The sequence below is a fragment of the Geotrypetes seraphini genome, chromosome 9 (assembly GCF_902459505.1).
Source record: "Geotrypetes seraphini chromosome 9, aGeoSer1.1, whole genome shotgun sequence".
Classification (NCBI taxonomy): domain Eukaryota; kingdom Metazoa; phylum Chordata; class Amphibia; order Gymnophiona; family Dermophiidae; genus Geotrypetes; species Geotrypetes seraphini.
The window spans coordinates 51,655,516-51,799,694 of NC_047092.1; the positions used below are offsets into that span (position 1 = coordinate 51,655,516).

Here is a 144,179-nt window from a genome sequence, read left to right on the forward strand (position 1 = left end):
TCATAGAGAATTCTCACAGTTGCATTTTGAAAAATCTGAAGGCTGTTAAAATAGTCAAAATATGGGCCTACAATACTCTGAATTTACCAATCTACTATTCTCTTTAAGATGTCTGATAATTTTTAACATAAAGAAGATCACCTTAACCATTTTCTTCACATTCTCAGTTCTAAAAGTGCTTGACTGTTTGATCTCTAGCCCATTTTGGTCAATGAATATTTTAGAGAAGCTCTTTCTAGTTTCATAAAGAAAGAAAAAGGAAGACTAATATAAATCACTGTGTCTCTAAACTCCAACCCTGGACAATGTCAGTCCAAATGAAACTCAATGCTGTGGTTAAGCCCGAAATTAGATTGCCTTCCCTCTGTTGTGATTTTGGATTCGGGGGTGCCTTTGAAAATCGAACTTTCTTCCATGATATTAGATATTATTATTGATTCCTTGCTTACATTTAAGGATCAAATAAACTCTCTTGTCAAGAAATGTTTCTTTAGCCTTCGTACGCTGAGGAAAGTTAGGGCATTTTTTCATCAACCGCACTTTTCAGTTTTGGTTCAATCTGTTATTCTGGTTCGTTTGGATTATTGCAATGCAGTGTACTCAAGATTAACTAAGATCAGCCTTCAAAGACTCCAACTGATACAGAATAGGGCCGCTAAGCTGATCTTCGGAAAGAGTAAGTTTGATCATGTGTCCCCATTGCTTACACTGGCTTCCAATCCACCTTAGCATCCATTTCAAATGTGTTTGTATTACATTTAAGATCTTGTTTGGCCTCTTTATTCCTCTTGTTCCTCTGTGTTGGAAAACTCATAGATGTTCCCAAAGATTGAAACTCTCCTTTCCCTCACTTAAGGTTAAAAATAAATCTATTCGGAAATATAGTCAATCTTTTTCTTTTAAATTGACGGAACTATGGAATGGCTTGCCACTTACTTTAAGGAGTCTAGGCTCCTTTCAATCATTTCAAAAAATTTTAAAGACAATTCTGTTTGCTAATTATTTTGGAAACCACTCCTATTAATTTTTCCCCTAACTTTTGGTCCCTTCTTTCTCTCTCTCTTTTATTTATGTACTATGCTTATTGTTAACCGAGTCAAGCTCCTATTGGTTATGACCTGGTCTACAAATCCAAGTTTTAGTTTAGTTTAAGACTCTGATCAATGTTTCTCTTGTAACTGTTTCATTTCTGGGTGAGAAGGTTATACCACTTTTAATGGCAGAGGTAAGTGAACTCTCTCCCCGTTGTATCCATTGAAGCCATTGGAATTCTTTTGGTGCTTTGTCTTTGAAGGTCCTAAAACTCTGGACTCTTCCAAAACAATAATTAATTTAGAGATCTGGTGGATAGTGGCCAAGATGAAGGCTGTTCTCTCAAGTTGTTTATTACTTCCGTGTAAGTTCTTAGAAGAAAATGTTCCATATAACATACCCCCTCTTCTACAAAGCTGTGCTAGTGGCTGCCGCGCGATAACGGCCCAGAACCCCATAGAGATTTAAAGAGCTTCAGGGCTGTTGCCGCTAGCACGGCTTTATAGAAGAGGGGGATAGTAAACGACTGCCCAACAAGGTGGTCAGAGTTGTACATGCTGATCTGAGCAGGTTATGTCATTCTATGTCCTGTTTAAAGTGTAACAGTAATTTAAAATTTGCTTTGATTCCATCCTCTTTCTATATATATCCCATACCTGTATGTATTTGAATTTCATCATTATTCTTGTACCCACTACCTCCACCACAAGAGTATTTATTCCAGCATTCACCACCCTCTCCTTCTTGGAGAAAGGAATTAGTGGGGGAGAGGGGCAAGGACGTTTCTCGAGGTATATGGTACTTAGCTCAGGTATAGATACACCCGGCCAGCCATACCATATAGGAAGAGTACCTATATAGGAAGTACCTATATAGGAAGAGTATTGGAGTTAAACAACTAGAGTGCAAAAATAAAAGATACTAATTATGAAGTTAGAGAAAGTAAAGTTATACAATGGACCGATGATAGTTCACTTGTCAGTTATACGCCGAGACATGTTCTAGTGGTGACATAACTGTGAACACTTGAGATCTATTACTAACTTCTTAAAGAGTTGTGAATGAATGAGAAGTTGGACTGTTGATTCTGCAGTAGCCTATACATCTATCTTTTTAAATCATTTTTGAAAAACCCCCCACAAAAAAACCCCAAACCAAACCAAAACAAAAAAACACATCCAAAGGATGTAGGAGGGGGCTAGCATTTGTAGTATATTGGCCCTACAAGCAAAGGGCACTGCAGTGAACCACACATAAAAGGTCCCAAGGATACATCTCACCATAACTAGGGTTACCAGATGTCCGGATTTCCACGGACACGTCCTCTTTTTGAGGACTTGTCTAGGGGTCCGGACAGCTTTTCAAAACCCGGCACTTTGGGTTTTGAAAAGCTTCCAGCTAGCAGCGACATCTGGACGGCATCTGCGCATGCGTAGATACAATGCGGTGACATCACACGCATGCACTTGATGTAATCGCGTCATACCAGTGTATATGCAGATGCCCTCCCGACAAATGAATAGGTTGAGGGGGGTGGCGGGTTGGAGTGGGACTGGGCAGAACTGGGTGGGCCTGGGGGCAGTGCCATGGGTCCAAATTTTCATTCCAGAAAATCTGGTAACACTAACCATAACCCTCTTATATTGTGTGGCGAGCCCTGCAAAACCCACCCAAAACCTACTGATCCCAGCTGTACACCACAATAGCCCTTATGTCTGCAGAGGGCAACTATATGATAGCTCAAATACAAAATAATTGGTAAATTATTTTCATTGGACCCCCACCGGAGAAAAAAGTTGCACCACAAGCTCGATCAATGAATGCACTCAAAAATTGAATAAGGGAGTTCACTACGGGATCAGTTATCCCCACGAGTAACCAAAGGCCCCGGGCAGGTATCATGAGTGACTAGCACTTAGACAATAGTCTAAATAAATTCTGCCCCGTACATCATAATCCCCTCAATTTTTATACATTTAACCTTGATGAATGAATATAAAGTGCAAACGTGCAACCAGTGTAGGGAACAAAGGTGTTTCAAAAAAACCCAGAAAAACAATAAGGGAAACAAAATATCAATAATATCCCCAAGTCCAAAACCACATACAAAAAAAATCCAAAAATCCCAAAAATCATGTGAGAATGCGACGGGCTATTTCAGCAATTCATGTTAAGATCCATCTCAAAGTACCATGTTTTGTTTCCAATTTGGTGGATAAATAGATAAATAAATGGTTTATCCAGCTAGGTTAGCTAAATTTATCAGTTCATGTATTGCAGTTCAAATCAGTATTACATCTCCGTTCATAATCAATAATAAATAGAACAACGGACAAAGAGGAACACAGACAACAATTACGCCGTGTCTCCGCTCACAGGAATCAAATGAATAACTTAGCTCAAGCAGCTGGAATCTCCGTATCCATGTCCTGTGCACAATTACATTACATTACATTACATTAGTGATTTCTATTCCGTCATTACCTTGCGGATCAAGGCGGATTACATCCAAACTAAAACAAGAATTACATTCAAAATTTGAAGGAATAGAATAAGTGATAACATAAAATTTTTAAGGTAATAAAAACGTTAGGTAAAGAGTTACCAACGGGAAGTAGAAGTCTTTAGGAGATAAGAATAGGGTGAATTATGGGGTTTTAGATAACGTTTGGTAGATAGAAGAATATTAGAGAGTACTAAGGGTATAGAGAGTGTTGGATGTTGGGTTGGGATTGGTCGTGCTGGATAGGTTTTATGTGTGTTTTGAAGAGTATGATTTTAATATCTCTCTTGAAGGTTTTGTAGTTAGTAGCTGAAGATAACAGAGTGGTGATTTGTCTGTCCAGTTTAGCTGCTTTGGAGGCTATTAGGTTGTCATATGAACACTGTATCTGTATGTTTTGGGTGGGTTTTGCTAAGCTCACATGCTCCACTACAAGTGTAGTAATTAGAGGGGGATATTGGTCTAGGTGTCTTTCTCTGCAGTCCTCTGCATGGACCACCAGGCTACTCCAGAGACCTGCCTGTTGCTCTAATAGGACTTCCCAGAACATCCGAAGCTATCATAGAGGCAGGTATGTACTGTTTAATTTACATCTTTGGTGGGGCAGGGTCGGTGCCCACTGGGGGAGTGTATGTGTGAGGGGAGGGGGTGTCATGCTTACATTCCTTCAGTGGTCATCTGTTCCTTGTTCTTAATTGTTATGTGTCTTGTTTGCTAACTGTTATGTATGTTATCATGTAACCCGCTCTGGGCTCCTTGGGGAGGACGGGATACAAATTGAAATAGATAAATAAATCTGGTCAATTTGGGCAACTTTTTGGCACAACTACAAACAATACAAAATACAGCCCTAAGACTCATCTATTCACTGAAAAAAATACGACCACATCACAGAGGCATACCACGAGCCACACTGGCTCCCAATACAAGCAAGAGTACACTTCAAATTCTATTGCCTACTATTCAAAGCAATAAATGGAGACAGCCCAACCTACTGGAACAACCGACTAACTCAATCCACCTCAACCAGACACAGGAGAACCCACTCACTATTCACAGACCCGCCAACCAAAAATGTCAAATGAAGAAAACTATATGACAACCTAATGGCCACCAGAACAGCAAAACTAGACAGACAGCTCACCAATCTGCTGTCTTCGATCACAGATTACAAAACCTTCATAAAAGAAACAATACTCTTCAAAAAATACATAAAACATATTTAACACGATCAGATCCATTCCAAGCTCCACCTACTATACTATCTACTCCTTATCAAATCTAAAATGTTCAAATTACCCAACATGTATTACCTAATTTTATGACAACTCTTATGTAATCCGCCTTGAACCGCAAGGTAATGGCGGAATAGAAATCACTAATGTAATGTAATGTACTTATTTGTTGTTAAATCAGGTCTAGCTCCAAATGTCCAAATTGTGCCCTGGATGTACTCTAAAATGTTTGATTATGGCAGAAAAGCATCAAAGTCATAAGCCCACCCCATTCCTGCCCATACCACACCCCTAACATTCCCCCTTGAGATTTAGATGAACTGCAGATGAACAGCATAAGATATCTGTCTAAAATATAGGTTTAAAAAATAGCGAATTGAAAGGGTTTGGTAAGAAAAATGTTCATCTGCCCCTTTATGCCACTTTTTGGACGTCTTTCTTTTTTGAAAATGAGCCCTGATGTATCATATATTTGTGAAGTTTTCACGATGTGAGGCATATTTTATTGTAAACAGCATAAATAAGCTGCTCTTGATTATACCTACAGCTAAGAATTCTCTAACCTCTTCATGCAGGCTGGTAATCATTAACCATCTATCAAGCCCAGGCTTTGTTTTAGGGATGCAGTTCAGCAGTTGCAAAGTTCAATCTCCCTCTGTGTGCATAGGACTTTTGACAGATCCTGCTATTTGCTATGAGTCTACTGTTTGGCAGTATTTTCCAGCATGCAATTAAGCAGAACGAGATTAACAGCATTATTTACTGGTGGACTGGTGGTATTTTGGAAATTTGATCCAGTTGTGAGAGTTGTGCAATTTTTTTGGTATAAAAACAAAAATCATTTTCAACTAACTAGGTTCCCAAAAAATATATCTGGTCACCTGATTTTTAAGGTGCTCATGTTCAAAAGAGAAAAACATCTCAAAAGTGGCACAAATCTGCAGATAGATTTTTTTTTCTCACAAAAATGTCTAAATTGTGATTCTCGAAATTCTGAAGGATTAACTGCACAGCTCTTTTAAAATCACAAGGGGGCGTGTTGGAGGCATGTTTTGTTTAGGACTTGGGAGGGCTTAAAATCTGGATGTTATTTCATAAATAACAGAAAACAAGGTCCAGGGCAAAAAAGAAGTATGGTTTTTTTTTTCTAGACCTGTTTCAATCATGTCTAAGTCAGAAAAATCATTGGAGGATCATATCATATGTACTATTGTTTTAATAATTAAGAAAGGGAGAAAATGATTGTTTAATGTAATAATTGTATAGTTAATAGTGTGTTTTTAAGCAGTTTGTATGATTTACCATTTGTATTGCACTATCAAAGTTTAAAAATCAATAAATATTTACAAAAAAAAAAGAAAAATCATTGGAGGGATTAAATCAACTCTCCCAGTTGTCACTGACCTGTCCCACCTCTCAAAGATGTGACAGTGACAATAGATTCCAGGCTCTATGACAGCTCCAGATATTAAGGCCATTCCTAGAAAGCAGCTAGCAAGTAGATGGAGTGGCCTAGGGGGACAGTGAACAATGGGACCCAGGGTCATTTCCCACTTTAACTCTTTAATTTCAGTACAAATATGTCAACCCTCCTGGAACATAGAAATACCTCCTGTACCCAAATATATAAGTGATCTGTAAGCCTGAGGGCTAATGTAGTGGTGGCCTTTAGATACAGTAGGTTTTCTATATTCCTGGAGGGCTCACAATACAATATGAAGAGTTTAGGTGAAGTCCACTTCACTGACCACTAGGTGGCTCCTCTACTACTGTTATGTCTGTGTGGCCAGTTCACTAGGAATGCTGTCAGACAGACATCCCTATGACTTGTTTTCCTATGTTTCCCCTGGGACGTGCTGAGTAAGAAAACATGTAGCTCCATTGGCTTCCAGTAGAGGCAAGGATCATCTTTAAGTTCGTCTGCCTCTATTTCAAAACTCTAACAGGATCTTCCCCAATCTACTTGTCTGAGCACCTTGAAATAGCAGGCCCCTCTCGCACACGAAACGCCCACCTATTCACCTTTCCCTCCCTAAAAGGCTGCCTCTACAAGAGATTCATTGATAGAACCCTAGCATTCCAAGCGGACAAATGGAACAATTGCCTTACTGCCCTCATTTCCAACTCCCCGCCCTACCACCTGTTCAGGAAGTCACTAAAAACCTACCTCTTCGACAAATTCCGCTAACGCTGCCTTCCCCCCTTCCCTGCACCCTCCTGACCTCGATATGCCTCCATGCCCTCCGACTACGCCCCCCTCCCAAGCCACTATGGCCTCTCTTACTCAATCTCTGCTTTATCTAATTGCCCTGCCTTATCATTGCCTCTCATTTAACATCACCGTAAATGTATCACCGCTATAACATGTAACATCGCTGTATACGCACAGCCTCCTCTTTAGTATATGCCTTTTTACTACCGCTATTCATGTAACATCTCTGTAAATGTAACAACACTATAATATGTATCATCGCTGTAAATGTACAGTCTCTTCTATTGTTAACCGCATTGAACTTCCATGATATTGCGGTATACAAGAATAAAGTTATTATTATTATTATTATTGATTATGAATATGAGCTAGACTTTTTTTTTAGATTTTTTTTTGCAAAATGTCTCAATTCGGATTAAGGGCTCCTTTTACTAAGGTGTGCTAGCATTTTTGGCGTGCGCTAAAGATTAGCGTAAGCTCTATGGAGGTATTAGCGTTTAGCACGCGCTAAAACTGCTAGCGCATCTTAGTAAAAGGAGCCCTTAGACATCATATTGACAATGCCCCTCCATGGAAATACAGGGAAAATGGAGGAAAAGCTGAGCTCCTATACCAGAGGTCGCAGACATAGAGCTGGAATAAACGTCTTTTTACGCTGGGTACAGTGAGAACTATCTGGGAAGATAGAAAACTTACAAGTCATGAAGCAATCCTCTCATGAATAACAAATACACCCCCTCCTTTACTAACGCCTAGCATGGGTTTTAGCACTGGCAGTGGCGGTAACTGCTCCGACTCTGCCGGCACTAAAACCCATGCTAAGTGTTAGTAAAGGAGGGGGACATTTAAGGAATATTATTTATATATTTATTTACTCAATTCTGTTCTGCTTAAAGGTCCCTTTTTAACAAGCCGCAAAAGGATTTTTTAAAATCATGGGTTGCGGTGGTAAAGGCTCCAATGCTGATAGGAATATGAGCATCGGAGCTTTTACCGCCGCAGCCTGCAATAAAAAAAAACCCTAACAGAGCATGATAAAAGGGGGCCAAAATTAGGTGGCTTACAATACAACATATACAATCGCCACAATTAAATGCACACTTCAATACAATAAATGCAGACTCTCCCCAATGAACCAGTGTTTATTAGTCTTTCTGTGACCATGACTCCATTCACATTGCCACAAAGAGTGTATGGCCCCCTGGTGGTGTGGGGCAATGGCATGCTATGGAGGCCCCCCCCCCATATCACAACCCAAAATATGGGGTTCAAAGCTCTATTTGGGGTCCTGACCCACAAATACTTTTAAAACTCAGCTCTCATTTGAAGCTGCAGTGATACATATACAAGGGGGCCGCTGAAAAATTCTCAGCCCAACCAAGAAGTGAATGATGTGGAGCCACAAAACGTACAAGTTATTCCACACTTTTCTTTTCATTTCATTTCATGGCTCACTTCTTGGTTGGGCTGAGAATTTTTCAGCGGCCCCTCGTATTTCTCTTATTACTAGTCACTGTCATTTTAATTTTAATTGTGATTTTAATTACTGTACACCGCTCTGTTATTTTGAAAGGGAGAGTGGCTTATTAAAAATAAATCAAACAAACCATATTTCACCTTGAACTACTGAAGAACAGGTATAAGCTCACATCTATAGGCAGAGGGCTAAAGCTTTCCATGATCTTTTCAATCATTCCAGCCCAAAAGGTAACCCGAGCTGGTGTTCTACCAAAATTAATTTTCAGCTAGAAATTTAATCGTTATGTCACTAAGGAATTCAATTTCAGCAGTAATGCTGATTTTGGCAGTCAAAGAAGGTCACTAAAGTAAGTAGTCTGTGTTGCCTTGCTCTTGAGGTTCTGTTAGCTGCGGAAGATTTTTTTTTTTCCTGTGTGACTTAACTCTTTCAGACTAAAAGAGTAAGACCCACTTAATGTCCTATTGTGGATGCTAACCTATATTCAAGTCTATTTATATTCAAGTCTAAAATTGACGCTGACATCTCAAAACTACTGACCAAAACAACAGACATAAAAGAGTTCCGTAAAGAAATAAAAACACTACTGTTCAAAAAATATCTCCCATCACTCTAACCACCATCCAATGAGTTCCCAATCAACGCCTTTGGAAACACCCACCTATAGTATCTCTTTGACTGTGATCTAGAATTACTGTAACTCTTTTACACCCCACCTGACTTAACTTGTTTCAGTTGATATGTATTATCTTCTGTGATATGTATTATCTTCTGTGATATGTATTATCTACGGTGATATAAATTATCTTCTGTGATATGTATTATCTTCTGTGACATGTATTATCTCTGTGATATGTATTATCTTCCGTGAAATTGAAGTATCATAATTCTTTACGGTTCCTGTAACTTACTCTTATCCTGTAATGTAATTCTACTGGAAATGCCCAGATATCTTCTATATTGTAATCCGCCTAGAACCGCAAGGCACAGGCGGAATAGAAATCCCTAATGTAATGTAATTTGTATCTGAGACATTTTCTGAAAAGGCTGCGATATTACATGTAAACTGACTGTTGCATCTGGAATCAGGTTCTGGAATAGGGAACGGCATATGTTGTGAGCTATTGAAGGGATGACATACTTGGTCATAGAAGAAAATATTTGCTCCAAACTAGAATAGGTTTGCTGATAAGGCAAGAAAATCAGAAATACAACAGTAAAGGTTGAGGATATTACATGGGCATGAACTCTGTGTAAGCAATTACATAGGGCCATATTCAATGGCCCAATATTCATAAAAAAAAAATAAGCTTCTAAATTTAGAGGCAGATTTTAGAAGTGAGAATGAGTGGAATTCTCATACTATTTTACAAGAGGCTCTGCAAACATAAATCATAAACATAAAGTTTCAAGTTTATTTAAAATTTCTAATACCACCTAATCAGACTTCTAAGCGATGTACAAAATCATAGAAACATACATTGGCTAAAATACAAACTTAAAATGACAAGGTATCACTAGGGATGACTACTACATTCAAAGACATTAAAAACCATGACAAACAGGAACAGAAGGTAAGAAGGCAGTATTCAAAGTAAAAGAGAACGTATAGGGGAAAAACAGTAGGAGGGGTTGCTGAAGGGAAAATCATTTTAGGTCACCCTTACAAGGGCAGTTAGGTCTCAAAGGCATCAAGAAAAAGAAATGTTTTGAGTTTTGTCTTGAATTGACCAAGAATTGATTCATCCCGTATAAAATTCCATAGAGACGGAGAAGTCACTGTAAAAATGGTCGACCTCATTGTGTTTATGTACTTTAGTGACGGGATAGAAAGAAGATTCTGAGCCGACGATCGAAGAGTCTTAGTTATATGGAATAAGTTATATGGAATAAGAAGTCTACCAATGAATTCTGGCTGGTTATTTTGTCGGGTTTTGAATGTTAGTAAAAGGATTTTATAGGTGATTCTATGTAGGAGTAGGGCTGTGTGTCTAAGCCATTCCACATCCAGAGGGAGTGAGGATTTAGAAAGCTGGATGTGTGTGTATGTGAATGCAATTCCCACACACATAGATATGGGAGCAGGCTTTATAAAATTGCTGCCCCTCGATGCCAGCTTCCTCACTATTCCCGACACCAATCAGCACAGCCCACTATCATCACCTAACCCTCTCAACATTGCTTTCACTCAACCCTCCTTACAATATCCAGCAAATACACTCCCCAGAATGTACTCATGTCTGAGTGCAAACCCAATATCTGGTAGCCTTGCTAGCCTCCTCCCCCTGGAACATAAGGCCCTCCTAAATTGTCCTTTTGCCTCAAGAGCCCCTATTCTTTGTCCCTTTGCCCCAGTCCCCAGGCTTACCAGGGATCCCTGGGTCTACTGGGGTGGGAGCAATGCTCACCTTCTCCCCCTTTGTGGCTGCTGGGTTTAAAAATGACCACTGAGACCTCTAGTAGTAATATTGTGGTACAAGTAACGATTTTTGAGGGAGGGACGACAAAAGATGTAACTACCCAAGTTACAAAGACAATTAGTGAATGCTTGTGAAAAAATTGTGCACTATTTGTATCAATCTAAGATCCATAGGGTATTCCACTCAAAAAACAGACAGCTCTAGTCTCAGCAAAATTAATTCTTGCTAGGGATGGGATTGTACTGAGCTGGTGGGCAGGATTGTACTGAGACAAAATCATGCCTGGTGCTCCCACACTGCCTACTCTGCCATGACCAATAATTGAAATCAACGAATGGTAAGCAGTTTTGGTGCTCCTGCCTCACTTGTCACTTGTGCAGTCCCCTGACACTGGGTGCCCTCCAATCTCTGCGCTCTAAATAGTTTATAGATTCTAAGTATGATAGAAAAGCACTGTGATGTTTCATAACGGCAGTTTATGTAACAGGAAAATCTTAAATAATGAAGATGGTTTTGATAAATGGAGCTCAGCAAATGAATAAAGTTTTTAAAAAAAAATAAATTCTACTTTGAAGGCAATGGGCCAAATTCAGACAATGGCGCCCAAAGTTAGGCAGCGTTACGATTCACGCAAAGCTAGAATTCTGTAAAGGGCAGTATGTGTCGAATGACCTTTATAGAATACTGGTTTAGTGCAATTCTATAAAACACCTCTGAAGTCAGATGCAGTTTATAGAATTATATGTAGTGCCCATGCACATAACGAACATTTAGGTGCAACCATTTATGCCAATAAAAACCAGGCTTAAATATCTGTACCTAAGCTATGCATGGATAGGGCATATTCTGTAATAGTGCGCCTAACATTTAGGAATGCCCACTTCCTGTCCATGCTCCTCCCCCCGGGCCACATCCCCTTTTGAGGCTTGCATAATAGAATGTATAAGCACCACTTTATAGAATACACTTAGAAAGTTATACATATAAATTCTAAATAGTGCCAATAATTGCTACTTAATTGAGCTGGTTGGCTTGTTAAACATATAAGTTGTGCATGCAAATTGGCAATGTGCACAGATTTGCATGCACAACTTTGGTTGCACCATACAGAATCTGGCCCTTTGGGCCTGATTCTATAAACGGCACCTAACTTGTAGGCACCAGTTGACGCAGTTGTCAATCAAGCCATACCACAGTGAAGGAAATGAAAATCAACGGACTATAATTGAAGCAATTTATTGGGTTATACAAAATGACGCAACCCACAAAATAAACAATATAAAACACTTATTAAACAGACTTAGGGCTCCTTTTACGAAGGCGCGCTAGCGTTTTTAGCGCACACAGGAAATTATTATTATTTTGGAAAGTACGTTTTGTTTTTTAACAGTATGGTATTGAGAGTTCAATGTATTCTTGCTAGGATGCTTCATATCTCATTTTTTTCCTCTATCTTTATTTTCCTCTCTATTATTTTGCTAATTTGTTTGTTCTTAGGTACTTTAGTTAGATTGTGAGCCTTCGGGACAGTAAGGGAATTTCAAAGTACCTATTCTTTATTTATTTATCTTATTTTTATTGTATCCTTTAATGTATATTTCTCTGTAAACCTACATTACTTATAATTTTAATGCACCCTATTGTCTATTTTCTGTAAACCGCTTAGAATCCTAACGGAGTTTAGCGGTATGGCCACCAGGATGGTCTCGGGGCTAAAGGGTCTCCCATACGAGGAAAGACTGAGCAAATTGCAGCTCTACACTCTTGAAGAGCGTAGGGAGAGGGGAGACATGATTGAGACATTTAAGTACATCACGGGACGGGTCGAGGTGGAAGAGGATATCTTTCTTCTCAGGGGACCCTCGACCACAAGAGGACATCCGCTCAAACTCAGGGGAGGGAAGTTTCGTGGAGACGCAAGGAAATACTTCTTCACGGAGAGAGTGATCGAGCATTGGAACAAGCTTCCAGTGCAGGTGGTCGAGGCACGCAGCATCCCAGACTTCAAGAACAAATGGGATACCCATGTGGGATCCCTACGGGGTCATGCCAAGGAATAGGGTCACTAGGACTTAAATGAGCGGGTCAGTAGAGTGACAGTATAATTACAATTATACTTAAGGGGTCAGAAGACTTAAGAGGGTGGGTAAATGGTGTGGGCAGACTTGATGGGCTATAGCCTTTATCTGCCGTCATCTTTCTATGTTTCTATGTTTCTATGTTTCTATGTTTCTATATAAGAAATAAATTACATTACATTACCGCATGCTACACTGCACGCTAAGCTTCTAGAACTAACGCCAGCTCAATGCTGGCATTAAGGTCTAGCACGTGTGGCAATGCAGCGCGCGCTATTCCACACCTTAAAGCCCTAACGCGGCTTAGTAAAAGGAGCCCTTAATGAACATGAATAAAAATGTGACTAAAACATGAAGTCAAAAAATATATATACAATGCGGAACCATGAATAATGATTAATAATAGATGTAATGAAAATAAATAATGAAACAGCATAAAACAAAACAACAAAAATGCTGCAATATTTAATCTATTACCATAGTCCATTATTTTTTGACTCCTTTGCTGTGATATTGCTTGTTGGTGTTCTGTAGAGGATTTGTTGTTTTCTGTTTTGGTTCGTTTTGCAGTTGTCAATCAATCATGTGACGCTGTTTATAGAATCACAACTAGTGGCACCTAAGCAGGCTTAGGCAGTGCTAGGCATCCTAGTGGTAGGCGCCATTTACATTAGGCTAGGGTTTTTGTGGCCTAATAGAGCGGCAGCTAACATAGCCACCTATTGATGCCTAAGTCAACCACGCCTACTTCCCACCCTAATCACGCCTACTTTTGGTAGGTGTCATTAGGCTTCACTAGCAGCCATGCAGTATTCCACACGCAAGTGAAATGTATTGATTAAAAAAAAATTTTTAATCAATTTTTGATGGCATGATCAATTACCACGCCAATTAAACCATTTAAAAACAATTAAAATCCAGGCAGAATTCAGTCAGGCATCATTAGGCATCCTCAGTTAGGGCCTAATGTATAGGATTTTGCCCTTTTGTGCCTAAATTTGGGCACTAGCACTTAAACCTGTCAAAAGCTGGGTGTAATGCTCATATCCAACTGATAGCTAATTGCCAAAATGGTATTGAAATATTTATTTTTTCTTAGAGTAATCAATATACGTTATAGACCAGATATTCCCCGCTGTGAGAACATGAATTTGGTGGTGGAGGAAAGTCTTATATGAGGTTTTGGATGCATAATCTCTAATGAATGAATTAAATGTTTAAGGTCAATCAATGAACTAATAATAATAATAATAACTTTATTTTTGTATAACGCCATACCCCGAAGAGTTCTAGGCGGTTCACATTAGTTAGACAGAGATTACAAGTGGTTACATATCAAATTGAATCATAGAGTTGCGAACAGCAAGGAGAGAAGTTGGGGGGAGAGGAGGGAGATGGGGGAGGGGAGTAGATCAGAGCGGGGGGAGGATTGAAGGGGCATTAAGGGTCTTGGTGCTCCTTTTACAAAGCTGCGCTAGCGGGGTTAACGTACGTGACTTTTCATCACGCGCTAACCCCCGCGCTGGCCAAAAACTACCGCCTGCTCATGAGGAGGCGGTAGCGGCTAGCGTGTCCAGCGGTTTAGCGTGTGCTATTACGTGCGTTAAACCGCTAGCTCGCCTTTGTCAAAGACTAACAAGAAATGAAGGTCTCTGTTGGATGATAAAATTGCTAAATTAGTTTCTGTGGGTTTTGAAGCACTACGAGCCAGATTCCATAAACGGCGCCTATATCGGCAGCCACCTGCAAAAATGGCTGTCAATCATGCTTAGAAACATAGAAACATAGAAAGGTGACGGCAGAAAAGGGCTACAGCCCATCAAGTCTGCCCACTCTACTGACCCACCCCATTAAGTCTGAGTGCTGCTCGACCCACGTAGGGATCCCACGTGGATGTCCCATTTATTCTTAAAGTCGAGCACGCTTGTGGCCTTGATTACCTGTGTCGGAAGTTTGTTCCAGTGATCTACCACTCTTTCTGTGAAGAAATACTTCCTGATGTCACCTCTAAATTTCCCTCCCCTGAGTTTGAGCGGGTGCCCCCTTGTGACCGAGGGTCCCTTGGGAAGGAATATATCGTTTTCTACCTCGACACGACCTGTGACGTACTTAAAAGTCTCAATCATGTCACCCCTTTCCCTGCGCTCCTCTAGCTGCAATTTGCCCAGTCTTTCCTCGTATGAGAGACCCTTGAGTCCAGAGACCTTCCTAGTGGCCATTCGCTGGACCGACTCAGCTCGAAGCACATCTTTACGGTAATGTGGCCTCCAGAATTGCACACAGTACTCTAGATGAGGTCTCACCATGGTTCTATACAGGCACCATTTAAAGAATCGTGGCTAATGGCGCCCATCAGAAAACTTAGGTATCTGCAATACTGTATAGGCCAGCGTTTTAATGGCCTATATTGCAGATGCCTAAGTTCTTTACTGAATCACGCTCTGTCCCCTAACCAATCCCACTTAGGCAGAAGGCGCCAGTAGGCATCCTGCTGTAGATGTGATTTCATTGCCTACACCTTAGATGTCTCCCGGCACCTACTATTTTTTTAAAATGAGTTTTAATCGGTTTTAAACGACATAGTCAATTACCACGCTGGATTAAAGCCAATTAAAACAATTAAGTTAGGCAATGGTAGGACCTATGTGTAGAAGCTCCGCATGAACCGTGATTTTGGATTGTTTAGCTTTTCCACGTATTTTCCACCCTAGGACTAGCAGGGACCCCGAAGAAGACTTTTGTCAAAACACGGACCATGTTGGGTCCAACGCTCCCAGCGAACTAGGTCCTTAAGGTTTTTAAGTGGATTGCTATGTTGACTTTTATATATATATTTTTAATAATAAAGTCCATTTCAGGAACATCATCTCTCCAGTGTGTTTTTTGTTTTTCTTGGACTCTTTATTCTCTGTGGATCGTCCAGGGTCAATTTCTTTGTTTTCGTTGTACATGCAAAACAATTAAGGTGTCTCTGGGAATAGGTCTATGCTATTGGTTTATGTTTTCTTCTTTTTATTTTTAGAATAATACTTTGATTTAGGCTACATCATTATATTTTTCCCTACTTTACATTGTTGTCTTGACTTGATCTGTCACTGCAGTGATAGTAGATTTTTCATTTCTCTATTGATCAGTTTCCCAGAAGAAATATTGTAAACTACTCTGCTTGTGACCTCAAAAGTCAGCAGCACTTAGAATGAAACGTCTTACCACAAGATGAAAAAGTGTGATTTACCCTCATTATGGGCACATTAAATTGTCTTGACTAAGTGTAGTCCCAAACCATAACCTTTCACATTTACAACAGTGAATTAATGCTGGGTTAAATTGCTTCCTTCTGAACATCGGTAACCTCTATTGATCTTCTCAGGTACATGCACAAAATTAAAGGTCTTTATTATTGATGTAGAAGGGATTACATCTCCGTTGCTTTCAGTCTTTGGTTTTCTAGCAGCATCAATCATTTTCTTCTTCAGTACTGTCTGTGATTCTTCTATTCCTTCAGTCAGAAAACAGGCTATTCTTTTGCAGAACATTGACCATGTCTTTGTCTTATAGAGCATGTTTCAGTTTGAGAAGAAATATTACAGTGATATGAAGTGTAATGGAGTGTAAAGTAGAAGAAGGTGTCTAACACTAGGCTCTGCCACCAGATGGCAGTGTACAATATAAATGGGGTTGAGAGCTCATTGAGAACTTACAGTGGTGAACAGAGGAGCCTTTTTCTCTGTCTCCCGATCTGAGAGACAGGGATGACTTAGAGCTGAGAACTGACTTTTGTCCTCTACTATTCCTGGTGGTGGTTGCCTCTTTTACAAAAGATTGCAGCTAGAGAATGACATGGGACAAATTTTTTCTCGTCCCCGCAGGAACTCAATTTGCCTGACCCGTCCCCGCGAGCATTGCTGCTATCCCTGTCCCTGCCCCTGCCCCACTCCTGTAAGCTCTGCCTTAATTGCACAAACCTTGAACACTTATGATTTTAAAGTGTTTGAGGCTTGTGCAGATGAGGACAGAGCATGCAGGAATGGGGCAGGGACAGGAAGAGGATTTGCCGGGACGGGAAAATGAGTTCCCTTGGGGACGGGGAAAACTGATTTTGGGAGGTTGGCTATGGGATAGGGTCACCCCATATTTAATATTACTGAAAAAATGTGGCCTGCTATTCTGATATGATACAATTGCATTGGCTTCCAGTTCAGGGTTGTATTATTTTTAAACTTAAAATTTTCACTTTTAAGTTTCTGTATAGTATAACTCCATCTTATTTGCTTCAGTGTACTCAGTTGACTATGTTCATGAGAAAAATCAAACCTTGTCAATTAGATTATAAAACTAATTTTTCCATTGGTAAGGGCTATGCAACACAAATGGGTGTTACCTAGATTATTAAGTTATTGTATGGTTAAGGAATAAAATGTTTTACCACTTGACATTCATTCTAAATCTTGAAATCTTGCTAGTACAGTAAAAATGTTGGATTGCAAGTAACTTGGTATGCAAGTGCTTTGCAAGACAAGCAAAACATTTTATTAATTTTTAACTTGATATACAAGCAAGGTCTTGCAATACAAGTACATACAGTATACACACATCACAAATGAGCCGATGGTTCTTCTCTCTCTCTGACACTGCAAGAGTGTAGTGACTGTTCTAAATGAGCGAGGTCTTGCAATACGAGTAAGTATAGTATTTTGTATTAAAGTTTTGGGGTTGTGGAACGAATTGTCTGAGTTTCCATTATTTCTTATGGGGAAATTCGCTTTGATATACGAGTGCTTTGGATTATTTGCATGCTTCTGGAACAAATTATGCTCACAAACCAAGGTTTTACTGTATTCATTTACAAAACAGTATTTTAGAATGCTTCCATCTGATGGATTTACATTTTTAGCAGGGGATTCTCGTATTGTCTCAGCCCTTTTTCGTTGCAACTTTGCATCATTCCAAAATCTCATATTGTATGATCCAAGAGCTAATATGAAGCAACATACACAGCTAAGGTTGCTTTGAGATGGATGATCATAGTAACATCATAGCACAGAAGTCAATTAAAACAACGTCCAACATTTCATATATGAGGGACCGTTGAAAAGTTCTCAGCCCAACCAGCAAAGCTGGGGCAGTCTCCATTGAGAGCTATACACTTAGGACTCCTTTTACTAAGCTGTGATAGCATTTTTAGCATGCGCAGAATTTTAGCGCACACTAAACCCGTGCTGCGCAGCTAGAACTAACGCCAGCTCAATGCTGGTGTTAGCGTCTAGTGTGCACGGCAATTCTGCGTGCACTAAGCACACGTTAAAACCGCTATCGCAGCTTAGTAAAAGGAGCCCTTAGTCCAGCGATTTTCCAATTTTGTTGTTCTGGATTTTCCAACGGAATGAAAAAAAGTGGAAAATCAATGGACTAAGGGCCTCTTCTACTAAACCGCGCTAGTGGGTATAGCGCAAGGAGCCGCGCTGAATGACCTGCGCTGCTCCCAACTCATAAGAACTCTATGAGCGTTGGGAGCAGCATGGGCCATTCAGCGCGGCTCCCTGCGCTAAAACCACTAGCGTGGTTTAGTAGAAGAGGGTGTAAGTGTATAGCCCTCGATGGCGACTGTCCCAACTTTGTTGGTTGGGCTGAGAACTTTTCAGCTGCCCCTCTTAGGTGCTTAAGTTGTATGGGGCCAATATTTATACTGTGGGAGGCAGTCTGGCTATCTCCTATGGTTGGTGGCAAACCCGGAAATGTAATGATGGGGTTGTATCTGGCCATCACCACTGAATTTCCAGTTTAATAGTAGGTGCCATAGATATAGCTGGTCAAGTTGATATTCATTGGCTGGCCAGTAAGTCATTGCAGCCAAAGATAGACCATCTATTTAGGTGGGTCTATTTGGCCACTAGACTTAGCTACTCAGCCAATGAACATTGGTGTTGACTGCTTATGTCACGCAAGATAGCTGGTGACCGAGCTAGCCGTTGACCAGGATATTCAGCGAGAGATAGCTATTTCCTACTGTATATTAGTGGTTAGCCAGCTTAGCGCTATTTAGCTGGCCAGTTAAATACAACTGAATATTAAGTGGCGTATGCCTAAATGTTGGAGAATTTTCTGCATGCAGTTTATGTGCCTAGATTTAAGAAACTAGATTTAGGAACCTAAGGGGTGGGTGGGAAGAAGTTACCAATATGAGCTCTTCTACTCAGTCACTTTTGTTACTGTGGATCTAAGAAAATCAAAAGCTTATTGATTACTGGAGACATATGATTTGAAGCTCAGCTCAAGCCAGATGGATTTCAACTTGGCTCATGTAATAGAATTTTTGAATTTTTCCCTGATCTATTGAGGAAATCCATTTTATTGGTATGAGTAAATTTGAGGGAAATCTAAACAAAATTGTGAGATCTTAAAATGTTCTTGGTTTTTTGTTTTTTTAAAAAAAATTCACAGCTGATCCACAGTTTATTGAGATTTTTGTTGCTATATCTAAGTTTTTGGTTTTATTCTCCTCCCAAATCTGTTTATTAAATTTCTGAAAAAAAAAAATAAATACAACAAACAGAGTGCATGATCCATACAAAATGCAGGAATAGGAAGGTAACAAAAGCAGAGCTTTTCTGAATGAGCGATTTAATAGTTTGGAGTTCAGCCATGACTGGGTCCAAAATTTCAGCTGGGTTACAAAGCAAAAATGTTTTAAGCGGTGTCAGAGGGATGGGTTTAGGCCGTTTCATGCCTCCCGCTGCAGCGAAGGCATTTTCCAAATAATTTTTTTCACTGGTCACCATTAGCAGGAATCCAGAGATGGGAAATTTCCCAGTGAATGGATCAAAACTGATTCTAGAGCTAAGAGGAGACAAATGTGCAGAGGGAGAGGGAGAGCTAATCAACCACACGTCCATTCCGCTGCACGGCCAAGCTCTGCCCCCTAAATCTAAGTTTTAGAATTTTGCTTCTGATCTCTTTCAAATGTTTTGTCGATCTAATTTGACCAACCTTCACAGTTTGTATTCAGAACTGTCAGATTATTTTCCAAATCTTGTTTCAAAGAAATTGGCTCCTGATCACTACCAGATACCAATCACTCATCACAATAAGAGATCAAAGTACACTACGGCCCAAGCACCATCCTAGAACTATCTCAGAGAGTTTCATAGAAAAAATGGGCATAGAATATAAGGGCAGTGCATTCAGGGCCCATTAGACAAGACTAGGCAGTTGCCTAGGGCATTGGCTTCTGGGGTGGGGATAGGGTGACAAAGAGCAACTGCACTTAAGGAATAATAGATCTAGACAGCCACAGAAGGTCAATGAAATGCCAAGAGTTATCAGCAACTGAGAAAATGGCTATCTTCTTATATTAGTTTACCGGGATCAAATCTCTAAATGTACTATAATCATATAAAGAAACCGGTATGGAGTATTTTCAAATCGTTTCAATGAATTATGAGTATGCCTCAGCCCCACCACTCCGCCGCTGTGCTAGCTCTTAACTGCGGCGAGATTTATGTGGCACTTCATCATTGGCCGCTCATAGTCATTTTAAATCTGCTAGTCTTGTTTTTTAATTCTTTTTTTGTATCTTTTTTATGTGTACCTATAAAACCATCTTAGCTGTAAGAATCAAATGTACTTAATTGTACTTAGCTTTAAGTAGCATAGCTAAATCCAGCCAACGCCGGGAAGTTTAACCCAACATGTTTCGCACCATACAGGCGCTGTGTCAAGGGTCTCCCTAAAAAATAAATAGTAAAGAGGAGCGTTAGAGTGTGTTTATCCTAACAATTTCTCCTTAAAATACTCAATTCATCTTAAACCACATATTTCAAAGTGTCCTTACCGAGGTGCAGCATGTCATCCGACTCATTCAGTGTCTAGAGTAGAATGGCCGTGGCGTTCTCCTCAGCCCTTAAATATCCCTACTGTTCCAGCCCCTGGAGGATCATTGGCTAGACTTCTAACCAATCACAGACATCCACTCTATCTCCCCATTCAACCCATATGGTTCCACTGTATTCAGAGAAAATATCTGTCTCTGTTCAATGAGATTCAATTTTTTATGGTCTTTGCCAATGGTGCTTATTAACCATTGAGGGAGAATCCTGGCAGGTTCCGGGGAGAAATGTGACTTTGCACTCGAAGGCTGACACGGATTGTACTACTCAAGAAGTTATATATGTGATTTTGTGCCCCTGTGATTTAGTATATGTGGGGCGCACATCAAGAATGATCCGTGTAAGGCTTACTGAACACAAATCACGGATTCTCCACAATGTTACTCAGGCCCCCCTGGTGTCTCACTGGACGGCGATACACCATAAGGTTGAGGATATGAGATGGCGGTTCATATGTAAAGTGATCGGGAGGGATGGTGGGAAAGACCATAAAAAATTGAATCTCATTGAACAGAGACAGATATTTTCTCTGAATACAGTGGAACCAAATGGGTTGAATGGGGAGATAGAGTGGATGTCTGTGATTGGTTAGAAGTCTAGCCAATGATCCTCCAGGGGCTGGAACAGTAGGGATATTTAAGGGCTGAGGAGAACGCCGCGGCCATTCTACTCTAGACACTGAATGAATCGGATGACATGCTGCACCTCGGTAAGGACACTTTGAAATATGTGGTTTAAGATGAATTGAGTATTTTAAGGGAAAATTGTTAGGATAAAACACACTCTAACGCTCCTCTTTACTATTTATTTTTTAGGGAGACCCTTGACACAGCGCCTGTATGGTGCGAAACATGTTGGGTTAAACTCCCCGGCGTTGGCTGGATTTAGCTATGCTACTTAAAGCTAAGTACAATTAAGTACATTTGATTCTTACAGCTAAGATGGTTTTATAGGTACACATAAAAAAGATACAAAAAAAGAATTAAAAAAACAAGACTAGCAGATTTAAAATGACTATGAGCGGCCAATGATGAAGTGCCACATAAATCTCGCCGCAGTTAAGAGCTAGCACAGCGGTGGAGTGGTGGGGCTGAGGCATACTCATAATTCATTGAAACGATTTGAAAATACTCCATACCGGTTTCTTTATATGATTATAGTAAGTTATCAGCAAGGCAGGTGGGCAATTTTCAAATATACTTATTTACCAAAATCATTTTGGCAGGAGCTTTATTGAGGGGAAGCCAAGGGACCAAAATATCATTTTTTTTTTTTTGGGGGGGGGGAGTAAGAGGAGGATAGGCAGAAAGTTGAAGGTTTGTTAGGGCGCCTAATATCCTTGCACCTGCTCTGAGCGCTTTTGATTTTAGAACAAATAAAATATTTTTTGCAAAATATAACTACTGTACACCTCTGGAAGGTATGATTATGCTATTTTTTGTGTCAAACTGTCATTTGGTATGACTTTTTACAAAAACATTTGCTGCAGATCTTGTTTTATTTTTTCCATAGTATATAAATAGACCTGAAAAACACATCAAGTTACAAAGTTGTTCCTGCAGAGCCATCTGCAGGCTGTTTCTTTGCTTTACCTGAACGGATGCAGTGGTTGAGAAAGAACCATTTCTGAGTTCATGTTTCATAGCAGCATTCAAAATAAACAAGTGATCTACAGGAAAACTAAATCATGAATTTTTAAACTGAATGGACTGAAGCTGTGGCAGGACAGACTGAATATTTAACTCTGATTTCCTAAGAAATTATTCATATATATTTGGAACCAGCTCACTGAATTTAGGGGGCAGCATTCAAAGCTTCGAGGTTTATTAAAATTTGATATACCTATATAGCAATAGAGTAGGATTTGAGAGGGGGGGGGGGCGCATATGTTCCACCATGAATGTAGTGGCTAGAGTGGCTTATGGACCTGGGTCCTCCTCTCTATAGTTCACTAGCCCCCTCCCCCCACAGACTACTTAAGACACTTCTATGAAGAAGGTTATCATGCCACTGTACTAGGCCATGGTATGCCCCCACCTGGAATACTGTGTTCAGCATTGGTCGCCGTACATGAAGAAGGACACAGTATTACTCGAAAGGGTCCATAGAAGAGTGCCTAAAATGGTTAAGGGACTGGAGGAGTTGCTGTACAGTGAGAGATTAGAGAAACTGGGCCTCTTCTCCTTTACATTCAAGATAATAAAGGGAATAGACTTAGTACATAAAGACAGGCTGTTCACCCTCTCCAAGGTAGGGAGAACGTGAGGGCACTCTCTAAAGTTAAAAGGGGATCGATTCCGTACGAACGTATGGAAGTTCTTCTACACCCAGAGAGTGGTGGAAAACTGGAACGCTCTTCCGGAGGCTGTTATAGGGTAAAACACTCTCCAGGGATTCAAGACAAAGTTAGACAAGTTCTTGCTAAACCAGAATGTAAGCAGGTAAGGCTAGACTCAGTTAGGGCACTGGTCTTTGGCCTAATGGCTGCCGCAGGAGCGGACTGCTGGGCGCGATGGACCACTGGTCTGACCCAGCAGCGGCAATTCTTATGTTCTTAGGTGCTGATGTTCCGGAGGCAGGTATGTATGCTTATATTATGAACTTTTTGGGGTGCAATGGGGTCAGTGAACATGGTGTGTGTGTGTGTGTACCTTTTGGGCACTTATATGTGTCTTTACATCATCTAAGTCACAATGTATAAGTTCCATCTAGGCAGTCTTGTCATACTTTCGATTATCCCTGCAGACGACTAAGTCTAGGTCGGCCCACATCCTGCCCTAACCACTCCTCTAAAAATGCCCCTCTCTGCTCTCTGCCTTAAACAACCTGGACCAATCAGAGCTTCAGGCACCTTCCCGGTGCATCCCAGGATGCACCGGGGAGGGGAGGAGATTGAGCATCAATCCTGCTGTAAGGAAGTGTGTCAGTTGAATGGAAGAACATGGACAACTCTCCCGCTGCTGAGGGGAGTTGGTGGGGGTGTTGGTTGGCAGCGATGCGACAGAAGAGAGAGGGCATCTCTCCTGCCAAACTTCAATTTTGGATTTTTTTCCCCCCCCAAAACACGTGCCAGAAATGTGTTTATCACATTGCTGTCACTGTACCGGCATCCCGGGCTAGTCGCTGAGTTTTGGAGAATGGCTCAGCTATGTTTAAGAATCCACCGGAGTGCTCGTTTGATTACTGAAGAGCCCATTTGCATGGCAGTGTCGGAGACTTGCTAGAAAGCTCGCAAAAGACCACCATAAGCCATTTTGATAATCTGCCTCTAAAATGCATGCAGGCTAAACTGTCAGCAACTAGTTTAGCGACCGCGTTAAATGCTGATTTTATTTTTGAGAATCTGGGCCTGAGGGGGGATTTTCATTTGCTATTTTAGGTGGATATACATCTTTTCTGAGAAGTGCCATGGTAAGTGCACATTTCTTTGTGCATCCCGATACCCATATAAACTTGCATGTACACTGATTACATGCATTTCAGGCAATCATGGACATGTTGAGAATTTTTCCAAATCTCCCCCCTCCCCCCGCCCCCCAGTGTCCTGATTTATGTGTGCAAATACCTAGGGCTAGCATTAGACATGCTGGGGCCCTGGGTAGAAATTTAAAGCAGGGCACAAAGCCAGTTGGCACTTTACATTTTCCAACTTTGGATAGCTGTGAGGTCCCCTGTGGCATGGGGGCCAGAGCAATTATCCTGCGCGCACCTCTTAATGTTGGCCCTGGAAATGCCTTTGCATTTTTTTTTCTTGGACATCATTTGTAAATGTACTGAAACAGTGAAGGGAATATTTTACTCCTAATAACATTTTGTTATCTATTACTATCTAGACTGGAATCTGTAGCTTACATTTCTAGCAAAACCCAAAGAACATTTTATTTCAAACTAAAATTATTAATCATATAGAATGAATTTTCTTCTTAATGTCACTACTTCATAGGTTTATTTTATAATTGCTTTTGGACACAGAAAAATGTCTCTGATCACCACAAACTTTTAATAACTTTATTGCCTTTTTTCATATTTATAGACCATCTTATTTGTAACAATGTAACAGTGGTTTACTGTAAGTCACTATAATATATACAGCATAATGAATAAATCCTGTTTCTAGTCCCCTTGCAGGGATTATACATGCTAACAGAATGCAATAATATCAGCTATGAACAATACAATAAGTCTAGTTAATGCAATCAGAAACTAACACATTGACTAGTGTTATTGCTGTTGGGGTTGGGTTTTGTTTTGTGTTTTTTGCAGTCTCAGTTTTAAAGTTTTCTATGGTCTAACCCCTAAATACATCACTGACCTATTCTCCTTCTCAGCCAACAAACACAAGAGAAGCTCCCACTCGCACTTCGTTTCTCCCCCGGTTAGAGGATGCAAACTAAAAAAACACCATGAGCATCTTCTCTCACATCAGGCTGCCCTATGGGGTAAAGACCTAGAACAACTCCTATTGCCCACCACTTATGAGGTATTCAGGAAACGCCTCAAAACTCACCTATTCCTGAAATACCTAGACAGCTGACCCACTTCCCTCCTTCCCCTCTCTTGCCCTTTCTCCCCATTGTTCCCACATCCCTTAAGTTAACTCAACTTGTACGTCAACTCAACTTGTACCCCACTAATCTTCTGTAAACCGCATAGAACTTAACGGTATTGCGGTATATAAACTGTTATTATTATTATTATTATAAATGAAGTTGAAAGAAAATATTAGCAAAACTACTGGGCAACTAACAAATTCTGATATTTCATTCTGACTGCTTCAGTTTTCTCTACTAATTCTTCTGTGCTGTTTGAATTTAGCTGAGCCAGCAGGTGGCAGTCTGTGCATAAAAATCTACAGTCTTGCAGGACCAAGACCAGGAAATTCAGATCAGCTGTTTCTTTATACTGTAACATGGGCTGATATAGTACAATGTTATATACTGTACATCAATTTTTAGTACCCAGTTTGGTTGATCTAAAAAACGTTAACGTACATGGCAGTAAACTTAATTCTATACAAATTGACCATGAACTAAAAATATACTAAATGCTGAAGTATACTAAAAGCATGATGACTAAATATGAAAATGTTCACTAAAGACAGGTACGATGCAATTAGGTGTGGTAAAAAAGGAGTCAGAAAGTTAAACAGCCATTGTAAACTGCTACCATATCACTTATTGGTATGGAAATGTGAGCAGAAGAAACCTCTGATGAGACTCTTTTTTTCTTTCACGGATGTTGAACAGTGTAATAAAAGCTGGTTTCTTGCAGGATCATTCATTCAGTGCTATCTGGTTTGAGGCACATTGTGGACCAAGGCAGATCAGAGAAGGTTATCATGCCGCTGTACTGGGCCACAGTGCGCCCTCACCTGGAGTACTGCGTTCAGCACTGGTCACCGTACATGAAGAAGGACACGGTACTACTCGAAAGGGTCCAGAGAAGAGCGACTAAGATGGTTAAGGGGCTGGAGGAGTTGCCATACAGCAAAAGATGAGAGAAACTGGGCCTCTTCTCCCTCGAGCAGAGGAAATTGAGAGGGGACATGGTCGAAACATTCAAGGTACTGAAGGGAATAGACTTAATAGATAAGGACAGGTTGTTCACCCTCTCCAAGGTAGGGAGAACGAGAGGGCACTCTCTAAAACTGAAAGGGGATAGATTCCATATGAATGTAAGGAAATTCTTTTTCACCCAGAGAGTGGTGGAAAACTGGAACGCTTTTCCGGAGTCTATCATAGAAGAAAACACCCTGCAGGGATTCAAGACAAAGTTAGACAAGTTCCTGCTGAACAAGGACGTACGCTGGTAGGGCTAGTCTCAGTTAGGGTGCTGGTCTTTGACCAGAGGGCCGCCACATGAGCGCACTGCTGGCCACAATGGACCACTGGTCTGACCCAGCAGCAGCAATTCTTATGTTCTTATGTTGGAGGATTTGGATTTGAGAGAAAAGCAGCAGAATGAGGTAGGCCAATGAGACCTTGTCTTAGGCAACTTTTACCCAGCCTAACATCAGCAGCTAGAGAGCTTTCAGTGAAGGAATTTAGATTTTGGGACAGCTCTAGTTTTGAACTTACATCCCAAAGCAGCATGGGTTTTGTAGTACATGGTGCTGCCCATTGAAATCAGTGCTGCAAGTCCCTATATTGCACCAGAGAAAAGGGGTCAGAAATCCAGGACTGTCCCAAAATCTCCAAACTGGACATCTCTGAGCTTGGAGGACAAGGATGAAACTTAGTTTGGCCTCTCAAGCTAAAAAAATATTCTGTTGCCCCTGATTTAAGAGTGACGATTGCAACAGCCACTCTAGTGGATGATGCCATTGGGATAGAGCTGAGTTGTAGATAGCTTCCTAAAGTTCAGAAAACTCTGGAAAAGCTTTCTGAGGCTGCACAGTTGTTCCCGTATAATATCTTTTTCAAACTTCTGTCTGTCAGAATTCGTTCTCATTTAAAATATCTTCAAAATGAATTGAATTTGAAATTGCAGACTGTGTCTGCAAAATGCCATTTGTAAAACCTATTTTTAAGTGCTGTTAATGCTCCTATAGAAGAATGCCAATAACGGATATCCATGGCCTCTGTGTCCACTGCAAGGGGGTGTTTCATAAAACTGACAACTCTTCCAAATGTGCCCAAGAAAAATAAAAGAGTTTAAACTGAAGGAGTATCTGGAAAAGAAGGAAGGATTTTATGTTCCCTCTAAGATGAGCACGTGATCGAGGGATCGCTCATACATTTTGTGAGCGTCACTCAGAGATGTTACACAGTCTCTTGCTTCAAGCAGCAAGAGGAGACATGTCTGGGACCACTCTGCTCAGGAGTGTGCTGTCAGTTGTGTTGGTCCTCTGCTGTGGCTCACTGGTTGAGCTGCTGCCTCGGCACACAGAGGTTGTGAGTTTAAATCTCAGTGCTGCTCCTTGTGACCCTGGACAAGTCACTTAATCCTCCAGTGTGGTATCTAAGTCCCTATTTCCCCCTCTGATGTAAATTCCTTTTCTGGAGCAGTGAACTGGCACAGTTAGCACTGATGGCGTGACAGAGGAAAGGCCCCAGCAGGGCAAGCCATGAGCAGCCCATTCAGAGCGCTGCCTCTCCTCTTCAAGACCAGCCACTGCTGCTGCTGCTTTGGGAGGCCTGGAGGTATGTCAGGTCTCACGGTGGGAGAGTGAGTGGAGTGCACAGGGGGATGGGAGGGAGGGAGGGATAGAAAACTACTGCACAGGGGGAAGGGGAAGGATGGAAAGCTGCTGCACTGGGGGATGGATAGGAGGGGAGGAAAGATGCTACACATGAGGAGAGAGAAGAAGAATTGTTGGTGTGGAGGAGAAGGGAGAGATGAAACAAAGAGGTAGAAAGGGATGAGAGGGAGAAATTATGCATATGGTGGAGGGGAGGGAGACATGGAGAAGAGAGAGGGAGAAATGTTGGACGGCATGAAGAGATGGTGCATGGGGAGAGAGAGAGAAAAGTTGTACATGATAATGGAGGAGAGGAAGGGAAATATGCATGGAGGAGAATAGAGAGGTTTGACCCAGGGCACAAGGCAGGGAGAGAGAGAGAGATTGTAGACAGTGGGAAAGAAATAAATGTTGGATATAGCAGTGGAAGGTAGAAAAAAATCATTTTATTTTCTATTTTGTGATTACAATATGTTAGATTTGAAATGTGTATCCTGCCAGAACTGATGTTAGACAGTGAGCATGGGTTAGGACCAAATAGAGAGAGGAAAAACCTATGTTATTTATTTTGTTTATACCACAACAAATCTGACATGTCAAGATGTGCTATAAGTTCCATTTTTATACTTTTGCCATCTGTTGAGTGGATTCTTGTGATGACTCCTGATGCAGGCTTTGCAGCTAGAACGTGGTCCCTGTCAGGTCCGGTTTCATGTTCCACTTCATATGGTTGTCATTAAAGTATATCTTTCGGCTTGAAGGTCTGGTCTTCTCTGCTCTTTTTTGGGTCTGTCTTGGTTTGGTGCAGTTTGCTGATTCTCTTTTTGTGGATAGAAAGCCGTTCCACCAATTTTTCAGATTTCATTGCATCAGAGATTTTCTTCATTTGCTCCACAAGAATGAAACCTCTTGAACTCTTTCCCTCCCCATCAATGTGGCCTGTTGGCGAGAAGCAGGGACAGAAGATAGTAAAGGGCAGGAGTGGAGCATGAGTAGTGACTGATGGTTGATTTTGCTCTTTCGAAAAGGTTCACAACCCTATAGACCAGGGATCCTTGAGGGCCACAATCCAGTCGGGTTTTCAGGATTTCCCCAATGAATATTTATTGAAAGCAGTGCATGCACATAGATCTCATGCATATTCATTGGGGAAATCCTGAAAACCCGACTGGATTGCGTCCCTCAAGGAGGGACTTTGAGACCCCTGCTATAGACTGTGGCACAAGAGCGTAAGGGTAATTCTGGAATGGGAAGGAATGTTAAAGGATGCGGTGGCAGATAGCTGGTAGCTATGAGAAGAAAACTGACATTTACTTTGGTCTGTTTCTGTTTTGCAGGACTCCGGTCCCTTATGAGGAAAACTGGCCAGGCTAGCCAAATACTATGTAGTTGGCAACATGGGTCCCAATTCTCTGCCAGAGTCTTTAATTGGTCTCTCCAATCTCAGCCTTCTCTCCTCCCCAATATTCTCTCTCCTAAACCCTCCCAGGCACTATATTTTCTCCTTATCAAACTTGACCTGCACCAACTTAAGCCAACCCAACATTCTTCCCCCCTTTTCCCCCCACTCCCATGAAGCTGCTGACCTGGCTATGTAGTCTCCTACTCAATTACTGCCTTTATTGTCTTCCAGATACAGGACTGCATAGCTGCATCTTTTGGCCTGTTATGTTGGCTATAAATTTGGTTGCAGGTGGAATGACCTCGTGTCAAACTATGCCCAGGTACTCTGGTGAGTGAGATCCATCAAGCTGCTGCTGAGCACTCTGCAGTATCTATGCTATCACCACAAGTTCTGAACTTCTTCATAATGCTGGTACAGATGCTGTAGAACACAGAGCAGCAGTGGGAAAATTTTTTAACAGCTCCTCTTGCTGGCTTTGGGGGTGGGGGTGGGGGGAGAGCGGGGAATGGAGACAGCAAGCGTCAAGAATGCAGAACAGTGACTGTGAGAGAACTGTATTTGGGACTGATGGTGTGGCAGGGGCCTTAGCAGCTTCCTGGCAGTAGTACCCACAGTATTTTAAATTTGTAATCGAGCATTATTGTGTTAACATAATGTTCTGAGTTTAATTTGCTAGTATTGCTGAGGCTTTCATTTCATGTTATAGAGAATCTCTGAAAAAGGTGAACAGTGAAGTGGCATTTTTGGGCCGATAAGGATCATTTAGCCTCACCCAAACTGCTTAATATCTTCGGTTTGATGAGTCAGTTTCTCCTCCTGTTTTTCTAGCTAGTGGAAGGGATGACGTGATTCAGGCTTGTGCTATCAGCACTGGTTTCCGAAACAGGCACTTACAAAGGTCTATCAAGCAGGTCCAGATTTAATGTAAGCAGTTGCTTCTGGCGTCAACTTCTGTTAGGCACTGGAGCATTGCTGTTGTTTGCCAGGGCTGCATTTGGGATTTTGCCACTGTGTCTTTAAACAGCGCAGTCCTGAAGCAGCAGCAGTAAATTCATTGGGGAAAAAGTCATCAAGAGTCCTGTATACCCTTATGTTCTGGTCAGTCCCCTCATTTGAAAGATGAGGGGACTAACCAGAGCATGAGGGCTTGGAGGCCCCATGCTAAATCTATACAATACATTTACTATTGCTGCTCCAGAATCTGGCATACAGTAGGTGAGACGGTGCCAGTAACATAGCCAAACCTACTTTTTTTGGGTGAGCCCTTCTGACTCCTCCCCATAGCTCTGAATCTGCTCTGTCCTTCACAATTTCTCCCCCCCCCCCCGAGAAGATATATAATGTATAATGTTTTTAAATGTCCCCCTCTCTCCTCAAATCCAACATCTCCCTCTCTGTTTCTTCCCACCTCCTCTGCCCTTGGTCCTAATATCTGCATCTTTCTCCTCCCCACCACTTGTGGACTGGCAACTTCCCATCTTTCTGAACCATCCCTCCCTGATGTACCTTTGAGCCATTATCGGTGGTGGCAACGATTCATATTCTCTTCTTGCATTGGCCCTGCAGGCTTCCCTCTGCTGTATCCTTTTAGTGAGAGAACAGGAAGTGACATCAGTGGGACTAGCATAGGCAGGAAAACTCAAAATAAACACTGTGGAGTGGTGATGTTCCTGAAATGGACTTTATTGAAAATGTAAAAGTTCCACAAATCAATGTAACCAATCCACATAGAAATAAAACAATCCACATAAAAGCCAGCTTCGGCGATCTCTCTGACGTCACTTCCGGGACCCGTGCATAGGGAGTGACGTCAGAGAGAGCGCTGGCAGTAAGTTGGTGTCTGCTGGTACTGAAATTAAAAAGGTACGGGGAAGTGGCGCACGTGGCGGGGAGGGGGGGCAGGACAGAGGTGCCACCGCTCTGGGCGCCATTCACCCTCGCTATGCCATTGGGTAGGAGAGCTGCTTTCCCTTCAGTTAGGCATTCTTCTCATTATGCTACGATTACTCAGGGTTAATGCCTACAAATGGAATTGTTTTGTTTATAACAGGACAGGAATGAACCTCACTCCCAAGTCAGGCAGATTTACTGAATGTACAGTATTGCCACTGCTCTTTTCAATACTTGCATTGTGCCAAGGGGAGATTCCTTCTGGAGCTTGTAAAGGGTAATTAATACAGGTATCATACTGAGGTGTGGTTGGATATTACTTTTAAGCAGCTCAATGCCATGAACGTTAACTGGTGGTACAGCATTTGTATGATTTCTGTTGCATTTTCCTGATCTTTGTATCCAATACAAATGGGATACTCACGTGGGATCTTTAAGGGAGTAAATTCAGGGGGGGGGGGGGGGGGATACTTGGAATGGGCAGACTTGGTGGGCTATAGCCCTTTTCTGCCATTTTTTTCTATGTTTCTAATACGAGGGGGTGCTGGAAAGTTCTCGGCCCAACCAAGATGCGAATGACATGGATATAGTTCAATCATTGATCTGAAACCCTGTCAAAAACAGAGAATTTCATTTCTGCAAATTGGCACTTAATGAAATAACATCACTCTTTTCAGCAGTAGTGGCACAAAAACAGTCAGAATTTAAAAAGTTGGTTGAGCTGAGAACTTTTCAGCACCCCCTCGTAGTGCGTGCTGAGCTTCTGTCTTCTGTACCCTACACTGAGGAATAGCCACTTGCTATTAAACTTTGTTCGCAAGGCTGCTCTTATGTTTCCCCCTTCATCCCTATGTCTGAATTTTTAGCTTGACGCTTTTTATCTGTTGCTAGGGAAATGGCCCAGGTGATTACTTCCTCTTTCTCTAACTCTTCCAGGGTCATGACCCCAGCGGTTTGTTACTGTGATGCTGTTGCATTTGCAGTCTCCAGCGTATGAATTGTGATAACTTATTGTGCTTTTCTGCATTCAGATCTTCTGAAATCAGCACTTTGTACCCTGCCAACATGTGGTCTTTCCTGAATTCTTTCAATTGTGGGCTCTTTTCCTGGTATTTCAGAGTGTTTTCTTACTGGAAGAGATTTGCTGTGTATGTGCCAGACCAGTTATTTTCTTGTTGAAAGTGGTGACATCAAAGATGTTTTTGATTACATCTGTGGCAATCACCTGTGGCCACATAGCACACTTACTACCGCATTTATTTATTCAATTTTCTATACCATTCTCCCCAGGGAGCTCAGAACGGTTTACATGAATTTATTCAGGTACTCAAGAATTTTTCCTTGACTGTCCCAGTGGGCTTACGGTCTATCTAATGTACCTGGGACAACTTTGGTGGATACCTCTGACTAGGGTTAGCATATGGCTCCAGAAAAAAAGAGGACGGATTGAGACATCTGGGTTCAGTGGAAGTAAAAACCAGATGTCTCAATCTGTACTCCTTACTTCCATTGCTTTCAATGGAGGTAAAACCTGGATGTTTCAATCTGTCCTCACTTTTCTGGAGCCATAAGGTAATCCTACCTCTGACAATATTAGACTAAGGTGACAATATAGACTAAGGTGAGGGTTTCTGTTTAACTCAGCAGTTTTGCTCTGCTCCTTTCTGCTTTCAGCTCACAAATGATAAGGGTTGTGTTGAGGGCACAGAAACAGACCAAAATGTTTGGTTTGTTTTCAGTTCATTTGACTTCTTTCCCTGGTTGTTGTTTTTTTTTTTTTGGGGGGGGGTTTCAAGTTGTTGTCACACATTCATTTTTTGGGAAAAAGTTTAACATTCCGTTGGATTCTATATGGTGACATAGAGAGGGTGGGAGGTGAATGGGGCGGTAGTTCCCCACCTCACCCTCTTCTCTACCCCTCTGCCACATGTGCTCCCCTTCACTTCCCCCGTACCTGTTTAGCTTCCCTGGCGCGAGCAGCATCTGTAACTTGCTGCCCACGCCAGCGTCTGCTCTCCTTCTGATATAAGAACATAACATAAGAACATAAGCAATGCCTCCACTGGGTCAGACCTGAGGTCCATTGTGCCCAGCAGTCCGCCCATGCGGTGGCCCAACAGGTCCAGGACCTGTGCAGTAGCCCTCTATCTATACCCCTCTATCCCTTTTTCCAGCAGGAAATTGTCCAATCCTTTCTTGAACCCCAGTACCGTGCTCTGCCCTTTTACGCCCTCTGGATGCGCATTCCAGGTGTCCACCACACGCTGGGTAAAGAAATATTTCCTAGCATTCGTTTTGAATCTGTCCCCTTTCAACTTTTCCGAATGCCCTCTTGTTCTTTTATGTTCTGAAAGTTTGAAGAATCTGTCCCTCTCTACTCTCTCTATGCCATTCATGATCTTGTAGGTTTCTATCATGTCTCCTCTGAGTCTCCGCTTTTCTAGGGAGAAGAGCCCCAGTCTCTCCAATCTTTCAGTGTATGAAAGGTTTTCCATGCTCTTAATCATTTGTGTCGCTCTCCTCTGGACCCTCTCAAGTATTGCCATATCCTTCTTAAGGTACGGTGACCAATACTGGACACAGTACTCCAGGTGCGGGCGCACCATTGCCCGATACAACGGCAGGATGACTTCTTTCGTTCTGGTTGTAACCCTTCTTAATAATACCCAACATTCTGTTTGCCTTCTTTGAGGCTGCTGTGCATTGTGCCGTTGACTTCATTGTTGTGTCCACCAGTACACCCAAATTTCTTTCAAGGTTACTTCCCTCTAATACTAATCCCCCCAAGTCGTGGACACGGAAGTAATGTCAGAGGGGAATGCTAAGGCCGACATGAGCAGCTAGGTATGGAGAAAAACTAGGTATGGTGGGTGGGTGGGAGGGGGGACTGAAGACACGTGTGGAAGGGGAAGAGGGGAAAAGAGTGGGGGTGGGGGGAGTGCGGAGAGGAGAAGATGTGTTGTCCCCCCTTACTATGCTACTGATTCTATATATGGCTCCCAAAGTTGTGCATCAAAATTTTGGCACACTTCTGAGATGCATTTGCAAATAAATTGAATATTGAGCAATGACCCACCAATAACTGGCAATTACTGACGTCAACTGGCACTCATCAAAATTTGCTTGTACATCTGGATAAGCGCTATTTTATTAGTGCATTTCTTTAAAGGGGCGTGGCAATAGGCATGTTGGAGGTATTCCGAAAAGTTACTTGCAGAATTAAAGAATACTGCCTTGCCACACCTAACTTGGGCGCTAGCATTTACCCCAGGTTTAAGAAAGTGTAAGTCGGCACCCAATAGTTAGACGTGGGATCCACGCTAAATGCTAATCTATAAAAGCTATGCTCCCTTTACAGAGTATGGCGTAGCACTGAATTTTTCGGGAGCCTTTGTTTCAGCGCCATTTTATAGAATTCACTATAGCTTGTTAACTTCCACTAATCATTGTAGCACACTTTATTAGTCAATGCACATTAATTCAATTTGCTTGCGCTAAAGTTTTTAAGATGTACTAATGAACAGAGTGTACATTAATGAGTGTCCATCCCCAGCTGTGACCTCATAGCTAGGGATAAGCACTCTGGGAGGAGTAGCCTAATATTTAGTGCAGTGAGCTGAGAACCTGAGGAACTGGGTTTAATTCACACTGCAGCTCCTTGTGACCTTAGAAACATAGAAACATAGAATATGACGGCAGAAAAGGGCTATAGCCCATCAAGTCTGCCCACTCTAATGACCCACCCCCCTGACTTTACTCCCTTAGAGATTCCACGTGAATGTCCCATTTTCTCTTAAAATCTGACATGCTGCTGGCCTCAATCACCTGCAGAGGTAGACTGTTCCAATGATCGACCACCCTTTCTGTGAAGAAGTATTTCCTGGAATCACCTCAAAATTTCCCTCCCCTGATTTTCAGCGGATGCCCTCTGGTGGTCGAAGGACCTATAGGACAGAAGATATCATCTTCCACCTTGATGCGGCCCGTGACATATTTGAACGTCTCAATTATGTCCCCCCTCTCTCTTCGTTCCTCTAGTGAGTACAGCTGCAATTTATTTAGCCTTTCTTCATATGTGAGATCCCTGAGCCCCGAGACCATCCTGGTGGCCATTCGCTGAACCGACTCAATTCGCCGCACATCTTTCCGGTAGTGTGGCCTCCAGAATTGAACACAATACTCCAAATGAGGTCTCACCATGGATCTGTACAGTGGCATTATCACTTCAGGTCTCCTGCTGACAAAACCCCTACGGATGCAACCCATCATTTGCCTTGCCTTGGAGGAAGCCTTTTCCACTTGATTGGCAGCCTTCATGTCATCACTAATGATCACCCCTAAATCACGTTCCGCCGTGGTCCTAGCCAAGGTCTCACCATTTAGTGTGTAAGTTCTGCATGGATTTCCCTTACCCAGGTGCATTACTTTACACTTTTTAGCATTAAAGCATTACTGCCAAGTCGATGACCACTGTTCCAGTAGTAGTAGGTCCTGCATCATACTGTCAGGCAAAATGCTTTTGCCTACTATGTTGCATAGTTTGGCATCGTCGGCAAACAAAGATACTTTTCCTCTAAGCTCTTGGGTCATATCACCTATGAATAAGTTGAATAGAATCGGGCCCAAGACCGAGCCCTGTGGTACTCCACTGGTCACGTCTGATGTTTTGGAGGGGGTACTGTTAACCACTACCTTTTGAAGTCTACCGTGTAGCCAGTCCCTAACCCATGCAGTTAGTGTGTCCCCTAATCCCAGCGATTTCAGCTTGTTCAATAACCTGCGGTATGGGACGCTATCAAAAGCTTTGCTGAAGTCCAAATATATCACGTCCAGAGACTCCCCAGCATCCAGTTGTCTAGTTACCCAGTCAAAGAAGCCAATCAGATTAGATTGGCAGGACCTGCCCTTGGTAAATCCGTATTGGTGGGGATCACGTAGGTTTTCTTCGTCCAGGATTGTGTCAAGTTTCTGCTTGATCAGTGTTTCCATAAGCTTGCTCACTATGGATGTGAGACTCACTGGTCTGTAATTTGCCGTCTCTGTCCTGCAGCCTTTTTTGTGAAGTGGAATAACGTTGGCTGTTTTCCAGTCCAAGGGAACTCTTCCGGTACGTAGGGAAAGATTGAAGAGTACGGCTAACGGTTCTGCCAGGACTTTGCTCAACTCTCTGAGGACCCTGGGGTGTATGTTGTCTGGTCCCATGGCTTTGTTTACTTGGAGTCTTGAAAGTTCGTAGTAGACGCTGCTGGGCGTAAACTCGAAATCTTGAAACGGGTCTTTCTGGTTGTCTCTTGTCCGTAACTGCGGACCGGCTCCCGGCGCTTCACAGGTGAAGACTGAGCAGAAGTATTCGTTTAGTAGTTCTGCCTTGGCAGAATCCGATTCTACATAGCTTCCGTCCGATTTCCTAAGGCGTTCTATCCCATCTTTGTTTCTTTTCCTGTCACTGATATACCTGAAGAAGGATTTATCCCCTTTCTTGTGCAAGACACTTAACCCTCCACTACTCCAGGTACAAAACACTAAGGACAGAGAAAGTACCATCATATACTATGTAAACTACTTTGATTGTACATAAGAAAGGCAGTATATCAAACCCATTACTCTCTATGGCAGTGTTCTTCAATGCAAGACCCGGAGGCCAATGGCAGCTCCTGAAAACCTCTGGGTGTAGGATAGGCACTAGGGATCTCTTAGAGCAGTGTATTGCAAACTGTGTACTGTGGCACAATAGTATGCCCTGACATATTCCAGGTGTGCCACAAGTCACCGGCAAGAAGGAAAGGCGCCGGTGCCGGCTGACTGCTTACAGGACACGCCTCTCGTGGCGAGAGGCATGTACTGTAGGCAGTCAGCAGGTGTCGATGTCTCTCCTCCTTGCCGGTGTCTCTCCTTCTCTCCCTCGCACCTCCCCTCCTGCAGGATCCCCCCCTGGCAAAGTGGCAGGTTCAGGGTCACGGCCAGAGGGTTTCCGTGCACTTCCGGATGCCTTTTGGTCGCGGCACCAGGTTTAGTGTGCCTCGGTGCTGAAGGATTTGCGGGACACTGTCTTTGAAAGTGGAAGAGATAATGGTTACTGTGGATGGGCAGACTGGATGAGCCATTTGGCCTTTATTTGCCATCATGTTTTTATGTTTCCAACTACCTACAATGGACTGTGTTTGGGACACTAGCCCACTGCATGGTATACAAAAGCACATTATAAATAGGGGGTAAATTCTCAAAACATTGCTGAAATTTAGGATGATACATGCAATGAATGCTCCAAATTTTGTATATGGTGTCTTAAGTTGTGCACGCAAATCGGTGTACACAGCCGATTTGAGCACACAACATAATTGATGAATTGGCCTAGTTGGTGTTGACAATTGGTAATACCTTGTAATTGATGCTAATTGGCACTAATTAAAAGTTACATGCGCAACTTGGAAAGCACAATTCTTTGAGCTTGCTAATCTTGAAATTACTACGCCAGTGTGTGTGTGTGTGTGTGCATGGCAGGATTAACCAACAGGCCAAGTAGGCACATGCCTAGGGCCTGAAATGGTCAGGGGGGCCCAATGAAGGAGGGCATCAACATTGTTTTTTCCAAACGGCGATGGGCCCCTAATGCGCCACCCCCCTCCCCCCCGATAGACGGAAAGTAAGACAAGCAAGCAACGCGGGTAAGAAAGGCAACGGGAACTGTAATGCTGGAAGTGGTGCTGCTTGCTCAAAACTTTCCTCTGATGCAGCTTCCTGTTTCCGCCTGGGTGCATGGTGGGGTAGGGCGGGGCAGGGGGGCCCAGTGTACTTGTGTGCCTAGGGGCCCTTGACGAATTAATCCTGCCCTGTGTGTGTGTGTATGCGGAGAGTAGGAGAGGCACCAGCGAGGCGAGGCATTGGCTCCAGATGACTGCCTACAGGATGTGCCTCTTGTGGCACACCCAGAATCCTGCCACGGCACACAGTTTGCGATACACTGTGCTAGCTCAATTACTGGTGTAAATGCTCGCCCCTTTTGTTCGGCCCACTCGTGCAATTCTAGTTACTCTCTGTGTTTTTCTTCTCAAGCTCTTTTGGTCTCTGATGAAGGGGCTCCAGCCCTGAAACTGAGCTTGGTTGGATCCTTGTTGCTGTTTTTCGATAGCATATAAGAGTAGACTTTATTTTTGATTCGGAAGTTTACCTCCTTCGTTGGACTGAACGATTTCAGCTAAGTGCATTATCAGTGTTTTTGAAAATTGTACGCCATTAATTTTGCCCGTTCTGGCTAAAAAACGGGGGCTGCTCCTTGCACATGGGCTACGAAGTAGTAATTTAATATTTGTATTTAAGTTTTAGTACATGTTATTTCACAAATTGTTTTGATTTCACAGTATATGCACACAAACGTGAGGTACCCGATGATGGTGTGTGGCTGATCTACTGTGATCTAGCCTCTGGTCGTACCTAAAGCAATAGGGCGTTTCCTTGTGAGTCGCTCTTTCGAGCTTATAACCTCACACGGAGGGCACCCCCTAAATATCTAAAAATTAAAAAAATTGAAAACTTCAAAGAATAGATCTTTGTGCAGGGTCTGGCCCTTGTTAACCCACCTACAATTTAAAGTGATCTTTCAAGTACCATTGGATTTGATATTGGGGCTTTCTTGTGACTTGCATACCTGGGTAGTTAGGCATACAACCTGCACGCCTAAGTGCCTGACTTACCACTGACCCGCCCATGCTCCTCCCAGGTGCACGCCCCCTTAAAGATGCACATTCTGGAACTTGAGAGTACAGCTTAGAGAATAGCGACTGAAGGCAATTACACTCATAACTGCTGACTGGTGGGAGAGGGGAGATATGATTGACACATGGCATAATTTCACATGAGGTGATTCTCTTTCAATTGAAAGGAAACTCCGGAATGAGGAGGGCATAATATGAAGGTGAAAGGGGATAGATTAAGAAGTAACCTCGGAAAATGCTTTTCATGGAAAGGGTGGTCAATAGATGGAACAGCCTCCCAGTTGAGGTGGTGGAGACGAAAAGTGAATCCAAATGCAAGAAAGCTTGGGTCAAGGGAGATGAAGGCATAGTAGATAGCATGGATAGGCAGACTAGATAGGCCATATGGTCTTTATTTGCCTATATTTTTCTCTGTTTCTATTGGCATACAATTCCAAATCTGTATGCTAGTTAGAAATGTGATTGCACAAGTTTATAGAATTGGAGGTATAAGGGCATATGTCTGAGACTGACTTCCAGGGCTCCTTCTTTTTCTTTGCCATTATCCTGATTTTCTCTAATTTTTGTTTGTTTGGTTTTCTAATTGTCATTTAATACACTTTCCATGTTTCAAACCCATTTTCAGTCCTTAACATGTGACCTATTTCTGTTGCTGATAGACAATCATTCACATGAGTAATTTTCATTTCAGAATGTGAACTGTGGTGCCAGCTATGACTTGGGTTAAACTCTAGGTTTACAAATCAATTTGAGTCCAGCTTGATAGAATCTGTTAATCTGGGAAGCTGCTTAGATAAAGAGTTGCCAAGGTCAACACATGGCCTTAAGTTTTGGTATATTTCTTCAGTAACCAAATGCTTAGATGTGATCTTTCCCAGATGTATTATTAAATTCAGGAAACTCATAGAGGTTTTGGTGAATTTTGATAATGTTTCTGGTATAATAGGTTTTCAGATTTAATCCCATAATAAGCTTATTCTCCTTAAGACTAACAGGTCTTCTTTTGTACCATCTTCTTGAGAAATTCATTGGCTTTGCTAAATATCATGGATCAAATATGCAAAAGATTTATACTCTTAACTTTGAGTGTTATGCTCCTAACTTGGACTCTGTGAAAATTTATAAGGCTTGGATGCCTATTCAGTTGTATTGGTAAGTGAGGCTTAGTGGTAGAGCTGCTGTCTCTGCACCTAGAGGTTGTGGGATTAAATCCTTGTGACCTGAAGAGGACGTGAATCGCTACACAGACCCTGGACAAGTCACTTAATTCTCCATTTCCCCAGGTACAAAAAAAGTATGTGTATATATGTAAACTTCTTTGAGTGTTGCTGTGTAACTACAAAAAGGTGGTATACAAGTTCTAATCCCTTTCCCCATTTGCTGGCCGCTGCCAGCATTATTCCTGGATATTTAATGATGGGCCATGTCTGGGCTTCAGCGTGGAGGGTCACTGTTCCCTGTACTCTTCAAAACTCTGCCTATGAAACACTCCTCTGTAGGAATCATTCCCTCTGTGAGAAATTCCTTAACCCCTATTTATTTATTTATGAGTCCTGTTCATTTGTTTTGATTAAATTGTGAGCTCTATTGAGCAGGGATTGTCTCTTACATGTTTAACGTACAGCTCTGCGTATGTCTGGCAGTGTTACAGAAATGGTAAGTAGCAGTAGTTTATTCCCTGCCCATCTGGAGGACCAATCAGCCCTGAGAAATGAGAGGTACGCAGCCACGCACTGAGAGGCATTTTTTTTTCCAAATGCACAGAACAGGAGGAGGGATAGTGGTTAGGAAAAGGAGGGAAGATGAGAGTAGCTGAAGGAAACGAAAGAATGGGTTAAGCACTATGAGACACTTTCAGACTTGAGATCTAATGCAATTTGCATCATCCTAGAGATGGACCTATATTGCACTTTGAACTTTAGGGTCAAAAGTTTTGAGAGTTTAAATGACTTTCAGGGACCCCTGATGAAGACAGTTTTGTTGAAACATGGACCGTGTTAGGTCCATAGTCCCCAAAAACTTGGGTCCTAGGTATCTCTTCATGTGGATTATTGGACTGTACTTTCAATAAAGCCTGTATCTTGAACATCACCTTTTCCGGTGTGTTCTCGTGAAACTTGTGCGTAAAATATAGTATTTCATAATTTGTGCATGGAATTGTGTGTCTTGCCCATGTTCTGCCTAGACTTCACACATGTGCACAGTCACCTTGAAACTACGTGTCATAGCATTTAGGCAACATGTTTCATTGGATAATGACAGTCCAATTGACGTTTCTAATAAGATTTTTAACCAACTGATATCATTAATAAGATCATCAAGTGGTAGATTATAGTGTTCTGGAATTTTCTTTGTCTGTTGATGTCATCATTACCCGTCATCGCTGGATAGCTGCCATCTTTTTTTTTTTTTAAAAGCTTTTTATGAATAGTAACTACGGATAGCGTTAAGTAAACATTTTTTAAAAATTCCTTCAAAATGCCTTTGCTTAAAGTTTGTAAAGATGCACTGGTATGGACTGCAGTTCAACATTAAAGTATTTCAACATTATTTCAAGAAATATCTTGAAATGTTTTCAGAAACAGTCTTCTTTTCCACCACCTCCACCACCAGGAGACCTTTACATGAATTTACCACCCTTCCCCTGAAGAAGTATTACCTCAGTTTACTCCTGATTGTATCCCCTTTCATCTTCATCTTATGCCCTGTCATTCCAGAGCTTCCTTTCAATTGAAAAAGACTTGTCTCCTGTGCATTTATGCCACTTAGATATTTAAATGTCTCTATCATATCTCCTCCCATCTGTCTTTCTTCCAAAGTATGTGTTCTTCATGCCTACATGTTGGTGCTATCATTATAGAATTTCCCCCTTGTTGCCCACATAGGTTTAGCAAACTGGGACAGATATTTTTGAAAAAGCCTTCTACTCATATAAATGAAGAAGCCATGAGTTGACAAAAAAACCCCAAAAAACCCCAAAAACAAAAAAACAAAAAAATCAAATATTCTCTTTTTAATGGATGCATTCAATATAAGTCAGACACAAACAAATGTTAAAACCTTTTATTGTATAGAATTGTAGCCTTTACAGCTCATGCAAAAGTGCCAAATATATCAGTAAGCAAATATATTCCATAATAAATGAATTAGGTCAGCAAATTGTTTTATGTATAAGCCAGTGTGAATGGATATCTTGCAGAATATGTAGTTAACATGATACATCAGTGAGGCTAATTTAAAGTAAACTTCCTTACGTGAGAATATTTAAATTCTTGTTTACACTTGACAAAATGTGCTGTAATACTGCAAAATAGCTCACAGAAGTAGACTTTCAATTATGTACACAGTAAAACAGGAACTATCTCCATGCCAGTGTCTGTAAATGTGAAAATAGCAGTCACAATATGGTCGGAAGTTTTTAAATCTTCATAAACTGGGCCCTTTGGCTAAATAAACAGATTAATTTGTCAATACACATATTTATGTGATATCCAGCATAGAGATTGTGCTTGACTAGCAAATCAAGGCATATCCAGAATGTTAGCATTCAGAGTAAGGCTTAGGTTGGCCCAGGGAGCTGTAAGTACATTGTAAGGGTAATCTGCCAACAAGTTGCCTATTTTTAAAAAACTGTGTAGATATATAGCCCAGTACTCTTCAAAACACTGTCAATATTTCATATAATCCAAAACGAAAGGCGGCATTTGACTTTCTTATAAAAACTTATCCTCTATATAAATTTTGATTAATTTAAAGACTTCAGATCATGCCAACCACCAGCCAACTCATTCTTAGGCTTATTTCTCTTATTGGCTCATGTTTCATCATCAGACTTAAATTATAATTTTAAAGTGCTCTGTGCAATTCATATGTGTAATTCATTGTGAAAAACAATCCCAAAACTGTATAAATTTATAAGTTTAAAACTTTGTACTTACTTAATAGCTTCTAGCTTTTAGCCGTAGTTTAATCAGCGAATTCTTTGAACAGCGGGTAGGACCTATGAATTGTACAGAGCACTTTAAAAGTATAATTTAAGTCTGATGATGAGACATGAGCCAATAAGAGAAATAAGCCTAAGAATAAGTTGGCTGGTGGTTGGCATGATCTGAAGACTTTAAATTAATAAAAATTTATATAGAGGATAAGTTTTTATAAGAAAGTCAAATGCTGTCTTTTGTTTTGGCCTATTTTATAAAGACACATTAGGCACAAATCCAGCAGAAAGAGCGTCTAGATCAGGGGTGTCCAACCTTTTGGCTTCCCTGGGCCACATTGGCTGAAAAAACTGTTTTTGGGGCTGCACAAACGCGCAAACAATGCAGCAAGACAGAGGAGGGAGCCGGCAAGACGGTAAACACCCGGGAGCAGCAGAGGAAAGCATTGTATCGCCCTCGGCCAGGGCCACACAAAATACTTCACGGGGCCGCATGCGGCCCACGAGCCACAGGTTGGACACCCCTGGTTTAGATCATGGGCACTGACATATACACCTGCTTGCAAGCAGGCCTAAATACTAGTGCCTGAAATATGGATATATTTAATAAAATATATGCATAAGTTTGACTTCACTCATGCTCCACCCAAACCCTTGCCTTGAACATACCTTCGCAACAAGCACATGCCTACTCGCCATACACCTACGTTTAGATATAACCTAATTTTATAAGAGGCGTTTCATGAAGAAAACCGTTTTTCAAAAATGACTTCTTGGAAGATGAAGGGTTAAGTGAGCTCTCCAGCTCAATAAACTTCCCAGTGCTTTTTACAGTATAAGAGTATTAGCTTATGAAATTTAGTACGTTAGAGCTTGAAAGCAGAGTTACACTTGTGGAAGCAAATTTAATAACAGGGTGCTTAGGTTTAGCAGGCAGGGGTGCAGCCAGCCCTCTCATTTTGGAGGTGCCTGGGGGTGAACAAGGGGGAGGCAACACATTGGTCCCTCCTCCTCTCTCCTCCATGCGCTATTCATACCATTGCTGGTGGCGATGCAGAGGTCCCACCACCCAAATAAATACAGCACCACCACTCTCTTCTTTGTAGTGCTTCCTGCTGAGGTTGGCGGCCTACCTTCAACCGCAGCGTGAGGAGGAGGGGAATGGTGGCACTGTATTATTTAGCTGGTGGTATTTTGGCATCAAAGCCAGCAAAGCTAATTGGGGTGCTGTAGTTCTGGAGGGGGCCTGAGCCCAAAGTGGAGAGGGTCCAGGACCCCAAGACCCCCCCTGTGTCTATGCCACTGTTAGCAGGCAAGAAGACACCTATTTTGGTTCTGTTTCATAAAGTCATTTAGGTGTCTCTATGTCTGTTTAAAATATCAGCACAAATACAGCAGCAATAGCACCTAGATTGAAGGGGTGGACATTACACCTCATCTCAAGCGTGTTGAGAGTACGCAAGTGCAAGTATCGATTAGAGTATTTAATAGTAAATGTGCATATTTTGCAACTCCATCTAACCAGACCACCCCCTCAGCATATAGTTAATGTGCATTCATTCTTGCTAACGCATGCATTTTTTATACCTGATCTAATTTTATAAGTCATGTTACATGTGTACTTATTGCCATGTACATACTAAATTGACTATATAAAATTACCCCAGTGTTCCTAACTGTGCTCAGCTCGTGAGAACTAACAGTTTTTGGAATATCAGATTCATTTCCAGCATCTTAGAGCAGTGGTTCCTATACCTGTCCTGGGGAACTCCCAGCCAGTCAGGTGTCAGGATATCCACAATGAATATTCATGAGAGAGATTTGCATGCACCATTTTCAAAACACACCAAAAGTTCAAAAAGTATGTGAACCTAATGGGCCCTAATGATTTAAACAGCCTGTATGGACTTGTAGTCTCATTTTTCTTAGAGAAAATTGTACGAACATCAGAATTACATATCAATGCTGGCAGTGTAGTAAAACCAGGACAGTTTCAAACTTTCACAAAAATCTAGAACTAGTTGAAAAGTTAACCTAATCTTAACCATACTTTGTACACTCACTAAGCCTATTTCTAGTCAGCTGTATTGAGTTTCATCTAGTCAGCTTTGAAAATGATCTCTCATAGCTCTGATAGTGTGACTATGAATGGCACCTTTATCTCTTAAATTTGTGGTGCAAAAAAAACAAAAAACCAACACACTGAGAGCTCTGAAGAACCAGCTGCTGGAGCCACATCTGGTCCACTACAACTGGATTAACCCATAGTCAAGTTTCAATGCTCTATTTGCAAAGGTTAAAGTGTTACTGCGTGTTACTGTCTAAAGGCTGGATGCTCAAACTCAGCTAAAAAGTGGAATGCAATGTAAGCCTATGATTTTCTTTATAAAATAAAATAATCCTTTGATTAGTTTGGACTTACCAACATAAGAATCATGAACATAAAAGCATGTTCAAAGAGTATGTTGTCCAATGCCTATTGACAGGCATTTGCGCTTGATATCGTAGAGAGAGAGAGCTCATATCTATTGTAGCTCAGTAAACAGCTTAGCACACCTTGATTCCACCACAAGGGTCAAACCAAGTATTACATCCCTGTCATAGTTTTTATACTTTTGATAAGAATACAGAAGATGCTTCACAGCCTGGTTCACTAAGGCTTATCTTCTGTTCTGCAGTTATGCAACAAGACCTCGTTAAAATCCACTATCACTCTTACAACGTTTCATCATTTCGATGATATTTGGAAATTAGACCATATATTTTGGTGAAGTCACTTGACCTGAGTCCAACAAGCATTTTTTAAATTCCTGATCTCTAGAATTCACTATAGTTGCATTGAATGCTGACAAAGGACTACAGGAATACACGAAAAGGAATGGAACAACAAAGCAGTGGATAACAGTAATGTTTTATGGTCATTCCACCACCTGCCCAGAAAAGCTTCCACAGATTAGAGCCTCTGAACTGGCCTCTCAAATGTACAGGCCATGCCGTATTTACATCTGCTGATTCACAGATCAAATCCATCACTAAACAACTGCAGAGAGCTGACAAAGCAGTGGGGGTGGGGGGGTGGAAGAGCATTCTTCCAAACTTGCCAAGTTGTCATGTTCATTCACATATGCAGCTTTAATACTCTTTATCCATATTAAAGTGGTCAGCAGTAGGGTATGGTAAGCATTTTTCCAATGTTTAGATATGCCATTGTCAGCTTACTCTACTGAAAACAAATGGGGGTGGGAATTAAAAAAAAGAAAATGCTGTTTCACATTTGCTGGTGAAATGGCAGCATTTAAAGTGGACAAGGTAATCTTGTAATTAATGGCAGGGATGAAAACTGAACAAATGGTTTTTATTTAGCTATTTTTGTTCAGTGCCTGTGTTCTATGAGTTTATTGCTGTAGAACAACAGTAAGCCTAAAACCAGAACACATACTAGAAAATGAAACCAGACCACCGATGTTTCTTGAAGCGTCTCTTATATCTCCTTGCGTATGGTGGCTCGGATATTGCTAAACATTAGGCTAATGGCTTCATACAGTGGATCACAGAAGGTGTGGATGAAGATTGAGTAGACCCGGCTGATACACTGGATCTCGATCAAGTAGCTCCGTATGCATGGCACCACAACCCAGATGTGTAGGAACGACAAAATGGCAAAGTAAATGCCCCAGATAAGTGCCATAGGTATGCCAACGATTGTGGAGAGCAAGCGGTAAAACCAGTATTTTGTCACTGTGAAGGTGGTGAAGCTGGCCTTCCAAATTCCATCGAAACTGTGTGTCCCATCTGGCTCCGCAATTACATCTTCAAAATCAATCTGCAAGAAAAAATGATACATAGAATTTAGTTAAATGCCTCAAATGTACTGCAACTTTATCATGAGTGCTTAACGAAGGGAATCAGAGAAAGTTACCCCACAGGTATCGTGAATTTATTAAGTATTCTGATCAGGAATTAGAGCTGGATTCAGTAAATGTTGGCCAACTTTGGGTGCCAGAAAAAATGAGTGCTCATCATAAAATAGAATTGGCTGCTGAATTCAGTACTCAAATTTGGGTGCAAACCACTCACACCAGCTGAAATCTGGTGTAAATCATGGTGTACCAGTTGGGCGTGCATCTGTGGTGTTCTATGAACCTGCACCCAATTTTCCAGAATGCCTATGATAATGAATGTCACTCCACGAGCAGTGGAGTTTTTTCAGACCCATGAATCCTAACTAAGGTCTTTTTTTCCACATCTTTCTATTTGGTTTTCTTCCCTTTTATGCTTCGTTTGTTCTTGAAGGATTATATGAAACATTTTTTGAGTAGTGCTGACTATTGGGTAGAGGACAGAAGTTCAATATTTTTCAATACCTATACTGAGTGTGAAATTTGATGTATGATTATTTATTACCACAAAGGCTCAAACGAAAACCCCCCCAAAATGCTGAAGTCTAACTATACAAAATCAGCAAAAAATATAGGGAGAGGAGGACGCCTCTTCTCATATATTTAAAAAAGAGGGAATGAAGGAGAAATATGTATGCTACTGAATGTATGAGACTTCAGTATCAGGGAACTGAAATGCGCTTTTAACTCTCAATCAGTGTCTCCCGGGCTGACAACTCTCATAAAGACTACTTAAGCTTACATATATACACATACTCACTCAGGCTTAAGTAGTCTTTATGAGAGTACCCAAATTTGAGTACAGAATTCAGCAACCAATTCTATTTTATGTTCGTCGATGCATTTATGTAATATGTATAGACTGAATGTTAAATAAATCTGGCATTGCACTGTCCCTATGGGTTAATATAGTGATGTCGCAAGATGAAGTAAGAATTCTCCAGCTTGTTGAAGATTGATATGTTAGTGTTAATTTTATTTGATGTACATTTTATTTGTCTTTATAATATGTATGTTATTTTGTACACCGCTTTGATTTTAAGCGGTTTATACATTTTTTAAATAAATAAGACAAAGATCTAACGACATACACTCGGAAAGGAAATATGACAGAGACATTTAAATATTTCTAAGGTCTAGATGAAGTTACGACTGTCTTATTTTGGTCACGCTGTCAGAAGATAGAGATCAATGGAGATGGACATCATGTTTGGGAAGATCGAGGGAACCAGGTGAAGAGGGCGAACTGCAATCAGATGGCTGGACACAATGAAAACAACTATGGGGATGATGCTGGAGGACTTACCACAAAACTAATTTCTTTTTAGATCTGTAATTCATCAAGTCTCTAGGACTCGAACATGAGCTGAAGGCATCTAACACTAAGGTATAAAGCACAGGAGGTAGGCCTCTTTTAACAGAAAGGGGACTCTGGAACAAGAAGTCTTAGGATGAGGGTGAGAAAATATTTCTTTACAGAAAAGGATGTGGATGCACAGAACAGCCTTCCAATGGAGGTAATGGAGACAAGAACACTATGAATTCAAGAAAGTACTGGACAAGCAGAGATGATCTTTGAGAGAGACTGTAGAGCAGTACTTACTAATCTTTTTCTGGGCACAACCTCAAACATGGAGTGCATGATGACCCCATAGATTTGGAAACCTTTTTGTAGAGACTGGGTCTTTTTCTACCATCATATTCTGTTTATATGAAAGGTCTTCTATGATGTGTTATGCTTTCAAATGCCAAAGAGAAGCACAGACTGCAAAACATCCATGTGAAGAACTGAAATATAATCTAAGCCTCATATCAAACAAAAATTATTCAAAAATAACTGAATCAGACATAAAAGTCACAACACAGGAAAGATGATTTTTAAAATAAACTATATTGAAAGATGTATTATATACATGAATGGGGAAAAAATGTGGATGGGCACTGCATAGAGTGAATCACCTTCGGCATACTCTCTTTAAAACACGTGCATGTTCAAGGAGTTCTTTCATTTTTATTTATAAGCGTCATAACATTTCAAGAAGAAGATTAGCAGAAGTATGCTGGGACATAGTTCAGTCAAATCTGTTCTCTCATTGACATAAAGCATGGGACATGACTCTTGCAGTCACTGAGCTCAGACAAGTATTCCTGTTGTCTAGGGAAATAATATGAATAGGTTCATATGACAGAGGAACATCTCAGCCACTCGGATTTCAGGCCAGGAACAGGATGTTACCTTGCTGTCTCCTTGGAATGTAATTACAGCAATGGCTTTTGTGCTAAATCTTTAAAGGCATAATGGTAATACAGTACTGAGGCTGGGAATACAAAGGAGAAAGGGAAAGTAAATGGGACTTGTATACCACCTTTTTGTGGTTACACATTCAAAGTGGAATAATGGAGAATTAAGGGGTCCTTTTACTAAGACGCGCTAACCAATTTAGCATATGCTAATCAATTTAGCATGTGCTAACTGCTATATTCTATGGGCGCCTTAGCATTTAGTGCGCACTAAATCGGTTAGTACCTGATTGTAAACCGCTTAGATAATCTTGATAGGTGGTATATAAATACCTAATAAAAATAAATAAATGCTCCATAACCAAGAGCAAGGCAGGGCTTTGAAACAATATAAACCCCATTACACCAAAATGGCTCAAATGTGTAGCTCCCCCTAGTCCTACTGAGAATGCAAATACATTATCTGAAGCAGCTCTCCAACAAATATAATTTGAAATGGGGATGGGAGGAATGTCAGCCCTGTGGGTTAATTTGGAATCCAGGAAAGAGGAAGGGCTGTCAGCCCGGCAGTTAATTTGAAATTGAGGAAGGTGGAAAGAGGATCAAGAGACTCTCAGTGTCAGTCTCACAGTTGATTTTGAATTTAGGAACACTAAGGACTCCTTTCACAAAGGTGCGTTAGAGCCTTAACGCATGGAATAGTGCACGCTAAAATGCCATGCTTGCTAGCCACTACTGCCTCCTCTTGAGCAGGCGGTAGTTTTTCAGGTAGCGCGTGTTAATCCGGTGCGTGCGCTGTATTAATGATTCCTTCCTCACAGCTAAGGTTAGGCCTCTATGATGTCACAAAGCCTGAACCATCTTTTGTGCAATGCTAAAAGAAATCATCTTTGTCATCTCTGCTGCCTGCCAGATGCATTCTGGATTTGTTTACAAGAACTCTGTGTTTCTTCAGTCAAGGACATCTGCCCGGCTCAGCTCCTGAGAAAGTTGGAGGAGGGATGAGCTGCCATGATCGGTATGTGTCTCTCTTATCTACTGAGGCTCCTCTCTCTGAAGGCTGGTACACGAATATACAGAAAGGTACTAATTGGTGAAAGGCTACTAATTGGTGTTGCTGGATTGGTCAGAGGGAGGTCATCTGATGAGAACTAAGGAGAAGGTGCCTAATTAATTAGGAGTCTATGCTGAGGTGTAAGGGAGCTTGAATCTTAGCATAGGTTTCTCTGCATACCTTCTATAATAATAGAATCTGATAAGTTACCTCTTGTGATTAGCTCTACCAGAGAGTGAAGAAAACAGAATCTGGGTTCCCTCACATAAGGAAACTGTGGCAGACCTAATTTACAGCTTTTCCAGTGACTAATGGACTGTTCCTGATCAGAGGAATTTTCACATCTGTAAGCTGAAGGAAATGGACGAATTACATCTCCCTGTTCTGATGAGGCATAATCATAAAGTGGTGAGAATAAGGAATTATCTATCTTCTCAGTTGGGTCAGATAAAATTCTATTGTTTGGGATAAGGATAGTTAGGTCCCGTGGTGATAAGCTATTTTTAGATTGCTGCTATTCAGGAATTATTATTATTATAAGGAATTACCTAGTGTGTAAGAATTATCGTATTTTCACACATATAACGTGCGCGTTATATACGATTTTACAAACCGAGTACAACCATGCGCGTTATATGTGTGAGCGCGTTATACAATTTTTTTTTCTCATTGCGATCCGGCATCCCCCCTGCGAACCGGCATCCTCCCCCCACTCACGTCACCTCCCCTCCCCCGCGATCCTACATCCCCCCCCGCACCGCAAAGACATCGCTTACCTGATTGGGCACCGGCACCAGCACCAATGCACAGGACGTGCCAGTGCCCGAAGATCCTCCCTTGCCTGGGCTGGGCTGGGCTGGGCGGTGCAAGGGAGATCCTCCCTCTTCCCTGTGCTGGGCTGGTCTGGGCTTTGAGCATTTGCGCATGCTCAAAGCCTTCTGGTCTCGCTCTCTCCGAGATTCTCAGAATCTCAGAGAGAGCGAGACCAGAAGGCTTTGAGCATGCGCAAATGCTCAAAGCCCAGCCCAGCCCAGCACAGGGAAGAGGGAGGATCTCCCTCGCACCGCCCAGCCCAGCCCAGGCGAGGGAGGATCTTCGGGCACTGGCACGTCCTGTGCATTGGTGCTGGTGCCGGTGCCCAATCAGGTAAGCGATGTCTTTGTGGTGCTGGGGGGGATGTAGGATTGCGGGGGAGGGGGGTAACGCGAGCAGGGGGGGATGCCGGTTCGCAAGCCAGAAGAGGGAGTAAGCGGGGGTTGCAGGAGGAGGTTATAGCAGCATGCGTGGTATACGCATGTGCGTGCCATATAGATTTTTTTTACAGCAATGCTTTGTTCCCGCGCGCTATATGCGTATGCGTGTTATACACGTATGCGCGTTATATGCGTGAAAATACGGGTAGTTATATTTACTCATTTACTTAGGGATTATTGTGTAATCATTATGTAATTAGATATACATATGTATTCAGAGACATTGTGAACAAATAATTAGTTATTATTTACTGCTGGCTTGTGAATTATATTTTTCTATTTCTATTATAAAATATTTCATATAGCTCTGATCTCTGTCTTAGTATAAACTGGCAATTACCGAATCTGTGGGGGTATTTATGGTGTCCCAGATACGAGATGTGTGCATGACTTATTTATGTAACATTAATTTGTTATACCCATAAATCTACCTACAGCGCTAATCCAGTGCGTGCGCTAAAAACGCTAGCGCACCTTTGTAAAAGTTTCAAGTTTCAAGTTTATTTAGTTTTTGATGAATCGCCTATTACAGATTCTAGGCGATGTACATATTACAATTTAAATAGAAGAAACTTACAAAAATAATTCAAATTACAATTTACAAAATTAAAAACACAATCACATGAGGTTAAGGAATGAGGGTAAAAGTTACAATAGTTGGGTAAGTTAAAAAAAAAGGAAAGAACAATGGGAAGGGTATAATAAGACCAGAGCACCATGTAAGAAAAAAAAAAAAAAAAAAAATTTTCAAAATAATTAGGAAAAATCGTAGGCATCTTTAAATAAATAGGTCTTTAAATGTGATTTGAATTTAACAATGTCTGGTTCAGATCGAATATACTGTGGTAAAGTATTCCACCATTGAGGGCCCATTACTGTAAAGATATCCAGTCTTCTGGTCCCAATAATTTTTAATGAGGGTACGGAAAGTAAATTTTGTTCTGATGATCGCAGTGAGCGTTTTGGCTTATAAGGAATTAATAGTTTAGATATGAATTGGGGTTCATTAGATGCTAATGTTTTAAAGATAAGAAACATTATTTTAAACATGATCCTATGCCCTATAGGTAACCAGTGTGCGTCCTTCAAGAGAGGGGAAACATGGTCAAACTTTTTTGCATTATAAATTAATTTCACTGCTGTATTCTGGATGATTTGTAGTCTCCTTTTCTCCTTATTGGTAATATTTAAAAATAATGCGTTACAATAGTCGATTTTTGATATTATGAAGGAATGTATTAATATTTTCAATGATGATGTGGTAAGGAATTTAGAAATTGACCTAATTTGTCGAAGTTTATAGAAACAGTTTTTAACTACAAGGGAAATATGATCATGGTATGATAGATTCGCGTCGATCAGTATACCAAGGATTTTAACAGAGGGGTCCAAATTAATTTGAATGCTATTAAGATAAAAAGGTTTAATGAGTGTTATTTCTTTCTTCCAAGTAAACAGAATGGATTTTGTTTTGTTTATATTTAATGCAAGTTTATTAGTATCTAACCAGTTTTGAATTTGTTCTAATTTTTGATTTATTGCTGAAATTTCTGAGTTATTTTCGGGATCCAAGGGATGTATAAGTTGTATATCGTCTGCATAGGAAAATGGTATAAAGCCTAAGGCCTGACAAATTTCTAATAACGGAGATAGAAAGATGTTGAATAATAAAGGAGACAAGATAGAACCCTGTGGTATACCAAAAGATGTAGTGAATGAATTCGAATTTACATTATTAAATCTGACTGTAGAAGTTCGGTTTGAAAGATAAGATTTGAACCATTGTAGTACTTGTTCATTTATTCCTTTTTCCTCAAGTCTGAATAAAAGTAAATCGTGATCTATGGTGTCGAAGGCAGCCGAAATGTCAAGGGAGAAAAGAATGACAGATCTGTGGTGATCTAGAAAGTATTGAATATTGGAAGTCAGTCCTATTAATGAGTATTCAGTGTTATGAAATTTTCTAAAACCAGTTTGATTCGGATGTAGTGCGTTTGTTTTCTCTATGAAGTCGGATAGTTGATTAAATATCAACTTTTCTGTTAATTTTGCGATGAATGGTATGTTAGTGATTGGGCGAAAATTTGATACTTCATTTATACTAATTTTGTGATCTTTGACGATAGGAGTAATGGATGCCTTTTTCCAGTGGGATGGGACAGTAGATGTAAGCAGACTATTCTGAATAAGTGATAGTATAAATGGACCAAAATGAGAAAAATATTTTTTTAGGTAGAATGGAGGTATTATGTCGAATTGGGAACTTTTTAAATTCATTTGCGGAAATAAGGATTGAATTTCTTGAAGAGACGGAATTTTGAAATTAGAACATTTTGATGTTGGAATTAATGCAGTAGAAGAATCTAGGTTATTTAAGGTAGAAGGTGTGGATTGAGTGAATGAGTTTCTAATTTTATTTATTTTTTGAACAAATGCATCTGCTAGATCTTGAGCTGTTAGAGTAGAATTTTGCATAGAGTTATTTATATTATTTTTTGGATCCATAGATTTTAAGATTTTATATAGTATCGACGTGTTTTTTGCTTTTTCAATTTTTTTAGAATAATATAATTTTTTGACTAAGTTTATTTTTGTTTTGTAAAATGAAACCTTATCTCTATATAATTGAAGATTCTCTGTTGTTTTATTCTTTCTCCATTTTCTTTCGAGGGAACGCACTTGTTGTTTAATTAATTTTAATTCTGAGTTGTACCAGGGATTATTGGTACGGCGCAAGGAGAGAGGTTTGATTGTTGATGGGGAAAATTTATCAAGAAGGTTTAACAAAGTTGTATTCCATGCCGACATCTGAGTTTCAATGGTACCAGATTGTGTTGTTAAAATTTCTGGATCGAGGAAAGACGTTATATCTATATTTTCTAACTTATCAAAATCTCTAGTGGCTATAGTTTTAGTTTTAGTTGGTGAGAAGCGGTTAGTATTATTTGCAAAGTTAAAAATAAATGTTATAAAATGATGATCTGACCAAGGAACAGGTACGACTGAAAGATCTGTAAGATTAGATTGTTGAGCTTGTGGTAATAGTAACATATCTAGTGTGTGATTGGCTGTATGCGTAGGAATTGATATTTGTGGATGCATCTGAAGGGGCATTAAAATGTTAAGTAGGTCCTTTGTGTTAGGGTTGTCTAAATCATCAAAGGAGCCCTAAGACTTGGCTGGCCAAGCTAGATATCTAGCAGATAAGGTGGGCACCAACATTTAGATTCCAAAAATGCGAATAAATGATTAGAATACCAGTATATACACATCAAGTCGTGGTAAAGCATTTTGGCGCTAGCAGGAGAGATAAATGCTCCAACACTCATTGGAATTGAATGAGCATCAGAGAATTTACGTCACCGGTCAGTGCTAAAACGTTCTACTGTGGCTTGATAAAAGGGGGCCTTTGGGCATAAGGATTTACACCGTGACCTGATGTAAATCTTGGCATGTAATTTAGGCATGGATCCCTGCATGTATCTTTAGTGAAAACCCTTAACCTGCCTATGCCCTCCCCTATTACATTTGTGCGCTATTAAATTTGTGCGCAGATCATTATGAAATAGCACCAAATAAGATGCACATCCAAATTGTTGCTAATTAACACCAATAATTGATTGTTAGCACCAAATAAATGGCGCTAATTGGCTCTCTAGCCAATTTAATTGCATTGGTATCTCACAAGAGCGCGCAATTTTGTGTGTGGAAATTTGGTACCATTTATAGATTCCAGGTGGTGGTAACTAAATGCAATGTCATGCAGTGGGAAGGTACACATGGCAAAGTCTGGCTGGGGCTCATACCATGTTTCTCTGAAAATAAGATAGTGTCATATTAATTTTAGGCCCCAAAAAGGCACTAGGTCTTATTTTCGGGGCATGCACATGAACATCTCTCCCTTCCTCTCCTTCACCCCAATTCTTCCTCTTTCCTTTCTCTCCCCCACATGTAACAGGACCCTTGCCCAGCTTCCCTTCCCTCCCTCCCATCCCTTGTGCAGCAGAACCCTTGAGTGAGCACCGCCCCCAGCACCCACACCTGCCACGCAGCCGAATCCCCATCCTTCCCACCCACCCATCGGAACCCTGCCGCGAGCCCTACTTACCTCCCTAAGCAGCCTCGGGCTGGCAGGACTCTAACAGGCTGCTTCAGCCTTGTCCGCCCATGAATTCACTCTGCCATGTTACTGATGTCATTAGTAACGCAGAAGTGGGAGGGAGGGAAGGATGGGGATTCGGCTGCGCAGCGGGTGCTCAGGGAGTGTGTGTGTGCGGTGCTTGGGGAGGGGGGTGGTGCTCGCTCACTCAAAGGTTCTGTTGCACAAGGGATGGGAGGGAGGGAGGGAGGGAAGGGAAACTGCCAGCGAATCCCGAGACTAGGGCTTATTTTAGGGGTAGGGCTTGTATTAAGACCTACCCCCCAAATCCTGCTAGGGCTTATTTTTGGGGTAAGTCTTATTTATGGGGAAACACGGTAGTTATATATTATAGAATAAATGATAATTTATACAAATTTTATAGCAATCTAGGTTTGAGCTAGTAGAAGTACTCATGCTAAAGCACATGTGAGTGTATATCCCAGTTACACTAGCATTTCATACAGAAAAGTAGGCACTTACTTTTCATTCTAGACTAGGTGGCAAATAGGCATCCTCTAGTCTACTAAATGTAGGCGCCCAGTGGTAAGGGGTGGGCAGACTGCCCCAAACGCTGGCACCTCTATTCTTCTCCATCCCACCCTTCCCTGTCCCTCCTTGTGCATACACCTTCTCATCCCCCTCCGTGCCTCTAACTCTTTGCCGGCATGAGCAGCAGGTTGGAGATGCTCGTACTATGGCGGAAGGAAAGGGTCATTCACTCGGCAGAGGGAGCGGGAAATGGGCATGGGTGGAGAAGAAGGCAGGGGGCATCACTGCCACGGGGGCATCCTACCCTTGCTATGCCATTGTAGGCACCCCATTTATAGAATTATCCTCCATGGTCTGAAAATCATTGCTAGGCCCCACTATTCCTTTTAAGTTAAGTGGGAGTCCTCCACCTATAGTCCTGTTAGTGGAGGGCACTGTTTCGCTATCACATTTTCAATAGTGAGACAGGCAAGCTCTGCAGGACACCATTGAACCTGTCTATCCATAGTGATGGAAGACACAATATTGAAACACTCCCACCCCCAATGGCAGCAATACAATTGGAGGACTCCTGCTTTTTAAGGGCATCCTAGTATTACCACTCATATAGGTAACTAAATAGTCTACACTGCTGAGAACAAGCCTAAGATCAAACAGATGAAAAAGAGCTCTTGGTAACGACAAAGTCTGTCCTGATTTGACTGGTTAATTTTAACCTCCTCCAAATCATGTTTCTGCATGCATCAGAAAAAGCAGCCACATCCATCACCCAGTACCTCCAAGATCGTTTTATTACCGTAAGTGATGAGGGGAGGAGATTACAAAGGGGAAGGAAACAAAAACTCAGGGTCCCAGGTGAAACAATTAAAGCTGAATGATGGAATGTGAGAGAGAAGGAGACAACAAACCAGAAATTTGATTTTTTTTCCATGACTCATAGTTTAGTCAATGCCTCCTTCTTCTTTCTCATAATTCAGCTGTAAAATTCACTATGTATTCCTGGCATACAATTATACATCTGTTTATAATACAATCCAGAAAATACAATATTTGAGGTTTTGAAAGCTGTGAAAAACACAGTTTTGCAGAGAATGAGATGCAATAGTCTCCCAATGTAAAACCTTATATTAATTTTGGGTCCAAAAAAGGCACTAGGTCTTATTTTCGGGTAGGTCTTATTTTTTTTTCATGTACGATGATCCTCTCTCCCTTCCTCTCCTCCACTCCATTTATTCCTATTCTCTTTCTCTCCCCCCACATATGCAGCATCTTTCCTCCCCTCTCACCCATCCCCTTTTGCAGTATCTTTCTATCCCTCCCATTCCTTGTGCAGCAGAACCCTTGAAGCTTCTATCCCTCCCTCCCATCCCTTGTGCAGCAGAACCCTTGAAACTTCTATCCCTTCCTTCCTCCCATCCCCCTGTGCAGCATCTTTCTATAAGAACATAAGAATTGCCATCTCCGGATCGGACCCTGGGTCCATCAAGTCCGGTGATCCGCACACGTGGAGGCCCCGCCAGGTGTACCCTGGCATAGTTTTAGTCCCCATATCACTGTATGCTTCTCAAGGGAGATGTGCATCTAATTTACCCTTACCCGTATCACTCTATGCCACTCTTAAGGAGATGTGCATCTAGTTTACCCTTAAATCCTAGAACGGTGGATTCTGTAATTACTTCCTCTGGGAGAGCATTCCAGGTATCCACCACTCGCTGCGTGAAACAGAACTTCCTGATATTCATCCTGGACCTGTCCCCCCTCAGCTTCAGTCTATGTCTTCTTGTCTGTGTCACATTGGACATTGTAAATAACTGCTTTCCCTGCTCCATTTTGTCGAATCCTTTCAGTATTTTGAAAGTCTCGATCAGATCCCCTCGCAGTCTCCTCTTCTCAAGGGAGAACAACCCCAGTTTCCTAAGTCGTTCCTCATAGCCCAGGTTCTCCATAGCTTTCACTAGCTTCATTGCTCGTCTCTGCACCCTCTCTAGCAGTTTTATATCCTTCTTTAGGTATGGAGACCAATGCTGGACACAGTATTCCAGGTGCGGTCTGAATATGGCTCTGTAGACCGGAATTTTAACCCCCCTTGCTGACCCTTTTTATCTCTCGCTCTCATTCAAATCCCGACCGCGAGCTGAAATACCTGGAAGCAAATGGCAGCGTCGGCAGCACAGGCTGCATCACGGCCCGCCCTTCTCACGTCCAGGCGTTCCTCTGCTTCATCACTGATGATGTCATCAGCAACGCGGCACCATACGGCCAGGCGTGAGACCAACTGCTTTTATACCTAGGGTTACCAGATTTTCCCAAAGGAAAATCTGGACCCATGGCGGTATAAAGGCAGTATATAAAAACCTAATAAACTTGAAACTTGATTAAGGATTCAAACAGGAACACCATGAATCAGGCAGAATAGAGCTTAAGTCCTGGACTAAAGTGAGAATACATGTGTTTTTTTAATAATAATAATAATAATTTTATTTTTTATATACCGCCATACCCAGCGAGTTCTAGGCGGTTTACATCAATTCAAAAGGATCTACGTTATCTAGCAGATTTACAAACAAATAAAATAAAACAGTTCAGTAACAAGTAAAAACTGAAATTGACCGAGGATGGGGGAGGTTGTTGTAGACGTGGAAGAGAGGAGCTGAAAAAAGGGGGGGTGAATGCTGGGGGGGGAGAGGAAAATGTGAGCGGGTAGGGCCGTTAGAGGTCTTGTTTGCTGAAAAGGTAAGTTTTGAGAGATTTTCTGAAGTCGAAGTAGGAGGGGGCTTCGAGGATCATTTGGGCCAGCCATGTGTTGAGCTTGGCTGCTTGGTAGGCGAAGGTTTTGTCTATGAATCTTTTATAGTGGCAGAGTTTTAGCGAGGGGAAGGCGAATAGTTGAGTTCTACGGGATTTCTTGTTTATGTGATAGAGGTTAAAGTGGGGGTTGATGTAGCTTGGAGTAGCACCATTAACCGATTTGTAGCAGAAGCATGCAAACTTGAAAAGGACTCTTGAATCGAATGGCAGCCAGTGTAGTTGGTGGTAGAAGGGGGTGACATGTTCCCATTTCTTTAGGCCGAAGATGAGACGCACGGCGGTGTTTTGGATTAATTTTAATCTCCTGGTGGTTTTCTTCGTGGCGTTTAGGTAAATGATGTTGCAGTAGTCAAGAGTGCTGATGATGGAAGATTGAACCAGTAGACGGAAAGCGGAGTCGTCAAAGTATTTTTTTATTGTGCGTAGTTTCCATAGTACGGAGAAGCTTTTCTTGACCATGTGTTCAGTGTGGTTTTCTAAGGATAAATTTTTGTCCAGAGTGACTCCCAGAATTTTTAGGGTGGGTTCAATAGGGAAAGTAATTCCTTTCAATTCTGATATGATTCATGTGTTTGTATCTCTCCCCATAGTTCTGTTCTGACATTATTATTTTGGATTACAAAATGTGTTGTTTTTAATTGTAGCTTCCGTAATTCATGCTTTATATCTCTCCCCTTAGCTCTCTCTTAGATTTATTTTTGGGATTGTAAATCATATTGCAATTGTTATGGAAGGTGGAATTGAAAATGTCGAACAAACGTGACTAAACTGAATGATACATAAATGCTAAAATAACTACAGTATAAACCTCCCCTCCAAGCCGCATTAGGCTTTTTTTGTGCCAGATGCAGCGGTATTAGCTCCGTCCCTCATAGAATTCCTATGAGCGCCAGAGCTGATACCGCTGCAGCCAGTGATAAAAAAGCCTAATGCAGCTTTGTAAAATGGGCCAAAATGAATAAATATTGGTGATTGGGAAGGCAGAACTATTGAAGATACAGTGAAGTTCAGTGAGAGAACATGGGAGAAAAATCAAATGCAAAGGGACAAAAATTAGTTTTGTGGCTTCAATATCACCACCATTCTACAGAAAAGCTTTTTGGCAGGGGAATGGAGCACCCTACTACTGTGTTTCCTCGAAAATAAGACCTACGCCGAAAATAAGCCCTAGCATGATTTTTGGGGTAGGTCATAATATAAGCCCTATCCCCAAAAATAAACCCTAGTCGCCGGCAGCAGCGCTTCTCCTGCCCCACCCATGTGTCCCCCGCTGACCCTTCCACTTCTCCCTTCCATCTAAACCCCGACCGCGAGACAGAAGTACCTGGTAACAAATGGCAGTTTAGTCACGTTTGTTCGATATTTTCAATACCACCTTCCATAACAATTGCAACATGATTTACAATCCCAAAAATAAATCTAAGAGAGAGCTAAGGGGAGAGATATAAAGCATGAATTACAGAAGCTACAATTAAAAACAACACATTTTGTAATCCAAAATAATAATAATGTCAAAAACAGAACTATGGGGAGAGATACAAACACATGAATCATATCAGAACTGAGACATTAAAAAAACACATCTATTCTCACTTTAGTCCAGGACTTAAGCTCTACTCTGCCTGATTCATGGTGTTCCTGTTTGAATCCTTAATCAAGTTTCAAGTTTATTAGGTTTTTATATACTGCCTTTATACCGCCATGGGTCCGGATTTTCCTTTGGGAAAATCTGGTAACCCTAGGTATATAAGCAGTTGGTCCCAAAGATAACAGCGAAAGTGGGGTGTACCTCAGGGTTCGCCTTTTACCCCATTGATTTGGACTTTGTTGGGAATATGCTAGACCCCTTCTTTACCAAATACAAGTTACATTGGCTTCCTATAAAGGAAAGGGCCTAATTTAAATTGTTAACTTTAATTTTCAAAGTTTTATATTTTCAGTGAACAGATTATTTGAAGATGAAATTGATTTCATATATACCCACTAGATCGGGGGTCGGCAACCTGCGGCTCCAGAGCCGCATGCGGCTCTTTTCCACCTTTGCTGCGGCTCCGGTAGTGTGTCACGCAGGCATGCAGTTACAAGTCCGGCGTCGCGGCGGGAAATAGCCATGCTGAGTAGTGAGCTCAGCACATACACAGATGAAAGCCTTGCTTGCTGATTGGTCCGGCGGCCCCGCCCCGCCGTGCCGCCGGACCAATCAGCAAGCAAGGCTTTCATCTGTGTAGTGCTGAGCTCACTGCTCAGCATGGCTATTTCCCGCCGCGACGCCTTGTAAGATGCACGCCTGAAAAAGAAATCATCCTGGCCGGGGTCGGTGTCATGCTCCGGAGATCTACAGCCTTCCTATCTCCCTCTCCCTTCTACCTGCTTCCGGCCACATCCCCTGCTCCGCGGCTCTCTTCGGCAACTCAGCAGCAGCGAACGACACAAGCTTCTGACGTCGGGGCCTACCCTCTGCGAGTCCCGCTTGTTTCAACTTCCTTTTTCCACAAAGGCGGGACTCGTAGAGGGAAGGCCTCGATGTCGGCAGCTTGTCTTGATCACTGCTGCTGACGAGTTGCTGAAGAGAGCCGCGGAGCAGGGGGGTGTTGCCAGGTGCAGGTAGAAGGGAGAGGGCCAGATGCAGGACTCGTGGGTGAGGGAAGAGAAGAGAGAGAGAAAGAGAGAGGGGAGGGAAACAAAAGGAAATATTTCATACTGGGCTGGGCCGGAGTGGAGGGAGGGTGGAAAGATTCTGGCTACAGGGTGCATTAACAAAGGAAAAGGGGGGGAAGCTGAAAATGGAGATAGTGACACAAAGAAGAGAAAGGGTAAGCAGGACCTACTGAATAAGGATAGAGATACAGAGGGGACATGAAGAGGAGGTGAAATAGAGACATAGAAGTAATGCTGAAAAAGTGTGTGGGGGGAGATAAAGACATTGAAAGGGCAAATGGTGAACATGGCGTAAAGATAAGGACAGAGACAAATGAAGATTCTGAAAAAGTGGTGAGATAGGGATATAGGTGAGATGGACACAAAGAAGGGTGATGCTGGAAAATAGGTGGAATGGTAATTCTGACAGACACAGAAGGGAAATGCTGGATCAAGGAGAGATGGGGCTCAGGCTGGATGGAATGAGGAGAAATGCCTTGTTGGCCCGGAACTTCCTCTCCTACGTCAGAATTGACGTCAGGGAGCGGAATGCTGGTCAGCGCAACACTTCTGCAGGGAAAGCTTGGGACGGTGGTGACTTGGGGGCTGTTCCCCGATTGCGGTGGCAGCAAACCGAGTGGCTTGGGGGACGGCACGGAGACAGAAAGAAGGGGGAACAGGGAGACAGAAAGAAAAAGTTGGGGGAGAGAATGAGGTCTGGAGGAGAGGAAACATACAGGAGGCTGAAAGAAAGGAAGAAAGATTGGATGCACAGTCAGAAGAAGAAAGTGCAACCAGAGACTCATGAAATCACCAAATAGCAAAGGTAGGAAAAATGATTTTATTTTCAATTTAGTGATCCTGTATATAGCATTAAGATAAGAAACAATATATGCAGTGTTAGATTTGTTTTATAATGGTTTTGCGGCTCCAAGTTTTTTTTTTCTTTTCGAAAACGGGTCCAAGTGGCTCTTTATGTTTTAAAGGTTGCAGACCCCTGCACTAGATTGTTACAATCTTGTCAAGGAAATTTGCTTTCTGTTCCTGCTATAGATATTATGAGAAGAGCAGGAAATAGAAAGAAAAGTAGAGAGGAGATAAGGATCTCTCATTAGCACCCAAAAATTTCATACCTACATATATAAAGTGTTCTCCAATAGATGCAAATTAATTCATTAGGACTATCTTAGAAATCCTGCTGGTATCATCAGGATAGGCCTGGGAAGCACTGCTCTAACAGGTCTTTCTGTACATATCTGTTTTGCACCACAATCTTTAAAACTTGCTCACAAGGGAAAATTGATATAATTGAAAACATGTCAAGCCTATCATTTTTATAGCTAGCTACTGCTGCTGCTGCTGCATTCATTCAGCCAAAAACATTTGGAAATAAATATTCAATTATCTATGGTGCAGAAAACCAGCTGTTATTCTTCTTGGCTTGGGCTTATTTTTGAAAGATAAATTCATTTTCGTTAAAATTTCCTTTATTTCATTGTGAATTTATATTTCATTCCTGTGCAGACATTGGTGTATAAAGTTTTCAAAAGCCACTTTTTCTTCGGCAGCCCCACTGTTATAAACTTAAATAAATCAAGATACAGATGTATTAATTCTTATCAAAACCTTGCACAGGTATTATTTAAATGTAAGTGTAACATAAGGAACTAAGGACTAGATTCAGTGATGGGGAACTGGAAAGGGGGTGTGGCCATAATAAAAAAGTGCCCCCATTTTTATTTCAAAACTGTGTGTGAAAATCCCAAATCATAACTTTATATGGACAAAAAATAAAGCACACCAACAGAGGAACCAATAACTCGTCAGGCAAAATGAAGAATTTTAGCTAGTACAGCTGGTTTATAATGGTCAGAGGCAAAGGCAATTTCTGGCAACTAGAGGAGAGGAGGCAAGGAGTAGCTGCAACCAAAGCAAAATAATAGGGAACAATCAGCGCACACTTGTACTCACAGGGAGGTGAACATAAAGGACTGGATTCAGAAAATGAAGATCAGAAATCAGCACTCAGTGCTATTCTATAAAGGGCTCAATGCCCTTTATAAAATAGTGTTAGCACCAAGTCCTGTGCATGAATTTGTGTGCTGAGACTTACACCTGCTAAAAGCAGGCACGGCCTTAGGCGTCTGAGCCAATCAGGGCCTTAGGCCCCTCCCCTTGCATCCCATGATGCACCAAGGAGGGAAAGGCTCGCCATTTTGGATCGATGGGCCTCAGAACTGGAAGGACCAAGCTTCCCTCCTGCTCTCTTTAGACAAAGGTACTGGTGGAGTTTCGGGGAGCGGGGGAGGCCTCTGTTGGCAGGAGGGAGTTGGCATCCCTCCTACCAATTTTCACTGGCATGGGGGGGTTGGTTCCCGGTGCCGATTCATTGGGGGATATCGAGGAGGGATGTCATCAGCGGGGGGGGGTGGGACTTTTTTCTTTTTAAATTAATTATGGGGTGATATTGTCCGTGTGTAACACACACAGCATCTGTGCCCATTAAAAAAAAGGTTATAAATATTTTTGTATCAGTGAGACAGGTAAGTGACTAGTCTTGACTAGTCGCTTTTTTCGGATCACTTTTTTTTTGTGTGCATTGGGAAGCCATGTTAGAGCATCAATCTCTCTGCTAGTTTACATTGCATGGCTGGATCAGAGAATGAGCAATCCTGCAGAAAACCACCCGGTGAGCCATTTTCTGCATCAGGTCAGCAAATCCAATCGTCACTAAACCAGTCAAAACTGTTTTAGTGATGATCGTTTGAGGATCGCTGACTTTAGTGCATCTGGGCCAGAGTCCTCAAAGTAATAGCTTGCACCCCCTTCCTCATTCTCTCCTCTAATGGAGCTCATCACCCAGATTTACTGCTACCCTGTATGATTCATGCGCTTCTCACCTTCTCTTCCAGGCTAATAGCCCACAGTGTGCTTTAATAGCCTGTGCATTAATCCTCATGCTGTGTATCCAGGTACAACTATGACCCTGGAAACATATTTCTGTGATGTGTAATTATTTCATGGGATGGCTAGATTATTTCATGGGAAAAGGGCTATGTTGATGTTGCTCAAAGTCTTTCTAACCCTTTCTGAATGCGCAGGTATAAACTAGAAGACTGTTTGAAATCCCTTCTATCATTATTTGTCCATAGATTCATAAGTTACATTAAAATAGTCTTGTTTGGAAGTTCTGTTTTGATTGATAGAATGAGACAGTAAAAGCAACAATTGTGGGATGTTCTGTGTCTCTGGGAATAACACTGCAGCTGTTCATTAGATGGGGTAGAATTGTCATGACATCTGATCAAATCTTTCTTCCACTGTGAGACACTCAGGGCTAGATGCACTAAAGAGGGTCGGTAAGACCTGTGGGTCTGCTCCTATTTTGGGCTGATTCAAAAATAGCTATTGATGCACTAAAAATTTGCATGCAAATGATTTCGCGCAGAGGTTCGTCATAATCCCCGACTCTCCCGTCCGATTGATGGCTGTGATCTGTCGGTTTTTTCAGATTGCTAAAACCCTTTTTTTTTTTTTTTGCATAGCCAAGTGATGTTAGTGCAATTGCTTGGCTAGTTTGCATAGGGTTTTAATAAATCCCACGCTGCTCCTTGTGACCCTAGGCAAGTCACCTAATCCCCCATTGCTCTAGGTACATTAGGAAGAGTGTGAGCCCACCAGGACAGATAAGGAAAAATGCTTTGAGTACCTGAGTATACACCACTTAGGCTATAAGTGGTATATAAATGCAATAAATAAATAATTAATAATGTGCGTGGCTGGATTGGAAAATGGGCGATCGAGGGGAAAAACATGCGGTGAGCCATTTTGGGTCAGCAAATGCGATCGTCGCGAAAGCTGTCAACGCAGGTTTAGCGACAATCGCTGGCTTTAATGCATGTGGGCCTCTGCCAGGATTTCTTTTTAACTAATCAGTATAGCACATTATTAAAGTATACTTAATTTACATGAACTAGAAAAATTACATGAGAAAAACTAAATAACATTATATAGATGGTACTTTAAAATTGAGCCAGAAGCTCTAAAGTTCTTCCAAAACCTTACCACTGAAATCTAAATGTCCTTGCTCCCTGCGTACTTTCCAACTGTCTAATCTCTCCACTTCAGAAATGCCAAATACTCTTCTGATTAATAAGACAGCGTGTTTGCTTCGCATGTCTGAAGCAATGTGGTTCAGGAAACACTCCTACATGGATTTTTGCTTAAGCTCCTAATAATACAAATAAAGGCACAAGAAAGATATTTCCTGTCTCAGATTTTAAATAATTGCTCTTCTACAGTAGGAGACAATTGTAGAGTCTACTATCCTTCCTTCCTCCCAGATCCCCCACAGAATCTCTCACTTTAGGTGCTGAAGGCACTACATTTCAAGGTATCTCCCTCAGACTCAGGGATGGCAAAGACAGAAACGTCTGCCACAGAGATATAAAAGAGGAGCCCTGCTGTCTTTGAACCTATGGCTTCCCATCTTATTTTCTTCCCCGCAGGCATAAAGGGAGTTTGTTACACAGAGAGGGGAAAGCAGAGGTTACTGTGGCAATGAGGAGTATGCATTAGTGCTGCCCGATTCAGAGGAAAATATTTTGGGGGGGAGGAATTAGATAAATGCTGTTGGTGACAGGATTGATTCTGGGAAAGAGAGAGAGCCAGCTAGTAAAATATAAAAGTCAAAACTCAATTTAGAATAAGAGAAGCCATGGAGATGTGGGCTCACCTTGCTGCCAATATGCGCACACAGGCCCATTAGATGGAAGGACTCCAGCAGAGGGAACGGGTCTCTGCAAAATATATCAGCGGCAAAGTGGCTCTGGAAACAAATCGATTCGAATTGATTCACCCGAAGTGAATCTGTGAATCGATTCAAATCTGGAATCGGGCACCTCTAGTATGCATTCACCATTCTGTTACTGCAGCATAGTTCACCACTGTCTCAATCATGATGTCTTGAGAGTGAAGGATATGGAGAGAGGAGACACAGAGTCTTTGGTGGGCAAGGAGACAGAGCTAAGGGCGAGAGGAAACCCTTACTAGGAAGGATGGGTGGGGGGGACCTGGGAGATAAGTGGAGGGCTTGGGGAAGATGGAAACCTGAGGAAGATAGTTGGAAGCAAAGAAACAAATGGTGGTCTAGGGCAGTGGTTCTCTAACCTGTCAGGCAGTTATGTGCATTTTGGCCGAGGTTCAAAACTATTTAACTAGCCAGGAGCAACTTCTGGCTGGTTAAATAGCACTTTAGCACCTAATTGCAGATATTCAGCGGTGCTCTGCTTTCTTATATGAATGGCCCGGTGGCGGCAGATAATGTCAGATGCTGCTGACGCCACCGCCCTGTTCTTACTCCCAGGAGGGATCCAGGAAGTAAAGCTGCCCTCTCCAAAATCCAACTGGCGCTCTGCTTTCTTAAATGGATGTTCCGGCAGTGGCGGATGATGTCAGATGTTGCTGCCGCCCAATGCTCCATTCTCACTCCCAGGGGGATCATGGAAATTAAGCTGCCTCCTCCAAATTAATTTTTTTTAATGTTTTCAATTATTATTTTTTTTAATAGTGCTTTCAATTATCAGCGCTTATTAAGCCAATTTAAAACAATTGTTAGGTGCCTAGATTACTTCTACCACTAATCATTTCTACAGCGCTACTAAACATACATACATACTAGGCATGTCAATCTAGGTGCCTAAATTCCGGCACTGTTTATAGATTCTGGGCCTTTGCGTAGAATTCCCCCGACCCCAGTTTTAAATGGATTCCCAAATAAAGAGGCCCTATGCCCTAATTAATTAATTAAATTTTAATTAATTTACCCCCCTTTTACAAAACCATGATAGCAGTTTTAAGTTGAGGCCAGTGCGCTGAATGCTCTGCACTGCTCCCAACCCTCAAAGGAACTCTATGGAGCAGCACAGAACATTCAGCACGCCAGCCTGCACTAAAATCCACTATCATGGTATTGTAAAAGAAGGGGTTAATTCAGATTCTTACAACTTGGTCACTTTCAACAAATGTTGTACAGTGCAGGGTACAATAAAATGTTCAAAACAAAAAAAAAAAAAAGCAAATCACAGCCCTCCCCCCAACCTTCCCATCCATCCCTTTCAAAAGTCGAACTTCCATAGGTAACCAATGTAATGCATATAGGAAAAGTGCGACCTCTTTCTCAAAGTTTCTAATAAATCGCCACGTGCACTGCAACCTTTTAAATCTTTTTCATCATACATTTAGGTAACTTCAACAAATTGCATTACAGTAGTCCAGGGGACTCACCACTGTCACCTAAACCACCATAGCAAAATCCTGAGATCTTAAAGAAGGTCAAAACTGCCGAACAGCCTTGAACTTCATCCATGCTACACGTGCCACTTGATCAATGTGGGAATCAAATGTAAGGGAAAAAGAAAATCAAAACACCTACAGGGAAACTCTATAACTTGGCGCCTACACATGCATACCAGAAGCAACAAAATTGGTGGTTATGTGTGTAAGAGAACGAGGTGCTCCTTTGTTAGGTAGTACCTAAGTACTACAATGTTTAACTGCAAGGGAACGAATACATAGGCAGAGCATGGGTGAGCCATGCATGTGTCTCCAACTTATGAATACTTTGCATGGCGCACTTAAGCGCACTTATGCCTTGTATTGACTTGGCATAAATGATAATACTTAAATTTACATATGCTAACATGGGTCTATGTTAGTATTACATAACAGCATCATGGTGCACATTAGAATTGGCACTCGGCATGCAGCTTCGGTGCGCCCAAATGGAGGGCAAGTTATAGAATTGCTCCCTCCCCGAATATTTTCCCTTCTGAATCCACCACAATATCCTGATGTAAACAAGGAACGATGGACAACTCTTGCAGGGGATCTTCCCATCCCTCACCCACAAAACTTCCATTTTGGAGACATACCGCCTGTGCCTGTTCCTCACCAGAAATCTTTGCTAGCTGCCCTCTCTGCGCACTATGTATACCTTGGGATAAATAACAGTGGAAAGGATGATTATCTCCAGCAGATGTGCTAATCTACTTCACCCATTTCCAAAAAACACATCTCACTCATTCCAAATATAAACTTGCAAGGATTTAAGCCACGAGAGTATTTACTGACTGTAAGTTTGTGCTGGGGAAGTTGCTACTTAATTTCTAAATCAGAAAACCAACACCCGCACCTCTGTTGAAGTGACACAGTTTTCACACTGAATTCAATAATATCTAAGGTATTCTAAAAAGAGAAGTACCTTATTTAAAACATTGCCCAAACCGCTAAGCCCCTCATTTTTATCTTATCACAAGGACACCAAAGGAGGAAACATATTTTCACTGTTTAAATGGTGCCAATACCCTTACAGAGTCTCATGTGCCCAAGCCAAAACTTTTCTACAGTGCGGTCTCTGTATTTCGGTGCACTTCCCGACTTCAGAAGCTTTTGCTTCCCAGCATTCGGTTAAGTAAAGCCCCTTGTACCGCTTGAAGCCATTGTTTGGCTGTGAGAAACATTAGGTTCGGTTGATCCTTCTGTCAGTGAGCAAGATAAATCAGTTTGCAGGTTTGAGCAGAGGTCTGAACCAGGTGGTACTGATATAAACATTCATATTCCTGCCAGGTCTGTCACCTAAATGCTCCAGTAATTAGAGCTCTAACTGTCTTTGAGGTGGAGCTGAGGGCTTATTGGTTGACTGTTAGCAGTCTACTCTACTAAAGAACTCTACTCCTTCTGTTGTCTGCATATATGTTTTTGAGTATGAAGATGGAGAAAGGGCAATGAGAGGGGAATCTTTTTTTTTTTGGTGGGAGGTTGAGTGTTGGAAGGCACCACAGAAGGTCACCTCCTGGTATCAACTGTCAAATTATATGTGTGTTGTGTTTAGGAGATGAGGAGGAAGCCTATCATTTTTCTGTATTATTATTTCAGACTGGAGTGATTCGGTGCATGATGGGAATGAGGTGCTTAAATGGCATTTTTAGCCATAAGCGCCTAATCATTTCACATATATATACTAGTTCTCTCGACTCCCACATGTCTCACACATATCAGCCCTCAAACTTCTCACATGAACCAGCTTCCAAACCTTTTCGATATGGAGAGATCCTAAATTTCCAACATGATTTTAGCAATAATCGGGTGGTGACAAAAATGGCCAGTCAGTCTATAGCAGGGGTCTCAAAGTCCCTCCTTGAGGGCCGCAATCCAATCGGGTTTTCAAGATTTCCCCAATGAATATGCATGAGATCTGTGTGCATGCAATGCTTTCAATGCATATTCATTGGGGAAATCCTGAAAACTCAACTGGATTGTGGCCCTCAAGGAGGGACTTTGAGATCCCTGGTCTATAGGGAGTCATCATTCCTCTCCTCCCCCCCCCCTCGCAATACATTAAAAAATATATATTTCATAATAGAATTTTCCAAGTGTTTTGTTTTTTTTTTTGCTCCAGAAAAACTTGGTTGGACCAGTCTTCATACTCATGAACACACAAGTTGATCATGGTTGAACCGTTCATGTTCTGTTGTCTGGTTGTTCTGTCTCCATAGATCTGGTTATTTTCTGACATTCAAACTACTTAACACATCCTGAGATGATTTACCAGTTCTGATAAGGATGAGTGACCCAGTGTCAGTGCTGGATAAAAGTGATTAAGTGCTGCATTAAAGTTGATAAGAAGATTTGTAATCATCATTTCATTTTAGTTGAAATTGGGTATGATGATATAACATAAACAATTTACATGTATTATATGCAAATACTTTCTTTGTCTTTACTGGGTTAATGGAGCATTAAGACTTCCCAGGATTTTAAGGAGTCACAGTATTGGGGAGGGGACAGGGGCGTGGAGGGGGCTTCTGTATAAAATAAGTTCTTCTTTTGAAGGAGTTAATGCCACATGGCAGCAAATTCAGTAAAGAATGTCATGCTTTCACCCTAAGATGTCATAGAATCTTCTTCAGCCGAATTTATCAGCTCTCGCCTTGCAGAAATGCTGCTCATCCATGATACTGTGGCTGATATACAGTGCCAAGCTACTTTGTCTATGCTAGGCATTGCTTTCACTTGTTTACCAATTAGAACTTAAAGTTGTAAGTGAAATAATGACACATCTGCCTCTTGGTTAATGACGTTAAAAAACAAATGAGCACTTAACGAAATAAGATAACACTCTTTTCAGCTACAGTGGTAAAATAACACCCAGAATTTAGAAAGTTGGTAGGTTGGGCTAAGAATGTTTTAGCACCCCCTTGTATTGTATATGTTAGAACATAAGAACATAAGTGTTGCCATACTTGGATAGACCGAAAACCATCAAGCCCAGTATCCTGTGTCCAACAGTGGCCAATCCAGGTCACAATTACCTGATTTTATGCTGCTTATCCTGGATATAAGCGGTGGATTTCCCCGAGTCCATTTTAATAATGGCTTATGGACTGTTAGGAAATTATCTAAACCTTATTTAAACCCTGCTAAGCTAATTGCTTTTACAACATTCTCTGGCAATGAATTCCAGAATTTAATTACACATTGAGTAAAAAATATTTTCTCCGATTTGTTTTAAAATACTAATTCCATTACTTGTCCCCCTAACCCTTGAATTTTTGTACAGAACAAACAAGCAAATCACATCTACTCATTCTACTCCACTCTATCATGTCTTCCATCAGTTCTCCAAGTTTACACTCTAGGCTGCCTTAAGATGTTTTATCGTCCAGTGTATCAACAGTGTAAATATGCCGTAATATATACTGCTATTTGAATACTTTATCTGCTCTACAAGGGGGGTTTGAAAAAGTCTTAGCTCAACCAACCAACTTTAGTTGTGCCTAGAGCTGGCCTATTTATTGGGCGCCTTCAAAATAGGTGCTGCTCTGTGTGATTCATTAAACAGCACTCAATTTTTACTTGAATTGCACTGAACAGTGCCTACTTCGGCGCCTAATTTTTGGGCGCTTCTTATAGAATTTGTCCTTAAGTGACTTGCCCAGGGTCACAAGGAGCAGCACCAGGATTTGGTCTCACAACCTTTGGGTGCAGAGGCAGCAGCTCTACCAGTGAGCCACACATTCCAGCATGACATTGTTTCATATCCACAGTGAGGGTGAGAGGCGCCCGGGGCGGTGCACCCCTCCCCGCTCTCTTCTCTGCCCCGCCCCCATCTTTTCCTTCCCTACCCCTCCTGCCGTGCGCGCACACCCCTTCCCTTCCCCCGCTTCTCTTTAACATTCCCGGCGTGAGCAGCAAACCCAACCTGCTGCTTGAACCAGCGTCGGCTCTTCCTCTGATGTCACTTCCTAGGCACGGGTCCAGGAAGTGGCGTCAGAGGAAGAGCCAACGCTGGTGTGAGCAGCTGGTTTGGGGTTGCTACTCACACTGCAGTTTGAGGTATGAGGGAAGGGAAGAAGTGGGAGGCGGAGAAGGAGCGGGAGGTGGAGAAGAGGACCGCCCTCTGCTCCCCCTTACTACATCATTGCATATCCACGTCACTCTCTTCTTGGTTGGGCTGAGAACTTTTCAGTAGGCCTCATAATTGTCTAAGGGCCCCTTTTACAAAGCCATGGTAGTGATCCTGCCATGGTAAATGCACCAAAACCCATTTAATTCCTATGGGCTTCAGTACATTTCCCATGGCAGTATTGCTACTGCAGCTTTATAAAAGGGATCCTAAGATTGCTTTTTCCAAAAAGAAGTTAAATTGTATTAAATATATAAATAAGATTTCCAACTTTCCCTTTTGGTCAACATATTCCAGTCTTTTATTTCCAAAAGAAACCCCCTCAGCTTCAAAACACTTCAAAAGTCATCTCTTTTTCTTTCACAAAAGAGCCCCTTTTACTAAACTGCACAAAGATAACACATGACTTAGTGTGTGGTAACAGCTAATATCTATCTGTAGTAATAGTGTTTTCAGTAAAATGTTCATTAGTGCGTGGTAAGTCATGTCAATGGCATTCTCTGTTAGGGGGCATAACTAAGTGGGGGCATTGGTGGCAAAGGGGCATTGCCAGCACACTGCAGTTAATGCACTGCATATACTGTACAGCAACTGACAAATGTGATATGGAGGCACTTTGGAGCGAATTCTATAAGAGCCCAAAAGTTAGGCGCTGACTTAGGCACCGTTCAGCGCGATTCAAGTAAAATTGGACGCTGTTTAGTGAATCACATTGAGCGACACCTATTTTGGAGGCGCCCAATAAATAGGCACAACTAAAACGTAGGCACCCATGCAAACGCTTAAACGTAGGCGCCCATGCAAACACTTAAGCACGCTAAAGAGCAGCGATTCTGTAACAAGACGCCTAATACGAAGCCACGCCCATGCCTAACATGCATAGCGCCTATTTTTTTGAAGGTCACCTAAATTTTTAGAGGCGCCTTGTTACAGAATCGCTCTTTCTTGATAGGCGCCTATGTTTGAATTAGTGCTGATTATAAAGCTTAATTGAGCTTGTTGTTCAATTTAGATAGGCGCCTATCTAGTTGGGCGCCTCCAAAATAGGTACCTACCCTTAGGCACCGGTTACAGAATCTGGGCCTTTCTGCCAGATTCTATAAATGTAGTGTTACCAGACATCCAGATTTCCCCAAAGTGCTGGGTTTTGAAAAGCTGTCCGGACCCCGAAAATGTGCCACCAAGCTGAACCTGTCCTGCTGCGGAAAAAAAAAAGCACTCACCCTCTGGAAAGGTAAGACAACTCACCACAAATAAATTAAAATTGCTAGATCCTTTCCCACACAACTGGAAACCTCAACAAAGTTAATTCCATCCCCTCTATCTAACACTCTTCCTCTCAATACCACAGCCTGCCAAAAAACTGCTTGTTACTACCCTTCCCCACCCTGCCCCCTAAACTTATTGTCCAATAGTAACTTCCATCCTTAAACTCCATACTCTATCCACCCCTAACCAAACAGCTACTCATGTGTAATCAGCTAAGTTAACACACCCATGACCGAGCCCATATGTGTTCTATAACTAACACTACATCAAGTGAAGTTCCCATAATTTTTTATTGCAGGTTATTGTTCCTATTAGTGTATAGTACCTGCTCCCATATTAACTTTGCATTAACCAGCTAACCCCGGATTCTATATAATGTTTATTGTTTAAAAGGACTTGATATACTGCCATACGAGAGTACTCTCAAAGCAGTTTACAAAATTACGTCAGAAAAGGAAAGGAACACCCACAAAAGATAAAGAAAAAAATATCCTACCTGAAGCTGGCACTTTGAGTTGCGCATGCCAATTTGGGTATATGCCCAGTTTGCGCATCTTAATTGAATTACAAGCCAATCAGCACCAGTAATTGGGCAGTAACAATCAATTAATGGTACGAATTGGCAATAATTAGAATTTACACATGCATTTTTTTAGGCGTATTCTATAAAGAGGGATGCAAAAATTCTAGTGCATGGATCTGAAAAAGGGAGTATGGCCATTGGGAAGGGCATGAGTGGGTCATGGGCATTCCAAGATTTGTGCACAGTTGCAGAATACACTTGATCCGAACCTAAATTAGGTGTGGGGAATTACACCAAGTTTCAGTTAATGTAAATCCCCATGCCTAAAACATTGCCATGGATCCCAGTGCTAAGCATAATCTATAACTAGTGCCCATCTCAGAGCGCCATTTACATTCTTTTGGCGTCAATTTTTCAATCACGTAATGAGAGGAGGAGGGAGATGGAAAGAAGAAAGATCATGGAAAATTCTGGTATGGAAAAATCCTTGTAAGTCCTGATATAGAACAGGTGAAGTAGGATAAAAAGAAACCAGAGCTCACAGAAACTTTTCTCTCTCTCTCTCTCCTTGCAACTGATATCTATCTCTGCAGCTGATAAAAACAGTAGATTAACTGTGAAAAGATATTTCACACCATTTACCAGAAGGCATACAAGGATGGGGAAATACCCTGTCTTTAAGCTAAGTTAGCTACTGTGTCAGTGAAACTTGAGAGAAAATAACAGGTCCTAATGCTGAGGTTTGGCATTAGGGCTGCACCCAGCCGGATATCATGCAAAGATGAACACAGCCCATGGTCAGAAGATAGAATTCTCAAGAATTATCATCTAACACCAGATGCCAGAAATGTGTTAGGACACCACAGCTGGGAGGGGGTTTGATGCTCGGAATTGCTTATATGGTATAGGGAAGAGGCATTTACGGGAAAAGGTTAGGTCTTACGGTAAACAGAGCAAACGTATAACATGACGCAAGTAAACCAGCCAATAAATGAGTTTAGTTAGGTAGTGATGCATAGGAAAATAGCCAATAAAGATGTATCAGGTGATTTAGGCCAACGTGGTGTTGGCCACCAAGAAATGTATAAAATCAGGCCTTTAGGAGGAAGTAAGCAGAACAGACATCAGAGGATCCTCAGGCCTCAAGATCACCTTCTGTTACGCTATATGCTAAATGATTTATTTCTGTAAGCTGTTATTGATTGGCTAAATAAATACATACTTATTGAAACCAGTATATAGCGTGTGAGGGCTCCTTTGAGGTAGGCCTAAACAGCGGCCTACTTCAGTAATGATATAAAAGGGAACAAACTTAATATTTAAAGTAAACTTGCACTTGGAATGCATTGATCTCTTGCATAGTTAGATGGTTTATATATAGGATATCAGATTATTAGGGAATGAAATGTTTTAGGTAAAGAGATCACTTACAGGTCAGGGACCTGAGGGGAGCGGACTGCTGGGCGTGATGGACCCATGCTCTGACTCAGCAGAGGCGATGCTTATGTTCTTATTTAAGCACATTAAGTGGAAATTCTAATGCACTTTAGTAAAAGGGCCTCTAAATTTCCCTTTTGAGAATTTTTTTACATTTGGGATTATAATTTATCACAAAAGGAGGGTCAGACTGAGATTAGTATTAGAATAACACAGAAAACAAAGGCATTGGAGAGCTTGCATTGAATTGTATGTTAAACAGGATGTCGCTGCAGAAGGGTTTCATTATTCTTGGAGTGCGTCCAGTAAACAAAAGGGCTTTGATGAGGATCAATTTCTGACTCTGCAACTGAACATTCACATAATTAATGTTTTGACAGTTCCTTGCCTGTATTATGGTCTAAAAATGTTTGATCTTGAATATTTTATAGTACAAGTTGAAGCCTGATCTTCCACAAAGAGACAGTAAAGCTTTCCACAGTTAGTTCAGTATCTTTATCTAGTGCATTAGAGCAATGTTTCTCAACACACGGTACACATACCCTTGGGGGTACGTAGGCTGCCTGTTTTGGTACTTGGCCTGGCCGCCACCAGGGATCCCTCCCTCCCGCCCGCCGGAGATCCCTGCCTGCCCCCTGCTGAAGCTGCCACTGCCGGGGATCCCCCCCCCACCGAAGCTGACCCTGCCACCAAGCCAGAGCCAATATGCTCCATCACCCCCCCCCCCCCAGCAGCAACTCCATGTAGGGATGGGCCACAGCACGTGCAGCCATGCAGCGACTCAAATGCTACATGTGGCCGACCCACAAGCCTTCCCCCTGACATCAATTCTGATGTTGGAGAGAAGGTTCCTGGCCAGCCAATTGCTGCCTGGCTGGCTTGGAACCTTTTCTCTGACATCAGAATTGATATCAGAGGAAAGCTTGTGAGCCAGCCGTGTGCAGTGTGTGAGTCACTGCACATGCCGTCGTGGCCCGTCCCTGCATGGAGTTGCTGCTGGGGGGGAGGGCGATGGAGCATGTTGGCTCTGGCTTGGTGGCAGGGTTGGCTTTGGAGGTGGGGGGTGGTGCAGCGGGCGGGAGGCATCCCGGGTAGCAGCAGCTTCTGCAGGGGGGCAGGCAGGGATCCCCGGCGGCGCATGTGGCTTCTGTGAACGGGTCAGCTTCGGAAAGGAGGGGAGGAGGGAGAGGGGGCACATACTCGACACATGGAGGCACTAACTTGGGACATAGGAGGGAGGGAATAGAAAGTGAGAATTGATGGGCATGAGTATGCGAGTGAGAGATGGTGCACATGGGGAAATGAAGAAAGGAAAATTGGGCATAGGAAGAGTAGTGAGGTAGAGATGCATGGGGAATAGAAGGATGAGAGGGAGAAATGTTGGATATAGTGGTGGAGAGGGCAGATTGAAGGGGATGCAAGGGGGAGGAATGTTGGACATAGTGATGGAGGGAGAAATGTGACATTGTGATGGAGAGGGGTATTAGAAGGAGAAATGGGCATGGGGCTGGTGGCAGTGGTGAAAAATGCTGCATGTGATCCGGGGGATGAGAGAAATGTTGGATGTGGCAGAAGAGAGGGTGGGAGAGATGCCTGGATCTTTCAAGACAGATGGACACTGAGAGAGAGAGAGGGAAACATATTGCCAATAGGGGTGGAGGAGAGAGGAAGAAAAGTTGGATTCATGGAGAGACAGAGAGAAATGTTGGTTGGGGAAGGGAATGGGATCCGGAGGAGAGGAAGCATTCAGAAGGCAGAAATAAATAAATATTGGAAATGCAACCAGAGACTCATGAAATCACCAGACAACAAAGGCAGGGAAAATGATTTTATTTTCAAGAGTTCCATCTTCATATTGATTCCCATCACTATTGCTAAGTAAACAGGGGCCCCTATTAGAACCTCATGATCCCTCGCACATGTAAAGTATGTACATTGTTGGATCTGCAGAAGTGTAGATTTGGCATAATAGGGCTCTTCCATTTCTCCATATTTTTAATCTCTCCCTCCCCCAGCTGGATGTCTGAGTGTCACAAGGTGGCCTTAGGAATGTCAGGCCCAGGGCAAGACTCCTTAGCATGGTGCCAAACTCATTTCAGTGAAGGACAGATTTTATATATAGTGGGCTGTTTGAGGAGATAACATCCTTGGAACTCTGGTTGTGAAATTTGGAGGGGGGAGGGGGGTGGGGGGCTGTGTGATTCCAGAATACTTATTCATAACTGGGATGAACTTTTTTAGGAGCAAGGGTCCTGTGTCTCTTTCAGTTTATGCTTTTACGATAATTTTTTGTAGGTTCTAGCTGTTAACAACATTAGTGCATGACTTACCACAAAAAAAAAAAAAAAGAAATGCCACATTAAATCTGGGCTTAGCATATGGGAAAATGCCGCTTTAGAACATTTTAAGCCCAGATTCTACTTCACTTTAGTAAGAGCCCCTTAATGGCCTACAGGCAGGGCATGATTAATTTGTCGAGGGCCCCTAGGCACACATGTCCACTAGGTTCAATTAAGCCCCCGACTATTTTTTGAAACTGCCCTATTTTGTCCACGAACTCCCTGCATTCTTCTTTGAGTTCTGTTGTTTGCTGTGCAACATCTGGATCCAAAATCTGTAATTTGTTCAACTCCTCGAAGTGCAGACTCGCATCTCCCAGAATGTCTTTGGCCATATTTATCGTAAAATCCGCTTCTCCTTTAGTTACAGTTGGCTGCCATCTGCGGGGGTCCGGAGCCTTCCTCCCCCCGAGACACCTTAACCCCCCCTCCATGTCATGACTTAATGAGTAGGGAAGCCGGTGAGTGCAGGCGGGGGGGAGGGGGGACTCTAACACTGCATGTACTGGCTTCCCTTCTCCTCCAAAACAGGAATGATGTAACTTCCTGTTTCGGAGGAGAAGGGAAGATGGCGCGCACAGTGTTACAGCCCCGCGGCCTGGGTTCAGTTCGCTTGCAGGCGGTCAGCAAGAGGGTAGCAAGGGAGTGGAAGGGAGGTAAGCTGACCTCACCAGGCAGTCGGGGGCCCCTGCCCTGTTTGCTCCCCCTCTAATGACGGCCCTGGGGCCCCCCAGATATTTTCAGGCCCGAGACAAGTGCCTACTGGGCCTACCCTTTATTCCAGCCCTGCCTACAGGCCAGCTGGACATTTCCAGCTTCAAATTCATGTTATACTGTTCATCAAACTGCAATGGAAGTGTCTCACTACTGCTTCTACTTATCATTTCTGTACATACACAGCGCTGTACATCAAAACGTAGAAGAGACAGTCCCTGATCAAAAGAGTTTACAATCTAGTCAAGATAGGCAAACTGGACAAGAAGGTGCATTAATACACAATGCTCAGGTGGGGGGAATTACAGAGGGAATGATAAAACAGATATTGGTGCTTAGAAGGTGGGCTGGATTTGGAATTGAAAGCAGCTTCAAAGAAGTGGGCTTTGAGTCTGGATTCGAATACTGCCAGAGAGGGAGCTTGACGTACCAAGTTAGGTAGTTTGTTACAGGCATACGATGCAGCAAAGCAGAAGGGATGGAGTTGGCCATAGAGGAGAAGGATACAGATAAGAGAGCCTTTTCCGATGAGCGGAGTGCCCAAGGGAGCGTGGGGAGAAAAGAGATACTGAAGAAATGTGGAGCTGCAGAGCAAATACACTTGGTCAGTAAGAGGAGTTTGAACTGCATACAGAAACAGATAGGGAGCCAATGAAGTCACTTGAGGAGAGGGGTAATGTGGGCATTGCAACACTGGTGGAATATAAGCCATGCAATATTGATAATACAAAACATTGGTGTCACTAAATCCTGAGGCCCATAAATTGTGTGATTCAAACACTCAGCCTGGTTTGGAATTGCTTAAGGCTGCTATTGCTGAGTCAAGAGAGAAGTCACCTGTAGTACTGCTTTTGTGGCAGCAGGGGTTGCTGCGGGTGCATGAAAAGGCCTACCTTCCTTCCTTTTCAAGAACTTAAGGGCCCCTTTTACAAAGCTGCAGTAGTGAGTCCCAGCATGCATCCCATCGGAACTGAAATCCCATCGGAACTGAATGGACTGTATCGCATTTGTCATGTAAGAATCGCTATTGCAGCTCTGTAAAAGAGACTCTAAGTTTGTACCATGATCTTCACCTGCTTTAATTAACAATGGATTTGAACCAGGGACTTTAGTCAGACAGTTTGCAATTGCTTGACTGAGCTATAGAGCCAGCCTAGAATTTATTTTTAAACTGGGAGGAGGGAGAAAGGATAAGAAGGGTAAAGGGGTTAGGGTTTGTATACTGCTTTTTCTATGTGTTAAACGATGAAAGGAGTTTACTTTTTTTTTTTTTCAGACAGGTACTTATTTGTACCTGGGACAATGAAGTGTTAAGTGACTTGCCCAGAGATACAAGGAGCTGCAGTGGGAACTGAACTCAGAGAATGATATGGGGACAATTTTGTCCCTATCCCCACGGGATCTATCTCCATTTTCTCCCATCTCTGCAAGCTCTATCCTCATCAGCACAAGCCTCAAACACTTATGATTTTAAAGTGCAGACGAGGACAGAGCTTGCAGGGATGGGACAAGGATGGAGATAGATCCCATGGGGATGGGGACAAATCTGTCCCCATATCATTCTCTAACCTCAGGGCAGTGGCGTACCTAGGGTATGTTAGAGTAAACACTTTCAACACTGAATGTGAAGATGTCCAAAAATGTAAGACAGGTGTACCGATCAGTGAAGATAAGTGGAACATTTCCCCTATTTTTAATTTCCGTTGGCACATTACAGCACAGCATAAGACTTTATCACACAATGAAGGTTTTTTTGCCAGTGAGGTGAACGCTCGACCACCTCTTTGAGCCGTTTTGGTGAGGTGGGAGGGCCCTTTCTGAGGCTTTTTCCTTCATTTTTTGGATTGAGTTAGGTCTATGCTGTTCCTGTCTTACATTTTTGGACATCTTCACATTCAGTGTTGGTTTTTCCATCACATCTGGATTACCAGCGTGTACCTAGGGTATGTGACACCCAGGGCCAATAATTTTTTACACCCTCCTCCTGGCCCATCATTTTTTGACCCCCTTCCCCGGCCCATCATTTTTTTGACCCCCCTTGGTACACCACTGCTATGGTTCGAAAAAGGCTAAGAAGCTGGTGGGAGCAGTGAAATCGTCCTTTAAGGAAACCCTCCTCATCTGGTTCTATCCCGCTCCCTTCATGACGCCAATGGACAGCGTTCTCAGCCATTGGTCGACCTTGCCTGGGTCACAGCGCCCAGGCAAGGTCGACCAATGGCTGAGAATGCTGTTTGGTGGTGTCACGAAGGGGGAAGGATAGAGCCAGATCAGGAGGGTGTTCCTTAAAGGACGCTTTTGCTGCTCCTGCCAGCTTCTTAGCCTTTTTCTTGGCCGCGGGGGGTGGACTGGCAGCCGCGCTGAAGTGCAGGTCCCAGGAGGTTCCAGATCCGGCTGGCTGTGCACCCCCTAGGGCATGCACCCTGGGTGGTCCGCCTCCCATCCCGCCCTTGGTACGCCATTACCTCAGTGTACTGAAGCAGCTGCTCTGACCAGTGGTCCATTGGGAATATCGGAAGCCATGGATTGAGCCCATGAATCATATTAGTTGTAACCTCTTCCTCTTTTAACTGTAGTTGTTTTGACAAAATCCGCATTAAACCAGCAAAAAATATCCTAGGGGATCCACTCAAAATGCTGCATGGCTATCTGTGGGATCACTGGATTCCTGTGGGTCATCTGTGAATTTCCTAAGATCTGGGCTTATCAAATATGAACAAGGTTGAAATGGTTTAGTTGAATGTCAAATCAGTTTCATATATCTCTTATCTTAGTCACCAGTAGAATCTTTGATTTACATAGGAAGGAATGGCCTAGGTGTTAGAACTACAACCTCAGCACCCTGAGGTTGTGGGTTCAAATCCCACACAGCTCCTTGTGACCCTGGGCAAGTCACTCAATCCTCCATTGCCCCAGGTACGTTAGGTAGATTGTGAGTCCACCAAGACTGATAGGGAAAATGCTTGTAAACCTGATTGTAAACCGCTTAGATAACCTTGATAGGCGGTATATAAATCCCTAAAACAAATAAATAAATGCATGCTGTAAAAAATATGCTAAATATTAAAAAAAAAAGAGAGGAGACCTATGAATAAGATTAAAATCACATTCAGGAACCATAGCCAGGAAGCAGGAATGTCAATAACTTGGAAGGGTTTAGCAAATACTGATGCTCTGGGATCCCTGATACTCTCATAGCGATGTCAAACTGCAACTGTGGAGGACCTCACCAACTTGATTGTCGGCATATCCCTACCTATATGCATGAGATATATTTGGCTGCAGTAGAAACAATGCATTCAAATGTCTCTCATGCATATTCATTAATGATAGTCTGAAAAACTGACTGGTTTATAAGAATGCAGTAATTAAGAATGAATTCACTGCAAGACATTTTTCTAATGTCACGTCAGTTTTAATTTATCAGAAACATCCTTGAAAGAAATGGAAACCTTTTATCCTAGAACCAACCAACCCTTTGGAAAAGAGGCTCCGTCTATATTCAGACAGAGTTTGCTGGGAGACTTTTTGCCCCTCAGCCCAAACCAGCTCCTTCTCTGCATCACATACAACCTAAGGTTATTTTTAAAACTTGCTGTGGGAAATTTTTTTTCAACACAGTCAACAGTGAAGCCTTTTAAAGAGCTGCTTGCAGAGCAGTTTCTTCCTTCTCTGTCCAACCATTTATCTTTCACAGTTGATTTACTCCTGCTTACTTTCCATGTGGCTGTGCTAGTCTCCTGACACTGTGTCAAAGAAGCAAATGAAACAGGCCTAGATGTTCTTGCATCCCCTGAACTCACATGGAACAGCATAAAACTTAGAAAATCCTCTAATGGAGCTTTACCTTCTCTGAAACCAGCAAAATTATTTCCCACCATCTTCTTTATCCTTTATGGACCGATAATAAAGGAAAAAGCGGTATCTGCCCCCCCCCCCCCAGCAAATCCTTGGTTTCCTGAGAAACTTACCTCCATCGAAAATGAGCACTATAGCACATGTATATTTTTAGGAATTTTATTGTCCCTCCCTTCCTCTTTGTGGAGGAAAACTGAGTCATGAGCCTGCTTTGTATAGAGATTTCTCTTGCAACTGGTCCAACATGGGAGTATCCCAGCAGTTTCAGAAATTATTTACTAGAACCTCTTACAATAGCTAAGAATTACTGCCTACTGTTATGGACGCTTATTATACCCAGAATGCACTATTCCTGTACCAAGTGGACATAAAATAGCTCTGTGGTGCAGACTCCTAAAATATTGACTCCGGTTAGAGATGGGGGCTGGTGGGAAGCTGTGTGGATATGACTACTGCTATTGCAGAATTATTGTAACTTTTTAGGTACTGTTAGGTGATTGGATTAGATACAAAAAAAATAATTTTAAAAAGTCCTGACAAAGAGAAAGCATTGTTCTCACATGCACAAAGAAGAATACAGTGGTGCCTCACACAACGAACTTAATTGGTTCCAGGAGCAAGTTTGTTATGTGAAACGTTCGTTATGTGAAACGCGTTTTCCCATAGGAATACATGTAAAAAAAAATAATTCGTTCTGCAGCATAAAATATGCTAAGATGACATAAAAAAAGATAAATTTTTGGTTATTATTTTTATTTAGATACATCTAAAAACATAATTGTTTTTTAAAACAACACACATTTTTTAAATTTAAAGACAGACTAAGTAGAGTCTAATTTTACAGTGAGAGAGGGCAGAGTCTCAGCGGCAAAAACTGGGACTTAACTGTTCATTTTTTTTTTTTTCTACCGTGTTTCCCCGATGATAAGGCAGGGCCATCAAATAAGACAGCCCCCCCTTTTTAGAAAAAAATGTAAAATAAGGCACCCCCCCGCAAATAAGCCACCCACCGATACCTGCGCTTACCCGAATCGGGTGGTACGGTGGGTGACTCCGTGTGGTCCTTGGCACCCCCGACACGATCGGGGCAAGAGGGAGCTCAAGCCCTCTTGCCCCCCCGACTCCCCGACACGATCGGGGCAAGAGGGGGCCCAAGCCCTCTTGCCCCCCGACTCCCCGACACGATCGGGGCAAGAGGGAGCCCAAGCCCTCTTGCCCCCCCGACTCCCCGACACGATCGGGGCAAGAAGGAGCCCAAGCCCTCTTGCCCCCCGACTCGATCGGGGCAAGAGGGAGCCCAAGCCCTCTTGCCCCCCCGACTCCCCGACACGATCGGGGCAAGAGGGAGCCCAAGCCCTCTTGCCCCGCCGATTCCCCAACTCCCCGACAATATCGGGCCAGGAGGGAGCCCAAGTCCTCCTGGCCACGGCGACCCCCTAACCCCACCCTGCACTACATTACGGGCAGGAGGGATCCCAGGCCCTCCTGCCCTCGACGCAAACCCCCCTCCCCCCCACGACCGCCCCCCCCCAGCCGACCCGCGACCCCCCTGGCCGACCCCCACGACACCCCCACCCCCCTTCCCCGTACCTTTGTTTAGTGGGCCAGACAGACGGGAGCCAAACCCGCCTGTCCGGCAGGCAGCCAACGACGGAATGAGGCCGGATTGGCCCATCCGTCTCAAAGCTCCGCCTACTGGTGGGGCCTAAGGCGCCTGGGCCAATCAGAATAGGCCCGGGAGCCTTAGGTCCCTCCTGGGGGCAGGGCCTGAGGCACATGGTCGGGTTGGGCCCATGTGCCTCAGGCCCCGCCCCCAGGAGGGACCTAAGGCTCCCGGGCCTATTCTGATTGGCCCAGGCGCCTTAGGCCCCACCAGTAGGCGGAGCTTTGGGACGGATGGGCCAATCCGGCCTCATTCCGTCGTTGGCTGCCTGCCGGACAGGCGGGTTTGGCTCCCGTCTGTCCGGCCAACTACAGAAAGGTACGGGGAAGGGGGTTGGGGGTGTCGTGGGGGTCGGCCAGGGGGGTCGCGGGTCGGCTGGGGGGCGGTCGGAGGTTCTTGGGGGGGGGGCGGTCGTTGGGGGGAGGGGGGGTTTGCGTCGAGGGCAGGAGGGCCTGGGATCCCTCCTGCCCGTAATGTAGTGCAGGGTGGGGTTAGGGGGTCGCCGTGGCCAGGAGGACTTGGGCTCCCTCCTGGCCCGATCGTGTCGGGGAGTCGGGGGGGCAAGAGGGCTTGGGCTCCCTCTTGCCCCGATCGTGTCGGGGAGTCGGGGGGGCAAGAGGGCTTGAGCTCCCTCTTGCCCCGATCGTGTCGGGGGGGCAAGAGGGCTTGGGCTCCCTCTTGCCCCGATCGTGTCGGGGAGTCGGGGGGGCAAGAGGGCTTGAGCTCCCTCTTGCCCCGATCGTGTCGGGGAGTCGGGGGGGCAAGAGGGCTTGAGCTCCCTCTTGCCCCGATCGTGTCGGGGAGTCGGGGGGGCAAGAGGGCTTGGGCTCCCTCTTGCCCCGATCGTGTCGGGGAGTCGGGGGGGGCAAGAGGGCTTGGGCTCCCTCTTGCCCCGATCGTGTCGGGGAGTCGGGGGGGGGGGCAAGAGGGAGCCAGGCGGAGAGAGGGCAGTTAAGCGCAGTGCCTGCGCGGAAGGATGCAGCTCGGGCGACTTCGTTGTGTGAAACGAAGTTCGTTGTACGAATCAAGACATAAAGTTCGTTGTGCGCAGCGTTCGCTGTGCGAGGCGTCCGTTATGCGAGGCACCACTGTATTTCTAACTATGTGTCAGGCTGTTATTGATCTTGAAGCTGAATTTTCATCGAGATTTCCTGCTAAATACAACAGTCCTTGAGCTAAATATATATTTTTATGACCCTATTCAACTTCATATTTTTTTATTAATAAGAAAAATGAAATTGTAAACTGATTGTGTGTAGAGCCTTACTTAGTCGTTAACTATTGACCTAATTGTAAGAACATTCTAGAATTATTTCTATTTAAGTCATGTGTGTATGTGTATGGGTTACGACCTATTTAGGTTTTCAGGATGTCTATAATGAATGTGCATGAGATCCAATTGCATGAATGGCCTATAATGAATATTTGCATGTATCCTACCTTCCCTTTATTGAATAATTTCATGCATATTTATATCCTGAAAACCTCAATCCATTTTATTTATTTACAATACTGTATGTCAATTAAACCAAAGTGGCTCATAATAAAACATCCATAATAAAACAGACAAATTCCCCACATCCTATCTAACACTCATGGTTGCACTAAGGAAAGGCAAATACTTGAGCAATCTCAAGAAACAGACCAAAGTAGCCACTCTCATATACATGGAAATGCATCTGTAAATAAATAGGTTTTCAAAACCTTTTTGAATGGTCATTGTGAGGTGCAGAAGTGAACATACCCTGGCAAGCTATTCCACAGCCATGGGCCCACAAAAGAATTACCATACTGGGACAGACTGAAGGTCCATTAAGCCCAGTATCCTGTTTCCAACAGTGGCCAACCCAGGTCCCAAGTGCCTAGCTAGGTCCCAAGTGGTAAAGCAGATTTTATACTGCTTATCCTAAGAATAAGCAGTGGATTTCCCCAAACCATCTCAATAATGGTCTATGTACTTCCCTTTTAGGCACAAGAAATTCCAGATCTCATTTCTCGGACTGGCTCATGTAGCTGGATTGTGGCCTGTGACAAGCAAGTGCCAATAGAAATATGCTTTGGAAAATTTGTATGACGATATGAATTGTAGCTGAAAAGCCACTGGCAACCGATAAAGTTGACACAATTTTGGTAGAATGTGATCAATAACTTCCTCCCTAAGGGACTAGAAGTGAATATGACTGCCCTATTGCATGAGACTGAAAGTGATGCACAGTAATGGCAAAAATACAGTATTATAGGAAATAACAAATGACCATAAAAATATAAACCATACATAATTACAATAGAATCAATAGATAAAATGAGTAACACGTCTCTATTAATACCCTTAAACTGAACATAGAAGCTGGGTTTTGAAAAGCTTCCACCTCAGGACCGCAACGGGAGGGCATCGGTGCATGCATGGATGCAATGTGGCGACGTCACATGCATGCACACATGATATCATTGTGTTTCATCCACGCATGCGCCGATGCCCTCCCAACGTGGTCCTGAGGACGAAAATAGGTTGGGGGGGGGGTGGGCAGGGCAGGGGGGGCGAGGCTGGGGCGGAACAGGGCATGACTTGGGTGTAACAAGGCGGAGCTAGGTAGAACTGGGCAGGCCTGAGGCAGGGCGCTCAGTTACCTTATGATGCTTGAATTACTAAGTCATATCTGCAAAGTTTGTGCGAACAGTTGGGTGTGTTTCCAGCATCTTCCCATAAAATTAATTCAGACAATTTTCATGCCACACATGACCTACTGATAAGATATAGGGCTCCTTTTACGAAGCCGCATGAGCGGCTTTAGCACGCGCGACTTTTAATCATGTGCTAACCCCTGCGAAAGCCGAAAAACTACCGCCTGCTCAAGAGGAGGCGGTTAGTGCGGCCGGCGGTTTAGCGGGCGCTATTACATGCGTTAAACTGCTAACACGCCTTCGTAAAAGGAGCCCATAGTCAACTACACTTAAGTAACTTTAACTGCACTCTGTTGTTATCTGCTACTGTAAGAGTTCATGCAAGTGTCAACCGTAAAGCGCATTCCCTGTCCAGTCTCTGCCTCGTCTTCATACATTTTTCTACCCCATTTGCACTAGCCTCACAAGCCCCTCATTAACTGACAGTACACAGCTGCATTAATCTTAGTCTGCATTAACTACTAAGCTAGTTCAGATTAGTAAAACAGCCCTCTTTTTGAATCACCTGGTGATAAAAAATGGTAATGGAGAGAAAGCGCACCTTGGCAAGAAGTTAGAGATTTGCGACTCAACTTCAACAAGCACTGTTCTGACATGAACATCTGGTACAGCGCCAAACTCAGATAAAATAGCAAACGGCTTTCTGGCCCATCTACGTAGTTAAAGGCACTCCTAAACTAGGGATGGGTTAGGCCAGTTATTCCATGAAATGGATGGCCTTCAAACAAGCATTTGCTCTGTCCTAAATGGAATGGAATGGACAACACCTAAAATAGACTTTATACAGCTGTCCATATGGAAGATTTCCTTCATGCTTAAAAGGAACAAATACCTCAGATTATTTCAACAAGGGCTTGGTACTTGGGCCCATTTTATTTAATATTTTCATCAATGACCTAGAAGAAGGAACATCTAGTGAGATCATCAAGTTTGCAGATGACACAAAGCTATGCCGGGCAATCAGATCGCAGAAGGATAGCGAGGAACTTCAGAGTGACTTGTGTCAGTTAGAGAAATGGGCAGAGTAATGGCAGATGAAATTTAATGTGGAAAAGTGCAAAGTAATGCATTTAGGCAGAAAGAACAAGGAACACGAGTATAGAATGTCAGGTGCAACTCTGGGTAAGAGCGAACAAGAAAAGGACCTGGGTGTACTGATAGATAGGACCCTGAAGCCGTCGGCACAATGCGTGGCAGCGGCAAAGAAAGCAAATAAAATGTTAGGCATGATAAAGAAGGGAATCACGAGTAGATCAGAGAGGGTTAGTGTTCCCTCTAAGCGGGCGGGTGTTGTGAGCAAACTTTTTTCACTGTGAGCTAAAAATATCGGGCGCCAGCAAGTTATGAGCCAAATAAATATGTTGCTTTCTACCACAGAACTTCCTTACGTTTGTATGGAATCTATCCCCTTTCAACTTTAGAGAGTGCCCTCTCGTTCTCCCTGCCTTAGCTACTAAGTCTATTCCCTTCAGTACCTTGAATGTTTCTATCATGTCCCCTCTCAATCTCCTCTGCTCAAGGGAGAAGAGGCCCAGTTTCTCTAATCTTTCGCTGTACGGCAACTCCTCCAGCCCCTTAACCATTTTAGTTGCTCTTCTCTGGATCCTTTCGAGTAGTACCGTGTCCTTCTTAAAGTACCAGTGCTGGACGCAGTACTCCAGGTGAGGGCGTACCATGGCCCGGTACAGCAGCATGATAACCTTCTCTGTCTCTTCAGTCCAGCATCTGCCCCTTCCATTCACTGTCTGTCTTTCCCTGCCATCTCTCCTCCTGCCCCCCCCCACCCCCCAATTTGGTCTAGCATCCATCATCTTCCTTCTGTTCCCCTCATGGTCTGGCATCTCTATCCTTCCCTCCCCCCTGTGGTTTTTAGCATATCTCTCTTCTCATTTCCTCCACTCAGATCTGATCATTCTCTGCTCTCTCTTCCCTTTTCTTCTCTGGTCTTCCTTCTCTATTTTCTGCCTCCATCTAAATTAAATTCTTTCTTACTATTTAGTCCCGTTTCCCTCTTTTCACTGTGTCTACACACAGCTTGTCACCCCTTTCCCTCACCCCTCCATTATCTTACTATTTTCTTCCCCCTTTATTTATCTCTTCCTTCCATCCAGTATGTGTTCTTTCCCCACTTCCATTCAGCATCTGCTCTCCCTTCTCAACTGACATCCATCTGCCTTCTGCTCTCTCTCCCTTCTTCTCACTTCCATCATCTGTCCCCTTCTCTCTCTCTCTCATCTCCTCCATTCCATCATCTGCCCCTTCTCTCTCTCTCTCTCTCTCCCCCCCCAACTTCCATCATCTGCCCCCCTTCCCCTCACCTTTGTGGGTCACTTTCTTTCCCCTGAGGGTGGCTCATGTCACAGGGGAAGCTTTGGCCGAGCAGAACCGCTTGATTGACAGTGGAACTTACTTGATTGATGTCGATGCTGGGGCCCGTTGCCGTTTGAAGGAAAAAAAAAAAGGTGGAAAAAAGGAACCTGTAAAGGCGAGAGGAAGGGAAACCTCCAGGACAGCTGCTTTTTGCCCTCCTTCAGCGGCCCAAGAGTTCAGACCAACAGCGGCAGCTCTGTATGCTTTTAACTTCGGCACAGAGCTGCCCCTAATCAATAGTTTAGCGCGGTTTCATGAGGCAGCCTCGGGGCCTTTGATAGCCGGCCCGCTTCGATGATGCGATGTGGGCCGGCCTAGCAAAGGCCCCGAGGCTGCCTTATGAAACCGCGCTAAACTATTGATTAGGGGCAGCTCTGTGCCGAAGTTAAAAGCATACACAGCTGCCGCTGCTGGTCTGGAGGTGCGGAGACAAGGCAGGAGGCAAACGCGGTGGAAGGCAGGAGTCCCGGCGAAGGCAGGAGTCCCGGCACAGCGACTGCAACAGGAAGTTGCAAGTCAGCTGACGCCGGCTTTTCGTTGCGGCGGGGACCGAATCCTTCGCGGACCGGCAAGATTTTGTTTGCGGACCGGCGGTTGAAGAACTGTGCTCTACACTGTGTGCGCTGTGACGAGAAACTTGTGCGCTGCGAGGTAATATTTTGAGCGCCAGCGCACCCCAGCGCAGCTTAGCGGGAACACTGCGAATGCCGCTTTATAGAGCAATGGTCAGACCACACTTGTAATACTGTATCCAACATTGGTCTCCCAACCTAAAAAAGGATATAAAACTGCTGAAGAGGGTGCAGAGACGAGCAACAAAGCTAGTAAAAGGTATGGAGAACTTGGAATACTTAGGAGGCTGGGATTGTTCTCCCTTGTGAAGAGGAGACTGTGAGGGGATATGATCGAGACTTTCAAAATACTGAAAGGAATCGACCAAATAGAGCAGGAAAAAAAGTTATTTACAATGTCCAATGTGACACAGACAAGAGGACATGGACTGAAGCTGAGGGGGGATAAGTCCAAGAGAAATATCAGGAAGTTCTGCTTCACGCAGTGAGTGGTGGACACCTGGAATGCTCTCCCAGATGAGGTTATTGCGGAATCCACTGTTCTAGGATTTAAAAGCAAACTAGATGCACATCTCCTTATGAGAGGCATAGAGGGATATGGGTGACTAAAATTACGCTAGGTGTACACCTGGCTGGGCCTCCGAGTGTGCGGATCGCCGGACTTGATGGACCGAAGGTCTGATCCGGAGATGGCAGTTCTTATGTTAACAACTAGTCATCAGAAGAAACAAAATCATTACAATTTCTCATTTTCTGTCTGTTAAACAAGAGGGATTACTGCATGGCTTCATTTCACCAGTTCTGGTTTTAACCCATGGCATCTATAGACTTCTAGATACGTTGTTTTCTAGAAAGACTAGGATTACTGAAAGACTGTACCTCACTGTCCAGGGGTCAACATTGTTTTTCACATGAGAAGACCAATTTATTAAGGTGGAAGTTTACCATCTGTTTCATTTTTATTCTTTCCAACGCAATGGAAATTTGAAAGAATAGTACAAAAGCAGTCAAGAATGTCTCTTCTGTCTATCTGGGGTAAAATAACTCTGAAAATTTTACATAATGACATAAAAGTTTGGCATAGTGGCAAGAGCAATAAAAATACATTTCAATAGCATAGGCAGTGGGAAATGCTCTGCCTCACTAATTGGCACCATCTAACCTAAACATTATATATACAAGCAATGAAGACACAATTAGACACATAGTTTGGTGTCACAATATGGCTGCAGCTTTATTCAGGCTACTTCGTGGTACTTCTGACCTGAGACATCTGAGCCCAGGGGGAATTGTATCAGTTCACCTATGCTCCCACCTTGTGCCTAAGCTAGGAGCTAATGCCAAATGTCCATATGTATCCCTCCGCAATTCCTGCTAGAATATAAGAACATAAGAATAGCCTTACTGGGTCAGACCAATGGTTCATCAAGCCCAGTAGCCCGTTTTCATGGTGGCCAATCCAGGTCACTAGTATTTGGCCAAAACCAAAGGAGTAGCACTATTCCATGCTACCGATTCAGGGCAAGCAGTGGCTTCCCCCATGTCTTTCTCAATAACAGTCTGTGGACTTTTCCTCCAGGAAATTAAAACCAGCTATGCTATCTGCTCTTACCATAACCTCTGGCAATGTATTTCTAGTGATTCAGACCTATATTTCATTTTCTTTGTGATTAATTCTATTGTGAAAACCATTAACTCAGTCTTCCAATTTTCTATTGTTGATTGTATTGAGAAAGCCATATTAAATAACTGACAAACTAAACACATAGAGGGCATAATCAAAAAAACCGTCTAAGTCCCTTTTTGGCCTAAGGCCTTAAACGTTGAAAGCAGAAGCAGGGAATGTGTCCATAACCAAAACAAACGTCCTTGTTTTGATAATGGCAGGCCTCTACATTCAGCTGTTTAAACGCCCAGCCAACCACTACGTCTACAAGTACACCCCCACGACGTCTACACTTATACCCCATAATGAACCAAAAAAACGCATAAGCCCAAAACGTCTAACACAAGGGCTTTTAGGCGAAGGAGGAGCCAGTCCTTCCCCTAAAAGCTGGATTTTGTAACCGGTGTCTGTCAAAAACAACACCGGTTACAGAATCCACACCAACCCCCCCCCTCACACACACACACACACAACATTGGGGCAGGAGGGAACCCAAGCCCCCCTGCCCTGCGGCAGACGCGGCACCCCCGATGATATCGGGGCAAGAGGGAGCCCAAGCCCTCCTGCCCCGCAGCAGCCACGGCACCCCCCGACGATATCGGGGCAAGAGGGAGCCCAAGCCCTCTTGCCCTGGCGATCGTGCCCCCCCCCTGCCGAGTACGATCGGGCCAGGAGGGAGCCGACCCTCCCCCGTCTCGATATGGCCAGGAGGGAGCCGGGTTGGGCACATGTGCCTAAGGCCCCGCCCACAGGAGGGGCCTAAGGCTCCCAGGCCTATTCTGATTGACCCAGGTGCCTCAGGCCCCACCTGTGGGCGGGGTTTCTGTCGCCTGGGCCAATCCGGCCTCATTCTGGACCCGGCTGGCCTGCTGGATGGGCGGGCTTGGCACCCGTCTGTCCGGCCAATGTTGAAGGTACGGGGAATGGGGGACGGTCATTGGGGGAAGGGGGGTTGTGTCGAGGGCAGGAGGGCCTGGAATCTCTCCTGCCCATATTGTACTGGGGGTTGGGGGTAGGGGGTCGCCAGGGCCAGGACGGCTTGGGCTCCCTCCTGGCCGTATTGAGTCGGGAGGGGAGAGCTTGGGCTCCCTCCTGGCCCAATCATACTCGGCGGAGTGGGGGCACGATCACCGTGGCAAGAGGGCTTGGGCTCCCTCTTGCCCCGATGTTGTGTGTGTGTGTGTGGGAGGGGGGGAGGGGGTGATGTATCGTGGCAGGAAAGATGCCTCATCTCCCCTACCGCGATGCCATCACTCCTCTACCTGAGCTGCCGCTACCCGCGACAGGAGAGGCCAGTCCTTCCCCGTTGTGAGGAAGCTGCTGACATGCTGAATATGTGGAAAGTGCGGGAGCTGGTGGATAAAGTGTAAGTATGGCTTCCTCCGACCAGGTAAAGGGTACCCCCTGGCTCCCCATGCCCACCATCCGCCCTCTCTCTCAGCTGCTGAGGAAGACCCGTCATGGCGGCACCGGGCTCAATTTGAAGGAGGCCGCAGGCAGGGCAGGGAAAGCTGAAACACCATATGATAAGTTTTTACGTATTTGCGGTTCAGTCCAGCCCCAATCACCGCGAATATGGAGGGAGAAGTGTACAGGTACTTTTATTGTACCTGGGGCAAAGGAGGATTAAGTGACTTGCTCAGGGTCACAAGGAACAACACTGGGATTAATCCCATAACCTCAGGGTGCTGAAGCAGCAGTTCTACCACTAGGCTGCTCCTCACCTTCTGGAAGGCAACTATAGTCATAAAAGAAGGAGTTGAACAGGAAGAACTTCCTGTTTTGTAAAAGTGCAACTTCCACATGTGATTGAAGGGAGAAGAGAAATGAAGCCCTCTATCCCATAAAAGGTCTATTACATTTCTATGGGGCAAAAAACAGTTTGAACCAGTGGTGCACCTGGCTTGCTCGCTACCCGGGGCGAAGTCCCCTCCTCCTCTAGGCAGCAGGGTTGCGAGGCCTTGGTCCGCACGCTATGTGGCTGTCATCTCTGCCGGTCCCCCACACCGGAACAGGAAGTCGACATCAGAGGGAACAGGGGTTGGTTGGAGCCAACAACCGTGCGCATGCAGATCATGGCCCCGCAACTGCTCCAGCACCTCCAATTCCCTGCACCTGGGGAAGACCACCCCCCTCCCCACCCCCACTGCCCTGCCCTTGACAAGCTAGAGGTTCCAATATCTACAGTACACACGTTTAAGAGATTCCAAGTTACCTAATTCCAGGCTGGAGATTTTGGGGCAATCTTGGATTTCTGACCAGCCCATCCTGGTGCATTATGGGACTTGCAGCACTTATTGCAATGGGCAAGATCAGGCAGTACAGACTTATGTACATTGCTTTGGGGTGTTAGTTCAAAACAAGGACTGGCCAAAAAGTCTCTAGCATCTTGGCATTTTTGCAATCACTGATTCCCTGTAATGGAATGATTAAGGAATTGCATCGTTCAAACTGCCCTCTTCACTCAGCTATTCCAATTACAGAGGAAATCAACACAAATATCTATATCTATCTATACACCAGTAGACTCAAACACAGTGGCATAGCGAGGGTGAGCAACGCCCGGAATGGTGGCACCTCTCTCCCACCCTCTTCCCTGCTCCCCTCCTTGCGCGCCCCCTTCCCCGTACTTTTTTATCTTAGGCATAAGCAGCCACGTAGTAGCTGCTTGCGTCAGCTTCTGCGCTCTCTCTGACATCACTTCCTAGGCGCGTGTCCCGGAAGTGACATCAGAGGGAGCGCCATAACTGATGCGAGCAGCTACTTCGTGGCTGCTTGTGCCAAAGTTAAAAAGGTACAGGAGTGGGAAGAGAAGGGCTGCACACGTGCGGCGGGAGGGGGGGTGGAGAGCAGGAGGGGTGCCAGCACCATGAGGAAGACTGCGCCTGGGGTTGACCACCCCCCCCCTTTACGCTACTTCTCAAACACACACACAGAAAACAGATAAATATTCAAAACAGAGATAAATACACACACATATACCAACACAGGCAACATCAATATACAGACATGCACACATGTATATAGGCGCACAAACTAACACCCCACAAACACATGCGGGGAGGCTGGAAAGAATTGCATGAGCCATGCTTTGCATGCTTTCCCTACTTGTTTGTCTGTAATTTAACTATGGGACACTTTTACTTTTACAGTGTTAACTGTTAATGTAAGCTATAACATCTAATGCAAAGATACATTAACCTGCCTTTGCAGTAAAAAAATACTCCATTAGTAAATCACATATAAATGGAATTTTTGGCTAGGAAGTATTACTAGGTGGAGCATTGAAAATGGGTGTGAAATGCTCCCAAAAGTTAACACTCTGGAGTTGCCACGTGCTGACTAATGCACTGTTAACACAACTGCTTCCCAAATAGGAGGTGCTAACCCTTGGATTCTAAACAATGCGACTAAAGTTATGCATGCAAATCTGGGCACATTCAGATTTGTCAATATATAAAGTGAAAAAAATCAATCTGCCCAAACAATCAGATCCACAGAAAGACAAATTGGTGAAGGTCAATTTTTAAATGTGAGGGATAGTGTCTCAGAATACCACTAAAGGGATCATAATGACTTTCACCCTTAATTTATGTGGTAATGGTTATGTTTCATCGACACCCCTCCCCCACACACACCCTTTACTACTCTATCGTAGCCAATTTTATATACTTCTTAATCCATCTTATTTTTATCAAACATTGCAGTTTGGGCCTTTAAGCGAATGGCGCAAGAAAAAACATAAAGCGCAAGAGAAAAGATAAAGAGCAAAGATAAGTTATATAGCTCGGTGTGCATGCTGAGTACAATCAGTAATGTTGATTTCAGCTTAGTATATGTACAAGGGGAAGACCAGAATTTTTTGATCAATTAAAAAAGTTTACAAAAAGTTTTAGAAAAGGAAATTAATTTATTTATCAATCTGAAAAGGTACAGGAGTGGGAAAATGTCCATTCTCGAAAAATGCATCTAAGTTGTTTGTTTTTTTTTTTCCAAAAATCATCTATCTGGATGTCCAGGCCGTTGATCATCCAGACCACCAGTATGTCTATCTTTATACCATATTTTCAACCAAAAAATTGTCTAAGTTCCAAACACCTAGAACAAGACCATTTGGATGTGGAAGGGGACAGAATTGTGATGGACTGGCCACCCAGACATAGCAACAGAGCAGTGGGGCACTTTACAGGGCAATGCTGTGAACTTCACATAAAGGGTGTCACATAAACATCTTACCAGAGCTCCCTTATAAGATATGGTGTGCTCCCCCAAACCCACTGTCTAGAACCCCAATAGCCCTTATGGCTGCAGGTGCCACCTATATTGTAGTATAGTAGGGTTTGGATTTTTTTTGGTGGGCTCACATTTTCCACTATGAATGTAATGGTTAGAGTGGCTTATGGGCCTGGGTCCTCCTCTCTATGGTTCAACAGACTCCCCCCAGGCTATTTAAGAGACCTATATGCAGTTCTACTAGGCTTTCCTGATGTTCTGGAAATAGGTACATGTGTTATTATTCCAATCTTTTCAAGGGTGTGAGGGGGTCAGTGAACACTGGGAGAGTGTGTGGGAGTCTTTACTTTATCTCTACCTTTGGGCACTTATACCTGTTTTTACATTGTCTAAGTCACAACGTATAAGTTCCATCCAGGAAGTCTCATAAAACCTTCAATTATCCCTGCAGGATGATATAATCCCCTCTTCTACGAAACCACGCTAGCGGTTTTTAGTGCAGAGAGTGCGCAGAGAGCTGCGCTGAATGGCCTGTGCTGCTCCCGACGCTCACAGAGTTCCTATGAGTGTCAGAAGCAGCGTGGGACATTCAGCGCGGTTCCCTGCGCTAGAAACTGCTAGAAGAGGAGGTATGTCTAGATCGATCCACATCCCACCCTAAATACTCCTCCAGATACGCCCCTGTAGGACTGGGTGCACAGCAGCATTCAGAGGTCTAAAAAGTCCCTGAATGCGTCCAAAAAATAGGTTTGATTATTGACACCTGCTATTTATCTTCTAGAGGCCAATGTACTAAAGTGCTCCTTAAATACGAGTTAACATGCTAAAGTGATTTAGCACACTGCACTGCTGCTTGCACTTCTGGGATGATGTGAGATACTGGCCTATTTTGGATACAAAGTTTTACTTTATTTTTTAATTTTGAAAAATGTAATTATAGTGCTTAGACTTTTCGGTTGTGCGACTTTTTCTTTTTTCCTAATTCAATTGTACTGAGTGACTGCAATGCAAAATTATGCAAAAGAGCTCATTAGCTATACACATATAGGGGGTCTTTTACTAAAGTGCATTAAATTTTGGGCTTCATGTGCTTTAATGTAGGATTTTAACAAAAAAACAAGCCTACATTAAAGCACACGAAGCCCAAAATTTAGTGCACTTTAGTAAAAGACCCCCTATATGTGTATAGCTAATGAGCTCTTTTGCATAATTTTGCATTGCAGTCACTCAGTACAATTGAATTAGGAAAAAAGAAAAAGTCGCACAACCGAAAAGTCTAAGCACTATAATTACATTTTTCAAAATTAAAAAATAAAGTAAAACTTTGTATCCACTTTAGCATGTTAACTCGTATTTACAAATTTAGGAGCACTTTAGTACATTGGCCTCTAGAAGATAAATAGCTATGTAATTATGGTGGTTATTACCAACTGTTGGCCTAATTAGATTAGAAAAGTAACTAAAGCTCTGATGTGTCCAAGATATGAACACCATACAGCCAGATAAAATGTGAAATCAGGAGAGCAGATATGTTACCCAAATAGATAAAATAAGAAAACCCCCCATACAATATAGTGGAACAGAAAGCAGAAAGAAAACATCGGAATTCGTATGAGCAACCACAGCAAGGAAGTGGAGGCTGGCTGCATTTCGATTTCGGTTTTGGCTTCAACTGCGGCACCACAACAAGCACAAAATTTGGGTTCAGCCAGTGCATTTTCATCTAAAACTTAAACACCCCCTGAGATCACTCTCTGCCTCCCACCCAGTGATCACTCTTCGCTCCGTTGACCACCCATAGGCCCTCTCCAGGCCTACCTTAAGATGCCCTGGTGTTCTAGTGGCCTCACTGGGACAGGAGCAATCTCTACTTGCTCCTGCCCATGCTGGTTGTGTAGTCAACATGACTGCGGATATTGCCTGGGAGGTCGTGGCAGCCATTTTGATTGCACATCAGGCCTGGGAAGGAACGAGTAGGGACTGTGTTCCTACCCTAGAGACATAAGACCACCAGAGCTTCTTAAGGTAGGCCCAGGTAGGGCCTAAAGGCAGTCAGGGGTAAGTGGTCTGAGGGGGCCCACTTTCTGCCAGGATGGGGAGTGGTGGCCTGGGATAACCCACTTTCTGCTAGGGAGGAGGCAGCCCTGGGGGACCTGTTTACTGCTGGGGCGGGGGCACAACGGTTCCAGTTTTGACTTCAGTTCCTGCCAAATTTTGATTGTTGATTCAGTTCTGCCCAAAACCGTTAGCCTCTACAAGGAAGTGCACAAAAAACTTAAGCAAAAACTAAAAGGGCAATTCCATAACTGTGTGCCTTGAATGCCTGAGTGTGCATAAAAGGTGCCCTTGAAGTGCACATGCGAAGGGATGTGGACATATGTGCACAACTTAGAGACCACTACGCCTTGCATGCTTTGCATGGTACACTTAGGCACACCCATTTATTCATGCCAATGACCTGCCATAAATGATCATGCCTAAATTTAGGCATGCCAATTTGGGTTTACATTAGTATTCTATAACAACATCTTGGCACTCGGATGCCATTATAGAATGAGTGCTCAACGTGTAGCATCTGCACGGAGTTAAAAAAAACCCCAAAAAACTGCCCTGTAAGAAACTGTAGTGACGCTTCCATTCTCCTTCCCTGTAGTTTGGTTCTGAGACAGGACGGAAGAATTTAGTCATTAGAATGGAATGGATGTCACTGAATTTTGCTCAGTTACTGGATGTTTCGAATCCTGGTTCTGTACCATTATATGCAACTGCTGCCCACTTCTGGTCATTTTGGGTGTGCACGCTCAGCCAGTGAAACACCGTGCTCGAGGGCTGAATACCGTACTTTAAGGTCATGTCAGCACTTAAAAAATGCGTCCAGAAGTGTGGGTGAAGGAAAGATCCTTCGTGGCTGCATTTCTCAGAAAAGCCTTTGACGGGTGTCCAAGCGATTATCTTGGTAATACGATGCCAGTGTGCAAAGAATATTATTCTGTTCCACTGGCTTTGTTACTCAAAGAAGGTACAGAATACTCTTTTACTAGTGAAAATGAAATGTTGGATCTCCTTGCTCCTGCAAGAAATGTTCTCTTTCAACAGGTTAGCTGTTCTTATCCCACAGACCTCATTTACCTTCTTCACCCAGTGTCTTTCCAATCAACTTTAAGTGCCTTCTAAGATAACTGAGTGCATTCCATTTCCTTACAAAAATTATTTCAAACTCACTAGCTCAGGGGTGTCAAAGTCCCTCCTGGAGGGCCGCAATCCAGTCGGGTTTTCAGGATTTCCCCAATGAATATGCATGAGATCTATTCGCATGCACTGCTTTCATTGTATGCTCATCGATCTCCTGCTTACTCATTGGGGAAATCCTGAAAACTCAACTGGATTGCGGCCCTCCAGGAGGGACTTTGACACCCCTGCACTAGCTAATGAGAAGTGAAGGGGTTTGAGGTCTGGAGCACTGAATATGTTAAAAGCAGGGAACTGTTAGTACAGCCAGGCTCTGAAATGGCTCCAGGCATAGCTTCAAAATGTCCAAATGATTCGGATATGATTAAATAATTAAAGCAGTGGACTGCAGTCCAACAACTGATCCCTGTCCTATGCATGTTGGTCCCCATTCTTTGTAGTTTTGAATTTTTTTTTAAAAAGAAAACAATAGAATTTCCCTCAATTCACTACAGTCTGCTCATTGATTTTTTTTTTTTCCCTGTAAGATACAGTAAATACTAATCGTGCACTGGTTTCCTACCTTCACCACGTCGTCGTTCAGGTGCTTGGGGTCTCGGTTGACCAGGTCGATTTCTTTGGTGTGCACATCGTGTGCTGCCTTCTCGTTGAAGGTCTCATCTGCCATGACTTTGTTGTTCGGCTTGTAGATGTTTCCTTGCTCCCTGATGGGCGACGTATACAAAAGCCCCTGGAAAAAGGGGGTGATTTGCAGGGGATGGGGAGGGGGGGAAAAAAGTATTAAAAAGTTTGCACCATGGGGCGGGGAGGGGAGAAGTGCAAGCAGAAATGCAGTGTTGCTATTGCTGAGCAGAGGGAACTCCTGCAGGACCGCACCAGGCTGGCTTTTAAGTGAAGAGCTAAAGAGTACCACACCCCTCCCTCCTCTCTACTGTACCAGAGCACGGGCTTCCACCGCCAGGGGTCGTCCGCCAACCTAAGCAGCAAGCAGCTACCCCACCCCTGCCCAGCCCCACTGAGCCTGGCACTGACAGCTGTCCAGGCCAGAGTTCTGTCCAAACGATTGCCCTCCTCTGCAAAATCTCACAACCGGGGGGGGGGGGGGGGGGAGCTGAACTTTCTCTTAAGGGATCAGCGAACAAGGTGCTGAAAGAAGAAATGCGAAACCCACGCATCTGCTTCTTGCAAAAAAGAAATCCTCTTAACCGATTCAGTTTCTAGCGATAAGCCCGGGAGAGATTAATCCCGCTCTGCTATGCAACACATTAAACCCGTGCTGAAATGCAGCTTTCACTTCAGCAACAGTGAAAAGTTGTTGGGGGGGTTTTTGCCCCAAGAACACGTTGCCTTTGGAATCGAAAGCGCACTTGATGCTCCTCAGTGTACTTTTGCACAGGAGAAATAATGACACAGCAAAAGGCTGATTCTAAATTTAAATAATAATTAAAAAAAAGCGCCAAACCACTTCAAGGCGAAGCCTACCTCTGATTCTACGTATTTGGTACCAGACATTCTGTCCTGGACTCGCAACAAGCTCTGCTTGAGATTTCAGTGAGGGGATAATTGTAAGCATCGCAGGAAGGAATGCACTGTATTGTAAAAAAAAAAAAAAAAAAAATCTAAGAGAGAGGAGGTGGCTGGGAGCGAACTTGTTGCTTGGCAGCCCTCCAGTGTTTGTTCTTTATTGGCTTTGGGCTGCGATGACAGCAGAGTTAAAAGGCGGCAAAGTGTGTGCGCTCCAGAGCGCTGCGGCCGCGCTTTTCCCGATCCTGCTCTGGAGAAACTGACTAGGCGTCTTGTTTTCCTGGGGACAGAGTGTCGTCCCCTCACCCCCTCTCCAGTCACCAAAACCTGCTAAGCAGCTGGAGGACCTTTCTCTCTCTCATTGCTGGATTGGATTTGGGGTTTTTTCCTCTGGCTCCCCCCTCCCCCCATGCCCAGATCTTTCTCTTTCCTTAACCTGCCTAGGTAGGGGGGAAGAGGTAAAACACGGACCTGACGGACCTCCTCGCGGATCTAAAACCGCACGTCCTTAAAAATCTGAGGTCCGTGCCACTTGTAGTTCGTTTCTGGCTCTGACAGACCTCGATGGCAATTTAGCTCTGATGGATCCGTCTCAGCATAGGGAGGGGATCCGTCAGCGCTAAAATGTCACCGAGGTTTGTCAGAGCTAAACCATTGGGAGGACAAGGCAAGGCAAGTAAAATTCAAAGATCCCAATAAAGACTGAATCACCTTCATAGAGTTCCATGAGTGTCAGAAGCAGCGCGGGCCATTCAGCACGCTAAAAACTGTGCGCTAAAAAACTGCGCTAAAAAACTGCTAGCGCAGTTTGATAGAAGAGGCCCTAAGTTTGTCTGTTCCTTCTGCCTTGGCTGTCGCCTTTTTCACACATGATGAGCATTTGGACTCCTACTGCTCTAGAATAGAAAGGTAATCATTTTGATTCTTCTCCACTCCATTTTTTTTTTTTTTTGGGGGGGGGGGCTTTCTCCAAAAGAAAGTGTCTTTCACCTCAGATTAGGAAGTTTTGTCCCTACCCCATTCCTGTAAGCTCTGCCTTAACCGCACAAGCCTTCAACACTTATGATTTTAAAGTGTTTGAAGTTTGTGAAGATGAGGACGGAGCTTGCAGGAATGGGGCGGAGACAGGAAAGAACTTGCGGGGAAGGACACTCTCTCATTATCTGTTTTGTAAATAAGAGCCCCAAGAGCTGGTCTCAATGGGTGACAGTAATGCGGGACTGAAAGGTTCATGTTGCATGTCGGACCTACTAAGGTAGGTAGGACACCGTGCATTGGGGGGGGGGGGGGGTTGCAGATTGGTTGGGGATATTCTTGCCTTGGGAAATTAAGGGGATTGGCCGGTAGGTGCTGGTGGTTCTGGCTGGTGGTGGTGGTGGTGGAGGGGGGGGGGGGTTATAATGCTGGGATCTCCAAGAATTAGGGCTTTTCCTGCTCCTTGGAGGCGGCTTTTTGCAGCATGCAGTCATCGCGTGGGGCGCATGGAGGCGGGTGGATCTCCAGTTGCAGCTGTTTTGGACAAGGCAGCGGAGCTCTCTATGCAGGAAGGCGACTCCTTCGAAGAGGATGTGTGTCAGGTGGATTCGGGTCTGGGGGTGGCTCCACCATTGTCGCTGTGCAGATCGAAGTTAGCGGCCCTGTCCACGATGGCGTTTGAGCACATGGTTGTTAGGGACAAGGGCAGCAAGAAGGGAGGTGCCACATTGCGTGGGAAAAACAAGGCTTTCGGGCAACAAATGCATGCTGGGGAGGTTCCCACGGTGGAAGGGGCAGTGGACTGGTGGGGATTCCCCTAGCGGTTCAGACAGTGCAAGCTTTCGAAGGCCTTCCATTGGCCTGACCGGCCTGTGGTTCGGACATCCACATGAGAGCCGGTGGAATTTCCCCCTGGGGGAGCTATAGCAGGGCTCCAGGGGGGCCGTGTTTGGAGGGTCCTCGGGGAGTTGTGGTACAAGAGCAGTCCTTGAGTCCCCTGGGCTAATGGTCCTCATGGTTTCCAGGGAAGTGGGGGGCCTACATGGGGGCTGACTCCCTGGCCTTCGCTTGGCCCACTCTTTCCCTATGCAGGACCTTTTTCTTCCTGGGAAGGGATGGTGGCAGAGGGCCACCTGGCAGAGCAGGCCCTGAGTGGTACTTGCTCATTCTGGCTGGGGATGCCTCAGGGAGCAGTTGTGGGGAGTGCAGTCCAGGTTGCTGCTCCTTTTGTGGTTGTTTCTCCACAGGACTGGGGAGCAGAAGCTGCAGCGGGAGCGGCGGAGCAGAGCCCAGTGTAATGTGCAGAAGTGGCATCCAGACTGGCGAGTTTGGGAATCGTGGCTGGAGAAGGCGAGTGCCAGAGGACATTGGATATGGTGGCAGTTGGTGACAGTGCCACTGGAGGACATCTCGAAGGAGATGCAGGAACAAGCGAAGTGGATGGTATGAGTAACCTGGTACTAGGTGCTTCTTCTGGGACGAAAAGAGCTAGGAAGAAGGGTAAAGGGAAACCTTGTGTTCTTCCGTTGTGGGTCCTCGGACAGGGTTGGGTGGCGTGCTGGGAAAACAGGCTAGAGGTGTGCCGGCATTGGTGGCTTTAATAGAGCTTTGGGGAAAGGTTCCCAAGGTTCTGAGACACAAGGTGTGAAAACGAGTCTGTATTGATATTTTCTAGCTACTCGAGTGTAGGGCCCGCAGAAAGGGCAAAAAGAAGGCTATGAAGCATGGGGTCCCAGCGAAGATAAGACTGGTGTCGCAGAATGTAGTCAACTGGATGAGGTAATTCATACGGTTAGCAAGTATGTGTGGGTCAATGCATCCACAGGAGTACGACTTGCTGCTGGCATATGCGGATTCTGTGCTTGATGCGTATCAGTGTTTCAGTAGTTGGGCATGGCTCATATACAACAAAATGGAAGAGAATCACTATATGTCATGGGGCATGCAGGATATAACCTGTGGCTTACCCATATAGCGTCAAGGCAAGCGGTGCCTCCTCTAGTGACCAGGCTCCCGGCAGGTAAGGTCCAGCAGCTGTTGGGCCTTATTTTTCAGGTGATGAGCGCCCAAAAATTGACTCTGAAGGTGATTCAGTCTTTATTGGGATCTTTGAATTTCATTTGCCTTGTCCTCCCAATGGGTCACACTTTCTCCCGGCGGTTGGCCGTGGTTATGTCTGGTGTGAGGAAGAAGAGGCATTTTGTCAGGATTATGACGGGCATACTTGTGTATGTGGGCATGTTTCTTGAATGATTTCAATGGTATGCTCCCGATCCAAGGAATGGAGGTGTGTAATGTCGATCTGGATGCAACAAGGGGAGCAGGGGGAATGGTGAGCGGCTCCTTGGCCGGCAACCTGGATTCATCATGGGGGTCACTCGGAACATCACTTTGCTAGAGCTGCTCCTGTTAGTGGTGGCGTGCGAGTTGTGGCTGGACAGGTTGTGGAACAAGAGAATAGATTTTTGGTGTGATAACAAAGGGGTGGTGAAGATTGTGAACAGGCAGGCAATTTGGTTCTTGCAGGTTAACTCATGTTCAAGGAGCTGGTTTTGTGCTGTTTACGACTCAACCTGTTCATTAGAGCACGGCATGTTCTAGGTTTGCAGAATAGGGTTGTTGATGCCTTGTCTCATTTTCAATTTTCACAGTTTCGCCGTTTGGCACCTGGAGTGCAGGAGGAAGGCTCGAAGATTCCAGAGCATTTGTGGCACCTAGTGGTGACGACATCTGAGAGAAGTTGAGGTTTTTGGTGACTCCATCTACCTGTGTGGGCTTCAGAAGTGTTTCCTCTTTCCTGTGAGGGAGGGGTCGGTCGTCCGTGTCTGTCTCAGATGCCCTGTTTCTAGAATATGTTTGAAGTCCAAGCATTTTGGTCCTCCAAGGGGGCAGTGGTGAGCTATCTGGCTGGGTTTGCTTTTTATTTCTTGTGCAAGGCCCTGGGGTGGGGCTGCCCCTCGAGTTTTCTGGTATGCAGGATGCTGGTGACCCTGGGGTGCATCACTCCACATGAGTTGGATCATTGGCTGCCCATTACACATGAGCTGCTGGTTCAGCTGATTACTATGTTGCCTGCTGTAGTATGGTCTCTTTTCGAGAAGTAGCTGTTCAATGCAACCTTCTCTCTTATGTTTTTTGGGGACCTCTAGGTTGGTGAGCTGCTGATGCATCCATCAGAAATGCAGGGTTCCCGGCAGTATGTTCAGTTGGAGGACCACATGTTGCGGGTACATGTAGCGAGTTCAAAAACAGACCAGCAGGGCAGGGGGAAGTGGATCCTATTGCATCGAGTAGTCGATAGTGTCTCGTGTCTGATGGCATTATTGTGAGACTATTTGGCAGTCTGGCCATCAGATTCTGCCGTCCTTTTGATTCATGCTGATAGTTCCCCTCTCACCAGATATCAGTTCCTAGTGGTACTGAGGAAGGCCCTGCAGTTGTGCGGGGAGGAACCATCCAGTTTTGGTACTCCTTCTGCACTGGCATGGCTACGAGTGCGAGCACTGAAGGCTTTTCTGGTAAGGGTATTCAGAGACCCAGGTGCTGGTCATTAGCGACATACAAGGGCTATATCTGCTTAGGTTAAGTGGGAAGAGGCGGTCAGTAAGCCTGTTTGTGAGGCCTACATACCTATTGATAGTCAATGGGGGCATTTCTAACTCAGCAAAAGTTCAGGTTACCTAGCATCGATGGGGCCTCATCGATGGCTCATTGGTGTCCAGTGGGGGCAGGTGGGGTGTGGCAAGGGTGTTTGGGATATTCTCTCTGGTTATGGCCTGTCCTTGTTCTGTTTGGCATGCATGCTACTAACTCTATTTGGTTTTCTTAGTATTGTAGCCTGAGTGCTTGCCTTGTCTTGCAGATTTCGTGCCATGTTTCTTCTACATGTGGACCATGGGCCACTCGCTTGTGCATTGGGCAAGGGAACTAGCGGCGACTCACCCTGGTGGGCTGCACCTGGGTCTGGAGTGACAGGGCATTCGAGTCTCCTGGTCGGGGCAGCGAAGAATGCGATGGCCGACTTGCGCCAGCGCCCCTGTCAGCCAAATGTGTTACTGCTACATCTTGGGGGCAATGACATCAATTCCTGGACTGGGAAGCATCTCTGACACAGTCAAGGACAATCTTCGGGTTGTTATGTCCTGATTCACGGGAGCAAAGCTGGTATGGTTGGACATCATATCCCAACCTCAGTTACTAGAGTCATGAAAATCGACTAGGGGACTAGTTAAGGTGAATTGGCAGGTTGGTAGATGGGCGGAGTCTAGGGGGGTTACAGGTTAGGCATGATTGGATGGATGTGGCTTGTTTGGGGTTGTTTGCAAGGGACCAGGTACACTTGTCGGATGTGGATTGGGACTTGCTTCTTGATGATTTTGCAATATGTTATGAGCAATGTGCAGTTTTCTTGGGACCCAGACGCAGCCCTGTTATTGGGGGGAGGGCCCTGTAATTACATTACAGGCTCATGGCGGTGATCCCGAGCTACCAGTTGCTGGACTCATTTGGTGATGAGCGGCAAGAAGCTCGGTGAGCAGATGCCATTGGTTCGGGCAACCCTGGGAAAATGGGGCATGGAAGTACATGCCACCCCCCAGACCCTAGCTGACAGGGCGGGGTCAGAGGGCTATAAGTATTCAAGGCATATTTTGTAGCTTGGGAATGGTTGTTTACTGTTGTTATTAGCATTTGCTTGTGGTTGCCAATAAACAGAACTGTGGCTGTTTACCCAAAATTAGTGTTTGTGTTGATTATATTCGGTCCATGAAAAGGAGGATAATGTACTGTAGGGTAGAGCAAAGAGGTGGGAATGGGGGGAGGCAAAAGGGAAGGGTAATAGCACTAGGTGGTTGGGAGATAGGGGACAACGGACCTTTCCAGATCCTGCTGTTAAGTTATATTTTGTGGTTTACCAGACTCCCTTCCAGGGATTTTCCATGCCCTTTCTTCTCTGCTGACCTTTAATTTTCAATTTTTCTGTTTGTATGAATTCTTTTAGGGAGTTTCTCTTCTCCACCTGTATTTTTTTTATCTATTGGTATGCTCCCCTCCCTTCTTGGAGTGCAGCCCAGCTGACCAATAAGTTCAGGCTTACAAACTTTCCTTTTTCTTCTCCTAAGTGTAATTTTTTCCCATTTCCTTTTCAGGACTTTCTGCCTGAATCCTAGTCTGTCCCCCCCCTAGATTTTTATGGTCCCCTTTCAGCAGTGTTACCTGACTGCCTGATAAAAGTCAGAAGCAGCCTTTTTTAAAAGAATTTCCCACTCCCATGCTGAGCTGCAATAGACAGAGAAACTTCATGTTCACCTAGAGAACCATGGTTCACACACTAAGAAAGACAGATAGGTATTTGATGCATTTGCATTCAGCTTGAAAAGGAGTTATTGGCAAAGCTCAGTATTTTTTCAGATGCTCCACAGAGAAACCCTCTGGGCTGCTCAAATGCTACAGTGGGTTTATCACTGCTTTCTAGACCAGCTGTGAAAGGTGCTTACTGTCAGTGCCCCAAACAGCTTTTCTACCAAGAATCAATCCCTGAAAAAAAAAGTAGGTGGCAACACCATCATAGCCAGCATTAAAACCCCAAAGAGTAGCACAGACACCCTCACTGGCGTGGGACAGTCTGGAGTCTGTATTGATTGTTAGAGCTCTAAGAAAAGCTGAGTGGACTGATCAAGTCCTGGGTGGAGCTATTATCACTCTCCAGACTCTGAATCAGACTGTCACTACAACTACCACTTGTCAGACTGTTGGTGTCCCTGTAGCCCCCTCCCCACCCAAAAAAAGACCAAAGTGACCCGGAAGAATCAATAGAACTCAGCTCCTGAACATGTAGCCAATCCACTTAGCCAGGGAGCTACTCTGGAGGTTCACATTCTGTAGGCTGTACCTGTTATTATTCCAGAAGAAACATTCCAGTAGCATGTCCTTACCTCAAAGGACCCTGGACTGTTCTAGTTATGCAAAGGAGTGAGTCATTCCTGGCAAGGAGGGATCCTATGTATTCCAGCTGGCCCAGAAGAAACCTCTCTGAGTTTATAGTGTTTCAGAAGTCCTAGGTTGAAGCACACCTACCACCATTGGTCTGCAGGGTTTCTTAACCCAGTCTGATTTTCAAGATATCCAATGGAGTCACTACATACAAATATATTGCATGCATCATTGTGGATATCTTGAAAACCAGACTGGTTTGGGATTCCCTTAGGACTGGGTTGAGAAACCTTTTCTAGAGGATAATCTGACTGCCTCTGGATCCCTTCTAGAACATGCAAGCATGGTATGAGAGCCTCCTGTCCAAGGTACCTAACACCCATGGAGAGCAAAACTCTCAAAGAAGGAGCCAATGTAAAACATGGGAAAAATGAAAACTAAATCCAAAATTGTAGTGATACCAAGCAAGCAAGCAACACACCCGCTCACTCCCACCCAGGAGGCAAAAGCCCCAGCTGCCACCAAAGCATCACCCCCTGGATTCTAAATAAGTTACTCAAAATGGGTGCCCAGATCTGGGCGCAAAGCCCAGATGTAAGCGTAACTGGACAATTAGGAGCTACTAATTACTGATATTAATTAAAGTTAATTGTCATTTAATTGGTAGGAATTTGGATTTACGTGTGCATCTGCCTACCCACTATTACATAATGCTGGATGACCAGACAGTCTCATGTGAAACCCAAAAGCGGCGTGTGGCCATGGATGGAGCAAAGTCATGCCAAATATGTACACACAATGCTATAGAATTTGGGTGTCACATGTCCAACTTGTGTGCCAGGATTTATACCAGGTTACAGTAGGCACAAGTCCTTACGTCCAGTGTTGGTGAGAGAATCCACACTAACCACTGTTCTGTAAATGGCCACTCAGCCCAAAGCACTTATAGAATAGCACTTGGCGTGTTTTTTTTCCAGCCCCTAGTTTTGAGCACCATTTATAGCATTCCATCCCATTTGGTGCCACACGTTGGTGAGCTTCATGCCTAATCAAATGTACGTATAATATTGGGATATACAAAACCTTCCTAGTTATGTCCTAAAAAGATTTCAGTCAGCACAAAATAGAGGTCTCCATGGGAACGGATGTTACGGGAATCACACGGGTCCCACGGGATCCCCCTAGGTCTATGAGACTCCTGCAGGGATCCCCCCTAGGTCCACAGGACTCCCACGGGGATGGATGCTGGTTCTCCATGGATCCCACGGAAATGCCAGCCTACCTTTCTTCCAATATTCCCTCTAAGCTTCTTCAATCTCTCAGCGCATCAGTTGCTGATTACCACTCATTCGGGAGAGCTCCAGTCAGGGAGACAGAGCTGGAGCTTGATGGTCAGTCATGATCACTTCCTTGTAGAAGTGCTCCCAGACTGGTGGATGTGCAGCGCTCGCCCAGTAGTGAGCCTTGGCGTGAGACCTCCCCTCAAGAATCTTGTTGGCTCAAGCCCTCCGCCACTAACTGTGGCTGTGCAGAGGAGCGCAGGAGAGACTGGGCAACATACCTGTAGCTCCGGAGCCAGATTACCCTGCATTAAACTGCTTCAGCCCAGCAGGTACCAACATTAAATATGTAACTTAAAAAAAAAAAAAAAGGAGGGGGAGAGAATTGCTGCACCAGGTATCTTTCCTTTCATCAAATTGTGCCTTAAATCTATTTCTTTGGGATAGCATTTTGTTGATATGCTAACCCCACTTGACTAGGGAGAGGAATGAAGAAGGGGTATTGGTTTTATGCCTGTTCTGGCAGATGCCTGACTTTGTTTTGAATTTTCTGTAAAACTCAATTAAAAGTAAAATAAAAACTGTCAGAAGTAATTGCTGTTTTTTTTATGGGGACAGGTAATTTTTATGGGGGGGGGGGCAGAGGGGATTCCTTGCAGGGATGGGTGGGGACGGAGGAGATTCTGATGGGAATGGGCAGAATTCTGGAAGGGACAGGTGGTATTTCTGTCCCTGCGCAACTCTCTAGTACAAAACACTGCCATTAGGCTCTTGACCCATGTATGCCGCATGAACCATGTTACTCTTTGCTGACTCATCATCATTGGCTGCCCATTATTTACAGCAATGGCTCCCAACCCTGGCCTGGAAGACCACCAGCCAGTCAGCTTTTCTGGATAGCCCTAATGAATATGCATGGAGCAGATTTGCATGCCTGTCACCTCCATTATATGCAAATCTATTTCATGTGTATTCATTAGGGTTATCCCAAAAACCCGACTGGCTGGTGGTCCTCCAGGACAGGGTTGGGAACCACAAAGTTTGACCATGTTACTCCACTTTTGAAGGAAGCACACTGGCTCCCTATTACACACCGTATCACCTATAAAACCATTCTGCTTACCTTTAAAATAAAACTTTCCCACCAGCCTTTATATCTCGATAAGCTTCTCATCCCACAATGCCCAACACGTATACTGAGGTCAGCAGATCAGAAACTCTTGTTAATTCCCTCCATAAAAGATTTCTTTTACACTAGGAAAATAAACTTCGCAGTAGTAGCTCCAACTTTGTGGAATGCTCTCCCACAGCAACTCCGATTCGAACAACTTGATAAATTTAAGATAAGCCTGAAGACTTTTTTATTTAGCGACGCCTTTTCCTGTGTTTAGAGCATTTTTATTTTTCACTCTTCTTTTTTTCCTTCTTTTCTTATTCAGCCAACCGCTTTTATAAAGCGATCCCACCCCATATGTTTTATCTTCTTCCCTCTTTCTCCTTTCTTCTTCTAACATGTAACTTTCCCCCCCTTTTTCCCTTTTTCCCTCACTTTCAAGTCTGTCCAGTTAACGTCCTTGATGTGCACTTTCATTATTTATCTTTTTTAAAATTTTTATTGTAAACCGGCCAGATACTTGTTGATGGTCGGTATATTAAAAGTCAATAAACTTGAAACTTGACATTTACCTATAAAACCCTCTCCACAGGAGTCCCAGCTTATCTTGCCTCCTTGAGCGCTCCTTGCAAGCTAATTCATATCCTTTGTGCTGCTTTGGAAAAGCTCCTTGCCATCTTGTTTATCTACCGAGCGCAGCTGAAGTCAACATGTCATTTGGCTTTTTTTCTTCACTGCATCCACTTTGTGGAACACACGTCTCACTTCACTAATGTACCAAACAGTCCTATCTGAAGTTTAGGGCATTATTGATGGCCCCTTTGTTTTCAGACGCTTTCCAGGGGAGCTATGGTGCCCTGAGCATTGTCTCCTCTGTTTCCTCCTGTCAACATTTGTTATTGCTTTCTTTTTAAAAAAAATTTAGACATGTAATCTGTTCTATTTGGCATTGTCAGAAGGGCAGTATATCAGACACCCAATAAACATAAACATAAGCATAAATCTTATGTTGTAAACATGTTAGTCGCTGTCCAATACTCTCTGCAGATGGGGAGAGAAATAATCAGCTTCCTGCAAGAGACTCACTCATAAGAATTGCCATACTGGGACAGACCGAAGGTTCATCGAGCCCATTATCCTGTTTTCAACAGTTGCTAACCCAGGTCCCAAGTACCTAAAGTAGCTAGATCCCAAATAGTAAAACAGATTTTATGCTGCTTATCCTAGAAATACGCAGTGGATTTCCTTCAAACCATCTCAATAATGGCTTATGGACTTCTCTTTTAGGAAATTATCTAAACCTTTTTTAAATCCTGCTAAGCTAACTGATTTCACCACTCCACTCTAGACAGTGCAGCCACTGGTTCCTGAAGTGATGTAGCAGGGTGTTAATCCCTGTGAGCCAAAGTGCTGAATGTCTGATTGGTTGTGCAGTATGTGTGTGTGATCGGTTGTACAGAATGTCTGATCGGTTGTGCAGTGTGTGTGTGAAGGGGGGGGGGGGGTTGGAAAATGAGTCCACCACTCTGAAATTGACTGGTTTTTTTTCAAAACAATATCATGACTGAGTGCTATTGAGGTGACAGTGCTTGCACAGTGAATCATATGGAAACATTTTATCATGGCCTTGCAAAGGAAGTTTCCCAGCTAAACCATGTGTGGGGAAGGGAGGATTTACTCTGACATCACAGTGTCTATTTTCATAAGAACATAAGAATAGTCAGATTGGGTCAGATTGACGGTCTATCTAATCCAGTATCCTGCTTCCAGCACTGGCCAATCCAGATAATAAGTACCTGGCAGATTCCCAAAGAGTATCAAGATTCCATGGTACTGATTATGGACTTCTTCTCCAGGAACTTTTCCAAATCTTTTTTAAATCCAGATACACTAATGTGCTGTTACCACATTCTCTGACAATGAGTTCCAGAGCTTAATTGTTTGTTGAGTAAAGATACATCCAGAGAGTGTCTCTCTCTCTCTCTCTTTTTTTTTTCTTGTAATTCTTTATTGATTTTCAATTCAAATATAAAGTGCAAAAATTTTACAAATAAGTAATACAAGGAACAGCATTTACATCCAATCCAGTAATACAATACAAAATATATTTCCCCCCTCCCTCCCACTATCCCTGGATGTGTGTGAAAAACAAATAGGAATTAAAAGCTTATACAATTAATCAGATTTAACAAATTCCATTAATGGACTCCATGCTTTTTAAAATATTTGATTATGTCCCAATATTTCTGAATTCATTTTTTCATAACACAAAGTTTCCCACCAAAAGGAAAAAATTTAGCCTGTCCCAGTTTTTCCAGTTCCTAATGATCATTTGCATGGCAATCCCTGTCATTATTATAAGAAGTCTGCTTTTATACCTGTCTAATGGATTTTTGGCTTTCAACAGTATCCCACATAATCTCACCGATACCAAACCATTTCTCGCCACCCAAGGAAACCAAACTCCCACAGCCACCCAATTAGCGGATCACTTCAAACACAAAATCATCACAACCAGATCCACATTCAACAATTCAAGAATCAACATAGAAGAAATACAAATCAATCCCAAAACAGATGAAGCAATACCAGCAGACAGGATATGGACAAACTTCCCAAAGATACAATGGTCAGACTTGAACAGGCTTTACAAAAAATACAGCAAATCCTCATGTGACTTGAACAACTGTCCCTCATACTTACTAGCAACAGCTTCCAACAAATTTAAAGCTAGCCTCACACTATGGCTACAAACAACACTAAGTGAAGGTCATTTCCCACCGGAATTAGGAGAAATCATAATTACACCTATCCTAAAAGATCCCAAAGGTCCTATAGATAATCCTGCAAACTATAGACCAATCGCTTCAATCCCTCTATACATTAAAATAACAGAAGGCCTTGTCGCACAACACCTCTCCAACTACCTTGAAGACCATCACATACTACATCCATCACAATCTGGATTCAGATCCAACCATAGCACAGAAACTCTACTGGTATCACTATTAGACATTGCCCGACAACACCTCAGCAAAGGAAACAAGCTGCTTCTCATTCAACTCGATCTTTCTGCGGCATTCGACCTAGTTGACCATCACACACTACTCCAGATATTAGACGCAATAGGAATCTCAGGTAATGTTCACAAATGGTTCCAAAGCTTCCTCAAAACACGAACATACAAAGTCAAATCAAAAGAGCACATATCCGAACCATGGTCAAACCCATGTGGAGTACCACAAGGATCACCATTGTCACCCATATTATTTAACCTCTTCATAGCATCCCTAGGCATAACCCTAGACGCCCTAAACACAGTATCATTCAGCTACGCAGATGATATAACTATCCTCCTCCCCTTTAATATTCAAGACCCCTTATCCACAAACCACCTGAAAATGATAATGGAAACGGTAGAAAAATGGATGTCAAGTCATAAACTAAAACTGAACTCGGAAAAAACTAAATTCCTACTACTGGAAAGGGAAAAAAAACCATCTCTCACAGAACTAGAAGTAAATACAATCAAGTACCCAATGCAAAGCACACTCAAGATCCTGGGAATTCTACTAGACAGAAACTGCACAATGCAGTCTCAAATCCACAAAATCATCCAAAGAGCATTCTTCACAATACGTAACCTAAGAAAAATAAGAAAATTCTTCAACAAAGATCAATACAAGATATTAGTACAATCCCTAGTACTGAGTATTGTAGATTACTGTAACAGCCTATATCTATCATGCCCAAATTACATGATAAAACAATTACAGACAGTTCAGAACACAGCCCTCAGAATCGTCTACTCACTAGGCAAATATGACCACATCACCAAAGCATACCTAGACTCACACTGGCTACCAATAAAAGCAAGATCCCAGTTCAAATTCTACTGTCTACTATACAAAGTAATACATGGAACAGCACCCAGCTACCTAAACAACAGACTACACCGTAACCTCTCACACAGATCAAGGAGAACTCAGAGCCTATTCACTCACCCCCCTCTCAAAGGAACACGACGAAAGAAACTATATGACAGCCTTTTAGCGACACAGGCAGCAAAGATCGATACTACCATCACCAATCTACTGACCAAATCAACAGACATTAAAGCATTCCGAAAAGAAATCAAAACTCATCTCTTCAAAAAACACTTCCCATCATCATAACCTCACAAAAGTATTAGAAAATGCTCTCATGACTACCCTAACACCACCACCAGCAACACCCGAATCCGGACAGTATTATCTCTATTCGTCTAAACTGCAGAATCCGGACAATATTATCTCTATTCGTCTAAACAACCTATCACTATCTACTATCTAATACCAATCTATCCTGGAAAAGTCCAGAACAACAATTGTAACTTAACGCACTCTTGATTATATGTACTGCAATGCTACTGGAAATGTCCAGTCTTCTAACTTGTAATCCGCTTAGAACCGCAAGGCACAAGCGGAATAGAAATCACTAATGTAATGTAATGTAATGTAATATGACCACATCGTAGGACAACGGAATCGATGTTTCCAATATCATATTAATTTGTCCTCATATTGATTTCCCAAAATTGAGGGCCTGTTTTACAAAGCCACGCTAGCGGCTGCAGCGTGGTAATGGCCCCGAAGCCCATAGAGATTTAAAGGACTTCGGGGCTGTTGCTGCACGGCTTTGTAAAATAGACCCTGAGTATCATGGGACAATAGAACAACAAATGATCCATTGTCCCTACTTCAAGATGACAATGCCAGCATCTATTAGACTTTGAACTATCCAACTTTTGCTAACAAACTGCTGTCCAAAAACTTCTATGTAACAAAAAGACCCAGATTTGTCTCATAGATGCTGACGCTGTACATCTCATCCTCCAAGTCCAAATACATGGCCATTGAGTAGCAGAAATCTGCTGCTTTATCTCAATGCTCCAAATGTCTTTTAGGCTGGTTTTTATCCAGATAGAGCCAGGGCAGTACATGGGTGAAGCATGGACAGATTCTGAAGTTATCCAGAGAGTAGCAATATTGAGGCCTCTTGTTATTTAATGCAATTCCAACAATAAAACTGACAGCACTGTAGCTTACAATACCCTTATTAGATAACTGATAGACTACCCGGTAATTACAAGAAGATAGGTATCAATATGGAACAAGAAAAAAAGGAAAAGACACAATTGTGAAAGGGGTATGCATAGGACAACCTTAAAACAATGAACAGAGACCTGATTTGTTTTTTTTTTTGGGGGGGAGCTAGTGTCAGCTATGACAAACATTGTCATAAATTTATCCAGATAGCAATCTCAATATTGCTATTATTGTCACATGCTGTGAATTCGAGTACTGTGTAGCTCAGATGGAGAGGAAGACATCTTGACTGGTAAGTTGAATACTGTCGGCAATACTTGGAGTCTTGGTTAGAACCACATATCGTCCCCATCATGTTTGGCTGCCTATATGGATGACATGGTGGAGATTTAACAACCAGCATTTACGTGTGGGTGATTGGGACCCAGTGGCATAGTAAGAGGGGAGAGCGGTCCACCCTAGGCATTGTCTTGGTGGGGATGCTGGCACCTTTCCTCCTCTCCGACCCTTTGCCACACACAAGCCTTCCCTTTTCTCCGACCCCACAGACACCAATTGCCCCCTGCCTTCCGATCACCCCTCCCTCTCCTATAAAATCCTGGTGGTCTAGTGCAGGGGTCTCCAAAGTATGGCCTGCTGAATCTCTGCACTTAGAGTCAGAGAGGGGAAGGAGGGAGGAATCCCCCTACTCACTGGACTTTGAAAGATGCAATGAACAGGGGAATCCCCCCTCCTCACATATTATTTTAAAAGTAGTGAGTAACTGTAATGATTACTTTCATGCAAAAATTACAAATAACTGTAATATATGTTACTTTCAGTAATGAGTAATATAATATCTAGTTACTTTATACAGTTATTTTTTTGTGACATTCATCAGATTTGATTTGATTTTTTGCATCACTAGGCCCATTATTGGGCTGCTTCCAGTTTCCGGCAAACTTCCTTTTGAGTGAAATTGCACGAGATGGCTAGTCTTCAACATTTTTATGTTAGGTGCAAGTTGTGTCTGGGAAGCCACAAACTTGTATGTCATGAAGTGGCATCAATGCAAGCCTTATTCAATCAACTGATGATTTTTAAGCAGACAGCATGAAGTAATTTCTCTGGATGAGTACTGCTGTGTCATGAATCTACTAGCAGTTGATCTGGACATCCTGAAGACCTAATCTAAATGTCATTTGAGCTTTTTGCTGCCCTCTTTCGTCATGTAGCTGGTTTTATGAAAGGTTTGGACAATTTCCTGGAGAAAAAGTCCATAGTCTGTTACTAAGAAAGACATGGGGGAAGCCACTGCTTGTCCTGGATCGGTAGCATGGAATGTTGCTTCTTTTTGGGGTTCCGGAATCTTTTGTTACTCTTTGGAATTCTGGAATCTTGCTATTCTTTAGGATTCTGAATGGAATGTTGCTAGTCCTTGGGTTTTGGCCAGGTACTAGTGACCTGGATTGGCCACCGTGAGAACAAGCTACTGGGCTTGATGGACCATTGGTCTGACTCTTTGGGGTTCCAGAATCTTTTGTTACTCTTTGGAATTCTGGAATCTTGCTATTCTTTAGGATTCTGAATAGAATGTTGCTTCTCTTTGGGTTTTGGGCAGGTACTAGTGACCTGGATTGGCCACCGTGAGAACAGTCTACTGGGCTTGATGGACCTTTGGTCTGACCAAGTAAGGCTATTCTTATACTTAAACTGACTGCAGTTGGTGCAAACCTTAAATATGCCTCACCTCTAGTTTGTGCACTTCAATGTGGTCCCGATGAGCAATTTGGTCATTATCTTGACCACAAAGATTTGACTCTGTCTGCAGTTAGATTAGGCAGACGCCATTATACAAATATCTCTGTAAGATGACACGGGCTATGTGAGCCTTTGAGATTCAGCTCCGTTGTTGCAAGTACTTGTGTGTGTTCTGATTCTCTGAAGAAGATATTGCAAAACAAGCTCGTCAGAATCAGAATGAGTTTCTAGAACAAGTTGCCCGATACCACTAAGATAAGTGGATTTTTACATTTTTTACATTTTTTATATATTATAAGCATAATTTTGCACAGCATGATTTTTGCACATTAATTGGGGGTGGTGGAGGAAGGCCAGTGATTGAAACTGTTGTCCATACTGGCTGAATGGCCATTGGGCTGGTATGTGAAAACGGACATATGGTCTGAGGCCTTTTCTCTTTGCCATGGATTATCTAACCTTTTATGGAACATGCCAGATAATTGATGTATTTATTCAGTCTTACATTTTGAATAGTATTTTTGTTTTGATTTGGTTGTGAATTTTTGAATTTTGTTTTTGGGTTTGCAGTTAGGTTGCCACAGTTTCATCTTCATTGGGTTGAAGGCGACAAAATGAAGATGAAATATAAAGCATTTCTTTGTAAAGTAATGAAGACCGTGAAGCTGTCATCAGCACACACTGCATCAGCTTTATCCAGTAGTCATTGTGGTGATGAAGATTACTTCTTAAGTGTAGGTATTTAGGCCAAGAAAACCCTGGCATAAATAGGACAGGCCTAAATATTAGAATGCTTACTGCCACCTAAGCATGGTTGCCTAATTTTCCTAGAATCATGCTTAGCGTCACACTAGTTAACACTGAATTTTTAGGTGACATATATGTGACTCTTTGTTTATGTATGCATTTGCCCAGATACGTTCAATAAAATTATACAAAAAAGAAAGAATCAGGCTCGTAGGGCCAGATTCTATAAATGGCACCAAATGGAACCTACATTGTAGGCACTGCTCAGCATGGCTGTCAATCAAAAAATGGCACATGTATAGAATCACACCTAGTGGCGGCTAAGCGGACTTAGGCATCGCTAGGTATCCAGACTTAGGTGCAGTTCAATTAGGCAAGCTTTTCACTCACCTAATTTGGCAATACCTACTGTATGTTGGACGCCTAGCAATGCCTAACTTAACCAAACCTATTCTCTGCCCATAACCAGGCCTACTTTTTAACATAGGCATCGTTAGCCGCCCCTAGGCATTGAACAGCCCCTCCACTTAGGTGTTGCTAGGCATCCTAAGAGTTCAGCGCTGAATTCTTAAATTGCTTAATTTTTATGATTTGATTGACTGAAAACCTGCGTGTTCAATTGCTATGCTGATTAAGCCAATTAAAAAAATTAAGGGCCTCTTCTATCAAACTGCGCTAGCTGTTTGTAGCGCAGTGAGCCGCGCTGAATGGCCCGTGCTGCTCCCGACACTCATAGAGTTCCATGAGTGTCAGGAGCAGCGCGGGCCATTCAGCACGGCTATGTGCGCTAAAAAACTGCTAGAAGAGGCCCTAAGTTTGGCATAGATCCCAAACTAAGGTATTACTAGGTGGCCATGATTAGGGCACTTATGGCTTCTTTTATCAAGCCGTGCTAGCGGGGTTAGTGCGCGTGACTTTTAATCACAAGCTAGCCCCCGCGCTGGCCAAAAAAATACCGCCTGCTCAAGGCAGGCGTTAGCGGCTAGCGCAGCCGGTGGTTTAACGTGTGCTATTACACGCTTTAAACTGCTAGCGCGGCTTGATAAAAGGAGCCCTTAGTGGCGCCTAAATAGGGCGCTTTTATAGAATTTCCCAGTTACTGCGTACAAAATGGGTAGCAATAAATGTTCTTGCAGTAATTTCTTTAATGGCAAGGTGCTCAGGGCAACATTAGCTTAACAAAACCAAAAAGAAACTGCAGAGAAAATGTGCAATGTTCAGGAACTTTTATTTAAGTCAATAAAATGTTGTTTTCCCAAAAATTAGTTCTCATTTACAACATTAGCTCAAGCCATTAATTTAAACCCCCCCCCCCCCCCGCTGAAAATTAGCCATTTTACTGCTGCAGTAAAAATGATCTTAGCATGGGGTGAAAACCCACATAAGGATACAATAAGGTCACTTTATACTCTAGCTTAGTAAAAGAACCCCAATGTTATTTGGTGGTTTTTTTTTTTTTGCAAGCTGGATCCTAAAACATTTGGATTCCATTACTTCAGAGCCACACACGCACTTGCCTTCTCCATGACGGATTGCGTACACATTTCTGATCTGCACTGAGAGACTGACTCACTAATATGTGTAAAAAGGTAATCTTTCAGACCCGATGTGCACAATTAAACGTATATTCTAGGACCTCTGCTCTTTAATGAAGGCAGCCACTCAGGGCAATTAACTGTTCAGAAAAGCATCATCATAGCTGGAAACCTGTGCTGAGCTGATATCAGTCATATAAAAATGATTGTGGTGGCATAGTTGCATTATTCAAAGAGGGGGCTAATGGGCTCATTTCTCTCTTGCTAATTTACATACATTGGAGGAAAAATGGCGCTCCCTCTTTCTCTCCTACTCGGCACTGATTATCTCCAACATACTTTCGGTCCCCACCCTTATATACTAAAGTGCCTTCAGTATTATTAATGGTCCACTCCCTACCTCATTCCACCTTTGATCTCACTGTTATGTACCCTCCAGATTTCCAGCCTTCCCTCTCCTCTGTCACAATACCCACAATACCAGAACACTTCTGTCACAATACCAGAACACAATACCAGAACACTTTTCTGGTATTGTGGGGGAGAGATTTGAAAAGCTAAGGGATGAAGATAAATGGTGCGACAGGACCTGAAAGTGAGAGGTAGCACTCGAATCATGAAAAGGACTGAACCATTAATATTGAGTGTGTGTGTGTTTGGGGGGGGGGGGGAGGGAGGGTGCTGTAAGGCACAGAGAGAGTGACCAGCACCAGGGTTAGTGTAATTGTCCACCTCAGAGCTGGAGCAAGCTTTTAAGGCTGCTATGCTAACATGTGAGATGTAGGGTTTAATACAAGGTTCTGATGATAATTCACCATACTTTGTAAGGACAGACGACAGGGTATCTACAGAAAGCATTAGCACTGTGTATGTCAAAAGGATCATTAAGATCAGAAACAGCAAAGCAGTCGGTGAATTCATCACATTATGGGCTCCTTTTACGAAGGCACGTTAGGGCCTTAATGCGCGGAATAGCGCATGCTAAATTGACACAAAGCTAGCCGCTACCGCCTCCTCTTGAGCAGGCAGTAGTTTTTCGGCTAGCGCGCTACAGCGAGCGCTAATTTGGTGCGTGCGCTAAAAACACTAGCGCACCTTCGTAAAAGGAGACCCTATATGTCACCAAGTCGGGCCTCATTTTCAATAGGAGGGGACAGATTGTGGAACTTATTGTCAGGTCGATTATGCTTATGTAAAAATCTTGAGCAGCTTTATAAAAGGAGCCCTAAGTCCTTCCAATTCGCTATTTTTAAAATCCATTTTCTAGACAGATATCTACGCTGTTCATCCACAGTTCATCTCAAAGGGGGGGGGGGGGTGTTAGAGGTGTGGTGTGGGCGGGACTAGGGTGGGCTTATGATCCAGATATGTTCATCTGGATATTTTTCTGACATAATAGAACATTTAAGTATATATCCAGGGCACAATTTAGACAATTAGGCCCTGGTTTAACAATGAATAAATGCCAAAAAGGTGCCCAAACTGACTAAATGACCACTGGAAGGATGTAAGCATGACCTTTCCCCCACTCCCCTGCATTCACTGACCCCTCCCACCCCCAGAGGTGTGAATGAAACAGTACCTGCCTGTATGACAGCTTTAGATGTTATAGCCAGTCCTAATAAAGCAGCAAGCAGGTAGTGAACCATCGAGATGGGGACTCAGGCCCACACTCTTCTCTAACCACAACCCTTATAGTAGAACTTGTGAGCCTTCCAAATCCCATTTTATCCCACTGACCCAAATATAGGTGACACCTGCAGGCATAAGGGCTATGGGGGGAGGGGAGGGTGTCTACAATTGGGTACAGTGGAGTCTGGATGGATTTTGGAGGCCTCATCATACAATATATGAGGGTTATGGTGAGATGTGTACCTGGGACTTTTTATGTGACGTTCACTATAGTGCCCCCTAGGGTACCCCACTGCTCTGCTGGGATGTCTGTCTGGCCAGTCTACTAAGAATACTGGCCCTTCCTACATGCCAATGGCTTGTTCTGTGCATTTTCTTTTGGACATGGTTTTTTTTTTTTTTTCCTAAAATGATTAAAAAAAAAAGATAGATGTCTTGCAGTTTTGAAAATGGCCATGTTTGGTACAAGATTTTGGTGCATCTTCTGTAAAACATCTAAACTCGGCAGAAATAGGGTTATCAGACGTCTGGATTTAACCCGACATGTCCACCCGTGATTATTGCATTCGTGATTATTGCATATGGCACCCGTGATTATTCCATATGGCAGGTAAGGATTTACAATATTACGGAACAACACGGAATTTGAGAGAAAGTTAAAACGCTTGACAACGAGAAGGACAGACAGTTGCTGCTAAGATATGAACAATGCTATGCAGTTTAATAAGAAATTTTAATTGGGGTGAATGAACTGGTGGGCTCCGTTTGGGTATTGAATGTATGGTGGGATATTATGTATTTTATAGAATATAATGAGGTTTGATGTACGATAATAAATGGATTAAGTTATTGTGGCATTAGCTTTTTTTGTATGTTTGTATATTGATATACAGTATTTATTGAAGTTAATGATATATATCGAAAAGTCCCCAAAAAGATAGTACTTTATGGCACTAAATTGCCGCGCACGCTAGCCACTACTGCCTCCTCTTGAGGCCTGAACTCCTTTATCTCTGCCATAGATTAGTGCTTCTGAACCCAGTTCATGGGCACATCCAGACAATCTGCATGTTCTGCCTCCTCTCATGCATATTCTTTGTGGATTTCCTGAAAACCTGACTGGCTGGGTGTGCCCTGAGGACTGGGCTCAGAAGCTCTGCCATAGAGTACTTTGCATTACAGCAGGGGTGTCCAACCTGTGGCCCTGTGATGCAGTGTTTTCCTCTGCTGCCCCCGGGTGTGTACCATCTTGCCGGCTCCCTCATGTGTCTTGCTGCAGCTTTTGCACGTTTGTGCGGCCCCAGAAACATTTCTTTTCAGCCAGTGCGGCCCAGTGAAGCCAAAAGGTTGGACACCCCTGCATGATTAGAGAATAACATGGGGACAAATTTTTCCCCATCCCCACAGGAACTCAATTTTCCTATCCCCGTCCCCATGAGTTTTGTCGCTGTTTCTGTCTTTGCCCCATTCCTGCAAACTCTGACTTAACCACACAAGTATCGAACACTTATGACTTGAAGTGTTTGAGGCTTGTGCAGATGAGGAATGGGGCATGGACAAGAAAAGAACTCACAGGGGTGGGACGGGAAAATGAGTTTCTGTGCGGACGGGAAAATATTTGTCCCCGTGTCATTCTCTACTTGGGAGAACAGTATAGAAAATTGAATAAATAAATAGTGTGAAAAGTTTCAGCCTCCGATGACCAGACCAGAGCTGGTATTGTGACATCATAATGCCTCATTCCATCAATGCCTAAGAGCCAACCTCATCAGTGATGTCACAATGGCTTGATTGCCCTTTACTTAGCTCACATTTACTACATTTTGATTTCTAGACTGGTGCAATGTAGAGAATGACACGGGGACAAATTTTTCCCCGTCCCCACAAGAACTCAATTTCCCCATTCCGTCCCCACAAGTTTTGGCGCTGTCCCTGCCCCTGCCCCATTCCTGCAAACTCTGCCTTAACTGCACAAGCCTCGAACACTTATGATTTTAAAGTGTTTGAGGCTTGTGCAGATGAGGACAGAGCTTGCAGAAATGGGGGCAGGGACAGGAAAAGCACTCGACGGGATGAGAAAATGAGTTCCCGTGGGGACTGGGAAAAATTTGTCCCCATGTCATTCTCTAATTTGCATCTAGCAGGCTTGCATGCTAAAAAAAAGACCCCTAGGCAAGCCATGGAAAATTTTGCACATTTGTATAGCAGCTTCTTCGGGTACAAAGGGGACATCAAAATGTCACCAGCTTGCAAAAATTAATGCATAGGGCTTGAGCTCGTTATCCCCATTTACAAAGTTTAAATATAAGGCAGTAATCTGTTAGTTTTCACTCACCATATGCCATTTCTGTGCATCATGTTGACATATATCCATCCTGACTCATATTAACAGGCACACAAATGCCTGCATTGTTTCCCGAATTGGTCTCTGAGTGAGTGCTCTCATTAGAGAGAAGAAGCAATGTTCTCCTTCTCATGCTAGGCATTGTTGTATTTGCATAAGTAGGCACATGAAACAACATTATGGCTTGTCTAAATGCCGAGAGAACTGGGATGAGAGACTAGAAAATATTTACCCTTTTGTGTGGCTTGGCACTAAACAGGCCAGTCCCCTGGAAAATGTTGGCGATAAAAGCTAACGTTTTAGAGGGCAATGCCTATTATTCTGTGGTGCTTTCAAATATCTTCTGATCAGCAGCTGGGTTGTCCTATATCTGCCCTCTGCTCATGGAAAATGGGTTCATTACTTGGCTCCCCCAAAATATAGTAGGATCCCTCCCCCTCTTCACCAGCATAAATATGTGCTGGTTTTATGCTGCTTAGTATATTTGCAGTCAGAATGTACTAGTTACCTAATTTCCCATTGTAAAATAGCCAATGTTTGCTTCAGTCTGCAGCAAAACAGAAACAGCATTTCATAGAGCCAAAGAAAATCTGCCACTGCTGTGTCACTCCATAAGTCCATAGCCAGTCTGTCTACCTCTACTTTCTTCCTTCACTGAATGTTTTGCGTTTTGAAACTTTAAAAATCAATATTCCATACTTATGTACAGTTTGATGGAATGATCTGTACTGGAAAGTTAATGTTAATCATACTTTTTCAATGATTTCCCTTGTTTTTGCATTTTATGTACTCTATATGTATTTAGGTTTTCTGTATTTTATCTATGTTTACTTGTGATCTGCATAAAGTTTTTTTTAAAAGAAAAGAAAAAAAAAAGAAAGAACCAGGAAGTTATGAACTTGAAATCTTCATAACTAGCCCCTCCTTCTGTCGCCAGCCCCAGATGAAAATGTTGTAGCCCATCTCTCTCTTCCACCTTGACATTCATCACCCTTATGTCTCTATTTCCCTTACAACATTGTTAGCAACAATTAAATGATATATAGGGGTTTTTTCTTTGTGTAGCTGCTAACTGTGGTGTTTAGTGCTTTGGTGTACCTGGCTTGGAGGCCACCTGGGGCAGAGCACCCACTCTTCCATGCAGTGTGTGGGTGTGTGCGCAGCCATTGGCTCAGCTGGTCCGCTCCCCAGAATAGAAAATTGATGCCAAAGGGGTTGGGCCCAGTGGAGCTGAAGGCTGCGTAACCACTCCACACTTTCCCACTGCCTGCACCCAGGGTGGACTGCCCCCACCGCCATACCCTTGGCATGCTAGAGGTTTAGTGTGCCACACCAGTGAACATCATCTGTCAGACATAGGTTTGTGTGCCTCAGTGCTGCAGGGATACACATAACTTACAATAGTCTGTAAATTATGTACTGTACCTAAGTAGGAGCAAGGACATAGCAAGCTATATGCGGCCACTGCAGCCTCACAGGGCATAAAAGAGTCAAAGGTGTTAAAATTGTGCCCCACACTTTCCCTTGCTCGACACTGGATAGGGTGGGATTGCTTGGAGATGTGCTGTACAGGGTGTTCTTCCCATTCAGGATGCTCCTCCTGAGTGAGAGCCCCAGATATATCTCGCTCATGCTTCACCCCAAGCAAATATGCACTATGGCCCTGATTCCATAGGCAGCGGAATGCTTTTTTGTTTGGGGGGGGGCCCAAAAGCTCCACCCAGACCCCACCCAAGTTCTGTCCCTGACCCCACCTCATAATAATGATAGTGTTAATTATAATACCATTTTTTTCATTCATTTTTCCATTCCATTTCCATTCCATTCAGTCAATCGTTTGTTTTCAATTTGTAGAGATCTGGAATGAACTTCCTGACTCCATTAGACTTTTAGGCCAGCTGCAATTATTTTGTAAATTCCTAAAAACATTGTTCTCACAATTTTTGAATGGTTTAACTACAGTCTCAACGAAATGATAATATTATAGTTATTTTTCTTATGCTTTTCTTATATACTTTAGTTTTTAATTAGTTCTTCCTTTTCCTATGTTTTCTGCTGTGTACTCTAGTCTTAATTACATGTGAACCAAGTCGAGCTCCACTGGGAGATGACCTGGTATATAAACCAAAGATTAGATTAGATAATCTTATTAGCAACACATAATGTTAACCACAAAATTAAACTTCACAAAGTTCACTGTATGCTTCTCAACATTCATTCCTACCAGAACACCTGGCCTTGGTCACACATGCAGAACACAGATAACCGCTATGCAATTACGGGACCACAAATTAAGGGGTCCTTTTACTAAGGTGCACTAGCCGATTTAGCGCATGCTAATTGCTAACGCATCCATTATATTCTATGGACGCATTAACGATTAGCGCATGCTAAATCGGCTAGCGCGCCTAAGTAAAAGAGGGGGGGGTAAAAGTACTAATATATATAAACGAAACCCTAAGATGCAAGACTCTACATGCATTGTAACACCAGAGAAATAGAAAGAAATTAATTTCTTCCTGAACAGTGCAAAATATAGACAGCAGATATAAATTTTCAAAACTGACACATTTCAGTCAGTAAATTGAAAATAAATTCATATTCCCTACTTTTGGTGTCTGGTGATCTACTTATCTTTTCCCAGTCTCTGGCTGCAGTTCTATCTGTGTCTATCTGTGTTCTTGTGTTTCCAGGGCCTTCTTATCCATTTGCTGTTTTTCTCTCCTTCCTCACTTTCTGCCCTACATTCATTTTTGGCATTAACTTTTAACATTCAACTTTGTTACATTTTTCTGCTTTCTTCTCAAAATCTACTTTTACATGTCTTCCCTTCGCTTCTCATCTATCAATGTGTACCATCTTCTCTCTCTTTCTTCTCCCTAATTCCCATCTATCCCATAAGAAGCATTTCTTTTATCTCTCTTCCCTGCCACACCCATTGCTGTGCACCATCTTATCCCTCTCTCTCCCCTTCTCCTCCCTCTCTCTCCCCTTCTCCTCTATCCCTGTGGACCATCTCCTCCCTCTCTCTCTTGTGGTCTGACATGTCTGTCTTCCCCCTTCCCCCCTCATATGGTCTGGCATCTCTCTTGCCTTCCCTCCCTCTTCCCATGGTCTAACATCTTTCTCCTCTCCTTCCCGCAATTTGGTATCTCTTTTTTCTCTCCTTCCTTTCTCTGGTCTGGCATCTCTCTTTCCCCTTCCAGTGGTTTGACAACTCTCTTTATCCTTCCATCACCCGTCTCCAGAATCTGACATCTCTCCCTTCTTTGAGTCATCTGTCCTCCCTCCCAGTGTAATATTTCTCCTTCCCTCCTCTCCTCCGCTATCATGTCCAACAATTCTTCCTCTTTCTTCCTTTCCCCATGTATTCCATCTCTCTTTCCCTCCCACTCCATGCACCTATGTGGAACAATTTCCTTTTTCGCTTCCCTCTCCCACTTGCAGCATCTTTCTTTTCCTCCTTTCTCCATCCATGCAGCATTTGTCCTTTCCAGCCCATGAAGCATCTGTAATTCACAACCCCCTCCCAGCCTGCGCAACACCTGTCCTTCCCTGCTTCCCCCCAGCCCGTGCATCTCTCCTTCCCAACCCCCTCCCAGCCCGTGCAACACCTGTGCTTCCCTGCCTCCCCAGCCCATGCAACATCTGTCCTTCCCAACCCCCTCCCATCCCGTGCAACATCTGTCCTTCCCTGCCTCCCCCCAGCCCAAGCAACATCTGTTCTTCCCTGCCTTCCCACCCACCCCCAGCTTGTGCAGCATATGCCCTCCCTGTCTTTTCAACTCCCTACCACCAGCCCATGGCATGTAGCCTATGTTCTTCTTTCCAGCCTCCCTCCCTCTGCCCCTCCCCCACAGCAGGACCCTGTAGCACGACCTCTTCAGCTCCAGACTTCCCCACACCTGCTCCCTCCCCTCCCGGGTCGGTGTTCTTTCTTAGTGTGAATACCATGGAATCCACTTATTATATATGTGCCTGGGTAAATTCCTTATAAATTTTTCCCCTATGCAAATATATAAAAAAAAACATTAGAACACTCTCCTTTCAATTTACCCCATTGTTTTAACTTAATGGCCTTTCCTTTCATTTGTGTTTTTGCCCATCAGATATCTTAGAGCATAATTTTCAAGACGCAAGGGCTTCTTGATTTACAGTATGTATGAGTAAAGCATGGCACCTCCTTAGTAGTGCTATACAAATAATTATAATAATAATTTACTTACAGGCCCCAATGATCCAAATAAAATTTCCTTGTATTTTCATGTATATCAATCAAATATGTAAAATCTAAAAGGTCTCATTAAGCAATCTTTATAATTACAGAGATTTATGGTGGCGAGCAGCTTATCAAAAATGTACAGAAGAGGCCACAGGATGTGTAAAAGCTGCCAAAATCAATTCTCCCTGCTTCCCTTGGTGTACACTGCAGCCAGACACACCTTTGCTTTCCCTGGCTTTTCATTCCAGAGAAGACCTTTTGGGGAGGGTTAGTTTATGCTTCTGAGGAAGAGAATAAGACTGTTGTAAGCCACCTGCGGAATGGAATTTGTTGAGTGCATTCATCTTGATTTTGTAAGTCAGTTCTAGGAACTCTGAATGGAAAAAATCTTGAATCTAGTCAAAGCATAATGGCAGGGCAGATGAAACACAAATGGCAGAGGAAAATTATATTCCAAGAGAGATATAGTGTAACTGAAAGTCACCGGGATTAAGCAGACATATTTGTGGAGAGAACTGAATTCTGCAGGGTAGGGTGTTATGTTCCTCTTTGGCAGAATTTCAGGGAAGAACAGCTTGATTTCCAAAAACCTTGTATGAGTTGCTTAATAATCTAGCAGGTGGTGGTAGAAAAAGACTAGGGGACTGATTCAGTTGTATCGCTAGTCAGGATATATGCCAGTTACAATTGTAGATGCTTGACCATGGGCAGGATGTCATTCCTTTGTCCAAATCTTTATCTTTCTTGTTGGTTTTCCAACATCCTAGGCAGATGAGTATTAAGGTCCCATAAATAATCCAATACCCAGTCTCCCCCCCCCAGCTATGTTTACCGTCATACCATACTTTGAGGAATCGGTCCATGATTCACCTCAATGCTTCTCTTCATACTACTTCAGTGTCACTTATACAACTAGGTCTTTGTCCTCTCTGCAGCAATCATGATATCACAATGATGATGTAACGTACATCTGCGCATGCTGGAGGCCCTCTAGACGCGGCCTGGAGGTAAAAAAAAAAAAAAAAAGAGAGAGGCAGCTTTTGGAGCCAGGGCTGGAGGCGGAACATGGTGGGGCTGGGTTCGGCTGAAGAAAGCCATGACCGCCGACAGTGTATGCAGATTAGACACTGTCGGTGGTTGCGGCTTTCTTCAGCGTCTCAGCAGCAGCTTTCTTCTATACCGAGCCCTGAAGCAGTAATTTCTTGGTGAAACGATGGCCACCGTCAGCTACAGCTACATTTGGATTTATAAATAACACTGAAATTGGGGGGACAGCAAGTGAGGACACATTTTGGCAGGAATCTTTGAAATAAGCACTTATTTTTTTGTATCTGCTTACCTGCTGATTTGCCTACCTGTTTGTAATAAATACATTTCAAATCTACATTTAGGTATTACGCCTGAAATCTGCTTTTCTAATTTACATGCATATAAGGAATTTTTTTATGGCCTATGATAGAGTGTTGGAGGAGAGCCAGTAAAGTTGTACAGCTCTTCCCTTCATAGCTGCAGTATAACATTTGCTCTCTGTAGCTCCTGAGGCCTTTTTCCTCCTTTTAGAAATGCTTCATAGATGACAATGAAGTTAAAGGCAATACACTCAGTATATAACATTGGAGGTTAGTTGTTGTTTGATAGGGTATTTATACTCCAGTTTCTTCATTGATTTTTTTGTATGTCCTGAATGATGACATTTTGAAAACAGGGATCACCCAATTTTTAATAATAATCATTTTTAAATAGAAGTAAACCGTGTCGAGCTCCATTCTCATGAAGATGATGCGGTATATAAACTTAAGGTTTAGATTAGATTAGATTAGATTAGAAGTACATTTGTTTTTGGGTCCTGTTTTTTCCAGTCACAGTATATAAGGTAGTGCCTAAGTGCTTTAGGGATATATTAGTAAATTTATATTTTAGCACTTCACCTTCAAAAAATATTTCTTGTGAGAGCCAATACTCCAATCATTCCAACAAAGGAGCAATATTTAGTTGATCCCTCTATGGCTCTTCCCTGTAATTGTTTCTATCACTAGCATGGTCCTCAGATACACCACTTCGGGCTCCTATTAATTCATAGCCCCAGGCTTTATGTGTGGCCTTCTCATCAGACCCGCACGTGATATGATAGTTTTAAATAACTTATTTCCAACAATTATAAATAGTTTAAATAGGTTAGTAATATAACTTATCTTAAACGTGGTCTTCAAAACTGGGATTGCTTAGCCGACATGTTTCACTAAACAAGTTTCTTCAAGGCCATATATCCCTTTACAGCTTCGTGCTACTCTGGGGCTATGAATTAATAGGAGCCCGAGGTGGTGTATCTGAGGACCATGCTAGTGATAGAAACAATTACTGGGAAGAGCCATAGAGGGATCAACTAAATATTGCTCCTTTGTTGGAATTTTAGGGATATACTAGAGCATAAGAACATATGAGTTGCAATACTGGGACAGACTAAAGGTCCATCAAGCCCAGTATCCTGTTTCCAACAGTGGCCAACCCAGGTCAAAGTACCTGGCATGATCCCAAGGAGTAAAACAGATTTTATGTTGCTTATCTTAGGAATAAGCAGTGGGGTTCCCCAAACCATCTTAATGGTTTATGGACTTTTATTTTAGGAAATTATCCAAACCTTTTTTAAACCCTATGCTAACTGCTTTCATCACATTCTCTGGTAACAAATTCCAGAGTTTAATTACATGTTGAGTGAAGAAATATTTTCTCCAGTTTGTTTGTTAGATTCATTGCATGCCCCCTAATCCTAGTATTTTTTGGATAAACAAGTGATTCACATCTACTCATTCCACTCAGTTTTTTTTATAGACCTCTATCATATCTCTATATTTTCTGAATAGCTTGCCCAAAGTTAGGCACCAGGATGATCTGTGCTAAGTTTGAATTCTATAAAATGCCTTTATATACAGAATGTCTTTTATAAAATACATTCCAAGAAAAATTCTTCCTACGCTGTATAGAATATTAGGAGATCAGTGGAGATACATTCATAAATAACCAGATGTAAATTTAATATTAATATATGTTTAAATTTTGTGATGGGTCCTCAGTTTACTCCAACACCTATGCCTAATGTATTAGAGAGATGAGTGGCCATTCGTTTTTGGTTGTGTGATTTTGCACGTTATTTATTCATTCACTATTTAAATTGGGTCCAGGAATGTTTCATGCTCGAATAACCCGTTTGGGTTAGCACAACGTTCAACTCGATATTACAGGTTGGGCCTGACAATCGAGTTGTGTAAACTGAGGACCCATCACAAAATTTAAACGTTTATTAATATTAAATTTACATTTGGTTATTTATGAATGTATCTCCACTGATCTCCTAATATACTGTACAGTGTAGGAATAATTTTTTCTTGGAAGGGACTTTGCTGTTCTTCCCGATTGGGGTTTGTGAGAATTACTTTATAAAATACTAGCATAGCACGCATATTCACATCAAAGGCTGGTGTAAATGCTTGCAACAACTACTGTTGGTTAGGGTCAAAAATGGAGGGATTCCAGGGGCTCATTTTACAAAGCCGCGTTAGCGGTTTAATGTGTGTAATAGCACGCGCTAAACCACCGGCTGCGCTAGCCGCTACCGCCTCCTCTTGAGCAGGCGGTAGTTTTTCGGCTAATGCGGGGGTAAGCACGTAGTAAAATGTTGCGGTGCGATAAAGCCGCTAACGCAGCTTCGCAAAAGGAGCCCTAAAAGTTTGCATTTGAGATAAATATGGTGTGCAGAATACAGAATTGGCCTGGATTGCAGATCTGCATTTAAACTAAACTAAACCCCATGTTTATATACCGCATCATCTCCACGGAAGTAGAGCTCGGCACGGTTTACAAGAACTTAAAAATGAGAAAGGGTAGGAAAAGGTTTACATAAGTTTATAAATCGAGTGGAAAAGTAAGGGAAAAGAAATTACATGTTAGAGAAGAGCCAGGTTTTTAGTTGCTTGCGGAATAAATGGAGGGAGCTCAGGTTCCGCAGCGGGATAGTAAGGTCATTCCAGAGACCTGTGATTTTGAAAAGAAGTGATTTTCCCAGTTTACCTGCGTGGAGAATACCATGTAGGGAGGGGAAGGATAGTTTTAATTTATGGGCGGTCCTGGTGGAGTCAGGGCAAGAGGAGTTGAAAGAAAGTGGGATTAGGGAAGGAAGGATGCCGTGAATAATCTTAAAAGCCAGGCAAGAGCATTTGAATTGGACTCTGTAAATCACTGGGAGCCAATGAAGATTGGCCAGGAGTGGGGAGACATGGTCAGATTTACGTTTTGCAAAAATCAGCTTGGCTGCCGTGTTCTGAATAAGCTGGAGTCTTTGGAGGCTTTTTTTTGTTAAGCATAGGTAAATGGCATTACAATAGTCAAGTTTGGAGAGGATGATGGATTGGACAAGGACGGCGAAATGTTTTTGGCGGAAGAAGGGTCTTGCTTTCCTTAGCATGTGGAGGCTGAAAAAGCAGGATTTTGTCAAGGAGTTGAGGTGGTCGTTGAGAGAGAGAGAGAGGAATCGATAATGATGCCAAGGACCTTGGCCAATTTAACCAGTAATTACTACTACTCCCACTTATTTCTATAGTGCTTCTAGACATATGCAGCACTGTACATTAACATGCAAGAGACAATCCCTGCTCAATAAAGCTTACATTCTAATAAAACAGACAATCAGGAAAAATAGGGGCTAGGGAATTTCTTACAGAGGGAATGATAAAACAGACATGGGTACTTTACAACTGAGAGGAAGTTAGGAGTTAAAAGCAGCCTGGAAAAAGTGAGCTTTTAGCCTAGATTTGAATACTGCCAGAGATGGAGCTTGACGCACTGATTCAGACAGTCTGTTCCAGGCATTATGGTGCAGTAAGATAGAAAAGGTTGGAGTCTGGAGTTGGCAGTAGAGGAGAAGGGTACAGATAAGAGTGACTTGGTTTCAATTAGAACTTGATATGGTCAATTAATTATTACCAATTTAACTGATTTCTTTAAGTGCAGATCCCCATCCATAATTCCATGCAAAACTATGGGAAACATATAAAGAATATGGGCATGTAACTGAAGGGGGATGTTTTGGTGGCCAGAGCATGGGCAAGACATCGGCGTGGTTCCATCTGACACACATAACTTATGGAATGCTTGGTGCATGCCAGCATGCCAAGTTACACCTAGTGTTGCAATGGCATAAATGGCCACCATTGAAATTAAACCCTTTTATTCAAACTTTTATTATTATAGTTTTTATAATTTTTGAGCCTCAGCCCCACTTCTCCACCGCCTCAATATATCTCATTGTGAGCTTTACGTGTTTTGATCATTTTTTGGAGGTGTTTCAAAAGATGAGATTAAAATTATTACCTCTAAAAGAAAAAAAGATATGAATAATACATCATTCAACAATAAAGACACCATTGAAATTAGGCACACCTATGCCAACTTACACTAGTTTTTTATATTGACATTTTGGACACTTACAAAACTATGAAGATGTTTTGCGCAGAGCTTTTCAGGGAGTTAAATTACACATTTTTGTTGTACCTTTGCATTTCCCCAGATTGAGCATTTAAAGCTTCTTTGCAGTCTTACTCAAAGTACAATGCTTCTGTAGTTCGCTTAGTATGTTTCGGTTTGGTTCAGCGATGATGATTTTTTTGGACTGAATTACTCAGCTTTGCATATACCATTTGGAAACAAGTAGCTGTTACCCTCTCCCTGTTGTTTGAACACTATAACATAACTCATCCTATTCCAAAAGAACTTGTGGGACTCTTGCATAGAACTGTATTAATGGGGAAGAAAAATATTCTTCTAAAATAGATTTTTTTTCTGATGTGCCAACCTTGTCCTTGTGATATGTACAAATGAGCGATATGAAGTTCAGGACCTTACTTCCTGGAAGGTGTCAAGATTTTCTGTGATTTGGAAGGACTTTTGGATTATCTTAACCTCAGCAGCAAAGAGTAGAATCTTTAACTTTCAATAACATATTCTCCACACGTCACATGGTTTATTAGTATATTTACCGACGCTCACTGGCTTCCCATCAGTCATCGCATTCTGTTTAAGATCATGCTGCTCATATTTAAAACCTTAGCTTACAATGAACCCCAGTTTATAGCAAGAATGCTAATTCCTCATAACCCTGCACGTTCACTCAGATCATCTTCTCAAAATCTTCTAGCTATACCTTCCCTGAAAACAATAGGTACAAGAAGATCTGACATGTTTTCTGTAATTGGCCCTCAATGGTGGAACTCTCTGCCAAAAACACATTAAAAATGAAAAAGATCTCCTCTCTTTTAAAAAATCCTTAAAAACGCACCTTTTTAAAGATGCTTTTAACACCTAATATTTTTAGACTTTCATAATACTTTTAATTTTTTAACTACCCTGTTTCCTTCTGTTTTTCCCATATTTGTTTTTCACGATATAACAGATGTAACTTTTACCCTCCTTCCCCTCCAACTAAAGTTTGTCTTGTCTCAAATTTTATGTTAATGAATTTGTATCTTATAATCTTATTCTCTTTTATAATTGTGTACATCGCTTTGTAAATCGATTCAGCGATTCATCAAATATTAATAAACCTTGAACCTTGATTAAGAGGGGAAGGAGAGGGGGAAGGCATTCATTGTGTTACAGAAATGCCACTGTTGAGCTTTCATGCACACAATTTATTTGTATTCTATATTATTTATACTCATATGTTAATACTTTGCATCTTTAATAAAAATGATTTAAATACAGGGTGTCCCAAAAGTCACTACATACTTTTTAAAAAAATTTCGTTCCAGGTATCATTCGGGGAGGCTTGAGGCCATCAGCAAAAAAATAGTCTTTGCAGTTTTTGTAAGTGTATCATAAGAACATAAGCATCGCCTCTGCCGAGGCAGACCACAGGTCCATCGTGCCCAGCAGTCCGCTCTCGCGGCGGCCCCCCAGGTCAGTGACCTGCAAATGATCCTCTTTTGAAGACATTTTGACCTGTATAGTACCCCCTCTATCTATATCCCTCAATCCCCTTTTCCTTCAGGAACCTGTCCAACCCCTTCTTGAAACCCGAAATCGTACTCTGCTCCGCCACCTCCTCTGGAAGTGCATTCCAGGCATCCACCACCCTCTGAGTGAAGAACTTCCTAGCGTTTGTTCTGAATCTGTCTCCCTTCAATTTTCTTGAGTGCCCTCTTGTTCTTGTTTCCCCTGCCAGTCTGAAGAATCTGTCCCTCTCTACCCTATCATCCCTTAACCATGGCTCGCCAATTGCCATTAGAACGGCGCTGAAAAATTGCCCCCTTGCGTCCGAAAGTGGCTGAGTTATCAAAAAATGTGGAGGTATACAACTAGTCTTCGAGGCTTTGGAACGTGATGGCAAGCCTAGCAAGTAAAACTGCAACGACTCATTTGTTGATGCTAAGAATGTGAATAAGCTCAGTGCTTTCACTAAGCTGCGATAGCGTTTTTAGCGCGCGCTTAGCGCATGCAGAATTGCCACGCACTAGATGCTAATGCCAGCATTGAGCTGGCATTAATTCTAGCCGCGTAGCGCGGGCTTAGCACGTGCAGAAATTCTGCGCGCGCTAAAAGCGCTATCGCAGCTTTGTAAAAGGAGCCCTCAGTTCCTTGTGTAATTTTTAAAGAATTTATTTAAAGTGTGTAGTGACTTTTGGGACACCCTGTATAATGGCATCTTGGTGCCCAGATGGCATTACAGAATTGACTCTATGCGTGGCATCAGCATGCCCAAATTTCTAGATTAATTGTTTCCTCTATTCACCACTTTTCATATCCCCAAAGCTATCAAATTTATCAAACGTTCAAGCTGACTCGGTTTGAGCAGTGATGAGACAAATTGCACTGTTAATACATTCCTGCAGTGTGGTCCGATTGTAAAAAAAAAAAAAAAAAAAAAAGAATCTGGACAGCTTTCAGACTTCAGCTCCAATGTTGTTTATTGTCCACAAATGACATATTCCTAGAGCAGACCTGAACCAGCCAAACACTTCAGATAGCATTTCTTAGAACTGTCACTATCGCTACAAAAAGAGCACTCACAAGATTTACAAACAAAAATCTTTATTATTTCAATGCATACCTGGTTGGTGATAAGCAAAGAAGCCGTGAAATACATCACTTTACAACATAACATATTGCACTATATTATAAATATTTTACAGCAGTTGGTGATTTTTTTTTTTCTTAATAAATCGCAAGTTTGTATTGTCACACCTACAATACAATTTTCATGTACCTTTGTTATGCATGTCACTGTGGTTAGGAAAGCCGCTATGATTAGAGCAGGGGTGCCCAAGTCCGGTCCTCGAGATCTACTGGCAGGCCAGGTTTTCAGGATATCCACAATGAATATGCATGAGAGAAATTTGCCTACACTGCCTTCTTGGTATGCAAATCTCTCTCATGCATGTTGATTGTGGATACCCTGAAAACCTGGCCTGCCAGTAGATCTCGAGGACCGGACTTGGGCAGCCCTGGATTAGAGTACTAGGAATGACCAGTTATGTTTAGAGTTATAAAAAGTTCCAGAATCAAAAAAATGTGAGTACAGTAATACCTTGGATTGCAAGGAACTTGGTATGCAAGTGCTTTGCAAGACAAGCAAAACATTTGATTACATTTTAACTTGATATACAAGCAAGGTCTTGCAATACAAGTATATACAGTATTTTGTATTAAAGTTTTTGGGTTGTGGAATTTCCATTATTTCTTATGGGGAAATTCGCTTTGATATACGAGTGTTTTGGATTACAAGCATGTTTTCGGTACAAATTATGCTTGCAAACCATGGTTTTACTGTATTGGAATTTAATACAAAGGTATTTATTTTATTTAAGCATAGAAAAATCCTTATCAACAGTGGGCCTATTTACTAAGCTGTGTTAGTTAATGCAGCAGTTAACATGTGATAACATTTAGAGATCCTTTTATTAAAGCCGCAATAAATATGGCCCTAGTGTGCCCCTTAGGTGAGCGTTTCCCACATGCTAAGGCCACTTTTGCTGTGGCCAGAAGGCTGGATTCTCTAAACGGCACCGCTGTCAGCAGCCACCTTAAAAGCGGTTGCCAATCACGTGATGGCGCCATTTAGAAAATCGCACCTTCGGCAAAGGTAGGCAATGGGAATGTAGGCTAGGGTTTTCAAGGCCTACATTTCTGGTGCCTACCTTTGATGTGAATCGCGCCTCTGTATGGCACCTAACGCCATTTCCGACATTAGCCATGCCTACAGTGGTGTTAGGCCTTGAAAATATTTTTAAAATAGCATTTTAAATGGTGTTTTTCACTTAACTGAGGTGCCTACCAGTGTCTAAGATAAAGCGCCGTTTAGAGAATATGGTGCTAAAATGGTTGAATTTCCCATTTTCCAAATTAATGGCTATGAGCTAATTTTGTGATTAGCATGTGGCCGTTAAAAAGCCTACCACATGAATCCCCTACTGCCACCTATTTTGTAGACAGTAAGGGCCCTTGTGCCAACCCCATGCTAATTAATTAGCGTGTGGCAATGCCTCAGGTGCTAATTGATTAGCACTGTCATGCCCACTCTTCACTCTCAAACACGCCCCCTTCACAGAAAAGAAACAATATTTTTTTTAGTGCGTGATGTGTTCATGCAGATTGGATATTACCAACTTATACAGTAAGGTTTTTCAATGTTATGGAAAGACTTTGATGAAACTTGCTGTGTTGGGGTTAGATTTACTAATATGTTCATTAATGCAATTTAATATTGGAGCAAAGTGAATTACAGGTGGTAATAAATGGGAATATGCTTCCTCCCTTTTATGTGTGCTACACTGGCTTCCGATCCATTAGAGGATTGTTTATAAATTCTTGGCAATCGTTTTTAAATTGCTGGAGGGAATAAGACTTAAATATTTAATGCGCCACATCACTTTGCAGACCTCGAGATCACAGTTTGATCTTTCTCTGATAATATCTGCTGTCAAGCCATTTCAATTGATTTCTACTCAAACATGTACCTTGTAAGGACATGCCCCCCCAGATTTGGAACTCCCTGCTTTCAGATGAGTAATGCACAATGTTTTGGAAGATGTTTGGAACAGACCGTGGGGGATGGAGGCTATGTGCAGCGAGATTCATCATGGGGCTTCATTTGTATAAGTCAGTAGAGGAATGAAAAGCAAACCCTGTAAGAAGGGCTTTGATTGCTGCCTCAACATTCCATCCAGTTGACTTGGTGTAGAGGACCTTCCTCATAGCAGTGCATATCACTGCCAATCCTTTAATCGATATAAAAAAAAGGTTTATGTCTTGCTACTGGCAGTATTGGTTTTCTCACTGGGCCAGATTTATGATTACGATTATTGAGAACTTCTATACCGCTACCATTGACTAGGGAGTCAATTCAGAGTGGTTTACATGAGCCTCTGCAAAGGTGCTACACTACAGGAGCTTCTGTACTAAAATGCACTTATATATTATTACCCTTTTACTAAAGTGCACTAAGGCACTTATGCCCTAATTCTATAAAGCTGGGCGTCAAACTTTACATTTAGAGTGCAAAGTTGTGCATGCAATTTATAAACTAAGGTTTAATGAGATGCTACTTAGCTTTAATAATCAATAATTGTCATTTATCAGTGTTAATTGGCACTGACTGCCGGATTCTCTACATGGTGCCGATGTCGGCAGCCACCTTAAAAGTGGCTGCCGATCGCATGTCAATCATGCAACAGCGCCATTTAGAGAATCGTGCCTCCAGGAAAGATAGGCACCAGAAATGTAGGCCAGAGTTTTCAAGGCCTACATTTCTGGTGACTATCTTTGATGTGAATCGCACCTACGTAAGCATTTTATGGTGTCTAATGCCACTTTCGGCACTAGCCACACCTATAGTGGCATTAAGTGCTGGTAGGTGCCTTTGGAGGCGCAATTCTGGTACATTTTGTTTAGGTGCTAGTAGGTGCTTTGAATTTAAAGTTAATCGGCATTTCAAACTGTGTTAACTTAGGCACCGATAGGGCACCTACTAGCAACTAAGGCACTATTTAACGGGAACTCACGGCAGCCATTTAACGGGAACTCACGGCAGGAGTGTGGCGCGGTGGTTGAAGCTACAGCCTCAGCACCCTGGGGTTGTGGGTTCAAACCCCGCACTGCTCCTTGTGACCCTGGGCAAGTCACTTAATCCTCCATAGCCCCAGGTACGTTAGATAGATTGTGAGCCCACCAGGACAGATAGGGAAAATGCTTGAGTACCTGATTGTAAAACCGCTTAGAAAACCTTGATAGGCGGTATATAAAATCCTAAAAAACTTAAAACTTAATTTTGATAATGGCTTTGCACGGGGCAGGAGCATAGGAAGATTGTTCCTGCCCCGCGTCACCGCTAGACCACCAGGGATGCAGGAGGGAGGTGGGGGGTGGGTCAGAACCGGCCCAAAAAATTATTCGCAATGTTTCCCTATTCGCAGGCTGGCTCTGCACCTAACCCCCGCGAATACGGAGGGAGAAGTGTATGAAGCAGCAGCACTCGCATCCTCCAGGGGAATAATGATCAGCCAACGTTCAATGATGGCTACTAATGGATCATGCCAATGAGTTGGCCTCCGACTCATGGCAACACACACAGTGAGGAATCCACCCTGTGATGTTTCATGCCAGAGTACAGCAGTGGTTTGATTGCTACTAACAGCCAGACTTAAAATCCACATTAGCTGGGCTCCAAATAGAGCTGCTGTGGGCCCCCCCCCCCCAACAAAGACTGCTGCCACTGCAGCTAGACTGGTCCTCAGGACATACCTAGCCAGTCAGGCTGTCAGGATATTCACAGCTACCATGCATGATATACATTTGCACAGAATGTGAATATTCTGAAAGCCTGACTGTTTGGGTGTGTCCTAAGAACTAGGTTGAGAACTCCTGAGCTAGACTGAATCAAGTGAGATGGGGAGAATATAAAAAAAACAGGACAAAAATGGCTGGGTTGCAGTAAATGAAGTTTCATTGGTCTGGAGCCCAAGTGAAGCTTTCTTTTTTTTTTTTTTTTAATAATTTTTATTGGAAAAGCAGCCAGCACCATAACAAGGAATCATAGACTACAGTAGACTAGAGACCCACAAAACAACTGGCAGACCTTGAAACACATTTAAAAACCAACCCTCAAGGTTTGGGAACATAACAAGAGGACAACAGAGAAAGGAGATTTAGAACTAAACCTAAACAAGAAGCTCACTGAGATTTTGAGGAATACAGCTAGCATTGCTGCACTGCTTTAAAAAAATATAACATTCTTGGAAACAATATACAGATAAGGCAACATTTACTCGTTGTTAAATAAACATAAATGAATAGTTTTTATATGCGTATGTTTTTAAAGCTTTTACCCATGAATAACATTTCTTTACCTTGCCATTGCTAATAATCTTCTTAAAGAGCAGTGTTTAAATAAAATGAATAGGATACATTTATACAATGCAAAATATACACAATGGTGCAAAATATTATTCAGTAATCATGTAGATATCTGAGTAAATTAAAAGGTGCGTAAGATTAGGTAACAGTTCGCTTGAAGGAGGAATTCAAGGCACAAGTTAAATTGTTAATAAGTGGAAACACACTTATATTCCTGTAAATGCATAATTAAAGATTCTTGTCTGAGAAGTATAAAAGGTTTTGGAACAGAGGCAGGAGGCTGGTCATTGCAAAGAGCGTTATGGCAGCATTTTGACAATTTCTCCATAAAAGGAATGAAGAGCAAAAGTAATACTAAGTTTGAGGCAACATTTGACAAAGATGGCCCTGATGGATATAAGACACTTTGAGAAGTTTCTGAAGGACTGTTTCACTATCAGTTGTGCAGTAGGACACAGATAATATTGGATATCCTTGCAGTGATTACAGTATCTGAATTCAGGAAAACACTGGACAACCACAAAAGATCTCTGAAGACTCAGTTATCTCTAGATTTAGGAGAAAGCTTAACTCCACACAGTGTGGGAAGCTCAGTTTATTACCTTGCTGTCACATGTTTGCTAGACTCCTCCACTCATAAGTGAGCTGACTTCACTGTTCTACAGGGCCCTAAGGGAAAGGGGATTTGTATACTGCCTTTTTGCAGTTACACAACTCAAAGTAGTTTACATATATACAGATACTTATTTTGTACCTGGGGCAATGGAGGATTAAGTGACTTGCCCAGGGTCATCAAGAACAGCCCTGGGACTCAATCCCATGACCTCTGGGTGCAGAGGCAGCAGCTTTACCACTAGGCTACGCCTCCCCTAGCGAGGCGTGTTGAGCCAGCGCAACTGTACAGGGCACGAGGGAGGTGGGGGGTTGACAAAATTGCACCCTGTCCATTGTCTCCCCTGCTTGGGCCGCAACATCGAGGGCAGGGCAGGAGCACTAAAGGGAATATTGCAAAGGGTGGGTTTCCGACTCAGGATGCTCCATACACTTTCTCCGCATTTCATTTGGTCTGGGAATATGACAGAAGCCAGAAGGGCTCAAAGGCTCAGGAGAGGAAAGAGGAGGTGCTGAGCACAGTGTGTCCCCTACACAAACCATGGCCTGGTTATCTGTGACCTGCCAGCACATTCTTGCATTTTGGGAAAGAGAGGCATGTGTGATGACACTTGTTCTCAGCAAGGTGAGCCTGGAAGTTTAAGAACCATGTTTGAAGAACCACCACTACTACCAGTGAAAGAGGGGTGCAATGGTTAGAACAATGGACTAAGAACCAGGGAAACAAAACATTCTGCAGAGAATTGGTGTTGAAGATGTAGGCTTTATTAAAAATTCAACTTGGTAATCCACATAAAAGTATCTAAGACCCAATACACTGGGAATTTTGGACCCAACACGGTCCGTGTTTCGACAATACAGCCTTCCTCAGGGGTCCCTATAGGTCCTATGATAAGACCTCGTGGATTAAAAAGGTCCTAATGAACAGATTCAGAGAAAACTCTACGCTGATGAGAAGTTCTCTCTCCCGCTCCTGAGAACTTCTCATGTGGATTACCAAGTTGAATTTTTTTTATAAAGCCAAAATCTTGAACATCAACGCTCCAGAGTGTTTTGTTTTTGTTGGATTTCCTTTTGAGGAGTAACCAGGGTCAACTTTTTTTGCTTGCGCTAAGAACACAGGGAAGCCAGGTTTCAATTCTATGACTACTCCTTGTGATCTGGGGCATATCTTAACCCTATATGCCCTCAGATACAAACAACCTCCCTTTTACTAAGCCACAATAGAGGTTTCTAGCGCGGCTCGGAGTGCTAAATGCTCTGGCACTGCTCCAATGCTCGTACAATTCTATGAGCGTCAGAGCAGCATTGGAGCATTTATTTCTTTATTTATTCAGTTTACATGAATTTATTCAGGTACTCAAGCTTTCTGGGCCATGGTAGAAACCTCTACCGTGGCTTAGTAAAAGAGGGAGTTAGATTGTAAGCTTACTGGGACAGAAAAATACCTAAATCCCAAATGCCTTCACTCCTCTATTATTGTGGGGTGCTGAGAGCAAAGCCTAGATGTTGCTCTGGACTTCAATATCAGGCAGTAGTGACTTTGCCAGGGCACAGTGGCATAGATCACAATTAACTGAGAGCAAAGTGAATACGTATATGCACTTCTGCTTACCTAACACCCCTCCACCCAAGTTTAAAAGGCTTCAGTAATCATTATTCCTGTTAAAATCTCAACTGGAAATGAAACAATTCCATAAATAAAAATATGAAGAATCTTGGATTTGTAGAACTGCAATCATAAACTAGTTTCGTGGCATCTCTGCCCTCTATCTGTATGCTTCTCCATTCATCTTTATTGACCCCTTAGTGGGATTTGTATTTCTTACATTTCTCTATCCAGGTAATTCGAGATGAATGGCGGTTTTGAACATTTTTTTCAATAGTTTCCTTCTGGGTTTTAAAAAAAATTTATTTATTACATATAAAACAAGAGTCCTTCTTTTGAAATGAATCTTTTTTTGGTCTAATAGCCATGTGAATGTCTATGCACTTTTGGTCAATCTGTATGGCAACAGTGTATCATTAAGCTACCCTTCCATCTCATTATAAAACTGGTATCTTGACAACATTAAGAAAAGGAATGTATTTCCCCTTAAACTAGTCATTTTAACTAATAGAGTTTGGAAAAAGAATAGCACTGTTTCCTCTAAGTGGGAGTCTTCCAACTGCAATACTGCCATTGGGGGTGGTGTTTTAATATGTTTTCAAGTGAGAAGGAGTGGCAGGTTCTATGGATTCCTGCAAAGTTTGGGGGAAGTGATAGTGAAACAGCACCCTCTACTGGCAGGACTATAAGTGGAAGATTCCCGCCTAGCTTTGAGGGAACAGAGGAGAGTAACATTTTGATATCTGTAAAGGTATGAAACCACTTAGATCAAGAGGAGCATTAGGGCCAGTGGCTCTTCAGTCTTGGTCCAAGCGTATACTGACTGAGGAGAAGCAGCGTCCCATACTCTTGAACAATGGGGCAATGAAGCCATCTGTCATGGTCTTCCAAATAGTCTGTACAGAAGGCAAGACCATTAAGCAGGTCTTTACAAAAGGCATTAGAATCCTACAAGAGAGAAAATGTAACATTTTTAGCATTCACCCAGTGTGAAACCTATACCTTTCATCAGCTAATGATGGCATATGCTACCAAGATGCATTGTATCACTCAGGCTTCTGTTATTAAAATGAGCTTATCTACTGCTTTCCTTAACTCAAAGTTCAATCTAAGTCAGTTTACAAATAAACACACAAAAATTGCAATTACAACAGGATCTATAATTGAAACACTCATCTATTAAATACAATCATATTTTTTTTTTATTTTGGGGAGGTGAAAAAAGAATAGGGGGATATGAGAAAAAGACAGGATTGACATGTTGGGAGGATGGGGAAAAGCCAGTTAAGTGTTGAATACTGCACTTAACTAGCTATGTGTTAGCTGTCTCGGTAAACCTAGATATTCAACATTGGAGCCTGAAAATGGCCCGGTGTTAGAACACCCTTTGTTCTTTGTAAATCTCAATCAGTAGTTCTCAACTAATTCCTCAACACACTACCAACTTGTCAGGTTTTCAGTATATCTCCATAAATATAGAAATATAGAAACATGATGGCTGGTAAAGGCCAAATGGCCCATCCAGTCTGCCCATCCACAGTAACCATTATCTCTTCCTCTCTCTAAGAGATCCCACATGCCTATCCTACGCTTTCTTCAATTCACTGTCTCCACCACTTCTTTCGAGAGACTGTTCCATGCATCTACCATTCTTTCTGTAGAAAAGTATTTCCTTAGATTACTCCTGAGCCTATCACCTCTTAACTTTATCCTATGCCCTCTCATACCAGAGCTTCCTTACAAATGAAAGAAACTTTGACTCATACATATTTACGCCATGTAGGTATTTAAACATCTCTATATCTTCCCTCTCCTGCCTTTCCTCCAAAGTTTTTTTTCATATTATAGGAAAAATAGTTTACGAAAAAACTGGACTAAGTTTATAGCCCTTGAAGGAGAATACACCGTTTAACTTACAAGAGGTAGATTGAGTTCGATTCAGATATTACCAATTTAGTTTCCAAAGTAAATCATTGCATTTCTAAACTTCAAGCCTGGGCTCTTTCTGTCTGGATGAAGCTTAATATAACTAAAACTAAACTTCTGTGGTTAGGTCCAAAATTGGACCTTCTTCCTCCTACTGTAGCTTTGGAATCTGGGGCCTCTTTGCAGATTGAGTTCTCATCTAAGATATTGGGAATCCTTTTTGATTCCTCTCTCACCTTTAAGGACCAAATAAATTCCCTGGTTAAGAAATGCTTTTTTAGTTTACGAATGTTGAGGAAGGTTAGACATCTTTTTCATCATCCACATTTCTTTGTCTTGGTCCAATCATATTATCTCGACTAGATTACTGTAACGCTATCTATCTTGGCATCACAAAGATCTGTCTCCAAAGATTACAATTAATCCAGAATACTGCTGCGAAGCTGATCTTTGGAAAAAGTAAATTTGACCATGTGACCCCTTTGCTCCTGAGTCTTCATTGGCTCCCGGTTTATCTTAGAATTCAATTCAGTTTTTTTTCTGATTCTTCAATTGTATACATTATAAAGTTTGAAATGTCAATAAAGATTTTTAAAAAAAGAATTCAATTCAAATGTGTCTGCATCTCTTTCAAAATTTTATATGGCATATTTATTCCCCTCGTTCCCTTATTATGGAATGCTTACAGATTTTCCTTTGCAAGAGGCATCCAACAATTCAAACTCTCCCTTCCATCTAGAAAAGGAATTAAAGGAGTTTAAGGACTTCAGTCAATCTCTGGCTTTTAAACTTTCTCAACTATGGGATGTATTCCCCTTAATTCTGAGGAGCCCCAGTTCTTTCCAAACTTCTAAAAACTTTTCTTTTTGCCAAACATTTTGAAAACTAATCTCTTTGAAACTTTTGCTATTACTTTCTTTAGTTTTTATTTAATCATTGTAAACTTTCTTTAGTTTTTATCTAATTGTTGTAAACCGAGTCGAGCTTTCTTAGGTTGAGGACCCGGTATATAAAGTTAAGCTTTAGTTTAGTT

The 144,179-nt window shown here is 42.9% G+C and overlaps 2 protein-coding genes across 2 annotated transcripts in view; both read right to left on the reverse strand.

Annotated features, from left to right (window-relative positions):
* Positions 1–42,078: 42,078 nt before the first annotated feature.
* CAV1 (caveolin 1) lies at positions 42,079–100,081 on the reverse strand. Its single transcript, XM_033958449.1, has 3 exons — positions 99,952–100,081; positions 99,032–99,199; positions 42,079–46,790 (listed from the first exon to the last, which is right to left on the reverse strand). Exons 1-3 carry the CDS (start codon positions 99,979–99,981, stop codon positions 46,449–46,451), a joined length of 540 nt encoding a protein of 179 aa, XP_033814340.1. The 5' UTR covers positions 99,982–100,081; the 3' UTR covers positions 42,079–46,448.
* A 40,855-nt stretch (positions 100,082–140,936) lies between these two features.
* Positions 140,937–144,179, reverse strand: part of CAV2 (caveolin 2) — a 17,310-nt gene continuing 14,067 nt past the window's right edge. The window contains exon 3 of the mRNA XM_033959176.1: positions 140,937–142,168. Within this exon, the coding sequence (XP_033815067.1) occupies positions 142,018–142,168 (151 nt within the window). The 3' untranslated portion in view covers positions 140,937–142,017. The remainder of the gene's footprint in view (positions 142,169–144,179) is intronic.

What these genes read in the sequence shown, in the direction of transcription:
- CAV1 (XM_033958449.1), bottom strand. Translation starts at nt 99,981, where the DNA reads ATGTCTGGTACCAAATACGTAGAATCAGAG. An exon ending in CCAAATACGTAGAATCAGAG is followed by an intron (nt 99,200 to 99,951) that starts GTAGGCTTCGCC and finishes CCCTTTTTCCAG; the next exon opens with GGGCTTTTGTATACGTCGCC. An exon ending in TGAACGACGACGTGGTGAAG is followed by an intron (nt 46,791 to 99,031) that starts GTAGGAAACCAG and finishes TTTTTCTTGCAG; the next exon opens with ATTGATTTTGAAGATGTAAT.